The following is a 144,179-nucleotide window of genomic DNA, read 5'->3' on the forward strand; positions in this document are numbered from 1 at the left end:
TTACTTGCTACAGGTGTAACGAGCGAGGACACTACGCGGACAATTGTAAAATGCCAAAAAACGATTAGGGTCCGAGTTAGAAAAAAAATCGGATCAGCTAACTCGGATAGACACTTATGAACTAAATAATATAATTTATAATAAAATAAAGGGAATAGAGAAAAATAATCATATACATTTTATTAAAAAATGGTACGACCACAAATTAAATAAAACTATTATTAATCAAAACCTAGATAGCGGAAATAATAGCGAAACAGAAAATGAAAACATGTATTTAAAAAATAACCCAGAACCCGAGTCAGAATTTCAAAACTTCTTACTCAGCAATAATTCGAATGCTACTCGAGCGTGTGACTATTTAGAAGTAACCGGAGATATTTTTTCACTAGACAACACTTGGGCAATAGGCCACTGCATCAGCAAATGTCTCACTATGTCCCGGGGAATAGCGTTAAAATTTAAAAATAAATTTAATAATGTAAAACAGTTAATTAATCAAAATAAAAATACTAACGAAATAGCTTACCTAAAAACAGACGATCAATGGTTATTATATCTGATCATAAAAGACAAGTATAATGACAAACCTAAATATTCTAATATTTTCAAAACTCTAAAAAATACAAAACAATTTTGCATAGAAAATAAAATTAAAAAATTAGCGTTTCCTAAAATATGTTCAGGCTTAGACAATAAAAAATGGGGTATCATTTCTAATATGATCAAATTTATATTTCAAAATACTTTAATAAAAATTAAAATAATATTACTACCCGAAGAAAAAGATGACAACCTTTTACAAAACAATGAAAATATATATCCTATCAATGACAACCAAAATATGGTTCAACAATTGAAACAAATAAAATTAAAGATAGATATCTAAATAACTCTAATAACACTATTAACAATGAATCAAAAAATATTAATGAACATGACTGTACCCATGTAGACAAACATTACAATACAAGAGTATTATCAATAATAGTAGAACACGAAGGTATTGAAAAATATGCAATAATTGACACCGGATCTAATATTTCTTGCATAGATATATCTTTAATTAATGATATGGAACTCGTTAAAAATGAAGAAGATATTGTTATAACAGGAGCAGATAATACCAAATTAGAACAATTAGGCAAAATAAAATTAATGGTAAAAATAAATGGAAACCCGTACTCTATTAATGCGTACGTAATCAAAGGACTGAACTGCAAAATACTACTGGGAAACGATTTCAACATAAAAAATAACTTAATCATCAATTTTAAGGATAAAAATTTAGAATTAAATAACGATGTCTTAATACCTATGGATAAACTATGGTACAATTATAACACACAAAGCAATAAAAACAATATAGGAACAAAATATAATATAACTAGCATAAACTATGACAAACGAAAATATATAGGAAAAATTGTATCAAACTGCAATATAAATATTCCGCCAAAAAATAAAATAAATATTAAAAACTTTATTAATCAACATTTCTCAAGAATTAAATTATAAACAACGTAAAGAAGCCTTAAAACTAATCAATAACTATAAACACTTATTCACTTCAGATCCACTAGATATAAATTGTGCTAACATAGAACCATGCGAAATTAAATTAAAGTCAGATAAACCTATATTTCAGCCACCATTTAGAGTTTCCCCGTCACAAAGAGAAAAATTAAAAATATTAATTGACCAAATGATAGACGCGGACATTATTGAACCAAGTAGAAGTAGTTACGCTGCACCTGTTTTCTTAATTCCGAAAAAGGAAAAGGGGGAATACCGATTCTTGGTAGACTACAGAAAATTGAACAACGAGACTGTAGCTGACAAGCACCCAATACCGCGATCACAGGACCTTTTTAGAAGTTTAGAAGGAGTCAAATACTACTCTACTATCGATATGGCTCAGGGTTATTTTCAAATACCAATAAAACAAGAGTAGCAAGATAAGACTGGATTTATTACAGATTTTGGACTATTTAATTTTAAAAGGATACCGCAAGGCTTCAAAAATTCAGCTCCAATCTTTCAAAGAATCATTAACAACGTGTTTAGCGACTACTTGTGTAAAACCATGATAGCGTATCTTGATGATATATGTTGTTTTGGAAACAGTTTTGAAGAAGCAATAATTAGATTAGAACAAATTTTTATTAGACTAGAAGAAACCGGCTTAAAGTTAAAAACAAATAAATGCACCTTTTTAAAATCAGAAATTGAATTACTTGGCCACACAGTCTCTAACGTTGGACTAAAACCTCTCGGAAAGAACACAGAAGCAATTGTAAAATTTCCAATACCAAAAAAAATTAAAGATGTACGAGCCTTTGTTGGGCTTACTAGTTATTACAGAAAATACATTAAAGATTTCGCAAAAATTGCAAGTCCTTTAACTAATTTGACAAAAAAGGAAAATAAATTTATTTGGGGAGACGAACAAGAAATATCCTTTGAGACTTTAAAAAAGGCGATAACAACCGCACCGGTTATGGCACATTTCAAAGACACATTTTTGTGTTTGTGTTATGTTTTAATAAAGTTTTTCAAATAGTATTATTTGTTCATCAATTATTTCGTGTACCATAGAGACAGGTATACTACAGACAGGTATACTACAGCTAGGTATGCAAAATTTAATTTTGTTACAGTAGAACCTCCGTTAAAGAACAGTCTATTATCCGAACTATAATAAGTATATTCGAACGTTCTGTTATCCGAACGTGGAAACTCGTATCTAGGCGGGTTTATCGAATTTATCATAAACCTCGCTTTTGGCTTTAGGGGCGAGTATTTGAATCTAGATACCGTGAAAAAAATTTTTATTTAATAATACATACAATTGGACAACTAAAAATTAAAAAAGTTTAAAATCATAAACGTCCTAACCCTAAACTATTTATATGTTGATATATTCAATATTTTAATTTGCAAGCCAGTGATTAGATTTATCACAGTTATTTTTAAAACTTTGAATTTATATCGTTGTATAGATACACTTAAAAATAATAAATAACAATTAATCATTAAACTTACTAAAGGGAAGTAAGATCACCGTCAAGTCTAAATAATACAATGTAGGTACTTATGTAGATACCTACATTTTTTGTCTGCGTAACTACGTTTCAAAAATTGTTAAATTTAGTAGTGTTTCATAATTAAAAATAATGTTTGTGAACAAAGTTTTATTGATAGTAAAATGGCAATAATAATAAAAATAATAATCATACGTAGGAATTTTTACTAAATAGGAAGGTATTTTAAGTATGGCGGTAGTTACATTTTTTTGGTAATTAACTTAATTTAGTTTAAAAAATAACTTCTTTACAATTAAAATTTCATATCATTAATAAATTTTCAAATTTTCTAATTGCTCTCCTGAAAAAAAACATGTATTTGTGTTGTGTCACTATTCTTGTGCATAGGCGACATATTATTATGAAAAAAACTTAAATAAGTCAAACTCCCAATTTCAATAAAAAAACACTAATAATAATTTATAAACTTAAATATACTCCCATATTACATTACATATTATATTGATGATAAAATCGAATTCCCGCGTGACGTCATAGAGCCAACGAGTGAACAGCCGCCCATGCTTAATGGGTAAAAGAAATTTTCTATACACAATGATTTCAATAACTTTAAAAGTTGAAACTTACGAATTTACAAAATAAATACTCGGTTTTAATGAGCCGGTTGTTATCTTTTTTCTATAATCTACTTATCTCATTATTTATGTCGCTCTGTATATTATAACTGACAGCCACGTTATAGATATTTAAGTATATCAATAAACATTGACACGATATTTTAATTTTTTATATACATTCTATAAAACCGTTTACATTTCACATAATTTAGATGCACCAAAATTAAATTTAATAAATGTAATTACACTGTGTTTGAATTATATGAGATAACATATCATTCGTTAATTCGTAATCCGGAGTTTCGATTATATTACCTAACGCCTTGTTCGGAATTCTATAAATAATGCATAAAAAAATTAATAAAACAATAATCTCAAAATATAATAATATTATACTACTACTAAAACAGTTTTAAGTGATATATGTATTACTTACTCTAACATGTTACAAATTATATAAATTATAATATTTAAAAATACTGGTATTTTCATACTTATTTATAGAAATGGTATATCAGCCTTTTAAATATTTATTTACTTATTCAGTATTCTAGCAACTATATTTCTATATATAAAGTATAAACAAATTGTAATAAAATAGGTAATACAATTTTATTTGAACAGTAAAATTAAAATAAGTATTGGTTATTAATTATTATGTTGTTTATTGTAATGTTTAAGTCATAGTTGTAAGTAAAAATAATAAAATAGATAACTCAGTTAAAATTAAATGTAAGTATTTTTTTAGTGCTAAAATTATTTGTATATTTAAATGTATAACAAGATTTAATTTTATATTTATTTAATTCTAATACTTTAGTATTTTCAACAAACAATACCTATAGGAACGAACAACAGATTACATTAAGTATTTTATATAAGTTGTCCTGATGTGACTAAAAATGCTGTGGCCGGTCTTGAGAGAGATATCGAGAATTTTATTATCGCATTCGCGTATTCCACATTTTTTTATCATTGACATCATACTAACGATATTAGAAGGCATTATTTGTTGTTGTTTTTTTGTTGAAAACATGAGTTTGCTAAATTGAACCCGACAACGTATCGCTGGTCTAAGCATATGTTCGGATGAATCTTTGTATATATTTAAAAACCCGTATATATTGTAATAAATAATAAATAAATAAATAAATATTTATACTCTGAATTAATTAATTATATAATTTAATCATTATACTTATACATTTACGTACATTTGATATTATATATAATATAGTAAATTTGATTACGTACGTAATATTCATGAATAATAAATGTATAATTTGATATTGAAATAATGAACTTTTGAGGAAATTAATAAATAATAATGATTTAATAAACCTGAGTACCGAATGGTCCTATAATTTATATATGACAGGGATCAAAATCAAATGTTCTGTGGCTAATATAACTCCAGGATAATATAACGTCCAGGATTCACATTGAAAAACACTGGCTTGTTTTAAATTTTCGATGGAGTAGTAAATAAGTGTGTGGAATTTTATACAATATATATATACAGGTATATTATATAAAACACTATAGCTAATATAGAAATTTAAATTCAGTCTTAGATGATAACTATGTTGTTGTTTTTAATATTTCTATTGAAAACCACAAAATAGATAATTAAAACTAAAAAAAGCCAAAATAAACATATAGTATTTTGTATACCAAATTGCTGTAAGCATGTAGTGGCTGTACTTCTGTTTTTGAACAGGTGAATAATTATATAAATATTAATCATACCTAAGTAATATACTCAAATCTGTTTGAGTTGTATTGGGTGTTTAATAAAAACATTTCAAAAGTTCTTTATTAAGCTCTTTTCTCCTCAAATCAATTGAAGAGTAATATCTCTATGAGAGTAATTGTCTATGTGTTTTATTAGAAAGATTCAAACATTTAAAGAATCTACTACTTTTTTTACATTTTATAGGTTCTTGTAAAAACTTATAAAATGATAAAAATCATTTATATAACATTTTATTTGTTTCAAAATCTATTATTTATGTTTTACTTATGATATTAGAAATAAAATTGCTGATTTGGAAAGTTTGTCATCAACTGACATAAAATGTCAATGGTCAAAACTAAGGCAGCCAACATTAACCAAGTACAAACCATTACCCGTGGATACATTTGATTGTTGCTACAAAAAAACTAAAAAAATAAATATTGATATTGATGCAGAAACAGTTAGGTTGGTGTATTAATTACTAATAAATTATAATATAATTCATTTTCAATAAAACACTGCACACATATCACTATATCAGTATTTGGCAGGATAAATCTACCCCGAATCGGTTAGTTAAGATTCTCTCCACCAGAATGCGTTTCGTTAATATGTTTTCCCAATATAACCGCTCTACTAGCTAGGTGGGGGGACAGCCATAGATAATATATAGAGGATAGGCTATTCCAATACCTACAACCCATGGGTTCGCGTGCCAGAAGAGCCCCAGACTAACATTGGTTATGGTAACCTGGTTATCAATGGTTACGTTATCCTGTTATCTTGTTAATGTATTTGAATCAGGAGTACGAAATGTCGAAATTTGAATTATTAAACATTTTATTATTTATTACTACTATGTATAATACAGAATGTTACGACACGTACCGACCGTCAACAAATTATGAACATACATTTTTGTTTAAATCGTGGTAAGTAATAGGTAAAATCTTTACGTATATTAAATAGTAAACTTCATAATTACAATTTACATGCATATTTACATTTTATATACATTATTATAGAATTTAGGTTAGGTAACTTATGGTAACTAGTATAAAGTAGAGTCAAATATAAATTATATAAAACCTTATATCGTTGACCAATACTTATGGCTTATGGGGGTCATTTCTGTCATTATATTGTATAATTACTGGTCATTGTAGTTTATTAACTATTACTCATTTGGAATTCATTCGTGCCTGAAATGTACTATCTTCAATAAATGTAACGTTATTATGTTCTAATGTTTGGGACAATGGTGAATTTAAACTGGTTGTAACAGTAGCACTGAAATTAAAAATATATTAAATACATTTAAAAAAAAAAAAGAAAGCTTACTTTTTAGAAGCAAAAGGAACAGCATCTCTTAAAAGAATCATCCGGCCTCCACTACTGATAAAATGTTCCTCATCAAAATGCTTAGAACATACACGATGCCAATTACTGACCTCAGTAAGCCCAAAAGCCTGCATCCAGGCACCTCGCCTATCATCTTTAGGAAATCTATAATATTGTAATAATTAAATTGATCAGAGAAAAACAAATTATGACAAAATAAATAATATTTTATATATAATTCTAATACTTACAAATGGAAAGATAATTCTTCATTTGTATTGGATTTTGATTTGCACACCACGCATATGTGCACCATTATAATAAAGTATACCTATTATGTTAAATAAAATGTCTAATAGAATAATATGAAAAATATTACGGAGGTACGTGACGAAAGTTAAATAATTTGAATATTCAAATAATTGACAATTAAAAAAAGGCACGAAATTTGAATGATTGATAAACAAAAAGTGATAAGTGATAACCGTTGAACCACATTGGACCATCATACTACCACCCTGGTTTCTTGGGTGCTCTCTCGGCACGCGAATATTTGTTGAATGGCCTATCCTCTATATATTATCTATGGGGACAGCTCGCACAGCGCATTATTAGATATACGGATATACATTAATTTCTAGTAATTAAGTAAAGAATGGTTATTGTTTCACAAAGAAAAATAGTATACTGATATCCTTATCCGTCAAACTGCACGCATCATGATCTTATGCCGTTATTCACGTCTTTACAGTAGTTTTACGTTATAATTACACAAAATATCTATGAACAAACTATTTATCTTGAAATTATGTTTACAAATTTGGTTACTATTCTCCGTCCTCCAATTCCATAGTAGTTATGCATGCGTAGTTTATTATATTTTATTTTGTTTACAGCAATATTATGTCTGCGTGTATGTAATTTTAAAGAAATATTTTGTTTGAAGTTCAAATCCTTACAAATGTATAAAATTGACGGTTTTCATTACTGAATTTATTATATAAAAAATATAAAATTTTTAGGTTGATTTGAGTAATGTAAATGTCGAAAAAATGTGTAATGGTAAAAAATTGATAGAGGTGCAAGATGACAATTCAACAGAAGAAGTTAAGCGTTTTCCAACCGATCCAGCTGATTGGTCACGTACTGCAAGTTTTATAAAATTTTGTGCAGTTCATGGGGTAGATCAAAATAATAATGGCAATTTTATTCAATCGAAAAATCAATATTCTGTAGGCAAAGTGAGATTTTGTAATAAAACTATGTTTTTTTCAAAATTACCAAATGGTGAACAAATTTCACGTACATGGCTTGTTTACTCTCATAAATTAGGAAAAGTTTTTTGTGCACCTTGTTGGTTATTTAAAAATGAATCTTCTAATTTAGCTAATGATGGTTTTAATGATTGAAAAAATGCACATAAGCGTATTAAAGAACACGAAGGACCGTTAAATCACAAAACATGTTTACTAAAATTGAAAGATTTAGGACAAGAACAAGGAAGATTAGATTCTATGTTATTGGTTCAAATTAACCATGAAAAAATGTATTGGAGAAGTGTTTTAGAGAAAGTAGTAATCTGTAATTAAATCATTAGCTTCACACGGACTTCCATTCCGGGGACAAGAAGAGATTTCCGGATCACCTAGAAATGGAAATTACATGATGCTTCTTGAATTGTTATCAGAATTTGACCCTTTCTTAGCACAACATATTTCGAAATATGGTAATTCTGGTAGTGGTACTACATCGTAGTTATCATCAACCATTTGTGATGAAATTATTGTATTAATGGCCAAAAAAGTTAAGGAAGCTATCATAAATGAGGTTAAAAGTCGTAAATATTATTCGATTGTCGTAGACTCTAGATATAACACATTCTGACCAACTTGTTTTTATAGTTCGCTATGTCAGTGATAAAGGTGTACCGACAGAACGATTTTTAGAATTTATTCCAAAAGTTGGTCATAAATCTTTGGAAATAGCTGAAACGGTCATTATGACAATCGACAATTTAAAATTAAATATATCAGACTGTCGTGGACAAACATATGATACAGCTAAAAATATGTCAGGGTGTTATAATGACCTTCAAGCTCGAACAAAAAATATAAATCCTCTGGCATTTTGTATCCCGTGCGCAGCTCATTCGCTAACCTAGTAGGGTCGCATGCAGTTGAATGTTGTAATGAAGCAGCTACATTTTTTGGACTAATGCAAAATATATAATATATATATATATATATGTATATATAATAAATATATTATATATAATATATAATAAATTTTTTTCGAGTAGTGCACAAAGATGGGATCTCCTCAATAATAATATGATATCAAAATCCCATACATTAAAAGCACTTTCCAATACGAGATGGTCATCGAGAGATTCTGCATGTCTGAGTTTAATTGAAAATTGGTCTGCCGTTTTAGCTACATAATACATTAATATATATAATGAATGATAACACTGAAAATAATATTACTAAAAATGAAGCAAAAGGACTAATGAATAAAATGAGTTCTTTAGAAACTGCAATCATGTCAGTCGTGTGGGGTTTTTTGCTTAGTCGATTAAACTTTACAAGTAATAAGTTTCAAAATGTCAATTGTTTGGATGTACTTCAGTTATACGATAGTTTAATTAGATTAATAGAACAGACTCGTGAAAATGTTAATGATTTTGAAACAGAAGCATTGTTAAAGGCAGTTAGGAAGGATTACAAAATAACTACAAGAAAAAAAAAGCAAACAATTTTCCATAACGAATCTGAATCTGAAGATGTAAATTTATCTGCACGATACAGTTTTAAAATACATACATTTATTCCTATCTTAGATAAATTAGAAACTAAGCGACATGCATATGATATTTTCTGTAAACAATTTACACTTTTAACGCAAATTAAGGAATTGGATAATCAAGAAATTAGAAAATCGGTTAAATTACTTCAAAACATTTATACAAATGATATAGAATTTAACGATTTTATAAATGAAGAGTTATATTTAAAAGCTTATGTCGATGTCATCTCTAAAGGGGAAAAACAACTTACTTGGTCTTCAAACATTTCTATATGAAAAAGACTTAACAAATATTTACCCAAACATAGAAATAATCTTACTGATTGACCGTATATCTTTATGTTCAATTTCTGAATTAACAGTTTTTACAAGTTCTTTTCGAATTATTTTTAAGGTCGGACAGAAATAGAACCACTTGCCTTTCGTTTACAGTTTTCTCTCAAAACTTGTCTTTCAAGACTTTGGACTGAGTTTTCAGAGTGTTTATGATCATTTGCTGTTTCATGGAGTAAATTTCCGTTCGTCACAATGCTAGCGTAGCAAAATTTCTGTATGCATAACCATTTTTTATAACCATCCTTTCGTGTTCGAATAAGCCGATATTTATAGCGATTAAGTGATGCAAGTGGTTTTCCTTTTTCCGAAAAAATAAACTTCACTTCGTTATTGATTTCCATATTGACTACTTAAAAATTTGATTTGTATAACACACCGCACTTTACAACTTAACACATTTACAAAGTTACCTTCTGGCGACAAGCGACTGGCGACTTGGTAAAATGTATAACGTTCAACGGGGATAATTAAGATAAGATAAGAATCGTATATTATGATACAACAAACTTATCTGATAGATATATATAACGATTGTATCGCTGTGGTACGTTAACCTTATATAATGTCACATAATTAGTGGCTTATTTGTAAGTTTAAATTTTAGATTTTTAAACGCGTTTTTATGTGTTTCTGACCATGGAATTACTGATTTTTTTTATTTAAATTGGCCTTTAGTTAATTCTGTAAGTGGATGTGCTAATTTACTAAAATTTGGAATAAATCTACGAAAATAATTTGCTAAACCTAAAAAACTTCGCAGTTGTTTTATCGTGGTTGGAGAGGGAAAGTTTCTAATAGCTGAAAGTCCTTCCTCTGTCGGCTTTATACCTTGTCCATTAAGGTGGTTCTAGTCAGATTGGATTTTTCATGCATTTAGACCAATAAGCTGGCGAAAAATACACATACTTTTAGTAGTCAAATTTTAATTTTGAATACTTATTTGAATTCGTTAGCCTCTTTTCTATGATCTGTAGGAAAAACTTTTTCATCTTTTTGTCTTGTTAGCACTTAAAAGTGCAAGTTAAATTTGAGAAATCAAGCAGTCATTTGAAACCGTAGTATACGTAAATTATCCAAAATATCCAAAATCGGTTTCCTACAAATCATAGAAAAGAGGCTGACGAATTCAAATAATTTTTCAAAATTGAAATTGGACCACTATAAGTATGTGTATTTTTCGCCAGCTTATTAGCATTTTTCACTGTTACGAGTGTACAAAAATATTTTTCCAGAGTGATTACGTTGACTTGTGCATGCGCGTACGTGTGCTATTGAACCGTGTACCCGCAGCTGGGCGATATAAAGTCTATTGTTATCGAGTTCGAATTTCTTCGAAATTAAAATTATATATTTTACTTATTATATTATTATTAATACCATTGATTAAAATACTTTAGTAGTAATGCTAATAGGTACTACTAATAATAATACTATAATATTTATAATCAATGAAAATAGTAAGTTGTTACCGTCAGTTGCCATCACGTGTTTCACTACGTTTAACGTTTGTGTTCATTTTATGCATTTGCAAATAATAATACATTTATAAAAATGAGTGATTGGCGATTCAGTAAAAAAACTCGTCCAAAATTATCTGCACCACGGAAAAAATCAAGGCATAATTTGAAAAATCTGCAATCCAAAATTACTAAAACCTTAGAGAACAACGATATTCAGGTATCTATGTGTTTATTTTGTATAATAAATTAAAATAATACCTTGTAATGTTATAGATATAAATAACTAGAGGCAGGTTTTTTACCGTTATATGGCATAGGCATTTATTACAATTTTCAACATATTTTAAAATACGCATACGCTGTAAAAAATAAGTGTTATAATAAATTTTCCGCCCTAGGTAGTGCCTCCCTACAATGCCTTATGGTAAATCCGTCTCTGATTATATTTTACATTACATAAGTAAATATAATAATAATTATGGTGTATTATTCATTGATGTTTGTGATAGATTTTGGATCATTCTAATAATTCAAATGAAAATAATGACAAAAACATTGATTGGTCTGATAGCAGGTAATTTGTATTTTATTGTTCTATTATTATTATTAATTTTTAATTTTCTATTATTTTTTAAAAGAAATACAAACGATGACACAATGACTCATACTATAAATAATAACATATTTCAACCCACATACAGATTAGTAGTATCAGACAGACATAAAATAAACGCAGAAGTGATTAATGTTTATTAGTATAACTACAATATTATACATTATAGGTGCAATGTGTTTAGTTTTTATAAATTGGTTTCTTTATATTTTTGTTATAATTAAAAAACAAACAACCTCAGAAAATTCAATTTTTATCAAGTGTTTATTTTATCTTTTCGGCCGATCAAATAAAATTGTATTGATATTTATTGAAAAAAAAAACTAAAAATATAAAATGAAATTGTCCATAAACAGCTCAAAATTAGTCAAAATATTTTCAAAATTTTATCGTGTCTAGAAAATGAGAATATCAATATTCAGTGAAATTTTCATGCATTTACAGTCATTTGTTTTTGAATTAAAACAAAATAAGAAAATTGTTACCTGAGAAATTGAGTAAATATCCAATGTTGTAAAAATAAGATCTTCAAACGCTCATAAAAATTTATTTTGAATTGATTTTATACATTTTTTTTTTTGATAAAGGTAGACAAACTTATGGTGGTTCTAGCCAGTTGAAAAATTATCGCTTGTAGACCTTTGGCTGTGACAAGATTGTGAGATTATGGTTGGTCCGATTTGATGTATTGATTTTACAATGATGAGTGTTTTTTTATTTTTTATTTTTTTTTTGTGTCTGTTATCACGTTTTGGGGCAGTAAAAGTGCTCAGATTTTTTCGACCAGCAACTTTTCTGATGGGAAAATGAATCTAGTTGGTACTTTGGGGGGGTCAAAATTAAAAAATTTCGAAAAGTTTTTAAACGCGGCGGGAAAAACAAACAAAAAATCGACAAAAATACGGGAATTTTTACGCAACGCAAAAATCAAGAAAAAAAATTACAAGTTGTGAAATTGTGAATGGGAAGCTTCGATTGAAACGTACGGATACGTTTTATTACCAAGTACAAGGTCAACTTCATATTTCAAAGAGACAATTTTGTTATTTTTGTATTTGGACACCTCGAGGTATATGCTGCATGAAAAAATTAAAAGAGACGACAATTTTTGGTCCGAAAAAATGTTACAACAATTAACTAACTTCTACTATCGCTGTTTATTGCCAGAAATGGTTGATTCTCGGTTTGATAGAAATTTACCTATTAGGGATGGACTTGCATCAGAAAATGAAGATAATTCCTAGTTGGTAAATTATTACATTTATAATTATTATTTCATTTATTTAACTATCATTTAATTTGTATTTTTAATTTTACGTGATGCAACATATTTTATTCAGTTCAAAATAAAATAATGTATATTGTATTTGTAATTTGTATATTATGAACAAAAGGCATATTATATTAATTTTTAATTTTTATTTCAAATTGTAATACACCTAGCTGATATTATAGCTAATTATTGTTTTAATGTATCCAAACTAAGAGGTATAAGAACAATCAAACTGAAAATATGATTTCACGGAAAAACTAAAAAAATCGCTGACGTGAAAATAAGCCAAACGCGTAGTTAGTATGTATAATAAACTAATTAATTGGTGACTTAATAGTGTAGAATGCATAATGTATTATAAAACTACTTAATATAATATATAGACATATAGTCACAAAAAACATCAAATAATGACACAGAATTGAAAAAATAAAAATAAGTAAAAAAATGTATTTTAGGTTGAATTTTAACCATCTACGTAAATATTAACGAAACTGTATGGACTATAATATTCTAATTATTGCTTTTATAAAACTTTTTTCCAAGCCACGGCAACATAGGTAAGTCGATGTATTATTAGAGATGACACGTAACTGAAAAACAGAGTGGTCTCCCATCTAAGAACTATAAACAAATCATATTTGCAAAAGCATTTTCCTTGTTATGTGTCACCCGCCAATAAATAATAATAATAAGATCATTGACCCTTCATTGTATATTATATTGATTGTAGTTTATTTTGTTAGATAAGATAAAATTAAAAATAGCAGTCCGTAATGACATGGTGCGCGCCACGCGGCTTGACATATATATATAGGGGTACTGATACGGGTCGCGGGCGCGATAAAATATAACGCACACACACTAATGTAATTTTACTTTTCACACACTAACAAGTCATATCGCAAGGGTATTGCCTATACAACATTCCTTAGAATATGACTGACTAGAACCACCTTAATAATATTACCTAATAATTTTATTTCAGTATAGCCAAATTTACATTTCGAAATTTTTAATTTTAGTTTATATTTCAATAGTCGGTCAAATGTTTTTTCAAGTGCACTGAGATGTTCTTCGAAAGTTTTACCAAAGCACACACAATCGTCTAAATAGCAACAAATAATTCTATAGGTTAGCCCTGCCATTATTTTATTTATTACCTTTTGAAATTTTTGAGGTGCATTAGTTAAACCAAATGGTAATCGAGTAAACTGGTAATACCTGTTGATGTGGAAAAGCTGGTAATTTCTTTAGAATTTTCACTTAATTTTAATTGATGAAAGCCAGACATCGCATCCAAACAAGAAAAATCTTTGTTGCCTGCAAGTGAATCGTAAATATTTTGTATAGTGGGTAAAGGAAATGCTTCTTTGTGAGTTTTTTCATTAACGCGTCTATAATCTAAGACCATTCTATATTCAGTGGCTATTCTATTTTTTGTACCTTGTGGTTGACCTTTTGGTACTAAGAAAATTGGTGAAGAATAGGGACTTAATGAATGTTCAATTATGCCTGTCTCTAATAACTCTTTAGCTTGTTTTTCAATTTCTTTTATCTCAGAAAGGCTCAATTTGAAATTTCGTAAATTTACTGGAGTATTATCCGTTAGTTTTATTTCTATAGGTTTCACGTCTACTTCACCTAGATTCCACTTAAATTGCGAAAAAATATTTTTATATTTATTTAATAATTGTATTATTTTGCCTTTTTGCTGAGTTGTCAAGTCTGGGTTTTAATATCGAAATTTTCACACGTTATGTCTGGAGATATATTGTCGAGTTTTTTTGAATTCACTATCGGTCGACAATTATTATATACAATACCAGCGTTATTAGATATACCTACTGCAAATATTCTCATTGCCCAATTGACCATTATTTTTATACCGCGATATTAAAACGCTGTGTCGTGATTTCAGTGATGGTAAATCGTAGACAACAATGGAGTTAATAACAGAAATATTAATTTCATTTGAAAGGACACCCGGCGTCCAGTGATTTGACTCATAAAAAAACTGTTACATGTTTTCTCTCCGGTTTATACTATGCCAATGCTGTAAAATCTTACAGGCGGTGTCTCTTGAATAATTATTAAATTTAAATTATAGTAATTTATAATAGCCGCTAAGTCCTCGGTTTCCAACCATATTGGAGTTTTATATTTTGTTAATTTTAAAATATCTGCAATTTGTTTAAAATTGACATTTATTTGTTCGTTATTTAAAATTTTTAGTAACGTGTATATACCAAAATTCCCGTCTGCTGGTACGGTTTCCAGTTTAACTGACTTTGAAGCTAAAGTACTTATTGTTTTATTTATCCATTCGTACGGTTCATTTATTTCGTCACTTTTAATATATTTGTTTGTTTCATACTGAGTTACATTACCTATTTCAAGTTTATTCGTTTCAAACAATAATTTTTGAATAACTTCTATATACCTACTTATAGGATAATAACAAAATAAAACAAACACAAACTATAAAGAATTAAACTTTTTTTTAAACAAATAATTAAACAAACAACTTTTGATTACTTTTTAGTATCCCAAATATTAATATTTATATCTAATTTTACATTATTATATTTATTTTAAAAAAAAACTTATAGTAAATTCTATTAAAATAGTTAAAAAGTGCGTTAGTTTTTTAAAATATTTAAAATTAAATCTAAAACTAGGTATTTAAGTTTCACTATCAGTATCAACAATTCTTTTTGAATTTTTTGAGTCTACTTCTAATTGTTGATAAAATGCCCAATGGTTTTTAGGAATTGCATGTGAGTTACATAATGCTAATAAGTCTTTCTTTTTCTCTTTCTCTCTGTTTAATACATAATACTTTATCTTTATCTAGATAAAAAAGTACTTATCTAATCCCAACACTGTCCATATCATGGCGTCGAAACACGGAAGAACTTTACCATACACTTTTATAGGTTGTATTAACTCTAGCTGTGTACACCATTCTGTAGCTTTCATTAAACAATCAAGTATATAAGGCTTGACGTCATTTAAGGCACAAGAATAAACATTAGAACTGTATAATGCTTTGCTATTTAGACAGTCGAATAAATAAATACATTTTTGAACAAAATCAGCAGTTGCAATGGCTATTCTTGATCTTATTTGACCTATAGCAATACATGTTTTTATAACAGCTGCAACAAAATTACTAAAGACTTGAAGAACAAGTTTACAATTCATTTTTTGAAATGGTTTGCGGTTCATATGACTGTCAGTTAATTTTAAAAGAGCTCTACTAGTATTACTTGAATTATCAATATTATAAGCTAACCTAATATCTGAATAAGATACTTCTTGTCCGTTAAATTTAAAATTATACTCCAAAAAATTGTTTTTAATATTTTAAAAAATATGTGGTACATCAAAAATAGAAAAAATAGTTTTCTCATCTCATCAATCTCAACAAATGGTTTTTTTTTGCAACAACCTAAATGCTTTAGAGCTGAATAGTTATTGGAACCTTGATCACAAACAAATGCTACAATATTAAAACCTAGCTCTGTACATTTTTCGATTACATCTATAATTAAATATTTTAATACTCATTGATGAACCCGATAAAAAACAAGCGAATTGTAATTTCAAATTACTATTGTTGAGGCTCGGCCCGTACAACTATAAAGCCCTCGAACAACAAAAACCATGGCCTACGTAGCCAATTTATTCTTTCTACCTTTGTGTCCTAAATCTTCAAACCCTTCAACCATATCTAAATATTTAGAATATTCTAAAAAAGATTTTATTTTCATTTCATCAATTATTAAAACACAGTGTTTTTCATTGTCTGACATTGCATCCAACATTTATTTTTAATTTGCTTAGGGGGACGAGTCAAGTGTGCGAACTAAAATATATTATAAATATACGGCGGGCAAAGTAGTTATCAAAAATGTGACGGAAACTCAACATAATGATATAATACCAGTCAGTTCGCGTCCGCGCCGCGAACAAATTTAAATCGTCGACCGCGATCGTGCAAGGAAAACCAACCATATTTAATTTACATTGTATCAGCAGCCGCGCGATCAGGGCACGCGATCTTAGATCGCGGTTCGCGTTCGCGATCGCGCAAGGGAAACCGTACCTTTATTTTGAAAGAAAATTATGATATGAGTATATGACATTCATTTATAATTGACTGCTGGTTGACGTTGGTCATGTCTTTCAACAATGAGTGCTCCAATGACCAAATTTAGCAAAGTAGAAGATGAAGCTCTGGTTGAATGTGTTGCTAAAAATCCGCCAATTTATAATCTTCAAAACAAGGATTACAAAGATTTAAATATTAGAGATGCCATTTGGAAGAATATTAGTGAAACCGTTGGACGTAGTAGTAAGTGAAATATAATAAAATATAATATAATAATTTTATATTGAGAGCTTTAAAAATAAAAAATAAAATAAAATAAAATATAATAAATAGTGTGTATAAATACTAGTAATAAATACTCATTGTAGGAATATAAAGTACCTATATACGAGGTGTGGCTAATAAATAACGAGATTTTCTCTGTAAAAACTTTTTATTTATATTTTTTAATGGTTTAACATCTTTCTCCTTCTATATACTCCCCTCCATGTTTGACACATCGCTCCATTCTAATTTTCCATTGGTTGAAACAGTGTTGGAAATCCTTTTCTTGCAATGTCTTTAACACCTCTGTCGCATTTGTTTTTACAGCTTCAACTGACTCAAAATGTGTGCCCTTTAACGCACTTTTTAGTTTTGGAAAAAGCCAAAAATCGCATGGAGCGAGATCTGGTGAATATGGGGGGGTGTTGAAGCACTGGAGTTCGATTTTTAGCTAGAAATCGCTTTACAGATAAGGCACTGTGAGCAGGCGCATTGTCTTGATGCAAGAACCAAGAGTTATTTTCCCACAACTCAGGCCGCTTTCTTCTTACTCGTTCTCTGAGTGTTGTCAATACTTGAAGGTAATAATGTTGATTCACAGTTTGTCCCTGAGGTACCCATTCTGTCATTATTATACCTTTAATATCGAAAAATACGATCAACATGGCCTTCAGTTTCGACTTGCTCATTCGAGGTTTTTTCAATTTTGGTGATGTGGAAGTCTTCCAATGCATGGATTGTCTCTTAGTTTCGGGGTCATATTGAAAAATCCAAGTTTCATCGCATGTTATCACCTTTTTCAACAAATCTCGTTCATTTTCCATCCGTTCAAGAATGTCAACGCAAATTTGTCGCCTACCGTCTTTTTGTTCCAGAGTGAGGTTTTTAGGCACCATTTTGGCTCTGACTTTTTGTCATGTTTAATTCATCGTGCAAAATTTGTCTAACGGTCTCCTTGTCGATATTAACCATCTCAGCTATCATTCGAAGACTCAGACGTCGATCTTTTCGCACAATTTCATTGATTTTTGAAATGTTATCGTTAGTTTTTGAGCAGCATGGACGACCCACCCGTTGATCGTCTTCAACTTCTTCACGACCCTCACGAAATCGTTTGTGCCACTCAAAAACACGTGGTCGTGATAGGACACTATCTCCATATACTTCAGTTAATAAATTAAAACTTTCGGTCGCAGATTTTCCAAGTTTCACTAAAAATTTTAAATTAATACGTGTTCAATTTTTTCGTCCGGCATGATTTCGACATTCAACACGTAAGAGGTCAATTTAAACGACGCTTACACACAGACTACAAAACAAACTACAAACTGGTATTGTTCGATGCAGTGATATTCATAGATTACAAATATACTACCATTATTTCTTATCTACTCTTGCCTTATCGCTAAGTAGATAGTCTCGTTATTTAATAGCCACACCTCGTATATTAGGGTTTTTCATATTATAATATTACGTAGTACAACAGAGGTTTTCTTTAAGCTTAAAATAAATTATTATTTAAAAATAACACAATCTATTTTTAAGAATAAGTACTTTAGAAGTACATTTATGTAAATGTATGTTTACAATAAGCTAAAAATAAATTATAATATTAAAACTAGTATTATTAATATTTATCATTTAATATCTGTGATATATTAGGACATTAGGTGTATATTATACATTAGGTATTTAGTATACGAGTACAATGAATTATTTTTAAATAGCCAAATAATTGTATAACATTTTGTAGGTTTTTTATTGTATGAAGATTCCCCTTGTAATTTACATTATACTTAAAAACACTAATTTATTTATACATTTATTTTAAAAAATGGCTAAGTATATTTTTAGAAAATATCAAATAATTAAATTTGATTGTTAATAAAATCAGTATTGGTTGACAATGTTCTAGAAATTTGTTGATTTTGCCACGGGACAGTTCCTTCTTGAATAAAAAATTGTTTAAACTTTTCCCTCACATCAAAACCATCTGCACTTGCATCGCAAAAGTTTGTCCTTCATCATATTCATAGTAAATTTTATTGCCTTTTTCTAAAAACGCATCTCTCAATAAATTGTGCAAGCAGCATGTAACAACTATTAAATCGTCACATACTTCGACATCAATTGCTATTGCAGTATTAAATACTCGAAGAACTTGTGCTAGTAATCCAAATGCATTTTCTGTCACTCTTCGACAACGACTCAGCATATAGTTAAAAATAGTTTTAGCTCTATCTTGTCTAGTTGAAGATCTAGAATAGGGTTTCATAACATTTTTATGTAGTCTGAATGCTTCATCACCAACAATTACAAATGGTGTCAAATTATCAGTGCCTGGTAGTTTTTCATCTTCTGGGAAATTAAAATCTCCAGAATAAATTTGTTGTCCCATTTTTGATTTTCCAAATATGCCACTGTCTCCTTCTTTACCATAGGACCCAACATCAATGACTAAAAATTTACAATTTGCATCAACTAGGGCCAATAAGACTAGAGAAAAATATTCTTTGTAGTTAAAATACAATGAACCGGTATTTTTTGGGCACTTCATTCGAATATGTTTACCGTCGATAACGCCCATGCAATTTGGAAAATTCCATCTTGTCCAAAATTCATTAGCTTTCTCTTTCATATTTAATTTACTTGGATTAGGTATACAAATTGGAAACAGATGCATTTTCATAGATTTTAATGTATTTTTAATAATAATACTAATATAGCTGTGTGATATGCGAAAAGTAAAAGACAGCGAACGGTAAGTTTCTCCAGAAGCTAAATATCTAAAAAAAATCATAAATGTTATATTATTATTTAATTTAAAAAACTGCAAATTTATTACTATTATTTTTATTTGTATTAGATGATGACTGCAGGAGAAGGTATAAAAACATAAAAGATGCTTATTTAAAAAATAAACGGACAAGAAAAATGACAACAGGATCAAGTGCGTCTTCAAAACCATCAAAATGGTATTTAGCACCATTTTTAACATTTATGGATACAGTACCACAAGAAAGAATGTAAGTAATAATGATAGCTATGACAACAAATTAAGTAGGTATTTAGTAGTGATTGTTAATATTTTGTAAAAAAATGTAATCATAGATATAATTTAATAATCATATTTATCATTTATTTTTACAGTACTACATCTAATATATATGATACTGATGAAAATGAAAATTCTGGTTCAGATTTAAGCGATGAAGAAGTAAATGTTACAGAAGAGGTACCGTTATCACCACAAACTCAATGTGATCAATCAATATCACAATCAATGTCCAGGTCACGAAAAACGAGCAAAAGAAAAAAATTAAACATTACTGAACTTTTAGAAAAAAGGTCAAAAGAAAGAACACAGCTCATGACACAAATATGTTCAAAAACAAATACAGTAGACGATGATGATGTGGACCATTTCTTTAAAAGCTTAGCCATATTTGTGAAAAACTGCCACCACATTTAATTGCACAAGCCAAAATCCAAATTGAAAATGTTGACTGTATTAACCGATTTACAATTTCATGATCCATGTAATCGTTACACTACGCCTATATCTAATAGAGTATTAATAACACCAAGCCAGTCAACTACTAGTTCCACACATTCATTGGAAAACCACTATACTCCATATAATTATAGTCCACTTTCAATAAGTTCACCATCATACACAAATAGTCAACAACAGTTTGGATCTTCAAATATATTAACGCCTTTCGATTCCAGTAGTAAACATGAATAATGAATGGAACACAAATTCGCAGTAAAATAAAGTAAAACAATAAAATATAATTAGTTAGGTATTTACTACCAGTAATACAGGTAAATGATTTTTTTTTTTAGTTTTTAATTTTCATGCATATTTTATATTGAATATTTTATAGGAACATATGTTATTTGTATTTATTAACCATGGTTTTATACATTTATAAATATTTGTATAATTTAATAAGATTTAAATTTTTTTTTTATATTGATCGTTATAATTTATAACATATAATAATGTAGTGATCACGTCGCCTACAGGTATCAGTAGTCAAGGATGATGGTTGGAAGGTGACTCTTGAGTTAATTACACAACGTAGAATTCTTCTTAATTAGATTAATTGTTTATTTATTGTGATAAAACATATATTTATTTATAACATGAAAGCTGAATGTAAGTTAAGTATTCTGAATGATAGAATAAATTCGGTTTGATTCGAATATTTTCTAAGTTCAGAATATTGTTTATAAGAAATTTTCTAAGTCCAATGAATTAAATTAAACAACAGACTGGCGTGAAGGTGCTCTGGCTAGTCTGGTCAAGTCGCGTCTGAATACAGGCCGTTTCGGGGTCCCTTATATAGTGCTACCCTCTACTCCCCATAGTCTACTCGTTCTTGTCGCTGTTCTCACGGATGTGGTATAATTATCTAGACTGACGGAAATGTTACTCGCCCACATACAAGCCAAATGTGCATCCCGTGCAGCTGCAGACCTTAGCGATTGATATTATAATTAACATTAAGAGTATATATTATAATATTACATTTAAACATTTGGTTCTTTGAACTTTTGTAATGATGCATAAAACTACGTCTTGTGCACCCTTATTGAGGACATTTTTATAGTCGTCTGTTCCCATGATTTAGTATGTCCCTAATTTTAATGATTTCCAGAAATGCTGTCTCTCCTACATTGACAAGGATCGTCGCACCCTTCCCTAGATTGATGCGGCTGGTACCTAGTTGACCGTGAACTATGTAATGCGGGACGCTAGTCCATAGCACCTCCCCTCTAAAAAATTGATTTATGTTTTTAAAGACAGAAATCAATCAATCTGTGTACAATATAGTTATGTTACAATAATATCTTCACAAGTTCAAACAACTTGTTTACAATACAATTTTCATTAATTTCATATTTCATGTTTTACATTCAATATTATATATGCATGAAGCATTTACAATTATATATTATTACATTTCATGTTTGTCATTTTTGATTACAATAGTATTTTTGTTAGTCCAATAAAATATATATTTTCGTATTACAACAAGTCTACGATTTAGTTATTACATTAAAATATGTGATTAGTATTACAATATATATATATATTTCCTTTAATATGTTAGTATATTTGGTTAGTGTTAGTTTTTATATTAAGTGTTACTCACCCTTTTATATAATATTAATTCCCATAATCCCATATAATTACATTAAAATATATCATTCCCATATGTTTTCTTATTTCTATGTGAATATAAAGTGATTAAATAATACATTTTTTTTTTTTTTTTTTTTTTTTTTTTTTTTTTTTTAATTGATTAATATAATATGAATATCTTATGTCTAATATCATCCCTCACCACTTTATTATTTCTATGTTATTTACTTAAAGAGTTCTTTATCATTATCATTATTAAATTCATTATTAGATTTCTTATATCTATATATAATATATTATTGTCATTTATTTTATTTGTCATTTTGTTTTACTATTGTTTATTTTAGTGGATTATCATCCATTCAATCTTTGATGCGCGACTCAAAAACTTATATGTAAAAAAAAAGTTTTTCAAGACGAACACCATGGTCGAATTGATTATTATTATTTTGATTTTTAATTACCGTTGTGATTTTATCTTTCTCGTGTAGTTCAGATTATAATTATTTTATGTATTTTTATATAGTATTTTTAACATGTGAACCACTAGAAGTCACAACTATTATTATTCAAATATTTAAAATTCATAATCAGACTTCTAATTGTTCAACTGTCTCTGTTACTCTTTCGTGTAGATATATGCCCAAGTTAAATTACAAGAATCAAACACAGATCCATTCTGATTATAAGATCTCTGTTAGAATTCTCATAATTCGTAATGACTGTACTAATATTCTCTTTTATAGCAGACATTTAAATATTATATTTAATGATTTTGCTAAATTACTTATACTTAAAAAAAAATTTTAATTTTATATATATTTAAATTTATTTTTTTTTTTTTTTTTAAATTAATCTAAATTAAACTTTATATTAATATTTATTAACTTTTGTAGTAGTATTTTTTCTTTTGTGTATTTACTTTACATTGAACCCTTACGTATTTTTTTTTTTTTTTTTTTTTTCAAAAATGTCTTATTAGATTATCGTATTTCACTTTCCTTACCATAAAATCAAAAATACATTTTGTCAATTTTACATCAGTTCTCGGATCGTGAGCATACGTTAATCTATGTTTTTTATTACAAACCATCCCGTGTGTTTCCTCTAAATTCAATAGTCTTCCTGTTTTTTTGAATGTACCTATTTCGTACTCGAAGATTGTCCTTTTTGTATTTAAATTTTCTAACAATATTGTAAAAGTGCCATTGAATTTAGTGTCATAACACGTTATGTTTAATACTGGGAATCTGTTTATGTCTAATCTTTTTAAGACGTTTAAATCCGAATTTCCGTTCCAAAATACTACTACATTAGTTGTGTCTCCTTTTGTGATGTAATTTTCAATAAATGACGGACTTAGGTTGTTTAGAGTTGATCTTAAACTTTTGTCTAGTTGTTCTAGGCAAGCTTTTTGCAGTACTTCTTTGCATTTAAATATTCTTTTTATCTCCTTCTTGGCCAACAGTAGTTCATGATTTTTCATTGGTCGTATTTCATCATGAAGTGGCAAGAGGAGTGGTCTCCCTTCAAGTTTGCGTACCTTGCACTTGTCCAAACTGTTTGATATCGCTCCTGATATCAACACCATACTTGTCCTATTCACCATTGAAAACTCAAAGTCCATTATCACGAACTTGGGTGACTTTTTTCTGTTACAATAAAGTTTCTCTATATAAGTTATTTTAAATTTTAAATTTTATAATTATGTTTCATAAAATAATGTCTTATATTCTAGTTATTATTTACTTAATCTATATTTTGGTTTTATAATTCTAAATTTATTATATTATTTTTATTTAGGTATTATTTCTTATACCATTATTTAACATTTTATCATCGTTTGGCCAAATCCATGCCCTATCTCTAGTCTCATTGAAACTTTTAAGTGCTGAATTTTTCATTCTTTCGTAAATAACTAATTGTTCTATCGTCTCATCTCCTTTTAGTGTCGGTGGTTGCTCGTTCCAATAGAATATAGTCGCAACACCCACCGGCTTCTTTTTCTTTTCTCCGTTGACACAGATATGCAATCAGTTAATCACGTCTCTAACATTCATTCATTTTTTTTACTTTTTATTATTCTATTATTTACCTCTAATTTAATGACTATTACACGTTTAGATTATTATACTTTATAATTATTTTTACTATTTTAATTTCCTACATATATTTTAGTTATTTATATTCCTATTGCGTCTAATACTATCATTTCTAATTCTAATTCTAAAGAAACATCCCATGTGGAATTTATTTCATTCACTTATTCTAATATTATTATTATTTTTCCTTTTAAATTTCCGTTACTTCAATTTCTGGTATTTCCATCAATTGTTGCATCGCATACCTATATCTGTTTCTATCTACGCATTTATATCTATTATGTAGTATCATTATTATTAACATTATTGTTATCAGGAACGCACCTGAAATAACATACATTATGTAACTAAATATTTTATTAGTTCCCATTCTGGTATTATCTGTATTTTTTACATCCTTTTTTAAATTTTTTAATTGTATTATATATTTCTGTTCTGTGATATTTTCGTTATTATTATTGGTGGATTCTGTATAACCTAGTTCATATAATTCCGTATTTGTTGTTAAATCATTTTTAAACGTAGTTTGTTCCGTTACTTGTGGTATCGTTAAACTTGAATTATACATCATAGTTGTTATTTTAGATATGTTATTTGTAGTTAATATTTTATCAATGTTGGTACTATTGCTACTTAGTGATGCTATATTTATTCCCTCTTTATTTGTAGTTATGGTTACATTTTGATTTTTTAGTATATAATTTTCTGGTTTTAACGTTGTATATGTTTGTTTTTGTTTAGATATTACATAATCTGTATAATTGTTTATTAATTTAAATTTTAGGAAATTGTATGTTACTGGTATTTTTATAGGTTCGTATTCCGTTCCATCTACACTTTTTATGTACATTGTACATTCTTTTTGTAAATAATATGTTAATGGTACTTCTACTAATTCAATGTCAAATAGTGGTGGATCTCTTATCATTATACATTTGATTCGTACTAAAGCTATGTTACATGGTTTTGCTAAAGGTAATTCGAATTCGTCGTCAAATTCACCCGATACATTTCTAATTTTTACATTGTCCTCATAACTATACGAAATTGTTGTTCCCACCACATAGTCTCCAATCGCTGTTTGTTGTCCTTTGACTGCCCATATGATCATTAATCTATAATATTATCAATTTAACTTATTATACTTATTTATATCTTATAATTACTCTTATTTCTAAATTAGTGTTTTTTTTTTTTTTTTTTTCTTTTACAAGTTAACTTTATCTAAATAATACAACAAATCCTCTGGTTTTGGTACATGGCCTATGTAGCTTATTAAATCCCTGCAACGATATCTGTTTATATGTCCGTGATTTTGTGTCATGTCATACATAAATCTCGTTATGTTTCGTATAATTATTTCTAATTCTTCTTCCGAGAAAACTTCGTTTAGCATAAAATTTGCCCTTTTTATGTGTTCTAATAAACATTTAGGTATTTGATTCTTTCCCACAGTACTGTTATCGTGTTCCCCAAGTATAATTCGTTTTTCCAATTCTATCACGAATCTTTTGTTCCTATTCCTACAATTAAAATAATAATTTTTTTTTTTTTCAATTTTACTTAATTCTATTTATCTTAAATTTATATATTTATATTTGCTCATTATTATCGTAATATTTCTTTACATCATTTTTGTGTACCGTCACTTGTTTTCTGTTTCGTAAAATAATTATATTTTCCGTGTCTAACACGTCTAAAACTTCATATGGTCCCTTCCATAAAGGACTTAATTTATTTTTTTTGTGTATTATCTTTAAGCAATATTAAATCTTTTACGTTATAATTTTCGTTATGCTCTTTTTTATCGTATTGTTTTTTCGATTTTATTTTCCTATTAATTAATCTTTCCCTGGCAACTTGGTGTGACAATTGCATTTTGTATTTTAAATCGTAAATATAGTCGTCATAATTATATCTAGGTTCCGGATTACACTTTAATTTAACTGGTATATCGATTTCTCTCCCGTATACTAACGCATATGGCTGATAATTTGTCGCCGTGTGTTCCGTTGTGTTATATACAAACAATGCGTATGGTAATAATTTATCCCAGTTTTTTAAATCTTTATCTACGTAATGTCTTAGATATTCGGCTAGTGTCCTATGTGATCGTTCTAAACTACCGTTTGTTTGTGGATGGTAAGGACTCGAATTTATTTTATTTATTTTTAATAATTTGCATACTTCCGCGAAAATTTTACTAAGAAAATCTGTACCCTGATCTGTCAAAATTGTCTCTGGAAGACCGTGGACACAAACAAATCCTTCTACGAAAGCTCTCGCTACATTATTTGCTGTATGATTTTCAAGAGGTATTGCTAACGAATACTTCGATAAATCGTCCATCATTGTTAAAATATACGTATTTCCTGTTTCAGTGGTTAATAAAGGTCCTACAATATCTAAAAATATTTTTTCAAATGGTTTAGTACTTGTAGTAGTAATGACCATCGGACTCCTATGGTGTTTATTTGTATTTTTGTTCGTTTGACACGAAGGACAATTTTTTATATATTCTTTTACTTCTTCCTTTAAATTTGGCCAATTAAATTGTCTTTTTATCTTTTTTAATGTTCTGTGTATTCCACCGTGCCCCCCTAATTTAGAATCATGAAATTGTTTAAAAATTATTAATTTTTCTTCTTTAGTATATTCTAATTTAGAACAAATTATTATTTCTATATTTGTATTACGAAATACATATCGAATCATCGATCTCACTTTAGCCCATTCTAATCCATCTTTTCGTCCTAGTTGATTCATAGCTAGTTTACTTAAATTATGTTTCTGACAAAAATATTTTAAATTTAACAATGCTAAATGCATATTTTCATATGTTGTCAATTGTTTTTCTTTAGTTTTTGTTATTAAAAATATTATATACCTATCTTCATGTTTAAACTTTACGACATCGCCTAAGTCTTTATTTGCTTTTAATATTTTATCTTTCCCAAATTTTTGCTTTAGTTCGTAATTAATTCCTGATATAAAATTATAATATTTTTCTATCTCTGATACTATATGATACTCGCTTGGCGATTCTAATAATTCACCGTGTACTTCTTTTACGTTTTTATTTGTTATCATTATTGTTTCGAATTTTTCTAAAAATGTTGCGTAACTTTCTTCTTTAATTTCGTTAATATTATACATTCTGCTTAATGCGTCTACGTTCGAATTTTGTACTCCCGGTTTATATCTAATTTCATAATTATATTGTTCAAGTTCAATACGCCATCTCGCTAATTTGGACAAAGGATCTTTTAAATTAAATAACCATGATAATGGTCTATGATCAGTAAATATTATAAATTTTCTGCCATATAGATAAGGTCTAAATTGTTTTACTCCGAATATTATTGCTAAACATTCTAGCTCTGTCGTTGAATAATTTAATTCCGATTTGTTTAATGTTCGTGATGCATAAGAAATTGGTAAGTCACTCCCTATTTTGCCTTGTGATAAAATTGCCCCTAGTGCTTTACCACTAGCATCGGTTGTAAGTATGAATTCTTTTGTAAAATCTGGGTATTGCAAAATTGGTTCTGAACAAAGTATTGTTTTCAATTTATCAAAAGCTTGTTGGCATTTATCATCCCAATTAAATTTTACGTCCTTCTTTAAAAGATTTGTCATTGGATTAGCTATAGAACTATAATTATTTATGAATTTTCGGTAGTAACCGCTAAGTCCTAAAAAACTTTTAATTTGTTTAACATTTTTCGGTGTCGGAAAATTCATAACTGAAGTAATTTTATTTGGATCTGGTTTAATTCCATGTTCTGAAATTATATGACCTAAAAATAAACATTCCTTTTTAAGAAATTCGCATTTATCTGGTTCTATTTTTAAATTATGAATACGTAATCGTTCGAATACATCGATTAATTTTTTATTGTGATCATTCAAATTTTTTCCATATATAATTATATCATCTAAATATACGAGACATTTTATACCTATTAAACCTGCCATCACATTAGCCATAGCCTTAGCAAATGTACTTGGTGCGGACGCAAGTCCCATACTCATACGTTTATAATGATAGTGTCCTTGACTTGTCGAAAAAGCTGTAAGTTCCCTAGAATCTTTAGATAACGAAATTTGGTGGTACCCACTCTTTAAATCTACTATGGAAAAGAGTTGGCACTGTCCTAATTGATCTAATATTTCCGTAATATTTGGTAAAGGGTGAAATTCATTTATAGTTACATCATTGAGTGCTCTAAAATCTATAACTATTCTAAATTTTTCTTTTCCCGACGCATCAGATTTTTTCTTTACTAATAATAGTGGTGCATTAAAAGGACTCATAGATTTTTCTATAATATCATCCCGTTCCATTTGTTCTATTTGTTCTTGAATTATTTTTTGTTGTGAAAAAGGGATACGATACGGTCGTTTGTGAATAGGTGGAGTGTCTTTAGGTATTTTAATTACGTGTTCCGCTGCTGTTGTTATTGTTAAATAATCATTTTCTAAATGAAATATGTCGGCATATTGTTCACAAATTTTTATTATCGATTCGCGTTCTTCCGAATTTAAATGATCGCTCCTAATTAAATTCCTTATTTTATTTACGCGTTCATTATTATTTTGTATATTATTTATTTCATTAATGTCAGTGTCAATGTCGTATTCGTATGATATTCTATTAACTTGACCTACTTTTATATCCTGTCTCGCCTCCGATATATTTAACACACTTATTATGATTTTCCCGTCCCTGACTGTATTATATATATTAGCACAATATACATCTGCTGATAACTGTTGCTTATTTATTAAAATATTTTTATTATTCATGTTTTTATCTGCAATGTTAATCGATACTATTGTTTCCGTTCTAGGTTCTAAACTAAAACATATTTTATCATCATTTATTTCATCATTATTTTTTATTGTTAAAATATTATTTGCAATATCTATAACTGCATTATTATCTACTAAAAATGTATGTCCTAAAATGCCATCGCCTTCAACCGGAAATTGCTTATTCACTACTTGAAATTCTGTTATAAATTCTTTTTTATCAATTATTAATTTAATTTTAGTTTTTCCTATAGTCGGTACTATTTTTTCATTTATCCCTTTTAAATATATTTTCTGATTTTCGTCTATTACCGTTTTGCCTATTAATTTATTTATTTTAACAATATTTAAATCGCTACCTGTGTCTAATAATAACTTAATTGTTTTTGTACTAAAATTAGGTGATTCTACTGTTACGTGATTATTATATATTACGGTTGTTACATGTAAACATTGTTTAATGGCGATTCTGCGTCTATTATTTCCTGCACCAACCTGACGCCCTGAGTTGGCACCATCGAGTTTTTTGAAACATTAGAATTATTCCTTTCATTACGTAATTTAGTATAACAGTTTACAATTTCATGTCCCACTTTATTGCAATAGCTACAATGTAGTTGTCCATTATTATTATTAATTGTACGCGTATTATTATTTGCATTTTGTTGCCTATTATTGGTACCGAACTGTCTATCGTTATTTTGCCTTGGTAATCTACAATCTCTTGCTAAATGACCATTTTTTCCACAATTATAACATGCATTATTATTATTATTATTATTATTATTAGTTGTCATATTCTGATTATTATAACGCTGATTATTATTAGCAAAATTTTGTCGTCCATACCCGTTATATCCGCCACGATTAAAACTTCGATTAAAATTATTATACCCGTTACTACGTCTGAAATTATTATTATTATTATTGTTATATCCGTTATTCTGACCACCATAGTTATTGTTACCGCGATTAAAATTTTGACTATTATTATTTTGTTTGAAATTATTTCCCGATGTATTACTATTTCCGTTTAAATTTTGTTTTTCTAAATCTTTTTGTAATTTTTCCATTTGTAAGTTAGCATTATGTTCCATTTCCTCATCTTTTGCGAATTGCATAGCAGTTTCTAACGTTTTCGGATCCCTAGCTTTTAGTGCTAAATTTAAATGTTTCGGTAAACCGTTTACAAAAATTATTAATGCTTGATTTTTAAGTTGTTTTTTATATACTTTGCTTTCCTCTTCTGTCATATCTTTCGAACCTTCCTTACATAATTTATAAAATAATTCCTCAACTCGTCCTGCGAAACTGGTTACGTCCTCATTTTCTTTCATACGCGCGAAATTTAATCCTATTGTTAACGTTCTCTCAGATGCTCTATGTTCAAATGCTCCCTTTAAAATTGACTTTATATCCTCCCATTTTTCTGTGTCCCTATATTTTGTTGCCTCTAGTGCATTACCTGCTAATTTCGAGTTTATTATTTTTATTAATAATGGCAAATTACTTTTATCTACCGATTTTACCGCGATATCACATGTATTAATAAATTCCGATACATTCTTTGCTCCTGTACACACCGGAATCAAAGCTGTGGCTTTATCTATATCCATTTCAGCCATTGTTTTTATTTTTTTCGTTCGAGTTATGTTTGGTAATTGTACGTGTACTACCCCTTTGTCAGTTCGTAAACCTGTTCGTTTCTTTATTGTACTATCACTATCACTTGCTGGACTTAAAGACTTAAAAGTTAAATTTAAAAATTCTTTATCTTTAACTGCTCTTAAATATTTTTCCCTATCACAATCTTGTGAATATTTATACTCTTCTGGTATATCTAAATTAATTAATGTTTGTTCTGTTTTAACGATATTTGTCTTTGTTTGGACTACTACAGCCCCCTCGTTGTTGTCTACTTGAACACCTACGTCTCTAGTTTCGTCGTCAGATGTTACTAATATGCTTCCTGTCAAAATGTCTTGTATTTCCCCTGAATTTTTATTCATCAATATATTTTTTATTCATTTAAACTTTGAAAAATAGTTTTATTTATTTCATAAAAATAACATTTATTCTTCCCTCAATAACTTTCTAATATTTATTCTTATTTATTTATTCAACTATATAATATTTAATATATTTTATTTTCTAAATACCTTTATTCTCAACTTCGATTTATATCCTCAATATTACTTTTATTATTTATTCGATTCCGTAATAAGTCATTTATTATTAAAAAAAAAATCGTGTTCCGCGATGTTTTTGTTTTATATTACGTATTTATTTTATATCAGTTTTACTATAAACTGCACTCACACTAACGCATTAATTATATCATTACTACTATTAAATATTACGCCTCTATGTTATAATTATTTATCTTTTGGTTAATTACTCCAAATAAAATAATTAAATTAATATATCGCAAAACTACTTATAAACTTATTTATTATTTTTTTTTTTATTAAATCTTAATTAATAATTCTAATTCAAATTTATTTAAACTATTATAACTTATTCTAGACTACTTTAATTTATTTATTATACTATTTTTACTTAATGTGGACTATATTTATGCTATTATATTTATTTAATATTATATATTATTTTATATCTAATATTATATATTATTTAAAATTAATTCGGACCGGTCCTAATATTACTTTCTTTCATTTCAAAATTTTATTTCTTATTATTCTCAATTATTTTCTCTATACTTCCATTATTCATTTACCATTTATCATTTATCATTTATCATTTATCATTTATCATATATCATTTATCATTTATTCATCATTTTTCTATAATTTCCTTTTTACTATATATTCAATATCTATTCTCAATAAACTGTGCGCGCACACATTATATATATCTTTTTCAACAAAATCTCATAATTATTCTCAATATTTATTCATAAAACTAAGGACTTATTTTCTCGCCTTCTCTAAAATTCCAAATTAATTCTCAATTATCAACATATAAGGTCTTACCTCTTGCCTTCCAAAAAAATCACTATTATTTATTTCAATTACTATATATCATAAGGTCTTACCTCTTGCCTTCTCAAAAAATCACAATTATCAATATCCCAATTACTTTATAATCTAAGGTCTTATTTCTTGCCTTACTAAAAATCTCAATTATTCTCAATTATTTATATATATATATCTTTTAATATTCTTCAAAATTATCAATTCACTTATTTTCATTTATCAATACTCAATTATTTCTCATTAAATTATTTCTCGTTATAACGTTATCTTTTTATTTTATTTTACCTAGGTTTTTTTTTTTTTGCCTGTTTATTTTATTATATTATTAATCAATAATATTCATTAAACGTATATATATTATCTGAGTTAATCATTTAATTTATATTTATATATAAAAATAATATATTTATGAATTTAATGTTCTAATGGTGGTGTAGGTGCACACACCAAAAGTGTTTTATACGATAGATCCTAAAAAATCTAAAGGAGACGCGACCCCACAAAGCTTACAAAAACATTCTCTTAAATACTACACAAAAATTATAACTCACAATACTGTCGTCTTCGTATTTTGGTTCATCTTGACTGAAGCTGATTTTCCTGCGCTATCGACTGTTGACCTCTACGTAGATTCTTTTGACCCTCGGAGTTGTTGGAAAGTGATCAGTTCCCCAACGGTGATTCTGTCGAACTGCCTCCGTGAAATTCTTGACTCGAAGTTGTGGAATTTTTCAAAATTTTCGAAAAATTTATTTTTTGCGAAAAATTCTGCTTTCTCTCCTCTTGAATTTTTTGATGTTCTTCTTAGGGTTCCGTACTCGACTGCGCCAGATGTAGTGATCACGTCGCCTACAGGTATCAGTAGTCAAGGATGATGGTTGGAAGGTGACTCTTGAGTTAATTACACAACGTAGAATTCTTCTTAATTAGATTAATTGTTTATTTATTGTGATAAAACATATATTTATTTATAACATGAAAGCTGAATGTAAGTTAAGTATTCTGAATGATAGAATAAATTCGGTTTGATTCGAATATTTTCTAAGTTCAGAATATTGTTTATAAGAAATTTTCTAAGTCCAATGAATTAAATTAAACAACAGACTGGCGTGAAGGTGCTCTGGCTAGTCTGGTCAAGTCGCGTCTGAATACAGGCCGTTTCGGGGTCCCTTATATAGTGCTACCCTCTACTCCCCATAGTCTACTCGTTCTTGTCGCTGTTCTCACGGATGTGGTATAATTATCTAGACTGACGGAAATGTTACTCGCCCACATACAAGCCAAATGTGCATCCCGTGCAGCTGCAGACCTTAGCGATTGATATTATAATTAACATTAAGAGTATATATTATAATATTACATTTAAACATTTGGTTCTTTGAACTTTTGTAATGATGCATAAAACTACGTCTTGTGCACCCTTATTGAGGACATTTTTATAGTCGTCTGTTCCCATGATTTAGTATGTCCCTAATTTTAATGATTTCCAGAAATGCTGTCTCTCCTACATTGACAAGGATCGTCGCACCCTTCCCTAGATTGATGCGGCTGGTACCTAGTTGACCGTGAACTATGTAATGCGGGACGCTAGTCCATAGCAATAATATGATTAGGTACTATGTGTACCAATAATAAAGGAAAATAATTTTTTTTTTAGTTTTTATGCATATTTTATATTGAATACTATATTAAATAAGGATATAACAATATACTAATGTGTGTGCTAATTTCATTGTTTTTCGGTAATTTATAAATTTTACTTACCTTAATGTAACTGCCAATTTTTCCTCTGGTGTTATTGGTTTCCTTATAAAAAAAAGTCGGATTTAAGGCTAGGTCGTCTATTGTTAAATTTAAAATAAAATCAAACTGATTACGATTTATTCTAAAAAATTCTCGAAATTTGATTTCATTATTTTTCAAATGACCGTTGATTAGTATTTCATAATAACCTTCCGTACTTCTCTTTGTAAATGATTGATCATGGCATTTTCTTTTTTCTTCTGACAAATACAAGAGCAAAACGTCATCATCATCTTCTTCTTCAAAAAGAATTTTCAATATATTTACGTCGTCAGATGTATCCATTATAATATAAAAATTCACAGTAAGTTCATTTACACCGTTCACTAGAGTACTTCACACATCAAAATATTAAGTACGACTGAATGATGAGATATAAATTACTCTTGATCGCGACGTAAAATCGTTCAGAATAAACCAAGACGATGCGAACGCGATCTTAGTTCATCGATCGTGTTCGCTGACCGCGTTCGTGATCGCGCAAGGGAAACCGTACCTTTAAGCTAACGAAACGACTACTATCTAAAAGTTATCGATAGAGTGATTCTGTAAAAGTTTTGTAACCATTTTATCGTTAAAGTAACGATTTTATCGTTAAAGTAACGATATGATAGCGAAAATATTAGATATCGTATCGGGTGGTTAGAAATGGCCGTTAGCGTTATCGAATCGGTATCATTCATTTAATTTTATTTATACGTGATGTTTATTAGTTATTAGTTAATACCTACTTAATAGTTTAACGTTTAACACTACTAATAAAACTTAAAACTGCCATTGTACGTTGTACAGTATCGTTTTTCTTTTTACCATTAGCTATTTAGCTAATAGTAGTTAATAGTTAGATACTATAATATGGCTTTATTTTATCTAGGTTGGGACTTGTTGGCATTGGAGGAAAGGGTTGAAATATTTGAAAGGCGTATAGATAGAAGAATCTTAAGAGACTCGCAAAATCCTTATGATCTTCCAAGAAATGAGTTTTTGAATATGTTTCGAGTTAGTCCAGAATTAGCTATGGATTTAACAAATGAAATTCGTGGCCTTCTTCAACGAGAACGCAGTAGAGGAATTCCAGAGGAAATTCAAGTAACTATATTTTTAGATAAACATATTCTTCTTATATTTTTGATACAGTGTATAATACATAATATATATTTTTAAAGGTTAATCGTTTACCTATACTTAAATATTTTGCAATTCAGTTAATAATAATGTGTACAAAATGTAGGTATTTAAGTGCAGTGGTGTATGAAAAGTGTATTAAAGTATTTTTACTATAGGTACGTAATTCTTTAATCACTTCATCAATTTCAAAAATTAACTCTCGGTGAATTGAGGTAAGCCTCAAAATTGTCTTCTTTAATGATTTTTAAATAATTGTCTTATAACAAAATAATCTTGAGGCGTGGAAACCCCTAGCACCGCCACTGTCAATACACCACTATTTAAATGTATTTAAAATATGTATATTTGATTAAAAAAATTTTTGTTTCATTTAGGTACTAGTAGTTATAAACTTCTACGCTAAAGGGGGGTTATCAACGAGCAACGGGGGATAATTTTGTGGGGAATATAAGTCAGCCCTCAGTCCAGTGGCGGCTCGTGAACCGTATGATGGGTGAGGAAGATATTTTCAAAATGTAAACACACCATAGGGCAATGGGAAATAATTTCCCACCAAAAAAATTATGCAAGATTATACAAAATGTGGGGTGCTGGTGTAACGTTACATTAGCACCGCCGCGGAAAAACAATTTTTTGGGACACTTAGAGAGGTGTACAAATGTTTATATTAGGATTACAAATCTGTACAAATGTAATAACAATCGTTGGTATTATTATTATTTTTTTATTTTATTTTTTTTTTTTTGGGGGGGGGGGGGTCAAACATGGTGGTGCTAATGTAACGGACCTCAAATACTTTTGGTTTTCAATGTAAGTTTGTAATTAACGAGTAGATTTATAATCATGTTTTTTTTATTTATTTATTATACATTTTTATTACATTTTAAAAACATTATTTTTTAAAAATGTTCATATTCTGTTGTTATTAATGTGAATATCTACCTAATATTACAGCTTTTTAATCTCAGGTGGTAGAGGCAAAAATCTGTAGGAACAAGAATGATATCTATTAAAAAAACCTGGTTTTCACAAAACTTAGCAAATATAGCTAACTTAGCTGACTTAGCTAATACAGGCATACAAAATAATCCTAAATATAACTATTATTCAATTATTGTGATTGGCCATAATATTTTTCGAACCAAATATTCTGAATATAAATAAATTGTTTGAAGAAAGAAACAAATGTAGGTATTCAATAGTCAATACAAATGATTATTAAATACAAAAAAGTATTTAAAAATGTTAAACTACCATTGATAATACTTAATGCTAAAAGTATTAAAAAAGGGTTTCAATACTTAAATAATTTTTTAAATACTGTTACTCAAATACGTAAACTAATAATGAGACTTATATTTTATCCTCCAAGTTATTTTTGTAGCAGAGAAAATGTTAGTATGTTCAACAGATAATTTAAAAAATATAAATATAAAAAATTTAGACAAAATTATAATTACTTATTGCACAAATAAATTGGTGGGAGATAATAATATTTTTAGAAATTTAAATTGTGATAATGTCTCTTTTTTGGATAGACCACATAAATTAATGATAATTTCAGTTTTGATTAAAAAATATTTAAATTTAAGACTACATTCTTTTGGCAAAATATACTCAAGTGATATTTTAAATCCAATTAGTCAACGTCAGAAATTAACCAAAACCATAATATTTTATAATCAATACTTATTAAATGTACTTTAATATTGTTCTAAGTGACTATGTGTATAACAATATCTATTTTATGTTAGTATACTTACTATAAGTACATTTTTTTATAATTTTTGGTATTATATTCATAAAATAATATACCTATTTAATTATATATTATATTTAATATATTTATTAATTATTATGTTTATGCAAGGCACTAAACATGGTTCTTATATTAATATGTTGTTCTAAATGACTATATTGTGTATAATTATTATATTTTATTTTATGTAAGTAAACTTAATAGTTACTATACATTTTTTTATAATTTGTTGTAATAGTAATTTTTTATGATATAATATACCTATTTAGTTATTATGTTTATACAAGACACTAAACATTGCTCTTATCTATTAATATACTGTTCTATAATATTTTATTTTATGTAAGTATACATATTAGTTATTATATATTTTTTTTTTTTGTAATTTGTTGTAATAATAATTATTTATTTCATAATAATTAATGTATAAAGGATCAATATAAATAACATCGGTAATCGATATCGATAAAATCGAAATCGATTTTCAGTATCGATAATTACTATCATTTTTGCCCCACCTGGCAATGGCGTCTGGCTTCAATATTAAATATGAGTTTGTGATCTAGGTGTTTAATATATCTATGCATATAAGACGGAAGCCTTATCGCCCTTATCACCAATTCTTATCACAAATCCTAATCTTAATCTAAAAAACTTTCTACTTTTATAATTCCAAAATCGATATCCACTTTCAGCGAGTTCAACGGGCCACTAAGTTTCGCTCAGAGCTAGTTTCAAATGATTAAAATGAATGTTAGTTTGATAAAAAAGAGGGTTATAAACTTAAAAATAGAAAGGTTTTATACTTTATCATTGTTTATTTATTTTTAAAACGAAAATATTTATTTTAGGTATTTGATTTAACTTTTATATTTGACTCGCTTGAAAACACTAATTAATACATTCAATGAAGTAGTAAACATAATTACATTCTTTAAAAAAAAAAGAAGAAAAAAGAGTAGATTATAAAAAAATTATTGCACTCCGTAAAATCTCACAACATTATTTCTTATTTGCAATTAAACATGAACCTATTCTTAAAAACAGGAATTGTAAGAAAATCAAATTTCAAGTAGCTAATATTATTATTAAAAAAAAAAAAAACATTTAAATAAAAAATCATGTTTTTTTTTTTTTTGAATAAATGGAATAGTAGGTAGGTAGAGTTATGATAAATTAAATATATAAAATCTTTAATAGGCTTAGCAAAACTAATTTAGAAAAATAACCAAATGTACATATATTCTATAAACTCCCTCTATTATTAAACATAATGTATCCCCATAGTTTTAAGTCCTATTAACACTATTTTGTAATTGTTACAGGCTAATAACCTCAGGAGTTGAAGCCTTATTTAAATTAAAAAAAAAAAATCTTTAATAACTCCATAAATCACAAAATATTAAAATGTACTATCCAGTACTGTTTTATTATCATAATAATATGTCAATATTTTGTTTTTAATATAATAAAATAATTATTAGTGTATAAATTTACACATTAATTATTAGACAAATTCTGACAAACTTAATATTTATATATTTGTGTAGGTACATTAGAAATATAAGATAGGTCAATATTAGGTAGATAGGTCTATTTTTATTCATTCCAGATATAACAGTGTACATAATCCTAAAATGATCATAATGTGTAAGCTATTAATTGGAGTCCATAAGACACCGGAGGTTACAAAACTGCTTAATTTTTATTATTTTTAACTTCGAATATTAATATTTAAATCCAGAATCATTTTAAACAAATTTTTTTAAATTTTGAGGTATAAAAAGGTTAATTCTAACGTTATTATCAAGGGTGGAAGTCACAACTACGCTTAGTGCCGTGTCATGTGTGTGTGATATTATGTTTGTGGATATCGGATGTCAGCCAATCACTACGTCACACGATAGCGCCTTTGCCATCAACATATTGTCCGTGAATATATTTTTTTCTTAGAAAAAAGTGAAAAAAAAATGAAAACCAAAATATACCATATAATCTACATGCGTATATATATATATATATATATATATATATATATATACTTATATATTTTTCTTGTTTTATAATATTATCTCTCGTTAAACAATAATAATAATAATAATAATAATAATAAGCGATAATAATTAATTAATAACAATAATAATAATAATAATAATAATAACACGGAGCACCTTTCTAGTAGTAGTGGAAAACGAAAAGAAATTTAAAAAAAAACTGAAACACACTTCCACTGTACCTATATAAATATAATACCTATACGCGTTTCGGAAGAGGACGAGGATGAGGTGACAAACATAATATCATTGATTATAGATGATGATAATTACTATCTAAGACCAATGATAGAATTTATACATATATAATACATATATATATATATATATATATATATATATATATATATATATATATATATATATATATACATATACATATATAAATTTATATCAATTGCTATTACATATTAAGATACGAGAACAAACGATAAACGTAACTTAAAAAATAAACAATAAAAATGATATATTATTATGTGCGCGTGTTTTACTTGACTGTTGCGGTATACAACATAAAAATATTTTGTTTGTTTATCATATAATTATATAATATATAATATTCTTATCTAATAATAAAATGACAAAGTTTAATAAAATTCATAAAATTGCGGGCGAACGCAAAAAAAAATTATAATTATAATTATAAAAAAAACAACAATATATCGTTTTTTATTTTCGTAAAAAACTATCGTAATATATACCAATTTAATTATATGTATTATATAATATTATACTCTTTAAATATTAAAAATTTTATTTTACACATTTTCACTCCGTCTGCTTATCGAATTAATTTCACAATATAATTACCCCACATCACGTTAAATGTCCTATTCATAATAATAATAATAATAATATTAACGAAAACAAATTAAAACTATTCGTGTATTATAATAATATTTTTTATGATATATTCATATATTACACGTATACATGAATACGCAGCCGGTGCCATAACCGCCGTCGTCGAACGACTTACGAATAAAATACATACATAATAATATATAATATGTGTTACAACTTTTTGCTGTGTAGCCACTTTTTTACACTCACGATATTCAATGTGTAAATCATAGTATGTCGTATATATTAGGTACATACATAATAATACGTTAGTCGCTTAGAGAAAAAAAAGAAAAAAAGTATTGTAGTAGATGACAACGACGACGGTTCTAAACATTATAATTTATACAAAACACAAAAAACACGAATAACACATAATATAATAATAATTGTTAATATTATATTTGAACGAGAGGCGGCGGCGGCGGCCTCATTTTATAACATTATACACCTATCTATATATTATATCTATCTACACAAAGTTATAATATTAAACACGTAATAATAGGCAGTATAATAACTATAAAATATACGTGTACTAAATATGATACAATAATATTTATTATATCGAGCATGGAATTTATTCGATATCATAATATTATATAATATAGGTACGAAGGTACGACAACTATATTACAAGTGTGTGTGTGTGTGTGCATCTGTACAATACAATACTTTTATTACGTGACAAGTGTGTAGAGTGTGCTTCTCTATTAATTAGATTTATTTTCCACAGTTTTTCGAACAATTTAACATCGATAAAGTTTGTGAGTTTTCAATAGAAAAATATAAATATAAACAATAAAGATGAAAAAAACCCTCCTCGGCCGCCGGCACTATGCCCTCCCCCTCCCGTTTCTTTAACACGGTAGCAATGTGGTATTATAATTAATAATAATATTATACGTATTCTAATCATGATAATATTATACAATAGATGTGTTTACATTGCGGTTCACATAGAACACGCACTAGATACTATTATTTACAAATATGACGACGACGACTACGACGACAAAATGTGCAACACGCGTGGTACTATCTACGCTGATCAAAAATGAAATTATTTTATTCATTTTTTCTTTTCAAGGAAAAAAAAAAACAATAAATCGTACAAAAAACAATACTCGTCGTGATACACGACGGGGGACGACGTTGTTACAATTATTACGTGCGGGAATATGATATTATTATTGTGTATACATCACTTTATCGATTCACATTAAAATCTTATGCGTGTGAACGCGACGTGTGCAGTACGTGTACGACCGTCGTCGACTACGATTAACGTACCTACCTAAATAAACAACACTCGATCCGAAGATTAACAGAGACAACAACGACGAAATCTTTCGTCCACGACTCACTCAAACACTCAACACCAAACACAAAATGCAAGGCGACTACAACGAGAATATTAAGCTCTCTTCTTCAACACACACACGCACACACGCGCGCGCGCGCAATGGATCTCTTCCCGCAATGGAAACCGTTTTAACAAGCGACGTTCTTATAATACATTTGAGACCGGGAAAATATTCACACAAACAACATAATCGTACAGAATTATTATACCTATCCATTACGTACTTGCAGCGGATTTATGTCCCATAAATATATATATGTATATAAAAATACTATATAACAACAACAGTAATAATAGTAATAATAATAATATCAATATTCTATGTATCGTAAACAAGCGATAAATTATATGAGACACTACCTTGTAACAAAACAAAACAACACTATACATAATAAAAGAATATAATATTATTGATTATGCGACGGCGGTGTGTGATCTCGCGAGATTTTTAAATTTAAAAAAAAAAAATTTTTCTGTTTTTTTTTTTTTTTTTTTTTTTTTTTATATTAAAATATAATGTACTAATAATATATAATATGTTACACAGTCGTCTACGACAACTTTGCTGATTGCACTCTGCTTCTGCTGCTGCTGCAGCTCTCATTCAAGTCCGCCAGCCAAAGAGATCACCGACGAGATGACGATCGAAGACGAGTCATTCACCGAGTCGTCACCGTCGCCGCTACCACCGCTTCCGCCACCACCGCCGCCATCACAGCCGCCGACGCCGCCGCCGCCGTCGTCGTCGTCGTCGTCGCAGCCTTCCTCCTCAGATCAACTGCCGTCGACCGAGAACAGTTCCTTGTGCAGGGCCGGGAACTCCAAGTGTGGAACAGTACGACGCAACTTGGCCAACGCTTCCATGTGCAGCATTCCCAGTTGCCTGTAGTAAAACAATCGAACTGTTAGTCATCACGACGTTATAGTATTATTATTATGTTTGTAAAGATTTTTTTCATGCTTTCATAATCGATGACGGTTAATAAAACACATACGGCCGACATTTTTTTGAGCGAACACACCGAACAAGTCATTAAAAATAAGAAGAGAGATATTAACATTTCGTGAATAACACATCTATATTCTACATTTCAACCTATCGATAGTAAAGTAAATCTCACACATAATATATGTCAAGTATAGGTACATATTTATGAATTTTACAGCAGCCACAGTTTTTACAGGTCAAAATATTCAGAATAATTTAATTTCATAATACATGGAGAATATTTATTTTCAGTTTAAATAAAGTTTGCATAAATGATGTATGCTTTATTTTATAACTTTTGTAAGCCAGGAATTCCCAAGTGAGATTCCTATACACAAATATAAATCATATTGTTATATTTTTTTGCATCCATTACATTTAAAGTTCGTTATTTGAATACTTCGAACATATACAAATGTTGGTGACACGACTACTGCAGAGAGGTCAGAGGTATATAAGTAAACTTTAGAATTTTCATTTGCTTTAATAATAACCACAAGATCAATTAATTTAGCAATCATTCACATATAGGTATGTTATATAACAATAACATCTAATATGTTTGAACAAAATTCACACGCGCAATCCAAGTATAGGTATTAGTAGAAAAATACCATAATTATGCAGTAATAATATTATATATATATATATATATATCAATGTTTATTATAATTTATAACGCTTTAAAAGTACATGACGTGATTGTTTATTATAATATAGGTAACAATTTAACAATTTAATTAATTACGTTAAATAGTTTTTGAAGTTGTGTCTTGTGTCACTAGAGTGTTTACTTTGAAACTCTTAAAACGTACTTTGTATAGGTAATGAAAAACAAATATAATATTATGAAACTTTGGTAAGAACTTTATGAATGAATAAAATTATCATTACCACATTTATTTTGAACGCCATTGTCAGTTTGTATCTATAATATACCTTATATTATACAGGGTGATTCATTTATCAAACAACACTTATATGGTATTCGTTTGTAAATACCACCTAACATACATCTACAACACCCAAAACCACCCAACTTTGGGAGGCTATATCTTGTAAACGGATTAACGAAAATTGAAAATTTAAACGTGAAAATTCATTGAAAAAATAGTCTTTTTAGTTTATGACATTTTAAGTATAGGTTGTCATTTGAAAATCAAAAGTTGATAATGGTTTACCTGATAAATATAAGGGTGAAAATATTTTAAAAAAATATATAGTTCTAGAACAAGATGGATCTAAAATTTTGAAAAAAAAAAAATTGAAAAAAGTCAATAGTTTTTGAAATAATGAGTGTTGTTTGATAAAAGAATCACCCTGTATACCTAATATACCAACTCTATACTCGATCATACACAAATTTAAAAATTACAATTATTTTGCTTTTTCATGCAAGTTTCTTTTTTATCTTACACATAACATGTGTATGCGAATAATAAAAATAAAAATATTAATTTATCATAAATAAATTATTGTTGTAGCTGGTAGGTCTACAAATAATAAATAATAATATATTATGGTACCTATTAGTGAAGATGAGGTTTAGAAGTTTAAACTCTTTACGGCTATGATATTAATATATTATTCTGATTTATCAAATCCAGATTTCCCCAAGTTGGCTCTTATATTCTTACAACCGTTTTTGGTATCTTTACTAGGCACTAGTACAAATTAACTTACTTGTGCCTAATTAGAAATCAAATGCAATTCAAAATTTTTAATTTTTACGTTTTTCTCTATTACGCAGATAAAATTGTGTATGTATGACATTAACGAAGTATAAAAGTAATGTTTTACTATTGTTAAAAATTTAAATGTATTTGTGTCTATTGAAGTTAAATAAAAAAAAAAACTTGCCAACCAGTTCAGCTGTGTATTATTAGTAGTTAATTTAGTAGGGCATTAATCGTGTATACAAAAGTATCGGGATAAAAATCAATTTTATTTATAAATGAAAAAAAAATATTACTTTTAATCATATAATATGTACCATAACTCTATTTTTCGTTATAATACAAATACATTTTTTATTTTTATTTTTTTTTATAATGCAATCATATTTTGATTGCTGAAAAAATATATCAAAGTATTTATCTACTCACCACGTACACTCTAAAGTCAGCACGCAAAATATGAAGAATTTTTTTATAGTATAAGTGAGGAGTGGAATATGTGTGCTATTGACTGCCGCAGCAGAACTTGTATTTATCGCACGAACAGCTGCATGGTGAATAAGGTGGGTTAAGCTGACACGTATCTACTCGGCGGAAATTTGATTCATACACGCGCGGAGCGGTAGTATTTGGCATTTGCAGTGGCGGATGTAATAGCCTCAATATCACCTCCCCTCTAACATTATTTATAAATATATATATATATATTGAATAACCATTTAAACAACCAGCTAGCTGTATATTTGAAATTCTAAACGAATCGTATTTTCTATATACAGTGGTATGTTCATTCACCGTTGCTACCCCATTTATCTGTTCTAATACTAGAATATAGACGAAAATGTTTTATTCAGTCGATTACACTCTGTTTACATCTCAACTATATGAGTGTAAAAATTTATACTTACCACTGTAGTATAATAAATATCACAGCCACGTGAAAAAAATCAAAATCAATTGTCATTTTACACCCCAACGTTCCCGACTAAAGTAAAAAATGTCTATAAAGGACTGGACGCTGGCTTATCGAAATTGTCATAAACGAGTAAAGCTACTGGCCGAGCAAATTTATTTTTACTTTTATAATCTAGTGAAGTCATTTTACGAGAAAAATCGAATTCGTCCTCAATAGGTCCTTTTTATATTGACAAAAACTTAATAGTGATAATTAAAAGTGTTCAAAAGAAAGAAGGTATACACAATGAAATTAAGAAATCTATTACTATAAAACTCAAACGTTTACAATTTATTTCTCTTTTGGCAATGCCTATATATAAAACTATTTATTTTTTTGTTAAAGGTAGCTTATCAAATATATAGGTACAATAAACTAGAGTGTAGATATTGTCATTAGACATATCTTCATAAAAAATTTAAAACCTATAACATAATAAATACCTGTAGAACTTATAGAAAAATAATTATTTAAAATAAAGTAAACTTTATGTGTAACTTTGACGTGTTGAAAAACAATTTGTTACGTTATAATGAGAAGTAACTAGTTTAATTTGTGAATTGGCACGTAACCGTAAATAATAGTATAAGCTAGACTTAATACTATAATAATACTATATTAATGACTAGGAATGAAAACAAAACTTAAAGCTTAAATTTCAATTTAAAAGTTTGTCGATCTAATATTGAATATTATATATGAACTACAGGGTGATTACAAAATGGTAACTATCAAAAATTATCAACATACTGATCAAAATGAGCGTATTACCTATTATATTACAAAAGTTACAATGACTTAGACTTTGTAGTCTGAAAATTTTTTTAGTATACCTACAACATTAAAATAACGCAAGGTTAAAAACATAATTTAATTTTTATCATATTTAATTTTTACTTTTTAGTAAGAGTTCTTTAATTGTTTATAACTCGTACTCGTATTACAAACACATAATAAAATGTGTAGAAAATCTTGCATACCATATGCCAAATATATCATTTACTACTTATTTTCATTCGCACCTGTGTACATTAATTTTTTATGCCAAAACTATTTTATTCTATATAATATGTATTGACATTCCATGATTCACTACGTGTATATGACTTTAATTATTTATGTTAATTGCATTATGCAACTGTTTGTTATATCTTATAAATTGATTTTAATAATATTAAAACTTAAAGCTGAAATTAAATTATATAATCTAACATTACTTAATATAATATTAATTGTTGAGTACTTGATAGATAAACATATTTTGTACAGTTATTAGTTCCTAAAATGCAGTACTTGATTATATTTTACATCAATTCTCACCTGAGTATCGGGATCTTTTGTATGAGGGCATCGCAAACTAGATTCTGCTGCTGTTGCTGCTGTTGATGATGTTGCTGGTGTTGCAGATCAACGTTAGTGGCATTTTTGCCACCACCGGTCCTATGGTCGAGCTCCATACGCAGAGCACGCAGAATGGCCTGTCTGAGGCGACCGATCTCTGCAGTGCCTTTCAAGCCTTGTCGGTCTGTAACGAGATTTAATAGTCAAATAAAATAATTTCCATGCGAAAATTAAGAGTGTTAAACAACAGTGTGCCAGGCGCACAAAAAACTAGGTCGCTGACTGGTAATAATAAGTAAAACACACTATATAGACACGAATTTGGTAGAATTTTTAGAGGAGACTAAAGGTAAAACTTTTGTCAAACGTTATGTGTCGTTAGACTTCAGTGAAAATTATAGTCAATATGATAATGTATATAATGCTCCCCGGAATATAGGAAAGTTGCTTTTTTCAAGCTGAGGATGAGAACCATTATTGAAAGTATCAAATTATATGAATTTTCTGATCTACTGATACGAGTAATATATTTTTCCTATGAAGAGCCATTCGATTTCATGCAACTGTAATTTCAATAGCAGTTACTAGAATTTATTAAAGGCGTTATTAGTTGTATAATAATAAATTCTTGGAGGAATCGCCTTTGAAATCGTCTGGTATCGACCAATTGGCCACACCGTGTTTATAGTTTCATAGATAGTATATAAATGGATACATCCATAATGCTGATGGAAAAATCCTGTGGGATTTAATAAACCCTTGACTCATTAAAACCCCATTTGTTGTTTCGGATTTTGTACTATCTGAATCGGGAAAATGTGGGTCAAGGAATATCCCAGACGCGCAATGTGTGAAAGATAAAAATCATATTATTATATGCGTTGGACGGAACCGGCTCTGCCGTCTAGATAATTGTACTTATCTGTGGTATTTCTGGTACAAAATTATAGATACATAATCGTTATCGTGGAATACCAACCTGGCGACAGCAACACGACAGCCGAGTACAGGGCCAGCTCGGTCTCAGTAAGTTTCATCGAAGCCACAGAACGGCTCACTTCGAAAGCCAACGACACCAGTTTCTTTTCGACTGTGTCTTGTGTATAAAACGCATCTGCTGGCAGCAATGCATCAGCATAGTAGACGCAGTCTCGGTGAAGGTCGTAATGTCGGGACATCCTTAACACTGCCAACTCGAAACTTCCTGTTGGAACAATAAAGAAATTAGTTTCACAAATAATTGTACGATTACGAACGTTACACAATGAACACGACGAGATCGAGAGGCGACAGCAAGATAAGAGAAAAGCAACCAAAAAACTATTTTAAAATTTCTGTTACAAACGTTTGCAAAGTTTAAAATACGAGTATAAATAATACTCGTGTTAAATCTACGAGGTTTGCGTTTGACTGTCTAACCACTATAACCATTCAATTAAACAGCTTCCGTGGGGTTCCTTTAGAATATGCTACTATCTTGTCTTTGCGATGTTTAAACATTTTTACCGTTCATAACCGATGCACAACTTACCCGCTTTGAGTAGTACGATCTGGTCGTCTTGCGATAGTTTCATGAAGCCGGGAACCATTTTCGCAAATTCGATGATCTGCTGAATTACGGACGTCAACTTTTGTGCACATTCCAACCACAGTTCCTCGTGAGGCTAAAAATTAAAAAAATTTTATAATTAAACTCTAATCGACAGCGACAGTTGCACGTGTATAAAAAATGTTTACAATTTTTTTTCGACATTACACATCAAATTTATATTTATATATTGCATATAAATAATTTAAATAATTCTAAACTATACCTATCTATAATTTTTACCACAAAATATCATATAAAAACTTAATTTAAAACAAGTGTCCAATTAGTTAATCCAGTCAATTCCAAAAATGATCTCCTCAAAGATACCATGTTTAATTTATGTCCTACAGAACTGTATCTACTAGAATACTATTCTAACTAAAAATATAGCAAGTAGCTTTACCCATATACTACTAAAAAGCAATTTTAGGTTTGTATGGTTTTAACCCTCCTTGCCTTTTGTCTTTGAGACAGCATGGGCGGGTGGAATAAACCATTGGAGGGCCTACTTAGCCAATAAAGAGGAGCGTGCCATGAGTTCTAATGTCATGTATTTTAACCTCAAGTTAAGCGTTTATTAGGTGTTTGAAGTTTGAAAATATTCAAAATTTGATACAATTAATTTAATTAAAATTATTTTTATAACCAGTTAATACAAACCGGTTTATTAAAAATTTAAAATCTTTAAATAAATCTTTCTAAAAATTTTGTGAAATTAAGTTTCGCAGTAATTCATACATAAAACATTGTTTTGATTTATTATCGTAATATTGAATTTATTGAATTTACGTTATTCCAATCGTGTATCAATTAGGTAGGTACTATTATTTTTTCCAAACTAGCGGATTATAGCACCTAATGAATACCTATATTTGTTTATCCTACGTATAAAATTAAAATACTTACATTTTTAATCATACAAGAAATATTTTCCGCATTTTATTTTAGTCAAATATAGTACTATATTTATTATAAACAAATAAACTTGACCTAGCATATAGAATTTGGACAATGTCTAATAAAATACTATAATATGGACTTTTAAAATAATAATTAAAAAAAAAAAAAAACACTTAAAAATTAAATGTTTGATTTAAGGTCATACATAAAAATTATCTTGACAGACAGGGAAGGAATCAATAATTATTTTGGATCCTCTATTTTATATTAGATAAATAATTTTAATTTAAACCAATAACGGACGATATTTTTAAAACTACAGACACGGTGACACGACATTCTTAAAAACGGTTAAATTACCAAGTTACGACTTAACCACTTCGCTCATATTACAGTATACATTTATAAGACTAAATTTCAAGAAGCTCCGACCCAGCCTGATATTGGCGTTACGTAAATACGTTATACACGGCTACACCCAACAATATAACTTACCATGGTCTTGTACATTATCAATTTGTCGGCAGTGGCCTTGTTGGCTGCCGCCATTGTGGCTGTTCGGTACATGCCATCGTGTATCTGGTCGAGCGTGTAAAAACACGTGCGGGCATGAGCGTCTGCAATGGTCTTGCTCAGCAATTCACTGATCTGGACGGCATCTGCGGCTAAAATTGGTAAACGCACAAAGTTAGATACAATTAACCCAAATACTATTTCTACTATTATTATTATTATTGGGGTGTATAGCGATGTAACCGCATTACACTCGCACTGCACTGTGATGCACCGCAAAGATGAGGGCTGCCTAACCTACAATAATGTGGTCGTACTCATTAGTAGGTGTGGTATTTATTCATGACCCCTCAAAAAACATCAAAATTAGGTCTTGTATGTTCAATTGAAAATCAACATATGAATAAGTTTCGTTTTGATTTTTGTTTAAAACAATTAATATTTACATGAAGTAGGTTATAAATAATACATTTTTATTTTATTCAACTTTGAACTACAAATTATATACACTCATAATAAATCACTGTTGATTCATAATTTTATAATTTAACTCCTAAGAATACTAAATAGTCATTTAACACAAACTAATTGAATATCATAAATTATTTGGGAGTAAATATATAATAATAAATCAGCGAAAATCTTCGAGTGTTTAACGAAAAGATAGGATTATTTTTAAACTCATAATATACACCTACACTTGCCTAACCGCAGGTACAGCAGTCGGGCGATTGTAATCAACGCAAAACAAAAAAGTGCTCAAAAAGTCTATTATAAACTCATGTAAGTTTTTCCTGGTAAAAATGATTGACATACAAACTTGGCCTGAATTAAAATGTATATTTATATCTCCTCAGATTTAATTAAAAATGTTAATTGCGTGGCCAGTTTACATTTACCCGCCCGATCCGTATTAACATTATTTTTGTATTTCTACTAACTATTGTTACAAAGTAGGTACCATAATATTACGACTAATAATTTGATTATGTGTTAATATTTTTAATGTTTATTTAGTATGATAATACTTTAAATTGTATTGTGATGTAAACGTCTGGACGTTTCAAAAGTTTTTACGTATACCTACGATTAAGATGGCGGACAGTTTGTGAGAAGTTCAAAGTAGACAATTTTCAAATTGCATACATGCAGATCTTGTAAATGAATGCGTAGTAAGTAATATGAATAATTTTGCGTAAATGGAAGTGATATAGTGATGGTGTTTCAAATCACGAAATTTCAAAGATAACTAGTTAGGTTTGATGAAAGTTCTAATTGTATTAATTTAGGGAGCTTAATTAAGGCCCGGTAATTTGTATACGCTTCAATCGTTTACCATTTTAAGATGTATATAACGAACTATTATTCTCATTGATCAATTTTTAATAATATAATGATAGTTAAAAATTACCAAATTCAAATTTATAGAAAAAATGAATCAAACAAGTTTTCAACATTGCTATAATATTTTTAAATATAATATAATAACATGTCTATAAAATTTAACCTACGTGTAACAATAATTCTAGCCTGCATGTGGAAAAATTAGAAGGAAAATTAAGTTCCATATTAATATAATATGATAATATTTATTTTTATATTTTTAATATTAGAATGCAACGAAAAAAAAACATGGACCACAATCAGTTAGAATGCACTAAATAAGTACCCCAAAAAATGCTGCACAGGACCACTATTCGAAAATAACCGCGGTAACCACCAGAAATTCCTATACGTTTGCAACACCTGTTTCAGCATACACACCCGGTGGTCACAACACACTAATTATTGATTAAGCACTTATAAATATCATGTACTAACCCGAAGAAACGGCGGCCGTAGAACCAGAAACACCGGCCATCAAGTTGTCCTGTGCTCCGGACGCGACTGCCGCCACCGACGACACTTCCATGTCACCGCCGTACGTGGACGTGGCCGCGGCCGTCGACGGCGTCGTGCTGGACGCTGCCGGTGTCGTGCTATCCGCAACGTAATTGCTGCTCGTTGCCGCCGTGTCGTATGGGGGCGGCACGGAACCACTCGCGCCAGCCTGCACCGCCGACGAAGTGGCTGCTGCCGCGTACGCCGCGAACGTGTCCACCACAAGCGACGCGGCTGCTGCGGCCGCGTTCGTTCCGCCGCTGCCGTTGTACCCGCCACCTCCATATCTGCAAACGACGTCGGTGACATTGGTGAAACGATTACATAATAATAGCAATATAAACTTTAATATGTAATAAGATCCAAAAGGTTCTGATATGAATAGATACTATATATATTGCTGTTTTAATTTCCAAACTGCTCACCGATAGATCACATAATATTATTTCTCCTCCGTAATAAAACCTCTCAATCCCAAGCATTTAACATCATAGGCGCCCGCAGAAATTTTTCTAGAGGGGAGGGGGGGCAATGTTAGGATTTGAAGATAAATATTATAATTTCACTAGGTGTTTTAAAATAATAACCTTTTTTTGTTATACTTGTATACAATATATTATATTATATTATATTATATTACAACTTATTTTATACTTTAAATTTGTTGTTTAGTATATAGTAATTTATCTTAAAACATTCAATTTAAAAAAATATTTTGAAAAAGCCAGGACGGGGGCAAATTCCCCAGCTTGTCCCTCCCTGCGGGCGCCTATGTTTAACATCATATTATTATATCACATTAAATTGATGTCGCTGCAAATGTGATTTGAGACCATCAATTGCCTAATCACGAAAGTCAACACCTTTTGGCATCGATCCCACTATTTTATTTGAATTAAATAGGTGCACTGTACTCACCCGACTCCTGTGCCGCCGTTCGATCCATTGACGCCACCGCCGGACGCAGCAGCCGCCGCTGCTGCGGCGGCTGCTGCTGCGGCCGCGGCGTAAGCTTGCTGGACGTTACTGTTGATGTTAAACTGTTGCTGCTGGCCGTGGAGCTGGTGTTGCTGGTGCTGTTGTTGCTGCTGTTGTAGCTGCTGCTGTTGCTGTTGTTGCTGCTGCTGTTGTTGCTGATGGTGGTGTTGCGAGAGATGTCCTCCCCCACTGTGCAGTTGGTGTAAGCGCAGCCCGTGGTCGGCGGTGCTGGAGGGCATCTGCTGCTGTTGCTGTTGCCCGTGCCCGTGCTGCTGCCCGTGCTGGTCGTGATCGAACACTGACGAGTCAGCGGCTACGGCCGCGGTACCACCACCGCTGCCAATGCCGGTCGTAGTCGAACAGCAATCAATGGCAGTGGCCTGCGCGGCCACCGCTGCAGCTGCGGCCGCGGCCGCGGCGGCTGCTGTTGAACGCATCTGCGCCCTGTGGAATCGTACTTCGTCTTCGACCTTTTCTCGTTGCTTCTTGCTCATACGCCCAAACTTGACAGCTGTAGAAACGAAAAACAAAAACGGACGAGTGTTATATTATTTGCAATATGCACCAAAATACCGACACACATTGTCATTCGCATAAAACGCAACACAGACAAGTCGTGTAATTTATTCGTAATTATCGTTCAATTTCGACTTCCTAGTTGCTTAAATAAGTAGTTTTTTGGATATTCATGCGCAGATGGCTATTGGCATGTTAGGTTATTATATTTATTTTTATGTATATTTATTAAAATAGTTATATAATATATGACAGTATATAGGACAACCAGAATCTGTGTTAAAATTGCCTCATGTTAATTTTATTCATAGACCGATAAATTTAATTTAAATGTCTATTTACGGTGCCAAATGCTTGCGAGACATCTTTCACAGTTGTTTTATCGTAATGCGAACCATCGCAAAATCGTTATTATAGTCGACAATTTCTCCGTATTATATTTTAGATTAAATAAATAATTGTATATGTCATAAATGTGTTGGGGGGAGTGGGGGGGCTGAGTTACGTTACTGATTTGAAATGCGGCCCATTCGTGGCATTTTGTGATCTGTTGTGGCAAACGACTATAATTATATCAACTGTATAGATATTTGAATTTATTAGGCTAGACGATTTCGATCGTTACGAATTTATCATATCACGACGTTACAAAAATCTTCTGCAACACTATACTAATACCAAACAGATAATAGCAGCTAGTCAAACCGACACAATGCAATTCGTATAACAGTGTGTCATAAACTTGAAAAATTAACATTGCAATAATTGTGTTTTTGGGAAGGTTTAAAGAAATATCCCAAGGGACCAAGTATAGCGTTAGATAAACTGATTGCACTACTGACTAATTTATTATTATAACGATATTGTGTGCGCCCACCACCGACATTGGTGTGGTGTGAGTAGGCGTGCGTGTGTATTTGGTTGCGTTGACACCCCGGGTCGAGAGTAGGTTATTGACTCGATCGCGAGCTTAACCCCAGCGCCGACATCGCCATTACACAAATCGCGTTTCACAAAAAGCACAGGAAATTATAATAATATATTATATGAGTCGTTTGATATATATATATTGAATACATTATATAATACAATTGACCAATATCGAAACGTTCTCGTGATGGCTGCCATCGTTTATTTTACGTAGTCGTTTTAGTCACGTATTGTATTATAACAATTAATAATGTATAAAAACTAAAAATAAATTAAATTAAATATAAAAATAAACATAAAACTGTCACGAACTTTTAAAACAATCAGTCAACATTTACTGAGTTATTCTCGATCAACTCCGCTCCCTTACCCCATCGTCGAGATTATAATTCTCGGCTTTGAAATTTCAACGAATAAACAATGAGAGCTAGTCGAACGGATAACACTGCACATTGATAGGTGAAACGAGGGGGGTAATTGAGAGTCAACCCTCTCCCGTTTTGCACATTTTTTCAGAGGTGCTCCAGCTAGTAACTGATACAGTGGTATATATATATATCGATAAAATAAAAAAGTCATAGAGGCTTTTAACCACCCCGGTGACCTGTTATTCAGCAGCTCCCAGTGTAGAACTAAATTCGGGCCCCTGTTAAATAACAATTAATTTTAAACATTTTTCTAATATTGAAATATTGAAATAATTATTTGCATGAACGCCTTCGAAAGTTTGGGCCTCGGTACCATGGGTCATTCTGACACCCCCCCTCTCTTGTGGGCACCCTGCGTTGGTGATGAGGAGATTATGGGACGAAATGCATACAAACGTGGATTTCCAAAGTTTGTCGCGCCGCCGTCATCGTCACACAACACGTCGTGATTAAATAATTATTTTTATCGTCGTCGTCCTTTTTACGCGCACTCACTACATTGCGCACCCATCACCAAGCATCATATATTTATACGATTGTATAATAGTAAGCTCTGCACACTTACCGTCACGGGACATGCCCAACCGCAGACATTTCTGGAGCCGACAGTACTGGCACCGGTTTCTGTTGACTCGGTCCACCACGCAATTCTTGTTGCGCGGGCACTGATAGTTGACCACGGACGACTGCGACCGCCGGAAGAATCCTTTGCAGCCCTCGCACGTAATCACGCCGTAGTGGACGCCGCTGGACTTGTCACCGCATACCTTGCACGGTATGATCTCGATTTGAGCTGAAACACGCGAAAACGTACCAAAACGATTAGTTTACGATATTGTCGATCGCATAAGATTCTTAATTGTAATTAAAATCAATTAATTAATTATTCGTATTACATAATTGTATGGAATGCGCGTCCCCCCCCCCACATCATGCCATGCTATAATAGGTTCCCAGGTTCCGACACTGTTAGAAACAGATAGTAGTCGATAATGCACCTGTGATGCATGGGACCTGCGAAGAAGTGTACCTGCTATATGTCATCTAATTTTGCTGAACATTTTGTTCAACTTATTCTTTTTTTCCTCTATGTCACACACACACAATAAATGGTCATAACAGATGGGCCGGTTAGGTTCGCAATATTTTGGCCCTCTCATTCTCTCTCTATCTCCGCTATCAGTCCATCTCTTTGTATATATCTGAGGAATGGACTACAGTCTACAGTACGCCGACAAACGAAACCGGAACAACTGCATATGGGTCTGGGTATTATGACGAGGATGGTATGATTATGTAAATATATGATATTAGGTATCATTGCAAGCGGACACTAAAATCGAATGCGTGTAGTATATGATTCAATGTATAATATTATAATATTCTGAGATTATAAATTATAATATTACGTCGTCGCTCATTAAGTACCTATACATAATATCATAATAATTATTATGCGAGAGCACAATGTTATTTCGTAGCTGCAGTGCTTGATGTACATAATATACACGATTGAACATGTCGTAGGTACATCAGATATACAAGCGATGTAATGATATATTATGTGACATTTTTACTGGCGAATATAAACAATTCGCACCGTAACGTCGGCGGCAGGTATCGCGCTGTATACACACGACGGTGATAATCGGTCAACCGTACGGCGCGCGTAAGGTCATACGCAGACACACTCTAATCCTAGCCCCCCCCCCACACCCCCTTTCAGCCACTCACGACACCTGATCCCCGCCAGCCCTCTCCCTTTGTGCGAATAATATAATACATAATATTATATCCGTATAATGTATAATGTTGCGATACACACGGCGCGCATATATTACAATAAATAATAATATATATTATGATTTATGATATATCATAATAATATATTGTAATATATGTATCGGAATACCGATACGGTGTACCTGTGTGTGAGGCATAACACATTGATAATAATAATAATAATTATGTATCGATAATATTATCATTATTATTATTATTATCGCACTCGACGCCTCCGTCGGGTACCTACACAAAAACATTATCGCAATGACCGACGACTGCGTTATACGAGTGCACGCCGTAGGATATTGTCATTAGGTACGCCATGTTCGATGTGCGCTCCATTATTTCGAGGATTTATTTTTGAAAAACTACCAATCCCGAGTTTTAAAAAACGCTCTCCGGCATAAACACATCGCGCTCGAGACTTATAAGACGGCGGCGGTGGCTCGCGTCTGAGCAAAGCGATCGACGTAATACGCGCTCACACTGCACACTAAAGAGGTTCAACGACCTTGTTGTTTGCTGAATATTGTTGTGTATTTTATTTATTTTTATATTGTATATAATTTTATACAACACACTCGGGTGAACTGGAGTGTATATAAATTATTATTATTATCGTTATAACAAACAGAAGAAAATTTTTATATCGACTCCAATGACGACGATATACGAGTGGTTTTATATCATTATTATTATATGAATGACGTAGTCAATAGTCATAGCCGCCGCGGTTGTTGTAAATTGAAATCGATTTTACACCGCTCAAATTATTATCCATCACTACCGCCGAAGAGAAGCGATACAAGTGTAGTAGACGACGAATTTATGTATAATATATTAATTATTTTATTATAAGTACAACTTATACCACGAGGTATCATTAGTACAAGCATCGCACGAAAAGCTTGAACCACTGTCAGCTCCGCAGTTTTCCGTTAATTTTTTATTTCGTTTCTGTTTTTTTTTTTTTTTTAATATATATATATTCTGGTGTGATATTCTCGTACGCAAAAAAAAAACAAAAAATAATAAAAACCAACGGTACCATCACAAAGCACCGTCGTCGACGTCGTAGTCATAGCCGTACAGTATATAGTCAGCTGGCCGGCCACGGAGTTCAACGACCTACAGGGCCGGCGGTGGCGGCGGCCGGATCGTTACCAACAACATACAATTATACAAACAAATACACACGTACACTATGTACGACGACGATAACTGCTTTGTATATTATATTATTATTATTATTATTATTATTATTATTAAAAACTTATAATAATAATACATTATGCGATGTATTATTATTGCATATTGTGCGCGAGCGACGCGTAACATACCATTATAATATTGTGAATAGATTATTGTAAAAACGCGTAAACCGCGCGACGAAAATAGACTCCGCGAGACGTCGACGACGACGTGTTGTAAACGCCACTGATGCCGCCGCCGCCTCCGTCGTCGGATTGTGCGAAATAGATACGCGGACATGATAACAACAACAATAATTATTTTATTATTATTAATTCCTGCGTGGTCAAGATGTGAACAATAAAAATAAAACGGTCAGAAAATTAAAAACAATCTCGATGGACGACGTCAACAAAACAAGTATAGTCAGAGATGCAGAACGCGATCATGATAATGTACCATTACATACGATAGGACGACGGCGACGATCGCGAAAAAATAAATAAATATTGACGCGTGCGCTGCGTGAACGAACGAACGCCGCGACAGACGTTATCATCGATGGTCGCCGAAAATAGCCGAAAAGTTTAAATAGGAACTCTCTCGAGCGCGCGCACATGCGATCGTGTGGTCCGAAATAATAAATTATATATTATATATAGGTACGTGATATTTGGGACCACGGCCGTTCGCTTTTCACCGGACGATATTATATTAAAGGCACCGTATAATAGTATTATAACTTATATTAGTATAATATTGTACATTATATTTTCATACGCAGTCATTGTTGGTCCTTACCAAAGTACAGAATATTATTAATATTTTTACCTACTCTTTATTATTATCACCCGCGTATTATAGTTTATAATACATAATATAAGCGTATCGGATCGTATCCATTGAAATACCGTTAATCCGGGCAAGCGTTCTCCGGCCGAACCGTAACCTTTTCCTGTGCCTGCCCGATACTAATGCCTCCTATCATTATAATATTCCAGTCGTGTATAGAATAATAATAATAATAATATCAGTAAGTATAATCATTATTGCAATAATGACGATAAATGATAATATCTGTGTGTGTGTGTGTGTGAGAGAGAGTGTACATAGGTGTAGGCCGCGCGAGTAAACGACGACTGCTGCCGCGACGGAGACGAGTGTGGCGCGCTGCATAATATGTGGAAAGAATAGAGAAAAAACGAAAAAGTAAACGCCGCCGCCGCCGCAATAGAAAGTAGGTCAGTAGTGTTAGAGGCGGCGGCGGACTGCACCACTGCCGCGATGTTGTCGTCGTGAGGTGGGGTGGGGTGACGAGGGAACAAGTCGTGTGATGGCTCGCGGTAAAAGTACGTCGGTGCACGCCACCGCCGCCGCCGCAGCCGTCGTCGTTTTTGACCGCATGCACGTCTCCTCAACGAGGACGTTACCATAAATTAATTTTACATGGCAAAAACGCTTAATTTTCCGGCAAAGTTTCACGTCGTTGTTACGGGTTAGTGCCGTATGTATCGGTGGTTATTTTTTAAAACATTTTATTTCCACACGACTCCTAAACATTTTTTCGGTCGCTCTCGGATGAATAAAAAAAAAAACGATTAGGCGCATGTCCGAGAGAAGTAAATAATTATTATGGTAAGAAGAAAGAACTGGACGACAACAACGTGAGCGGCACGCAACGACCTCAACTGCGATGAGTGCGCGTCCGCAAATGAACGATGTAATAATAATATAATATTGTTAAAATAATAATAATAATAATAATAATAATACTGCGGCGGCGGTTTTTGTTGCGCAAAAAACACCGCCACCCACCCACCCGTCATCGTTGTTGTAGCGTAGTAGACGGCAGTACAGTAGTATTAGTAGTAGTAGTAGTAGTAGTAGTAGGAGTAGTAGTAGTGGTAGTAGAAGTAGAAGCAGTAGCACAATAGTAGAAGTGGTGGAGGTAGTGGAACGGCACATCGCGACGGCTGTTTTTCGGCGTGGCACGACGCACCGCACAGTCGAGTGTGTGTGTGTATGTGTGTGTGCACGGTATGCGCGTGTGTGTATTTGCGCGAGAGGCCAATGACTTTTCGGAGCCGGCGGCGGTCGCGCGCGCGATAGTGTTTCCGCGCGGCCGACGACGACGAAACCTCCGCCGCACAACACTATTATGATACATTTAAATATATATTTATATATAAATTATATATATATATATATATGTATATCGCACCCGCTAGCTATGCAGTGTGTGTGTGTGTGTGTGTGGGTATATTCATACCCATTATTCGTAAGCGAACATACACCACACACGCACAGGCCGCCGCCGCCGATGGTGCTGCACCTATGCCGCCGCCGATACGAATTTTTGTTTTTTTCGTTCACGTCGCGCGCACCACAACATCGGCGTGTAACAACATGATAAATTACGCACGCGGGAGTAAATAAATATGTAACGTGTAACACGAAGAGGTGTGTTAGCGGACCGCTTAAAACGAGCGCGCGCGCGTCGGGTTTTTTCCGCAAAAATTATAGCGAGCACATTTTTCCCGCGGCGGCCGACCGAAAGAAACCAACGGGAAATAAAACGCTATGCAATAAACTAATGATAATAATAACATGTAATTTATATAACGGGAAACCGCCGGCACTCGGTCGTTGCAGTTTCTGTGAAACCGCTATCTCGCGCGAAACACGACGTGCAAAGTGATAGGGAGAGAGCGAGCGAGTGAGTGTGAGAGAGATGATAGTGGTGGTAGGTGGAGATAGAAAAACGCCGTGTGCCCGCCGACCCGCCGCGGTACCATGCGTATACACAACCGGATGGAGTTTGCGCGCGCTCGATTTTATTATATAATTGCGGTTAAACGTATACGAAGTTATTATTAAACTTCACTTTCTACTGCGCGCACGACGGACGTGCAAGTGTGTGCGTGTACACCACGTCAAACACATCGGCGTTATCGACGCTGCCGTTATTATTTTAGTGAGGCGAAAATTCCTAATAAATAATATCGATAATGATTACCCGATTATAAAATTGATGATGGTAATGTGCACATGCGTATGTGGTGCATCTGATGTATGCGTGACATTGTTACACTTCATACGAGAACATATTAATATCATCGCATCAATGTATATTATTATGAGTCATTCGTCTGTACCTACTGACGTTCGTCGCCGAGAACGCGCTTTTCGTGGCGTAAAATTGAAAGATGGACATGTGCTCGGGTTTCCGTACGGTAAAATCGTATTGTGTCTATAGTTAAACATCGCTATACACCATCACCACGCACACTACACCGCCTACACTGGTGTAATTCACCGCGAAACTGTACAGCGCATTTAGCGGGGGCGGCGGCGGCGACTTAACGGAAAGGCGGGCTGTAACGAGGCATAGTATAGTATCATTTAAATACGCTTGTAATATTATTTTTATATAAATCATGTTTGCATTGGTTACCGCGAAATGCAACGCAATAATGTCCGTGTACCCGCGGTCCGAGTCCCGCAGACTTACATAATTCTGTGCCGGTCGTTTTATTATTATTATTATTTTTCAAACAAATAAACACTGCTTGAGTGATTAGAATCGTCGTGTACATAGGTACACTGTTGTGCGAGCTAGTTATAATATAACGCGCGGCGTCAGCAATCGTATCGGATTTTTATAGCTTTGTGAATATTTGCCACAATAATTACATCAATCTCGGTAATAATTCTCTTTTCCCGCGGGAGAAAGAAAAAAGAAACTTTACAATCGTCCGTCGACAATACTCGAGAAAAATCGGCAGTGGTATCGGGACTATAACTGCAGTTATCGATATCATGTCATAATTTTATGCCGTTGTAGTTCCATCTTTAATTAGTATAAAATGCATTAATGACGTCCAACGACGAAATGAAAACAAAAACACTGCGGTATCAGTGGATTACTCACTATCACCGAAACCGGCTAGCACAAGTCATGATCAATGTATTGTTGAAAAAACATATACTTGCATTGTTTCGCTGATTTTTATTCTGTTTTTCGCAACTTTTCTAAAACCCACGGGAAATTAGATAGGTAATAGTTGCATATAAAGGTCTCACGTAAATCTTTTATACCTTTTGTATTTCCAAAAACAATATTAACTGAACACAAACGTGTATAACACACAGTCTTTTGTAAAACAGCTAAATCCATTTTCCTTATAGTTTCTCTTGGCATATACCAAAAAAAACTTTTTTCTTAAATAAGCATTATTTTACTATTTATTTCATGCAGAACAGCATTGGAGATCAAAGAAATAACTTTGGTCTGTAATAATAAAAAATCAAAGTTGAAAGTTGTCAAAACTCTTAAGAAACGTATGGTGAGGGGAGACGATTGCCACATGCCCACGTCACTCACTCAGTCTCCTCCCTAAAAAAAGTATAAAACAACGTAGCCGTCGTAGCCATACAAGTATAAGTACGATCGGATGATTGTAAATTTATGTTTGGTATAGTGTTGGTGTATAAATACGTATATATTATATTAATCGTACTATCAGGACCTGATCAAATACACGTTCAACGTTTCCATATAGGTTCTCGTGCCCCATAGTTCAATGATTGATAGTAAACCCCCCACTCTTTTATCAAATACATATTTTATAAGGCCAAGATTAATGTATTATACTACATATCATGTATTATATAATATCAGATGATATTGCCGTGACGTAGGTTTTATAACTTCATGTACCCACACTATACACAAACGAATCTGATCATCTGATCATGAAACCGGCCCCCCCCCAAAAAAAAAAATCACACTGAACCACTAAAATAGGACAAAAAACATGATTGTTCGCGTCGGGCATGACGTGATTCGCGGATTTTAATGATGACTTCAAATCTCCCGTCGTGCTGCACTTTGTTAGTATAATATGTATAGTGTCGTACACGTATTATGCATAATTTTACCATCGATGCAGGTACATATTTTAGATATTATAATATTCTTTAATACTGTATCGATTGTATTGCCCGATTTAATATAATTCACGTTAGCTGACGGTGTCGATTGTGATTATTGTGAACGGGCGAACAGCCGCGACGACGACGGTTGTCGCACTGAAACGGTACCAAAATATATATTAATATATTATTATTATTAGTATCGGCATGGAAGTTTTCGGCGTATGTATTCGGTGCTCGCCGCCGACTGTTCATTAATTGGCGTATCGGGTTGTATACGCAATAATAATGACGACATATTATTATAATAGGTACATACGAAAACAATAATAGAACCGAGCGAAAAGAAAACCCGTCGCCCGCGTAAAACTCGCGTCCGAGCGCTAAAATAATATTGTTTTTTTTTTTTTATTATTTTTATTATATTATTCAATCGGCAACCGAACGACGTATATCACTCGACCATTGTCGCGCGCCAACACACAAAGCACAGTGTTGTTGAGCTATAAAGCTGATGACACACACAACTGTGCATTATAATAATCATATTATGTACATACGCGAGTATAGAGACGGTCTGTCGTTGGAAGTGCACTCCAAATAACTACAACATCGACGACGAGTGGTGGTGTCTCACATAATATTATTATATAGATATGTAGGTAGTAAATACAATATACAGGGTGATGAATTTTTTTTTACGTACAAGACACTCGTTTTCTCGGTCAATTTTGGGTTTTTTTAAGAAAATTATAATGGTGTTGCGCTGTATACGTGTACTCTTGACACTACTTATACTGTCTTTTATTCCTCGGGCCTGCACTCTACTGGTATTAAACTTAAAATTCTTATTCAATCCACTAATGGTTCAATTCCGATGTAGGTTGAAGTATTGAAAACCTAAAAAACCTCTATATAAGCCCCGAGGTAAAATATTATAAGGATTTATATAACATATATACATAGGTACTTCGCATCATATAAAAAAGTTATTTTTATTTAAAAAAAATGCGTGTCTAGAGTTGGAAAAATCACCTTTCATCGTAGTATCTATACTGTTATCAGACATCGGGTGTGCGTGTGCTATGCAAAATAAAAAAAAAAAAACTCGACCGTTCGAAAACGCCCGCGCGGCCTGTCGTATATTACGTATAATGTATAAATGTATATTACCCGCGTCCGGCAGCGGACGTCAAAAAGAATATTATGTGGTATACATATTTATATAGCATTACATTATGATAATACTAATATAATGTACGTTATACGGCAAAACACAATAATAATAAAAACGTTATATACATGCATAATGTATGTGTTATAGGTACAATTTGTGCGAACACGCGATAAATCCTGCGGCGGCGATGACGGGGGGGCGCGCGAATTCCGATAATCATAATATAATAATAATAATAATATGTTTATGATGATAAAAAAATATTATTATAACATTCGAACCGTTTATCCGTTAGATAAGCCACATATCCGCGCGCGTTGACGGTACAGTACCTACGTGTATGTTTTAATATTGTATCGTATCTTTCGTATAATAGGTATATAACAATAATAAATAAGTTTTCTACGCAACAGATATGGTCGTGATAAGCTAATAGTATAATGCATTAGTATTAACATCATATAACTTATATCCCTGATGACAAACTAGTATTATGGCTGGGAGCAGTGGCCGTACCGCTTGTTTGTTGATGAAGCACCTCCGGGGGGGGGGGGGGGCAAGGAGGTATTTATGTAAAAATATATGTGCTATATGATTCAGATTTCTACGAAATATGCCGTCATTGGTTCTATTTCATAATATTGATATTATTTATATGAAGATTAATGACTATATATAAAAGAGAGTGTAAAAAGCCCTTCACATCATAATTTATTTTAAACATAAAATTATAGATCCCACAGACATAATCCTGGTTGAGCTTGGTTAATAGTCGCAATGTAAGTTTTTGATTTTACGCATTTAAAAAAGATACACACCAACACCGAAGTTAAACGTGTTCAACCCTGAGAATTGGGTGGACGAGTAAATCATTTGCCCTGTGAAAAAATAAGATCTAACCAAAAACTTACTCGTCGTTATATTATTATTATGTAGTGGTAGAAAGTCGCTATGTGTCTTTGGTTGTATCCGCAAAAATAAATTGTTTTTTTTTTTTTTAATTATAATCATTGCGTACTCCGGTCGTGATGAAAATAATATTTCAATTCTATTGAACAGAATGAAAATCTTGTCTCGCTGAATTACTCCTCCATTCGACGTTTTCTTTTGAATAAATAGTAAATACTTTTTTATTTAAATTTTAAAATAATGGCGAATTACTCCTTGTACATAAAATGCAATCATTTTTCGAACTATTATATCAATATACAACGTCTTTTATAGAACGTAGAGCCCATAAATATTCTTATAAGTACTGTTAAATATTGGTTTTAAAAATAGCCAGTCAAATTGAATGTTAGGCAAACGCCAAGCGTACGAGACTATGAGAAATTTGTTTGTCTGTCGATTACATCTGAAAAAACCAGTGAAGTATTTCATCGTATTGGGTCCATTATTTATATATATATATTATACTAATTGTATGTTCAATATGCACATTTAAACTTAAAAATAGTAAAAGTGTGCGTTAAAAATAAAACCTCATAAAAGGAAAAATAAAAAATAGTTAACATATTTCCAAGAAACTTTTTTAAAGATAAATAATTATGTAATTAAACTACGAAAATTAATTTTGTGTAATATAGAATATTAAAATATATTTTTTAATGGTTATACGATTCAAGTATTAAAAATGTACCTGATGTAACTGCCGGAAAAATAATTATATATATTTATTTTTAATTTCTATAAAAAAAATAAATACATTTTATATAGTTATGAAAATAAAAATCATTTTAAACTTCTACGAAAAAATATATGTAAACAAATTTGGTAAAGAAATTTAAAAACATAAAGCGCGAAATGTATACGAATTCCATCCCAATGTAAAAACATTATTTCGCATTCGGTTATTTTAGTCATATACATTAGGTTAGGTTAGGACTGCCCAATACAAATATATATGACTTAATTTTAAATTGGTTAATGTTTTTTTTTTTTTTTTATATGTTTGGAAATGTAGCACTACGATATTTTTTATTTTTTTTTTATAACATATATGCCATAAAGTCAACACAAAGAAATATGCTACTTTTTCGTTTTTTACACTCTTAGACCGAAATGATATATCACATTCAATTCCAAAAATATTACATTCTTTCCATGAAGCAAAGAAAAAAGTGGTATTCGTTTAATGTAGATACACGAAATAAAAAATGTGAATATAAGTACCTCCGACTGGAAGTATACACACTATATAATATAGTATTCAATTCATTAAAAGTAATGAACTAATGCTTCAGAGTTTGATTATGATAACTTTATAATATTGTAATAGACCGAGAGATACGAGTACAAATATCTAATAAACATTACAATAAAATAAAAACATTATTTAATAGACACAAATTGTTATCGGTACGTAATTATATCTATAATTGTTGGTCCGACACGGGAATTAGTGTGCACCACTTGCATCGTATTACAATAATAATTAGTACACATATTTATTTGTTGAGACGCGCGACTCGTGGACATACAATCATCACCGGTCGTGCACGGGGAAACAGTTGTGTCTCACTTAAATCTCGTTACCTCAAAACAAAGATCTCCTAAGTGAAAATAAATTTCTGATGAAAGCTCTAAGAGATGAATTAATGTAAATTATCTCGTATAGGTACGTTTCAAGAGAAACACATAATATTTATCTGACATCTCTAGGCAGAGCAAAAACAATATCACAGGTGACATCAGAACGATTCACTGGCAACAACGAAGCTCCAAAAATAATATACCACGATTAAACAACTTTTCGGTTTAGTCTTCTATAAATATTCATTTCCATCCCCGGAGAACCCCCTAGAAGACTCAAGCGGGCTTCGAGATCATATAAATTTAAAAAAAAAAATCTTAAATAATTTGTAAATTCACACCGAAATGCCTCCGCTAGTTGGTTCTTCACTCAAGAGTCCAGACACTTAAGCTTATACATATTATAAATAATTTAAAAAAAAAACATCATCTATGCATATTGTACTTTTTTATTATGTACATATTGTATAAAATCTAGATTAAAAAAAAAGTCTTCTACAAAATTATATATAAAAAATCGATCGAATACAGTTTTAACCAAATATAAATATTTTTTTAATGATTAACATTGAAAATATTCCGGACTTTAGTAAATGCTCTTAATATTTTTATGAAAATGCATTCCAAATTTGTTCAACCAGATATATATGAATATTTAGAATTTAGTAGCTATATATAAAATTATTGGAAAAATGTGTAAGTCCATCGAATTTTCTTTTTGATGACAGATACCTATATATAATTTTTCGGCGCAATGGTACTATTATGGTTTTAAGCTGTCGACGCTTATGAATTCAAATAATGAAAATCGTAAATTGTGATGCGTATATCATACGCACGCACGATTACGGTACACTCGGCTGTGAAACAGGCCTAATATAGTAAATCTTGATACTTTTTATGGATTCTATACATTACAACGATTTAAGTTTAACCATTAAAAAATTTAGTGTTTCATCTGAAAAAGCATCGAAAATCGTCTTCCAAGAGTTTATGAGGAGCCACGGCAACAATCATTATTATAATATAATAATACAATGCAACAATCATATTATTATTATTATTATTATTATTATTATTATTATTATTATTGTTACAATATAATAATATTATAATATTATGCCTATTAGGTATAGTACGCATATTGATATAATTATTTGACGCGATAATATTATTATCTTTCTCGCCTGAAAACCAAACGTTTGCCGGGTTTTTGACACGTAGGACACGAGCGAAAGACACTACGAAAGTCAAATAATATTATTATCAGCCTCCACCGTCCGGTGTATTGTCTTGACGACTCGTATTATTATTGTTCGGGTGGTTTGAATTCAATAATAATAATAATTTTGTCGCGGAGTAATATGATGCGAGAAGCGGATCACGGAAATCTCGCCGCAATGCACCGCACTTGTGCAATTCGAGGGATAAAACGAGCGCTTAATTAATTACGTTGTGTCTTCGTCGTCGAATTACGACGTGTGCGCGAGTAATAAAATATGTCCCGACCCGAAACGCAAGGCCCGCGCCTAGACTTGAGAAAAAACTTACGTAATGCATATTATAAGATTATTAAAATACACATACGATCAAACTTGGTTCGGTTTTCAGAAAGACTTTACTGCAGCCGTTCCCCACTCGCGACATGATCGTGCATAATATCACTTTACTTAACAGTGTTTGTGTATATTATATTGCGATACATAATATTTCCATGTATATAATTATTATTCGCTATTTTTTTTTCTCGTTCTTCGTCATTGCTGTCGCAGAGTACGATACATAATAACGATGCATGATTATATATATATATATATAATATATATAGAGGTATATTACATTCGTGCTCAAAACCGTTACGTTATCGATAGGTATTTTTTCTTCCTTAAATTGTTTTTATTATTATTTCATATTATTACATCGAAAACGTACCTACACATGCGCATACTTTGGACGGGGAACTTGGACGGCCGAGGAACATAATGTTAAATAGATTTAACGTATGGCCCGCACCGCACGACCACGCCTCGCCCCCTGGGCACAATATTGTAAAGTCGATCACCCGGAAACCGGATATTATAGCGGATTCGCGAGAATCGTCATCGTCCCTCCTAATCGTATAATCTTCGCAATAAAAAAATAAAATAAATAACCCGGAAATACCTCCGAGCGGAATAAATACGTGACAGCGTAAAATACCCATTACCTGTAGGTATATACATTTTGTATCTATAATTCGGTCCACTGCAGCTTTTATGAAAGTCAAGCTTATCTTTTTTTTTTTATTCTTCGATTTTAGATTATACAAACAATACCTAATCGAATTCAACGATTTATCTTAAAATATCAGAGCCGGATTGGGCAGTATCGGCCCTTGGAGAAATATTTTTCAATCGGCCCGTAATTTGTTATAGTAGCCCATATTGGACGAATTTTAATATTAATAAATAATAATGACCTTATCACGTTTGTTGACTGTATGCTATTATATAGCTGTAATTAAAATCATAACGTGGGCATTGTGGTAAATTTATCATATCTTCTCGAATGCTTGACTGGCCTACCCAGGCCTGTAAAATATGTAATTGGAAATGTATTTATTTTGTCCAACCATCCGATGTTTTAGAAAAAAAGCCCACTTATCGAGTTAAGGTCGACCTATCAAACTATAACTAATATAGAGGATCTGTGGGTGGATGATAAGTATTCTGGGGTGATGACCTAAGTTAGATACAACTGAGTGCGTGTCCGAGGAAAGGGGAAGGGGTAAAAAGTCGTTGGTCCCGAACCGCCACCAAGGACAATCGATCGGTGTTAATGTACTTATCGCGGGGTAAAATGAAAATTGCTGAAAAAAAACGGTAAATATACCCACCCACATAAAACCTACAATGGTATGGCAAATTATGGGTGCTGTATCACCTAACCAATTAAGTCAACTACAATACTAATGTTAATATTTACGTTATTATGGTACCTATATATTATATTATATCAAATCGATACGACGTGATTATAGCATGCTCAAAGTAAACGTCGGAAAGAGAAACAAAACATTTACTTTATTTCGAAGGTATACATTATAGTGTGTATAATATTCTATACCCGGTACCTAACAACTTTTTCTTAAAAGTTCTTTCTTTTAGTTTTTCTGTCCTTTCATGGAAAACATGCGATATTGTCAATAATGCGTTGCGGGCTTATGCGTGCGATAACCTGATAATTCACAACCAAGGCCTGCTTTGCCATTGAGTATATTATATTGTATATAATCGAGTATATATACTACACACACGCACATACACACTATCGGACAACAATAGACGAAATATTGTAACAAAAACGCCGCAGTCGTACAAGGCGCATATATCGATGCAATTAAAAAATAAAATTTAAAAAGTCTAGCCGACGACTACTTTCTAAAACGGTACTAAGAAGAAAAAACCGTTAGCGTGTATATATTTACTTACACCTATATATAGATGCACATACTTGCCTTATTACTATCAACTACATAAATATTATACACATAATGATATTATACCACCCGCCGTCGATTTGGCAACGGGTTTTGTCTTTTATTATTATTATGAAAAATATAAGCACATTTAATGATAATAATAATAAAATTGTGTTATGTAATCCTCTGGTATATGTATAGGTATATATATATAATATATTATATTAGCAGTGTGCAACTTTTTACTCGACGGTCGTTACGCGTGTACACACACACATACTGTACAATATTATATATACTTGCCTACACACGCATATACCCACCCCGATTGTTGTAAATATTGTACAAAATACGGTTTAATGTGTGGTTGTCGGAAAGAGGGGGGGGCACATTGACGTGGTAACGTCGGTGAGCGAGAGTGCGAGTGAATGGCGTTTACGGTTTGAGCGGGGAGTGAAGTGAAAGCGCAACGGTAAAACGAGAAAAAAAAAGCGCCGAGTGTATGTCGGTACCACGAAGACGACGACTATGCGTACCTATATAATAACCATTCGTCCGATGAGGCAAGTGAGGCTGACTCAGGTTCTCACACCACTTTTCTAGGTACGAAAAGAAAGGATAAAATATATTTTTTAAATGTTTGGTATTTTCATATCTCTGGGGACGTTCCACCGCCGTCCAGAATTTCCGAAAACTATTTACACAATAAAATCGTCGACGTTTTATACCACGCATATGTCTTATACTACTTGTATATATATATATATATATATATATATATATATATATATGTACAATTTGTGTACGCACGATAAACAAGGATAAACAATCGATAGAACAGAAAACACCAACAGTGGTATAATATTTATAATAGCTGCAAGGTCAGCAAAATTAGTCTGCGGCCTTTGTAACTTGTGAGCCCGGTAAGGAAAAATAGAAATATGTTAGTTGGACAATGCATGTACGTGGAAATAATTAATGTCACATTGACGAAAAACTAAACAAGGACGTATATTCTATAAGCCTCTTACTAAATCACAGTTAGACTTTTCAAATTAAATACTCTCTACTTTCTGCTATGGAAACGGCAATAATAACATCACGTATGCCTACTGGCCAGTATGTGATGCTTCATCCCAAACAAAAATCAAAAAACTACAAACTCACCAAAATAAGTTCTCGAGAATAATACGAATCACACGCAATATAAACAATTTCACAATGACACGAGATTACACAACAACACAATTAATACTAAATAAATTTAGAAATTTCCGCGACAGGATCAGATAAAACTACGTCTTGCACCCAAAGATATATTCTAGAAGACTACAAACACCCACCAGATACCTAATAAAGAAAATATTTCCTTATACCAAGTATTATTTGTGATATTTGTAGTGCAAATATTGAGCATGTTGACATAATAGTTAATGTGATTATTAAAAATATATTTAACTATATAAGACATATGTGATGGTGGCTGGTGCGCTTGATAATATGGTGGTGGTGGGAAGACAGCTGACTCACAACTTTTTTCGTCAATATTATGTGGACCTTAATCTAACATAACCAAATATGAGAGTTTTGCCTGAACAAGTTTGTACATGTAATACCATAATAATATTAATATTGTTCACAGTCTTCTCTAAAATCTTAACATCGTGTATGTATAAAATAAAGTATTATAAATATCACAAAAATTATACACAACTCAAACGACTATACTGTTGTGGTTGGTATATAGTTTATTTTAAAGATGGACATTCAATTTTCGACCAACAGCAGATATTAAATTAAAGATATTATTTTTGTTTACTTATTTAATTATTTTTTTCTATTATTTCCAGTAATATAATAGTAAACTACTACATTTTACCATTAGTTTTTAAGTACTAAGCCTTGGCTTATATAAATATAGCTACAGTACTAAATACTATACTCTATTAACCCATATTACACAGAATGTATTTAAAATGCTCTACAGTGTGTGATAAGTTCACAAGGTTCAGATTTTTGTACATTAATTTACATTAATAATATTTCCCTCTAATTATTATTGGAATAATCTTTTCGTGTGAACATAACCTCATTACATTCGATTTATAATTTATATCGGTAAAAATGGTGTATGCTTAATTTGTAAAATTTGTATGGCAATTTATGAAACACAATTAATAAAAAAAAACACAAATTAAATTGTAATAACAACTTATATAAACGGGTATTTATTCAAATGTGTAAAATTTATTTTCGTTACTATATACCTAGAGACAGTAATGAGTAATGACTAATGAATAATTTTTAAAGCGAGTGGTATTAAAATTCTGGGTATGTCACTGTCTATATAATACTAAGCCAATATGACAATTTAAATTAGAATAGACATCCAAGGCAGTTATATTTAAAATAAATACATTTCCTACTCTCTATACACAATAACTGTTGTACCCGCAATAAAAAAAAAAAACTGTTGATGTTTAGTTATGCAATGATTTCATATTCTAATCGTTTTTCACTATTTTCACGAAAACGACACTGAGAAATCTGATATTACAATAAATTATCTCGATACTACACTACATTTTCATTAGATAATGTATAGAAAACAAATTTGGACCTTTATCAATACCCTAAATCTGCGCAATACGCTATAGCCGGTAAAACAAATGGTTGTAAAACCCACGATGACCTTTGGTTCACTCATTTACAAATAAATTTTTTCCACCCCTCAAGAATATAATATCATAATAAAAACAGAGAACTAAGGACCAGAGTATATTTAAGAATTGTTGTCAACAATGCATTAACAGGTTAGGCTAGGCATGTCCCTCAGAGAATGTTGTGAAATATATTTTTATTTATTATATAATACACATGGTTGTTATAAGAAGACACATTTTAAATAAGTGAAATACCTCAACTCTTTTCACCATTATATTCTCTCAATTTACAAACTCACAACTATACCCAATATTAATCACATTTACGTGTTTTTTTTAACCGTATAGGAAGTAAAAGTGGATTTAAATGTATAAAATGTACATATATTGAATGTTGCATAATACAGATTTTAGATACTTTAGGAAATTTTTTTATTTATTTTAAAATGTTTAACTTGAAATCATTTAAAACAAGATAATTCACATTTTCTAAGATCAATTGAAAAATAAAAATAAAACACTTTAAAATATCTTTTTTAAATATAACGAATATTAATATCAAAAAACTAAATGTTTGCAGACCAAAGCTTTTGAAGTAGTTTAATTATATTAATGGTATGTCTAGGTGCGAAATTCTCTCCGCTATCAAACCCAAAAAAATTAACACCCAATGAGATATTGAACGCGAAAAATGCAATTTTCTTTATAGGTACACCTACTATTATAGGTACTATTAAAATAATACAGGATAATTATTTTATCGTGAAATATACAATCATACATCTTGAAGAATATGAGAAATTAATGTTTTTTTTTAAATTCAAATACCCACCAAAATATTATACCGATACCGATAACCATGTAAATTTTAAGTACAATAACTGTATGGTTTTAGTAAATAAAGAATGATTTAACAATCTTTCGTTTTCCACAATAAAATTATATCATTATTATTGATCGGTTGTAATACAAGAATTTCACTGTATAAGTTGGAAAACAGTATTCACGGTACCTATTCTCATTACCTTTACCACATTGTGTCTTTAAGAAAAGAGTGCATAATATATAAAGTCATAACTCATAAGGGTAATATAAAAAATCTATTTTCATAGTTAATATTTATTTAATTGACAAGACATTTTATATACTAAATTATGTATGAAATACTAAATACTGAAATACATAATATTATCATACATTTGGTAAATAATTAGTTTTTATTTATAATTTGAATTACATAGGTATTTGTTGATTGAGATATATGTTTAAGTATTTAATATTTATTACTGCTTCGAATTTTCGATAAAAAACTTTTGTCTTTAGTACAATAATCATAAAACTGAGTACAGTCAAAATGCTTAAAATTGTGTCGTGTCATCAACAAATGCTTTACAGGATCGGGTAGAAGTCTATTTCAATCATCAGTCCATTATGCTTTCATAAGACTAAATATTACTTTGAAATTGGCATTTTGAGCAGGTATGGCGAAGTAAAAGGTACATATTTTTAACAGTTCTGAAAATGTGTCATAGCAGCTTCTTTATTCAAAATATTTCACCAACTTTTTATCTGATAATAATAATAATCATTTAAGTTTTGAGATTGATCAAATAATAAAAATTCGTTTAATTTTATATCGTATTTTTGGTTAACAAATAAAATGCTATTTTCTATATTAATCCATAAAGGTTTGGTGTTTAAAGAAATCCATTTTAGAGAATTAAATTGATCGAAATTGGATGTCCATTTTTTTCAAATAACAAAAACCATGATCATAAACATTTAACATTTCTTTCTTTAAATTTGATGCATCTGATTGGTTATAATTATTTTTAAATATTTCTTTTACTTTTAAGAATAAAAATTCTTGTTGTTTTCGTTCGTGTAAAGCATTTTCTATACTGACAACAATATCTCCCAAATCGAATTATTGTCTTTTTCCATTATCTCAAATTTTGAATGAAATACCTACATACATTAGTGAATGAATAAACCATAATTAACTTTTAAGTAAAAAATTTTCAAAAAAATGATTTAATTGCAATTGGTATTAGTAACAAAAAATATGACTTAAATGCTAAATATATTTGTAACAATCTACTAATAGCCGGAAATAATTATAGCCATTTTGTTTTTGAATGAGATAAAAGTTTTTTGTTCTCAACATCGACAAAAGTACAAACATTTCTTAATACTTCTGGAATTAAATAGAAATAGAAAAAAAGAGTACATTGTTGCCGATGTAGAAAAAATGTGAGTAAAAAATTTTAAAAGCTCTTAAGAGTATTAATGGTAACCCTAATAATTTACGTGACCAATACCTTTTGCCATTTATCGCATTCAGCATAATATATTATATTATACAATCAATTTACTCTGTCGTCGCATATACCTACCCATCTACCTATATCGCAGCAACAAAATAGTATATTATTGTAATACTATCGTTGTGTGCAGCCAATGACAGTCTAAAATTTGGATTACACCATGCAATATCCGAATATCGTAAAATGTAGAAGGCAGGTAAATTTGGCGAAAAAGGCAGACGACAAAAATGTATCGTTTTTATTTTTCGATTATCTCCGTCTCGTTCGTCATTAAAAAAAACATACTAGATGAGGAAAGATCTTGTATCTCGGTGGTGAGGGTTGACTGTTGACTGACAGCAAACATTCATGATAATTACAATGATTTTTAAGTACAATTTTATAGTCGTTATGGTTATTATACTATTATTATCATACCCACTGCAGAATACCTGAACACAATACGGCGTGTATTATTTTAATAAATAACAATATTATATTTATCATACTTTGTGTGCGTATACATAAAAATAATATTATAACGGTACATTTTGTCGTACCGCGTCGCCGCCGCCGTACGGTTACGGTGTGGGAACGCGGGGAGTTAACAGCTGACCGTCGCCGCCGATCCGTATATACCGTTACGCACGCGGAGCATAATAATAATATTATACGAGAATTTTATCGTTTAGACGGGTCGCAACGGACGCAGATTTTCCGCACGATTCGCGATTCACGCACGTCGTACGAATTTTTTATTTTTCGACGTGTCGTTAAACGTCAAAAATATTAAATCACATGCACACCGTCAAAAGTTCAGTCCTTACACGAGATGAAAACACACTTAACCCGTTGACGATTATTGGGTGCACCGACAACGAAAAAACAAAAATAATATTATAATAATGAATGTTTACCAGAATCTTACTAAATATACGGATGATTAATCGTGTTCGATTTAATTGTGTCCGTGTAGTATAGGTATACGTCATAATATGGTATAATGATACTGCAGGCGGATTATTGTGCAGTTCTGCAACTTGTGTGTTAGTGGCGTAAAATTTAATGCACGCAGCCAATATTCAACTGTAGAATACTTGAATCTATTTTCAATTTAGCATTGTATAGTAATTATATCTTCTAGTAAATTATCAAACGGTCGAATTCGATCATAAAACTAGGTATAATAAGTATGCTACATTAATTATACGGAGAGATTGAAATGGTGATTTTTTGAAATATGTATATCGAGGTATATCGGATTGATCTTTATTTAGTTCATCGGATTAAAATTGTAAAAACACATTACCTATACAGAATACGAATTTTTCATAGATTCCGTTCAAGATAGACTTTAACATAACTTATCATTAAATAATTTATTATTCAAGAAATAGGTACTTGTCTTGTAAGAAGAAATTTAATTGTTCGATTTTGAACTTTGTGCTTGTTAGATAGTATAATATCAAGACATCGATAGATTTGCAGGAAAGAGAAGAAAAATCTGTAGAATTAATTAGAGTTTGATCAATCTGCGTACTCTCGTTAGTAAATTATATTATTATTATTATTATTACGTTATATAATATAACGTACACAAATTCTAATACAAATTACGTGACCGTGTGGCACAAAGCCCTCCCATTCTGTATTCCCCATCCTCTTGTCAGGACCAGAGACCGAACGCATAAAGTTAATTATTAGAGGACGTCTCATCCGCGAGTGTTTTGTTTCGCGTCTTACAAGTCTTACCGCGTAACTTTGAAAATTTACGTCCAGCACTCTCATTTAGCTTTAATAGTGTTAATAACATAAAACTAAAGTTATCTACCATTAAAAAACAGGTAAATAATTATACATCCTGTGTGTTGTTGAAAATGTATTGTTTCAATATTTAATTTTTAAGCGAATAATGAAAATTTTTAAAATGTAATATTCTATATAACTCGCATAACAATGAAAATATTGGAATAACACACTTCAATAAACAACGGCATATTTTATCACCTTTAAGTTCTAAAATAGGTAAATTTACTGTAATATTAAAACACTAACTACGCACTCGAAAAAGAAGACAAACCGTACAACACATGCGGGTGAAACATGTCGGACTGAACCCACGCGTTTATAATATATACCTACATAAATAGTAGTAAAACATGGCGTATGCAAATAACACATAATATATTATATGTTTAGGTTTCTGCACAAATACTGTATGCTAGATAACCTCTATCATGTAATATGAATTTTAATATAATATCTGAGAAACTGCGAATAATAATATTCAATCGTCCAGGGATGGATATTATAGAACATCAAAGAACATTACTATTTACTCGGCGTAAGCAAATAGCAAATACACGGAAAACCTTTATGCTCTGCACGTAATTACATTGCATTAACTATATGTATACATATAGCATAAATAATAATTATACAGAATTATTTAAATTTTATCGATAAATGATAATATTATGAATTTTACCTATATAGGTAACGAAATACTACTGTGATATTACACGTAATTATAATATATTATATGCGAAACGAGGTTTTTATATTTTTCACATTACAGCGCCGCCGCCATATTAATAATGCACTTTGATTGATATTGCACCGGAAACAATATTATTTTCATTTTACTGTTCACGTCGACCGTGTGTGTGCCTAATGTGTGTGTGTGTGTGTGTGTGTGTGTGTGTGTGCATTCGTGTCGTCTATATTTTATTATGCTAATATTACTCACGTAATATTATGTGATTTATACATATGGAAATAGGGAAAATGCACGGTTGCAGTGTGGTGGCCGCGAATGCACACGCGTAAAACAATTAATTTTCCCTGTCCCGGGTTAGGGTTAGCAAATTCTCTGATTCGACCACGAAGAATTTGAGCGCATTTTTTCTTACATATTTTATTTATTACCATACAATTATTATCATTGTTTTGTATACCTCACCCCCTCCCCTCTACACGCATATTGTACCTAACAATAAACGTGTTAAATTTTATCCTCATCCCCCCCACTGACGATTCGCGATACAGTGCATAGATCACGGATAAGAATTTACTATAGAGGAGAAATCGGAAATGAAAAACCTATATATCACAGAAACGTTAAAAGCGTACGTGTTTTTATCGTCCCGGCAGTGGATATGTAAAAGCTTCGGAAAATGACGACGACCGATAAGCAGACTTCCAAACTTAAAATATTATTGTAATCTCCAATCGCATGACGGAAAATGTTATTGGAGCGAACGCTCGTCTCGATGTATACAATTATAGGACTCAGAAAAACGATCTGCAGGGACCGATCGCCATTTCAATAGGTACGCGTCATAGATGAAGGTGTTGTGTGTGTATGTGTGGGTGTGTGTGTCTCCGTTTTTTGGCTCTGTCGCACTAAACATTCATAAAAATAATATGATACCCGTGCGCGCGCGTAAATCAAATCGCTGAAATTCGAGTCTGGTACCAACAGCATTACTATATAATATAGTGCTGTACAAAAATGGGCTTTAAAATATTAGTTAAAAAGTTAAAGGCTAAGAAGTTTTTTTTTTTTAATTTTAAACTCAACTAGTTGCTTAATTATTTTTTGTAGTAGTCATTTTTTTTATGGGAAGGTAAATTATTAAAAAGAAAAAAAATGTTTTAATTAAATAATTTAGTCAACACTAAACGTGCTACTAAGCTGTAATTAAGTACCTAAAGCCCTTTACACTGCAACATCTAGTCTGGAATACAAAAGAATAGTAGGATTTATTTTTAATATAATACTTAGTTATTGCCTATTTAAAAAAAAAAAAAGTTGCAAAGCTATCACTACCTACATTATATTATTATTATGTGTGACCCAAATGGAAATAAAAAAAAAATTAATTAACTTTTTTAACTAAGGTATGTAAGTTAATATTAATTTTCTCTGTACTATAACTTTAAGCGCTTTTTGAGTTTAATATATATTATTTGTTAACTAACACGAAAAATTTTTTTTCACTAAGACATTGACTTAATTTGCTACCTATGTAAGGTGGTCATACTTTGTATCATATTACATTATGTACGTTTTACAATATAATATACAACATCTATTCAATCGCATGATATATTTATTTTCGTTTGCGCATAATAATAATATTGACAGGCGCGTACGCGCGACATCGTCACACACGCCCTTACTTTCCGCACAATTATTTAGACAACAATTATTACAATACAATATAATATAGTACATATACACTGAGCCGGAAACCGTAGCCGGCGTCATAAAACCGACCATAAAACTACACAACCGATAATGCAGTTCAATAAATGCCTCCCGAAAGACGTCCTGCGCGACATGTTTTGTGTTGGAGGGAGAACGCGCGCGACGACGTGCAGGTATAATAGTGATCTGTACGCATCTACCACGGTTACGATCGTCTGGCACGACCGCGGAAAACCAAAGCAGCCGGTAGGTAAAGGGGCTGCAGTAAACGAACAGACGACTCCAAGGGTTGTATAATATTAACCCTTTCAAGGCAATAGTCTCATCGGTCCTACCCTGTAAATATTTGGGTATAAAGCGTTTTCGATATAACATATGCGCATAACTGTATAATATTATAATATATTGTGCGATGGTAATAAAATGGACATGTGCAACAGTGACGTCGATGTCCACTGTCGTACTATTGCTATTATTATTATAATGATTAAAATATTTTATTTTAGTTGTGTGCACGTATATGTGTCGTAGGTATTATATAATATTAAGATAATAATACGTACAAGATTGCCACCGTCGTTTGTGAAATATATATTTATGTATGCGATTGTATTGTATGCATTTCCTTACGGTTTTTTTTTCTTTTTTTGATAATATTTTACATTAATAATATATAATATAATTGCCCAAGACACCATCACAGTTTATTGTCAACAGCCGGACGAACGAAAAGCTCGTCGAAAATCGTTCGTTTTCAAACGACCTGCGATACCCCCCCCCCCCTCTCGTACTCGTCACCGCCACCGTTCCAAGGTGGTTAATAATAATACAACGCCGCGTCGGCGTCGTAATAATTATCACATCATCGTAATATTATACGGTGGCGGTGACGTCCAACGTTAACGTCCAAAGAATCCGTTGGAAACAGCGAAACCCGCGATCGGTGTTCCGCATAAAATTATCGTTTATTACCATCGTTATTTCCGTCGTCGACGTATATTATTTAAGTCCAATCTTGTCGAATTTCACCCGTCGCTGTACGCGCCCCGCTGCTGTAATAAAAATAATAACAACAACACAACACAAAAAATATTATTTACATATAGGTATGTCGATTAAACGTCAACTCCCCGCCGGTCATTTTATACGGAATTCCCGAAAAAATTCGACCCTCAACATTTCTCACGAAACTCGGATAACGCTGTCTACAACGAACTGATGGATCAGATGAATAAAAATAACACGAAAATAACTGTGTGTATATAGGAATACTTTTCGCGTAATCTGGTGGGAGCTGAAACACTGCGAGAAAAAAAATGATGATTATATAATGTATAAGTATCACATATTAATTTACCTAACGCATAATAATTGGTTATTTTAGGTTCTGGGCAAAACAATCGTCGTACGACCATGTGATATAAAACATACGATTGGTTTAGCTATTTTTTTGTATGCGGAGAATTAAAACGTATACGCTATAAGGTCAACCATCCATGTTAAAAAATAGGATTTAGTGATCTATCTATAAATACAGTAAACATATATATATATATATATATATATATATAGAGAGAGAGAGAGAGAGTAAGGATTAATGACAATAATATTTTTAAAGTATATTATCGGCTTCTGAACATAATTATAAAACATTGAACGAGCTCACTGAAGAATATTACCTATGTTGTAAATATTTTGTTTTTTAACTTTGATTTTTGAGAATCATTTTCTGTTGACGAGTATAGCTTATTTTGAACTAAATCCTATAGTATTATTATAATTGGTCTTAAAGGTGTATAACATATCAAACACCAATATAGCCTTATTTATAATCAATGGTACGCATAATATTTTGTTGTTGGATTGTGCTCTAGCTGCAGATAGCGCCCGCGCGATACAAGTCGTTTAGCATATTATTAAAATAATCGTAATATTGTTTTTTTACAATAATATATTATACGCGCGAGGCCGGTTATGGCCGTTCGCGATTTCTGCTGCGGAGAACGCGAACAGTATACGATTTATTTATTTTTTCCAAACACATTTTCTGATGACGGAATTACGCAATCGGCGACGACTAGACTTTCTCCGCGCAAATACATTTATTATAATATTATTTCATATTACAACGTGTGCAAACCGCATCGGGCGCCGCCGACGAAGGGGCAGAGGAAACGAAGACGAAAGAGAAAAAAAACCACACGACTCGGCGTTATCCATAAACATAATAATGATATGTGATAATATTAATTATAATAAGTTCATTATACGATAACTGTTACATTAAAAGTATTTATAATAATATATGTGTATATTATACATATGCATGTGCACAATTAATGCGCAATAATAGTATTATTTATTTACGGAAAAATGGTACACCGAACGTTTTGGAGGATTTTTGAGTTTCCTCACAACAATCGTCGCGGGATCGTATAATATGCGATCACGTGTCGAAAAATCACGAACATCGAAGGGAAACAAATTACTGTACTGGCGTTGTAATTTTGAATCTTTATTTTCTATATTGATCGGATGTGCAGCAAACGAAATTTGTCCATATTTCGCAGAATCGAAACGAATTTTTTATCAACGATTTTCTGGAATGGAATTGCGAGTTTTTCAGGAAAATGTATTCGAATTTTGTACAGATACGCTGCAGCGGTCGTTCGGGAGAAAGATTTCGCGATGTTGCGGCGGCGGCGGCGGCGGCGACCGGATATAAAACGCGCGTAGAGAAACTTTCGCCTGTTACGACGACGGCCGTTACGCAACGGACGTGGCGAGCGTTCGCGGACATTCTCCTCCGCCGCCGCCTCTCTTTCCGCGCACCATCTCTTATATATATATATATATATATATATGAACACGAACAAGATAATAATATAATATATAATAATATCGAATAAGAGAGAGAGTTTCTCGACACAACCTGCACTCTATGCGCACAGCGATACTAAAATAACGCGGCGGTAATATAATATTGTTACTCTTACGGGGCGGCAGCAGGTGTTGCAGAAAACAAAACGCAATGTTCTACGCCATGACCGGTAATCCCCAAAACTGCAGCGTTGCTCGATGCGTGATAATAGTAATATATTAAATCGTGTCGTATATTTGGCGCTGCAGGGTGCAGGAGTGGTATGAAACTCGGTGGGCTGCGATTAATAATTTTGGGCCGTCAATGTCACGAGACGGCCGGCTGAAAACGCGTCAAGAGTTTTAAGTTGAAAAAATGTGAACCGATAGGGCACAACAACTCGGTGGGCCGAATTTTCCCGAACCGACACTGATTGGGCGACGAGCTAAGCGTACCTACACCAATATGTCATCGGGATCGGTATTCGATGGTTTTCTAGTCGTGTTTTATATATTCACAACAAGTGTATATTATAAATTACAATTTGTAATTATACCTATTATACGTATTATTAACAATGTCGACGACGTATGCGAGGTGGCGGGGTGGCGGAGATCTCGCTTTTGCGGAAAGATCGATTACATGCGCGTTTCACAAACGGCGGCGACAGCCTACTAGGCCTAGCACCGCACATATTATTATAATTAAATGTTATAACAGCTGGCCGCGACGACGACTTAAATGCATACGATTTTATACTTTGCTCGATAACGCAGACGACAACAAATAATAATAATAATACGTGCATAACGTACGGTGCACTAATTTATTACTGAAATATTATCATTAAATTGATATTATATTATAATGTAAACAGCTCGTATCGCGCCCAACTACAATTACAGTACTTGGCCGGTGCATATACCTTTTCTCAACACTGCGCTAACGCTGGACGACGACGAACCCGATGACGGCGGTGGCGAACAGCACTGCTGTAAGAGCGACGTGGTCGTGGCCGCTACTGCACTCGGTGCCGTCGAGGCCTGCTGCTGCTGCTGCTGTTGCATGTCTCCAACGACACCGCCACCGGCACCCTGCGATGGCGACAGTCCGACGGCCGTCACGCCGGTACCTGCTGACGGCGACAGCAGAATGCTGTTGACGGCCGCGTTGGCGGCTGCCGACGAGCCCCCCGAGTGCAGGTGTTGTTGCTGCAGGTGGTGTTGGAGCTGCTGCTGATGGTGGTTGCTGTATTGCTGTTGTTGCTGTTGGTGATGGTAGTACGGCGACGGCGACGGCGACGAAGACGATATGGGCGACGACATTTATTATGCCGTCGTCGACAATTACTGTGCAGATTGTGACTGTTGATCACGTGTCGTTTACATCGCCCACGAACCGGTGGCGCCAGCCGACATCTGAACCGCGTGCGGTGTTACCGATAACGACGATGATGACGGCGACAGCGGTGATGATGTGCACGGCCCAAGCGATATCGTTGTAATGCACTGGGTGGTATATATACCGTCCGCGAGACGAATCACTGCCGGTGGTAGTGGCGGGCCAGTCGGCGATCGTCTTCGTCGGTGTTGTCAGCGGTGGTGGACATCGTCCGTCGAAGCTTACCGTCGTCCAGCGGCTGCAGCGATGTTTAATATTTTACTGCACCGTCGCGTATATTTCGCTGCAACCCCACGGCCGGGCGGCACTATATTTGCCAGACGGTTTACCGCCGTTATCTGTTATCGTGCGCCAACTGCATAACAATGATATGGTACTGCGACGGATCCGTCTGGGACGTTGCGATGAATGACGGCGAAAGGTTACGACGGGACGACGCGAAAAGCGTTGTGTTGTTATAATAATGTTACGTGTTCCGAAAAACGGCGACGTGCGATACAACGCGGCAAGCCACGAGTCCTATGATGTACGATAGCGATATATCAATAGATTTGCAAAAATAATGACAATATAATTAACAACTATAATTTTTTTTTTTAGTGTGGAAAAAATTAATGAATAATATTCACGATGGAAATAGTATCGTGAAAAAATGAGGCTATTATACGCGGAGGCGGTGTTAATATATATTACGATACGCGCGTATATCGATAAAGTCGAGTATATTACGCACACGGAAAAACGATAGGTTTTTTGAACGGCGGCGATGCACGACGTACGGCACGCAACACACACAACCAATACGTCGGACGGCACTCGCTCACTAACTAACCGCCGAGTACAGTGACTGAGTACTGACGTAGTCTGCAGCGGCGGCGGCGGCGGCGGCAGTGGCGGGCGGCAGCGCGGTCGGCGGCGGCGGCGTCGGTGGGCGGCGTAATAGCCATTCACCGTCGGTACACAGTCGGTGGAGGACCGTATGTGTGTGTGTGTGTACCGTAGAATTGGTAGGAGGGGGCAGGGGAGGGTTTTGGTGAGAATACGAAAGAATATTACGCACACACGCGAACTCTGGCCAAAGTGTCTACAATATATATCGTATATTCACGATAAGGAAAGAGCGAGAGAGAGAAAGCGGCGATCGTGTGCGGCAGGGAGCGTCTCGCGGAAGAAAGAGAATATTATAAAATAAATAAATAAAAACTGTATGTGTTGTAATGTGTGTGTGTGCGCGCGTCGAAAAGAATTGGTAAGAGAGTGTTGTGCGAGCGAGAGAAGTGAGGAAAAAACTGTACATAAATACGGTACGTATATACGACGCGAGCGACATCGAACGAGTGCGAGTGAGTGAGAGGTGGGTGCGCGACGAGGGGATGAGTGAGTGAGGCGAGGCGGCGTCGAGTCGAGCGCACGAAAGCAGCAGAGGCGTCGCGCGAGCGCGCGCGCGCATCGCCGCCGCCGCCGCCTAGGCTACGGCTGGCGGCGGCGGCGTCGGTCGCATTCGCGCGTTGTCGATGACGCCCGCGCGCTCGTGTTGTATGTGTGAGTGTATACGTTATTATACACCGTACCCAAATGCGAGTAGTAACGACATATTTTGTTGTTGTTGTTGTTGTTGTATTGTTGTACGCGCGTGAGACGGAAAACGAAAAAAACGAGAATTTCGCGTCGACGTCTTTGTCGCCGGTTGCAGCCGGTCGTCCGCGTCGCCGTCGCCGCGGCCACGCGGTGGCCGTAACACCACCACCCTCGATTGACACCCGCACACCCGCATATCCCACACTCACCCTCGCCCACCCATCCCCATCGGCCATCACGATATGAGACGTCAACGGCCGTAAATGCCATCACCCGGCACCCGCCTTCCACCGGTCGACTCTATGATCGAAGACGTATCGCGATAAACTGTGTGTGTGTTGCGACTCGCGTCCACCAAACACAATCCCACAAAGTGTCGTGATTGATCCTCTTCGCGTCGTAACGCTATAGACAACGAACCGGCCGAGTACATTATTGTTATTATTATCGTTGTCGTTATTAAACGCGCCGTGCACGTTATATATAACTTTTCGGAGAATATTTTCGACTGGTGAATTTTGTTTTTCCGAAGATAATTGCGCTTTATTCTCGGAAACCGACAGCGCTCGATTTTTATATATTTTTTCCCCTCTTTCGCGGATTTATAGTCAACCATTTATATATATTATTATTATATAAATTGAATTCGTAACATTTTTATACACACACACACAACGCGACGCGACGGGAAAACGCGTGTTTTTCCCAATAATGTACCTACCTATTTGGAGTCCGGACATAACGACTTCCGCGCGGAAGTAATGTCTGAGAAATGGTAAAATATAATATAATATACAGCGACAATAATATCACTACCGTTGTGGGATTTCTTTCATCGCGCCTGCGCCAATACCATCGAACGGTAAAAAGGATGATTTTAAGAACCTTCCGCGATTTATTCGAAGTGCCCACTCGCTCTTACACGCCCACTCGTTTCGAGTAAACGAAAATCTATGCCGATCTATGTGACGAGACGAATTCACGAAAAATACAAAACACAAAAAAAAACGCACGAAAAACGATCGCGTGGCTTAACGTAACGCGTTTTCCAACGACCGATGATAATAACATAGTGGCAATATATTATAGTCATTTCGATTTGATCCACTCGAAATAGGTTCGACCGTTAGCAGTCGTTTTACATGATGTCGAAAATGGTCTTTACAAATTAGGCGAGTACCCTAATATTAGGTATATAAATCATTCAAATGTTCACAAAAAATTAATGTTGCACTTTTAATAAAGGTATACTGAACACGGGACAAGATCTGAGCTGGTACCAATTGTAGAGAAAAACTTCTCGACATATTACCATATAAGTTCATCAAAGAAAAAGAGCTTACTCTTCGAGAGGTTATAGCTGGTTTGAGCAGTATTTCAGGCACTCAACGGTACCAACGATGTCACGGCAAAATGAAATGTAAAAATAATATGATATGATATATAAATACAACAATAACCATATTTGTATAATTTTTTATCGTAAATTCCCGGTAATCGACTCGTATAAATTAAAAATGGATATTAACGATATTTACCGGTAAATTACGTGAACTATTATTTTCGTCATTTATCGTAATAACATGTATGTATATATATATATATATAGGTACCTATCTGTGTGATGTATACGTGCGGGGGGGAGACGAGACGCGTCGCGAACGAATCTCGTCGTCGGGAAAACACCTGTGATGCGATGCTGGGGTCGGTTCGTGGCGGGGGTTGGTTTGCGGCGCGGTGGGCAGCATCGGCAGCAGTTGTGCCTAGATATGTATATATAGGCGGACGGGGTGCGAAACTGTCTACATATTTATAGGCGCGCGCTGACATCGCCGTATGCACCGAACAACGGTACTCCTCTCTTCGGAAGAACAAAAAATAAAAATAGAATAAAAATAAACCTTTGCGCGTGTTTCACCTGTACACGCGAGCTGCTGCACAAAGACCTGCTGCAGGTAAAACCTGTGTGGATGGCGGGGTGGTGGTGGTCACAGATGTAGGGGGGTGGAGTGCAGCACACGAACGTCGGCGGGTGAAAAAAATAACGCAAAGACGACCGGTGGCGGGGGTGGTGGGAGGAAGAGAATCGTGAGACCCGTTATATGTTTTCGAGTGCACGATGAATTCCGTATATTATATAATAATGTTACACTCGTCACCACCGGCCGGAGACGACGTCGTCGCGATGATGCCGCGGCGGCCTCCTCCGACGCCTAGGTGTCGGGTTGCCTCGTCGCGGCACCATATTACATTATGTACAATAGTAATACACGATACCGCGATGATGTTGATAATACGTACTAAACGTGTACTATAGTACAACTGTGTATAATAATATACGCACACCTGCTGCGCGACGTCCCGTTCCGCAGCCGGGCGCCCGTCGCTGCACTGATATTTCGACTATTTTCGAGTGTCGGTTTACCTGCTTCTCTCTCCTCTATAGGAAGGTAAATGATAATTTATAATGCACAATCGTATTACAATACACCCGAAAATGCATTACGACCACGACGACCTTACAGCGGATACGTATAATACCGATCGCGTGTGCAGTACACGTCATGTACGACCCTGCAGTGCCGTTCCCGGGATTTTGCTTGTCGTGGGAGGAACTGATAATTTGTTGTACCGGCTTCCCTCCGGTAGATTCCCTTTCATAAGTTATAAATTGGTGTAAGCTGGTTTTAGACTTTCACAGCAGCCTCCATAAAAATAATAATTTCAATCCATAACGCAGTTTATTATAGGTACGTTCGCAGAATACCGAAAGCATTTTTTAATTTTTCTGAAATTTAGTGGGAGGCCGTGCCATCAGTAAAAAGCGATGAAAACGGCGATGTATACACATAGGTACCTAAACTTGTGTTCTATTCATTTCATATTATAGAATGTCGCGATCGATGGTACCCAATACAATAACGTTGCATGCAGGTCTGCAGCAGCGTGACGCATTCCGAACAAATTTTTATTTTATAAGCTATCCGGCGATTTGTAGTTTATTGTAAACTGAGGAATATAAAATTTGATTTAGTATATGTTTTCAAATATCTTTAACAAGTTATGTTTGCACACGTCTTGTAGTTGGTTATGAAAAACGTATTAGGTATCGAATTTAATGGAATTTTAATATACATTCAATAAATAATTGACCATCATAGTAAGTACCTATATATATATATATAAGTCTAATTTCTCATCATCATACCTTGTGAATAGTTTTGACGGTGCCTAAACGTAATGGTTTTAAAATTGTCTTAAAATTAATGACATCGGGTGAACAAATAAAAAATAAACCGCGGTTATCACATGCATACCTATATAATGCGTACAAAAATAATGAAAGGTTACCTAAAAATGTAAAAACAATTTTGATGCTAGGAATTTAGTTTCTTTTTTTTTTTGTTTAGAACATAGAGACATTATAGGCGAGTCATAGACGCGTGCGTGTTTTGGCTTAATATATACGTTGTATAGATATTCTAGTGAGTACCAAACATCCGGGCCGCAGACTTGACTTGTACAACGTATTATGTATTCAGCGTGTACGTTACACAAATATTTCGAGCATACGATTTCATTGTAGTATAGTATAATAATATGATAATATTATATTGTTAACTATACATCTATATATATATACCCCCCGGGGATCGTGGATACCGTGAAATCGCGGTCATCGCTGTAGGGGTTGGTGTCAGCATCTTGCTTTTGGGCAAACTCGTCCGTGACGGTCCAATAAAATAGAGGTTATTATAATATATAGAATATAGATAGCCGAATTAGGGGTAGAGACCGCGGAGACGGTTGTCCGCAGCCACCGCCGATCGTTTGGATTGAAACGTTAAGCAGAAACGTATAGAAGTACAATAGGTATACAATAAACTGTTCTATGGAAAGAGGTATTTGACGTGACGGGAAGAAAGCGAAGTGTTTGTTTTGTACATTATGTCGTCGTAAATAACGATTAAATTAAAAAAAAAAACTGTTATCAATATATTTTTATGATGCAAATTTAACTTTATAGACTTAAAACTCAAACCATGTTGAATGTATAGTTGTTATCATGTCGATTTTAATACCTACGTATATTTTGATATGGCGTATTGCAGGTATGTCGATAAACGGTTTAACACGATCTAAGATTTGAGTACATAATAAAATTTTAAAATTCTCATAACATTTTTTCAAAAATCAAATTAATTAACTACTATTGTGTTGCGTTATTGAGAATAGACCCTAGCGTATTTAACATTGCAATGCAACACACAATGGGCATGCATTTGCATTTTTTTTTTAATGGACCAAAATATAGTATAGGAAAGGTTTTTTTCTTGTTTCACCTATATCTCCCCTTGACGGCTGACAAGTATTGATATCCGACGACGCCTACTGTGCAGTATTTTAAAAACAAACGAAAAAAATCTCATATATGTTTACGTTTATAATATTATGATTATAAATTGTAAAAAAAAAACAAACTTGTAAAATAAATAATGAGGGCCTAAATTGTAACTACATTGTATTAAATATTGATGAGATACATAATATCATCGACAAATAAATTACCAATTAAAATATTAAAATTATGTTGATTTATTTAAAACAAAACATTGGATGTTTATGCATAATAAAAATAGTAATAATAGTAATAGCAATAATAACTGCATTGAATAGTATAATATTTTTCTACGATTTCAGTTATAATTTAAATAAAAAATCATTAAAACACTGAAATTGATTTATTACACTGTATTTACTCTCAACACGCGAACGGAATAAAAATAACTTTAAAATTAATATTGAATCTAATAATGTACCTATGTTAAACTCGCTATCCTAAACAATAAGTGGACTAGCATAACAATTAATTGGTATTAATTTAACGTCATTAATAATACCCTTTGCAGTTACAAATGGAAACGGAATTACTGCTTAAAATAAGGTCATTTTCGAGTTGGAGAAGTCAATAATTCGTGTACTCATAAAGAATATAATTTCGACATTTTATTGTTAAATAAATAAAACGACGAATCAGGTCATCCTGACATCGACTGCATCACCTGATGTCAACTTTCGTATTTTGTCTCGTCGGTACTTTTTAAGGGGAACTGTAGTTTATGTACCTACAACATTTCGGATTCGTTCGTGTTTTCTGTTACTGAATGAACACATTTCAATAATCATATCCACACACGATCGAAAAACTGGTCAGCGTCGTCTTGTTTTTGTCGGTTTCTATTATATTATTTGTCGCATCCAACTATTGTTTTGTAATCGCGGAATTTATACGCGTAGTGGCGACAGGGGACGACAGCCGTTTTCTACAATATTGTTGCAATATAATCGCATCGTCGTATTGATCTGTCGTCGTCAAGTTTCGTTTGTAAAATGTGACCGGAGACGTGTGACACACCGACCGCGTGTATTACGGCTGACACGGACTGTCGTCCTCATTACATAGATATAATAGACGAGACGTGCAGTGTTGCATGATGCTTGTCTACAACTTACTGCAGTGTACCGTGTGTCCGTGTACACGTATGGTGACAATAAATTAAAAGGAAGTGCACAACAATACGGTCGGTCGACTGCAGCAGTTAACCGTTATAAGACGTCAAGTAAATATAAATCGCATTTTAATAGTATAGTTGTATATTCGCACATTTCGTGTGCATGCATCCGCGCGGGCTGCCTGATGATTGTATTCAATCAACCCGACATTGAACTTTTAAAAATAATATTTAAGTTTTTAATTTAAAAATGTGGACGTCTATAGAAATGCACAGGCCGTTTGAATAATCGGTTATACCTATTATATGATCAAATTAATAGCGTTTCCCGTAGTATAACATTAACATAGCGTATTACATTAAAAAATCCAACAAAATGTTCACGACCGTACGCGGTGATTACCCAAGTGTATACTTTAAAGGGCGCAGGATAAACCGAAACACACATTCAAATGCAAAACAAATACCGTCTCACGAGAATCGTACAGTATGATTAACCGTTTAAGTATACACCGCAAATGTGAATACGGAGTATATACCGCATAGGATTTTCGAAAAAGTTTCTAAATTTCGTTTCATATTTGGACGCGCTCTGTATAAATGCAATACATTATAATATTATGTATAGGTATGTATAACAAACGTCAACTGAGAGTAATTCAACACAAATAATAGTAACAACAGTAATAATATTATAATGTTCATAATTTATATAAATTAAAATAATATTATAATATACGAACGTATTAAATTAGCCGTGTTACGGCGGCGGCGGTTGCAATAATAATTGCGGAAAAAATTTAGGAGCGGTCTCGAGTGGTCGACCACTCGCCGACCGTCCTATATATATATTATATTATAATAATATTATAATAAACACACGACGGCGTAGTGCGCATGTACGAATATTGTCCAATGTCCTATAGACGGCGGCGATAATATTCACGAAATGTATAGTAAAGGGAATGTTTTATTATACTCAGTACGACGGAGTCTCGGTGGCAGTCGTTTTTTATTTGATCGTCGAATATATTATTATCTTCGGCCGGGCACGGTTTTTTTATTTTATTTTTTGTTTTTTGTTTTTTGTTTTTAAACTCGTTCACGGCATTGTTGACAGCAGGTTTAGCGGTCGATCGGGTGATGGCGGGGTGCGACCGGTGGTGCGGGGGTGTATTATTCGCTATACAGCCACTCGTCGGGTTCCAGTTTTACGGGCGCTTGTACCTATATAATATACGACCTATCCAGAATATTTTATATCTCTTGCCGATTTCGATGGACCTGACAAAACGTACATCAAGCTACAGCACACGATATACATATAGCAGCTCGTCGGTTACAAGACATGAGTGGGGAGCGTCCTCGAAAATCCTATTTCGCACAGTCGAATTTGATACTTAAAAAAAAAAAAAAAAATGTTTAAGCATAACAATGGCATTTTTTGCTCGTGAATCGACGCGTACAGCACACGGTGTACACGGTTGAAAAACGGTTGTCAATACAATAATTGCGCGCACAGGACGAATATTAATAACATAATACGCATCACGCACACGGTATGCAATTTCGAATAACACGCACACACACACGCGCGCGCGCGCGTGTATAATATAATACTATACACAGGCGCAGATGATTCAATTTCACGATTCTTCCAGAATCCGGATATAGTGTTGGCGTTTATAATTATATTATAGATATGCATATTTTTAAATACTTATAAGTTTTAAAAATTTCCTTTTTTTCATATGAAAACCATCCTATTTCACTAACAATAATTAATGAACAGATAATGATTTTGATTTAGATTTGATATACATTTTTCCATATCTTTGATATCTAAATCATAATTCGAACGAGTATAGTATCCGGGATATTAAAATATATCGTCTAAAGATAATAGTCCTTGAAAGTGGTTTTACAAAACCATTATAACAGTATAACCTATTATACATTATATTGTGGACCTATTGTTCTTAGTCCACAAAGTTGAAAATATTTGAAAAATCAAAGTTGGTATTTATTACCTCACTCACACACTCCTTAAAACGGTGACGGGAAAATCCAACAATCTATAAATACGGTTCTAGTACAAGTATATATATTATACTTAAAAAGTTCAAAAACAAAATTTTAATAAATTTTTTATTAAAAAAAAAATCCGGGTGATGAGTATCTTTGGTGATGATTCAGCCTGTATATAATATAATATGATATATATTATAAATTTATAGCAACATATATCTATTAAATCGAATGCGCGTCGCAGTAGAAACCGCGATAATGTTGTAAATTGTACAGCAGTGTCTGTGACGTGTATTTCATATATTCGTCCCACTTGTGTATGTGTGCGTGTGCTATTATACGGTCGCTGCAAGACGACGCAATCGCCGCGCGCAGGTTAATGATTTCGCGGTTACCAGCATCATATTATATACATGTCCATATTGTATTGCGTATATGTACCTATACACGTAAATATATGTACAAAAAAAAAACGCAATTTATTTTTGTCACTTGTACGGGTTGCACGAAATTTTTTTAATTGACTTTAAACAGTTTTGATGATTGGAATCCCAATAAAAAGGAAGACGTCAAAAGTTTGTAGCGTTGATGATGATGATGATAACGACGATGGTAATAATGATAATAGTATTTCAATGTTGTCGTCCACCAATGGCATGAATAAAAATGCTTGAATACAAATTGGTGTTCGGTTATCATCATTTGACGCTTGGAAGACCTGCAGTTCTGCATGTGCCATATTATATTATTGTAATATTACATATAATGTGTTGCCCCTTTTAGATATTAAATTGAATAATATGATGAAAATAACACAGCCGAGATCAATTACTTTTATTCGTGGAAATTCGTTTTCCTTTCAATTTTTGAACTCTAAATTCCTGAATGATTGAAATCTGAACACGATAATATAATACTTTTGGTTACAGTCAATCGGCTGTTATTATTAGTCGTCTGTAATTATTGGCCATTAAAAAAAATAATTTAATGTATCTATATATTCATATATTAATGTTTTAAAATTATCAAAATTGGATCATAAAAATGATTATAAATTATGAAAAAAATTATATTTTCACTAAATAATTATGAGGTATATTCGTGACGAATGCATTTATCAAATGTAGCTATACGTTTATTAAATAATTTTACAATATATATAAATATAATACAATGATAAATAATCATTGTACATTTTTACATGCCATTGTTAACCAGTAATCGAGATGAAAATGTGTGCGACTCATCCAATTTTGTAACACCGCATTTTCTTACGACCAATTTCTGGCAATTAACACTTGTAAAGTTCGAAATTTGTTTCATTTGTCCAAACCTTCTGTAATATGTTTGCTGAAATAACAGTTTTCGACAAAATCGCGGTCTGGACCATCACTAACGGACCCCGGGGAAAATGCACGAACGAGCATTTCAGCTTTCGAGAAGACGTTTTGGCCGAAACGAGCACGGCCGCTTAGAATCGTTGTTCACGAACGAAACGGGTGATTAATCACCCGCTCATACTGATTTATAGACACACCGGTGCATCGACTACAGCACCCGACCGCCGAGGATCACTTTTATTTTTTGTTTGTTTGTTTTAAAATAAAAATGTTTTCGTTTTTTTCTCGCCACGATACATTATATATTATATTTTAAAAATCGCTTTTGTTCGACGCGACCACCTCCACCGACGCCGCCGTTGCCCAAACGGTGAACTGTATTTTTATTTTTGCCAAACGTTTCGATTTAGCCGGTTATAGGACGTGCATAAACAACACATTATACCGTGGTCTTCCAACGAGGTCACCGACGTCGCAGCACATACGGACACAACAAGGATCGCCCAAAACTGGCAAAACTCTACTGAATACAAAACGAAAAAATAATTACACTCGTGATGGAGGTCGGTTTCAGTGTCACCATTATTTTGGTCTGTTAATAATATTTTTATATTATGATATTCAATACAATCAATTATTATTATTAATCATTATTCTCGACCATTCGATTTATGCGCTACACTTCTGTGGAAAGTATGACAAAGGATTTATAATTTTTAACCAATTCGGTATACAAACAATGTTTTTTTTGATTAATCGTATGGGCTGCTAATAAGTGTAGTTATTATTCTGATCTTAAGAATTTAGCAACACACAGAAAGATTTGAAACGATGGTGTAACAACTTAAGTAATTTTTTTTTTAGTTCGGAGCCAACAATCTAATATTTTAATATTCCAATATACATATAGTATTACATAGGGAATGTGTATTGATCTGTTAATATTAATTTAATTTGTTTAATGAACTAAAAGACCCAATATTTATGTTTGTTTATAAGAAGCTCGAACGACTGTACATTTTCTCCGTCAAATTTGTAACGTGTGTTTATTGTATGCATATTTAATTTTGTGCAACGCGGAATTATTCAGAATAACTAGTCCAGAGACACCACCCCTATCGAGAAATCAATTTCAATACGAATTTTTTCCATTTTCTTGGTAGCCTTCATTCGTAAGAATGTGTATTGAACTGGTAATATTTAATTTATTTGTTTAATGAACTCAAAACTCGAATTATGATTGTTCTAGAGAAACAGTGAATAACTGAAAATGTTCTGCTTCGAATTTTTGAGAAATAAGTTAGTATGCAGATGCATATTCAATATTATAATTTTGTGTGCTGCTTGGAAATTATTATTTATGGACAACTAGTCCAAATAAGACACCATCTCTTGCGAGGAGTCAATTTGCAGGATTTTGTTATTTTCCAGTTTCTTCGTAGTCTTCCTTCGTACATTTTATTTGTACTCGTACAACTTGCAGATATCGTGGTGTGAAAATTCTTAAACCGTTTATGGAATAATTACCTAATAACAGTAATAACAATCATTTGTATCGTGTCGTCTCGCTATATTATGTAAAAGGCAGATATTCAGTGTCGGCGTGAACTGATGGCTTGCCGTGGTTATCGGATAGAAAATATTTCAACATTCTTAACTCATATTATAGTATTTTGTAACATTGAATTTTAACAATATAATCCTTTATTTATTAGAAATTAATCATATCTTCTATTCTTAAACGATGAGCGCCACTATATGTGTGATATGCACTTTTAGTTGATAAAAAACACAGACATTTTAAAGCGATTTTTTTTTCGTTTCATGACGAAATTGCAGTAGGTACGCATTCCTCGGGTAATTAAAAAAGATAAACGATAGTAATCGCAAAAAATATTGATATTATAATTCCGGAGATAAATTTAAAAAAAAACATCAACTAAGCAACAACTTGGTTATATGGCTTTTCGCTATAAGTATTAGTTTATAAATACTTTTTTTTGTTCGTTTAAATATTATCAGAAACTCACGATCTAAAATGAAATTGATACAATAATATAAATACAAATAGTTTAATTTTTATCAATGTCCCCGATTAATATAATTTTAAATGTTCATCAATTATAATACATGATTACATAATATATATGATTTTTTAAGACTACTGCTCATAATAATGGTGTTGTCATTTTCCTGTAAGTAACCAAGTTATGACGTTATACATAAATATTATTAATATGACGTTTTCAGAGTTTGATTGTAAATTTTGGTGAATTTAGAAGAATAAATTATAGTTTTATTTTATCAACTATTATATTCATGGTAGGTTACTAAACTATTAAAATTGTCTGATCAAGACAATCAAACGCGCAATATATAAGGTATTCTCTTAGAGAATGAAAAATTAAAACATCATGTTTATTATTATATTTAATTTCAAATAAATGTATTTTTACAAAGTTTTTAAATTATTGTTTTTTTTCGGTGTTATTTCCATAATAATATTATTTGTAGTAGTTGATTTATAAAATTATAATAATTTATAATAGTTTCATCGGTCAGTTTGATTGATTTCAATGCATTTTTTGTGCATTGTTATGTGTTATAAGTTCTTAAAAACCGTCGACAATTAAAGCGCTTAAAGAAAAACAAATAATTAAACTAAGTCGAAATAAATATAAGCCTATAAACAATGAATTTCAAATATAACAAACCATATTATGGATTACGAAAAATAAATCATTTAAATTGACTCGATTCAGCTATAAATTTATCGTAAATGTTTTTCTCAATAATCTTTGATATTCCACATATCGTATAACCTGTATTTATTACGTTTGTATGGTTTAGTTATGTCATTTTCATTATATCGCAATATTTTAACATTAATTATCGGTTACATTAAATTTAACACTCATAAATTACGTACAGAAATCAGGAAGTCTATAATATGCCAATACATCGAGTGTATGCCTTTCCCCGCACAAAATGTCTAATTATCAATGACGGATCGAAGTGTTCGATTTATTATCAAATACTATAATAATATTTAATGGCAATATTGGGACCGCCGTTTTCATTGGTCGAGAGTGTATATGATGTGGTTATAGTGTAGTATACTGTTGCTGCATGTTTTTCGTAGGTACCACGGTATAATGGTGAATTTTGGTAAGTGTCGATTCCGTCTCGACAAGTGCAAAAATAAATTCAAAATAAAAAATATAAACACTTACCTAATATACAAAATATAGGTACACGCCGAAAAAATCGTAAAGTTATGCATTGATGTGCGACTACTGTGACAATATTACTGTCCAGTGTCCACACTCATATAATTTGGTCAAGCTAAGTGGTTCTGACTTGATGATTAGTTCCCAAAAATATTATATTTAACGACTATACAAAAACATAGAACATATAATAAACGTAACAAATTATTAACAATTTTCGTCGTGTACTTAATGTGTGTGTCTTTTTATATTCAATTTCTATGTAGCCGAAATCTCTTGGAATTTTTAAAACGATCTTACACCTAATAATGTTCGCCGGTTCATATTGATTATACCTTACATGAATGATAATATAATACGAATATTATACCTCAGGTTCAAAAATATTTATATTTTAAATGATTTAAAATTTCAATGATTTTGGTGAATTTTGGTGAACTACCAACAAACAAATCTAATCCAATTTAGATAATCAAAATGTATTAACTATATTTTTTTAATAACTAGCACAAATTGCTTATCAAAAAAGTCAAACGTATATTCGTATAAATAGAAATGCATAAATTCCAACGCCCGAAATGGCGATCGTCGCTTGGTTCGTATAGCAATGTTTCATAATATAACTATGGTCATGTATGTTTGGTTGCTAAATATTTCTATCAGGCGTCAACTATATCACAATTGCGGCCAAAAACACAGTGTTTTAATCCGTGCGACCGGACTCCCGATACAGGTCTACGTCCCACGTCATAACACATAACACATACATTTTAATGTTAAAATATCCGGAAAAAAAAACCCCAAAAAAATATACACATGAAATGAAAACGCAAGATAATGCCTATCAATCAATAACAATTTTTCCAGGTTAAAGATTTCATTTTTGTTCATAGGTCTTTTGATATTTTTTCTAGAGTTTATAAATATTATATATAATATTTATAACCATTTTCAGAAAAATATTGGCGCCATAATTAGATCGTTTACTAATTGCGTTTAGATATAGGTAGTTGTATATAGAGATGCTAAAGTAATCTGAACCACACAACGAATTACCGAAAATCGACATTTACCATTCACCCATCACAATGGAACCACTTTAATGTACAACCAACACACGCTATTCGACTATCAAATATCCTAACCACACATTTTATATCAACGACACGTGTCCTAAAGGTTAAACCATTTTTTGGTGCCAGAGTGGCTGTATAGTGCATTATGTGTAGCGAGTCCATATTACATTGTGTATAACAATATATAGACATAGACTACGGCTATTATGTTGACATATTGTGATGACTGGTAGGGGCGCTCTATAAAAGTGGCAAATGAAAGCTTTGCGGTTTAATCATATTTGACGATATACAGCCACACGTTTACCGCCTACACAATATGACCACGTGGAAAAGGAACCACAAATTGAAATGTTTGCGATTTCAAAACAACTCCCATGCACGGGGTGTTTATACGTTTTTATAACATTTTAGTTTATTAAAAAAAAATAGGCTTTTTGTGGTTTAAAACTGTGCAGTATACAAATAACTTTTTTAATTAAAAAACCACGAATTTTATAGAGATATACAGCATACATTTATTCATATAATATCGTGGGATATTTGAATAAATTATTCAAAATCTAGACATAATAATCAGGTCAACGACTTGATAATACCTACAAATCTATAAGTGTACCAAACCGCATAATGTAGTTTATCTCATAGTAATACAACATTTTTCTCAGTCAGTGTAACGCTCGCATTGATGCGTTATGCATTATCAGGTAATCAGATTTGAGATTACATTATACTAAACCAGTGTCTGATTTGTAATCATAGTATGACATGTGTTCACAAACTGTTATTTATCATATCGACCTGTGATACCATTAATTATACATATAACATATTTGATATAATATTCTACGTAAAATAAATGGTGATGTGGGTACCTACCTATGTTATATAATATTTATAACATACAGTGATTGACGTTCAGAAATAATTATTATATTGTGCTATAATTATAATCAGTATGTTAATTGCTATCAGTTCATGTTAATTCTATATATATACACTTCAACTAATACCTAGTTTAAATGTATTCTAAATTTGTTGCTAATAATAAATTAGGTGCAACAATGTTAGTTTGATTATTATTAATTATTAATATTATTGTTTAAACATTATTATTTAATTAGCAATTAATGTATTATAAATTTTTTAAATATGACCTGTAAAATTTAAATTTGATTATTTTCGTCGTATAATATGCGTGCGAGGTTAGTATATTATTGTTTATTATGTAAGCAATATGGTTAACATATAGGTATAAAGGAAAAGTGACAATATGACATGCTAAAATATTCAAACAGGCCTACATGGATATTTGAGTATTAAAAAAACAATTGAATTTACGCAACTGGATCCAAGCGCGAGCTCAATTCAGACCGGCCCCCCTGCCGTCCAAGGGCGTGTTCAGGGATAGTCGTATCATTGTTTTTTCCTAATCAAATATAGGTAACAAAATATATACAGATAATAGTGTAACAGCAAACATGATGAAAATCAAACAGATATTGATACGGTGATCCATTTGACGTAATAGACATCATCATTAATTATTTCAGAAAACACTAACGTGATTAAAAATCATTAGTCATTACGAAACAATACAAAGTTGGAGCAAAATTATGTTTGATTTTTAAGGTTATCGTTTTTAAAATTGGTTTCCCATTTGAACTATACCATATATTTTTTAATTCAAAATTCCCAAGCAGAATATTATTTGGAGTACCTATTTCAATCTACAAAAATAAAATTACGGACAAGTATAACTTAATATAGGTATAAGTAGGTATTTAAAGTTTAGATGAATGGTATAGTGTACGTATATTTTACGAAGCAACTCTATCCGCTCGTAAACTTCTCATTCAAAATTCAATTTTTATACATTGAAGTACTTAAAAAAATATTATACTGTGGAAATTCCATAGTGAAGTAGTATGGAATTTAAAATGCACGTGGCCATTAACGAAGTAAACAATTTTAAAAATGATAACGATAAAAGTTATGATTTTATTTTTTCAATGACTTGAAATTATGCAAAAAAAAAAATGGAAAATATCAATTGAATATCTCGTCTAACCATCGACCTCCACTAACCTGGCAAGTAAAGAGCTATACTTTTGCAGTTATTGTAGTAGTAGGTATATGTATCTATACTAAAATATTGTCATATCGTATCATATAGTTTTAGAATTCGGTTGTCGAAAAACAAATTCTCTTGTACCTAATACCAGCGATTCTGTCAACTACTTTTCCTATATGTATATTTGTATTTTTTTTTAAAGAAAAATTGTCCGCACCAATCGTGTTATCTATATTAGTATACATGCATAACCGAGCGCGGAAAATTTCCTGAAATAAAAAAAACGTTTGTTCATTCATTTCTTTATTCTCATCATTTTAAGACTCATCACGACCGTTTTGCTATAGAACACAGTGGTGTATGATCATTGTAATTTATTGTTTAGTATGTGACTCTTGGCGGTTAATGTACGACGACTGTGCGTTGCGGCAAGTATATTACGAAAAGCTTTCTGCACGTTTTCCGCATTAACACAACAATAAATCGCAGATGGGTCTGCCTGATGTGGACGATCGTGCCGATGGTATATAATATTATATTATATAATATGTACATGGTCATCGATCTCGTACGCGAGAAAATCTTCCGCACCGCAATAATAATAATAATATGTTATACTCGTGATGCAGTAATGCGTAATGGCGATTTTCAATATTTTGGCCGATTCGAATGCAATAATAAATTATTTTATTGGCATCGTAGATACTATATTATTATAATATGTTATAGGTGTACCATGTCCCATTTAGTATATATATTTATGTATGTGTATACTGTATATACCTACTCTTAATATCTGTTAAGGCTTCGATGAGCTATCGTGATTGACGAATTAGCATAGATTTTTATTGATTGGATGAAGGTACAGGTTATAACAAATAAATAAGATTATTTACAATTCATGTCTTAAGTTTGACCCATGGAAAAAACAATAGATTACTTCCGTATTTTATTCGTTAAGCAGGGCCGGATTGGTTAGACGAGCTGCCGAGAAAATCTCGGTGGGCTGCTCAAAACAAAATGTCGATCGTAAGTGTTTGGGCAATTATTTCATGACACAAATTTGAATACATTTATTTAACTCTGTGTGCTACGTCAAATCTAGATCAATTTATACATTTTTATTTGAAAAAGACCCCTTTTAGGGCTGGTTAAAAAACTAAAACTCGGTGGACCGATACCTTGTCTATCCGGCACTGTCGTTAAGTGCATGTTGCACAAGTGAAACAGAGTTAATGAAGATTGTTCGTGCTTCGGTGTATTTTGGGCATTTGATCACAATGTGAATGTTTGTAGCGTTTTCGTTGCATGTTGGGTTCGGTTCTTTTCTGATGAGGACATAGTGTGTTAAACGTGTGTGTAGTATTCTGATTATTACTCTATCTCTTGTTTTTCAAAACAACGGGAAATGTCCATTATTTTTTTTTTTTTTTTTTTGTAAGCGGTATACGTTATTCCAATGTTTATGTCATCGAATATTTATTATTTGTACTCTCGTTATAAATAGTATTATTTTATATTTCATCTGTGGTCCCCCACACGCACTCTCGTCAACCCACCTATATGATAATACAAATAATATAACGTCGTGCGCAAATATGACGAGACGAGCGGTCATCGCGGCGGTTTTTTTTTTTTACACAAGATTGCGGTAGCGATGGAGTCGTCGAACGTCCTTGCCGTCGGCGGCGTATAGTTGTACAGTTACGATATTATTATTATTAATAATATTATTTTTTTCGATCTGGGCGGGGAATGGGACGCGGTACACTAGCGGGTTTCTCATCATCATCATCGTCATTGTTCGTCGGCGGCGGCGGAGCGTCCCGTTATTGTGTGTGGTGTACGTACAAGAGAGTTCGTCGACCTATCGCCGCCAACAGGTACCAATATAATAATAGTAATAACTGCTAATAGAATACAGGCGTGGAGGTAAGGAGATGAAAATAATAATAATAATAATAATAATAATAGTACTGTACTAGTGTACTACACGCGTATAATAATGACTTACAATTGTATGTACTATATATATAATATTATAGGAGTGGGTACTTGTATCATATTATAATTTATGATAAAAATTCGTTGAGGTTTTAATGCAAAATATTAATTAGTAGATATTTACGAACGACTTACCGGGGGTGGATGGCAAGATATTTTAATGATTAATATAATATATTGTATTAGATTCTGAACGAAGTGATGAATGTATTGATTTTACAATGATGTGTGTGTGTTTTTTTTTTTTTTTGTGTCTGTGTACAGCATAACTAGTCGAAATAATGCTTCGATTTCAAACTTTGGGGGTGGTTTCCGATGTAAAATTGAAGATCCTTGGTGCATTATAGAAGTCAAAAGTAAACATTTTCCAACAGTTTTCAAAACAATCGAGAAATACAAAAAAAAAATGACAGAAAAACGGGAATTTTTACGCAAAACCAGTTTTCGACCAAATCGATATTTTTATATGGTTGTAATTCAAAAACTAATCACTGTAAATACTTGAAATTTTCACCAAATGTTAATGTTAGTGATATCTATATACAGTTTAATTTTCAAAAAATTTCGACTTTTTTTGAGTTATTTATAGACCACTGAAATTTTCGATTGTCGGTAGTGTCGGTAAAAAAATGTTGGACGACAAAAAAACTAGAAAATTTAATACACGGTTCCTTATGAGTTGTTCTTATTGTAGCTAAAAAAATTAAATATCGTAAGTCACAGTTTTTTTTAATAAGCGTTTACAGTTCAAAATTTTACGAAATCTGTCGAAAACGCGAAAATTTGCAAGTAATTTTGAAGTTGAAAAATCATAAAATTTTTTTCGTTTATAACTAAGGATTAAAAATACAAAACTAAGTTTTCCATAAGTTTTCCTTCATAAGTAGCTATAGAGAAAACTCGAAGCATCATTATAGGAAAAATTTTAAGTGCGTTTGAATTTTAAATTTTTACGAAATAGCGTAACGATAACGATTTATCCTCAAACGATTTTAAACATTTGTTATTATTCAAAAAGTATAATTCGTAGATACTTGAAAATTTTATCAGTTATTTAGACTGGCATTTTCTTTACATGATTTAATTTTCAAAATATTTTGACATATTTTGAGGTATTTATAAACAACTGAAATTTTCAATTTTTTTGAAATTTTTTTTTTGAAGTGTCGATAAAATTTTTATGGCCCTTTCAAAATACTTGAAAATTTAATGCAAAGTTCCTCATAAGTTATTCTTATAGTGATTAAAAAATTATAAAAATACATAGGCACGATTTTTTTTTATTAGGATTTGAAGTTCAAATATTGACTTAATACGTAAAAATTACGGCAATATGTTCAAATTATCTTAGATAAAAATTCATAAAAGTTTTTCTTTTTAAATCTAAGATTTGAAAACTTAATACAAGGCTTCTAACATATTTTTACAATACCAGTTGAAAAATAAAAGAAATGTATAGCCACAATTTTTTTTTTACATGTATTCAAATTTTAATTTTGACAACATACGTAAAAATCACAACAATTCCGTAAATTATTTTATCCTAGAAATTCATAAAAACTTTTCCTTTTATACCTAAGATTTGAAAATTTTATTCAAGGCTTCTAAAATATTTTTACAATAGCATTTGAAAAATAAAAGAAATATATAGTCACAAATTTTTTTTATAAGCATTTACAGTTCAAATTTTGACTAAATACATAAAAATTACGGCATATCATTTATTTTTATGAAATCGCGTAATGATAACGATTTATCCTCAAACCAGATATTCGTATATCTATGATAATATAAGGTATTATGAATTATGATAACTACATGATAACTACACTAATTGATTAACCATGCCATATGCAAAATGCGTCTTAATTGAAAAATAAAATATTTATTTCAAAATAGAATATATGACAATATTTAAATATAATATATCCTAGACTGACAAATCATCTCCGTTCAGAATCGTTTTTCGTATACAATGATACCTATCATTGCATTCAAATTTAATCCCATCCATTACAGTAACCTACAGTACAGCAGAGCAACATTCATACGACTTACACGCTTTTTTGTATACTATTGTTGAATATATCCGTACTGCAGTGTTCTGACAAATGTTTAGATTTATTAAAAATATATATAATTATTATTTTTGGCCAGAATAAATTGATAAAGACTGACACTGGACGTAAGTCGATAAATCGATTTCTAATGCTAATTAACATTAGCAACTAGTTAACTTTCCGGGGGGATACAACGGGACCAGACATGTATAATTATAATATGTTTTATAACAATATTTATTGTAGTTTATCTATATTTTGTGTTTTATCGGTCGACAATAAAAAATAACTTATAACTTATGTTTATTACCTTACCTATAATAATATATTAATTTATCAATGTTTCGTTTCAGGGTGGACACACAAGGAATAATAGACAGATTATTCGTAACACCGTCCATGAATAATCATTGGTTCCAAACGATATGGCATTCAATAATCTGTATATTTCGGACTATTTTTTTCCTCGATTTAGAACCGACAGCAGAGTTTGAACAATACTACTCCTAATATTTCGGACTCTGTACATAGTTATAAGACTGCAAAAATCGTAATATGTTTAAACTTTAGAATCAAAAAAAAATTCACCAGATTACCAGAAAACCGACACAGGTCTTATAGTTTCCGAAAGCGTAAGATTCAGCCAACGTATACAATTTAAAAAAAAAAAACAATATACATAAGACCCGCCTAGAAATGAAGGTGATTTTTTTGAATATATATCGGAACTCGTGTCTATTTACAACTGACCGTCAATAATTATTCTCATCGCGGTTTTTCTACAGAGACATTTGTGAGAACTGTACAATAAAATACCGCTTATATCCGTTATATTGGCGGGCTGCGTGAAATGTTCTTTATGCCCAGAAAAGGATTTTCTGAAATAAAAGGCACACACCACACATATATTGGCTTAATAGCTGTCATCCAAATAGTCCTATCCTCCTGGATCTAAACTGACGTAACAGTTTATTCCTGAATAAACGTACAATATATGCGATTACCAGCCGGTCAGCGATCGAGAAAGAGCAAATTGTCTTTGTCTTGATCCTTGCCCAATGTCAGGTTAGGTTTAGTTTAAACCATAATATATATGGATATTACCATACATCTGATTATGTCCATTATTAAATCCGTGGGCCACTGTATGTGTAAAAATAATAATTTTTTACCTCGAAATTTTTAAAAATTTTACAACAGTGAATTTTTACTATACATAACTAGTTCGAAAATGTTTTCCTATTCTGTAAATACTCATTCTGATTCATTTTTTATAGTGTTCTTTAAACTTTAATTTTATATAGTTATAAATCAGTTGGTAAATAATTTATCGTTGTTGTTAAGTCAGTATACAAATTAAGGAAGTTATTTTATGTAAAACATACTATAAAAATAAGTTATGAAGTTTAAATTTTTATCATTGTAAAACGGAATAATCAATATAGTAATAACTTTATATGCCAAAAACTACTTTAAATATTAAGAAAATATAATATAATTTATTATAGATACCATTAAATAAATGCGTTGTTACTTAATAGTAGTAATCATGGTAGTTCTTTTCACTTTTTCGTATATAAATAAAAAAATCCTTTTATTTCAATATCATGTTACGGTTTTAAATTATAATTTTAATTGAATGGTTGACACTGTCAATTTAAGGTTCTCATTATTGTACTTTATTTCATGAATATAAAAACTTTTAATAGAAAAAATTATTATATTTGGCCTGTCTGCAGTTAAAGATAGTAAAAGCAATTTGAAAGATTCTGTATGATTTGTTTCAAAAATTACAAAAATTGTTCTGATCATGGTAAATTTTAAATTTATAAAAAGTTGATTTTTGAAAAAAACTCGTACTTTTTAATGTTTATATATGTATATTATTTTCTAATTCAGACACTAAGTTAATCATATAAGGTCATAACCATCCATCCATCCAATAATCACGAATTGAGCAAAGCTTCGCATCATGGATTTCTGTTAAGAGAAAATATTATGCGAACCAGTTTAAAATAAGCCTGTGCGGGCACGATTATAAGCCCTGGTAAAAAATACAATAATTATTTTTAAAATCCATTTAAAAAATAATACAGAGTGTTATTGAACCTGAACACGTCCTTTTTTGGTAACATAACATTTTTTCATTATTTACAACAGTCTGCAGACATTTATCGCTGATCTTGTTGGACTGAAACAATGAATGTCGAGATTCACGCAGACCTCAACCGACAAAACGTCTGGCATAAGATTTGAAACAAAATCCATTAAGTTCTTTCGAGACACCATAATTGTCCCATACAAACTATCAAGATTTTAGACAATGCAATGATACCCATCTTATTCGTGTTCGTCGTGATTTTTTAGACGATACAATCAGCAAAATATCAAATTATATTTGCCATTTTTAAGTTATCAATTTTTTTCATTAAATTCATAAGTCACTGCGCACTGAGCACACATATGAGGCTTTTATTGACAATGGAAATGTGAGGGAAGGGATCTTTGCACCTGCACGTCATCCCTTACAGAATACGCCCACTTCGGCACGTTATGTGATCCACGGCGGTGGTTTGTGCGAATTCGAGTAGGAGGCGACGGATGAGAAACACATAGTATAACGAACACAAGGTATGGGAGGAGAAGGAGGAGTAGGAGAAGTGGTAAAACTTATATGTATATATATAGTATAATATTATATATTACGAGGAGCATCAATGTTCGAAGTAGGTGTTGGTGAGGAGGGTAAGCATAACGGAAGGGAGGAATAACGTCTTAATAGATCAACGAGGCGGACGCCTTCCCCTCCGTCGTAACGCCAAGTTAGGTACCGTTGTGCCATGATGTGTGTGCGCGCTCGTGTTCGCTATCCCGTTACGTGACCGACCGACCGACCGACCAAAACGTCGGCCGTGGAGGTGACGTCATCCGCGGCGAGTTATAAGTTATAACCCGTTATGTGCGATCCTACGTACATAATAATAGTAATAATAATACGCGAGAAGAAGATATTTCGGCGGCCATTACCGTTATCCGCATAGCGGCGTTTTTTGGCCGTCCGCCGTGGTATAGGTAGGAATTATATTTTTTATTATTTTTTACGCGTCTCTGTTCGTGATTCGCATATTACGACGACGGCGACCACCACCACCACCACCGCCACTAACTATACATAATATACAGCGACGACGCGCTAATCGCAGAACGGCGCAACTTGGCCCGCCATCGGTAACGGAATTTTTTTTTCTCATTCTCTTCTTCTTCTTCTTCTTCTTCTTCTTTTTCTACTGTTTCTCGTACTTTTCACACGCGTGCCTATATACACCGAGTGGTCGCGCGGCGGTTACCAAATTAACGTGTGACGTATATGATTTTCGTGAACCGCGAATCGTAATACTCGCGACAGAGTATATTATATAGTACATTATATAGCATGCGTAATTATTGTACATTATGCGATTACGACGAGCCGATACGTCCACGTAATGCCATTTTAATAATAATAATATATAATGTTATATAGTTTGCGTGTGAATGCGTACTGCGTACGTATATTTTATACGGTTTTCAGTTCCCAAACCCGCCACACCTGATGACCACAGCTTTAATTGCAGAAAAAACGTCAGTGCTTTGACACAAATATAAAGGACTATTCCGTTTGGAAACGGAAAAAAAACAAATTTTCCTTTGATCAAAAAAGAAACCTTATAACCCATTTGATTCCATCTAAACAACACAAGAATATTTCAATACATTTTGTCACAGGTATATATAAAGTGACGTTCTGATAGGGTGGTAAGACGGACAAGTGCCACGGGCCCAAAGGGAAGGAGGGCCCTTCAAAAAACGTGGAGAATCAAAATAACAGATCACCATCATGGCATCATTATAGAATTTTAGTTTTTAATTATATTATATTTTATTATATTTTTTTAACTATATTCTAGTAAAACTAAATCGCTTTAAAATAAAATAAATAACTAAAAAAATGACTGATACATGCAACATGATTATAGGTGAATTATAAATAATTTGATGTACAGTGTTTGCCGTATATACGCGGCGTTTGAGATATTAGCATTGTAGATATATTATATAAATATAATTATTATTCAGGAATAGAAATACCAAGGATATGCATCAAGTATTTAGAACTGTCTAAGTCTAAGCTCAAGTCTAGGAAACCGTATTGAGAATCTGTTGATTACTATCGATTCATTATCCATTATCGGCGTTATCCTAATACACAGTCTATTATTATACAGCCCCCAGCTGGAACAGCCGTCGTTTTTCGATATTATTTTGTCATTAGTAATGTTATTCTGTTGTCAGTCGTCGGCCATCACCAATCGATCGAAATAAATACTGTAATCATGTCGAAAAAAAAATCTATTGGCTATGAAAAGCATAAAAAAACTTCGATGATTTAATGAAGCAAAGTAAGGAACAATTTTTATAAAATTAAATGCTTTAAATATTTTTTTTGTTATTACTTTATTTATATTATTAAAAAAAATAAATACTTATTATTATGTGTAGTAAAAAGTGACTATATTATTCATAATTGTGCAGTAAATGTGTTTTTAATTATTTATCACCTATTATAGTAGATCTAGATATAAATTTTATGAGTAAGTGCATGCTCTTCATATTATTACAAATTTGTAAGATTAAGGCAAATTTTTCCACGGGCAATCCAAGTATCAGTTACGCCACTGCTGTATAATATATATTAGCAAATCAAAGTCTCAGTCTTTGGTCATTATAGCTACTTCTATGTTTCCAAGGCAGGTAATATTATAGGTATACATTCATTCGATATTTTTGATTTTTGAAAAAGCATTTACTTATAAAAAATACCGTGCAGATAATATATAATATGATGATATTTTACCATATTTTTTTAGTATTTAATTATCTTACAAAAAAATCAAGAGACAAACTAGTTTGAAGTTGAGGGTACCTAAGTTAAACATTGTTATATACATTTTATTTAAACGTTACATAAAATTGTATAAATTGTAAATAATATTAAGCAAAATATTGAGAAAAAAATTAATTTACTATTAGATAAAATAATAGGTATTATAGTATAGGTACCAAATAAAAGTAAAATTAAATCGAAGAGAAATAATTGTGAATTATATAATGAATACACCCAACCGTAATAAATGTTGACCAAAATCGTAAATAAGCAATTTATATTTAAAATTTTAAAATTAAATATATTATTCTAGAGAATTTTTATTTTTTAGAAATTTTTTACGGGATTGCATAAACCTATGAATTTAATGTAAAACTTATAGAAATGTTATAACTAAGTAGTTTTTGTTGTATACACGCCATTAAGGTTTAGTATTAGTAGTACCTATTACTTTAAAAATATTAAGATTTAGTAGAGAGACTTGCATTCTTCGATTTTTAAGTTATTTCCTGACCATCACATAGATAATTGTTTTATAAAATTTGAAAATTCTTTTGTTTTGAGTTCTAATCTGCATGTAATAATCTATTGGTTACACACTATTATATATATTATAGTTATGATTTCACTGACACTAATATTGTATGTGGCTAAATGTTAATAATTATTATAAAATTTTGTTTGGAGTTCTTCTCTGTGGTGTGGTGTATTAAACTCTTAAGTGTAATAGGTATAATGTGAGTTAACGTGTTGGATTCTAAACGATTTCAAAGTTTTTGGCTGATCTATTTCGTTTCACGTAGTTAAAGTGTATCATTATATACACGGTTTTAAGAGAGTTAAATTGATGAGTGTTTTTTTTTTTTTTTTACCGTAAAACGATTATTAATACAGTTATATACCTAAGTTTGATACATTTCACTATTGCAGGTTGTATTTCTGAGCAGTAATTTGAAGATTTCTCACATAGTTTTTAAAAAAGTTATCTATGAGTGAATTTAAAAATGTATGTATTGAGTAATAATAATATGTTAGTTTTCGTAATTTTGCTTACTAATCGATAACCACGCAATGGTAACCGGTACCGAAATAATAATCGTAGGTAAGTATATAATTATGTGACAACGCGATAATATCGCATTCATAATTAATGAATTACAATATAATATGATGTATGTAATATTATGTATACATCACATTACACACAGTGTTTGGATTGTGCGAGTTATTATAAAATATTGCACGCACCTGCCGCCCGAGACCACTCGGCTGCATGTCATTATTATTATACACGAAGACGGCGATTGTTGTTTTTTCATGTATTTTTTTTTAAGTCCCGTTAATCGTCGACTTCGTGCGCCGCACTATTTTGCGTACCTCTAAAATATACACGCGTATTCCGAGGGAGAGGAGGAGGTTCCGAATCAAATTATGGGATGAGTGCAGCGTTAAAAATATACATTTAAATACTCCTCCGGTCATCATTAACGAGCTAAATTGTTATTTTTCATCCGCAACTTTCAACCTGCAGACTTACTGCGTAACGTTTGAAATCATTAGCTAATATATATATAAACAATTATTTTAATAACTGATGCAGTGATGAATTGATTTTAATCAAGACTATTCTGGTCAAATCAACAACTATAATACGCCGAATATCGCATATTGTAGTAAATCAATACGATTTGCGCAATGTATTTCAGTTATTGGTCAAATGTAAATTTTCGAACCAGTCTCGTCTAACTATATAACTTAATTTCGAATTTTGTTTCTAAAAAGTTGCTTTCTGAGCATAAAATCCATGTAGGTACCTACGAACAAAGTTAAAAAGAAACATGATATACATTTAAAAATAATCCAGCAGATCCATGATAATAAATATGGCCATTCGACCAACTGAAATGTCTGACAAAAACAAATCAAACCACAATATTCATATTATACATTATTTATATACACACCATCCACCGCGGGGTTACTAATTATAAAATATTAAGCATTAGTTATAATTTATTATAAGTATTATTATTTAGTCTGTTATAGTTAGTATAAAAAAGATAATATTTTAGGCACATTTCATTTGGTGGATAGGTGGTAACTATAATTTTGTTACCATTTTCAATTTATTGGCCAATTTACGAGTAATGTGAACCTAGACACGATTGTTTTATCGTTTTTCTAAATACGGTTTGTTTTATATTTTATTATTAGTATATTCAATAATGTACCGAGGTAAAATAATAATAAAAAATTGTTAGTTCACTACACGTTCGCATTTCGTCATTTCGTCATATCGCATTTCTCATCTATTTTATAATATATATATAGTATATACACAATAATAGCATAGTGTACGGTTTTATAATATATAGCAAGCACTGACCAGCGTATAAATGTCATGTTTTTACTGCCCCGGAAAACGGGAACACCGAGTAGTCGTAATACTATATATAATATGTCCTTTAGCATTTATGTATGGGTGCATAATGCATACGTGCAATATAGCACATCATGCGCATGAAAAAATTATGGCTTATGCATGTATATAGATTAAAGACTTCGGGTGGCGTCTCTTGCGGGGTGTACGGTAAAAATTATTCCATCGTATAATATTATATTCAGACCTTACTCTGAGGGACTTTTCTCCATTTCACAGAATCGGATGTTTGTGTCTGATATTTGCTCTGATGGTTGAGGACCGAGGAGAAGAACATTATTTCAACCATTCGTATTATTCAAGTGTATTTCAGGTATAAATATGAAAAGCAAATAGTAATAAATATTACTATTTACTGTGGCCGATTATTTGTATTCTATATATATTAAGCTATACTCGTCCGTTAACATCATGACCCATGATTAAACATTGCAGTTTATTACAAAACTTCGACAGCCGCCGACAATGGCGATGGCGTTCGTAACTTTGTGGCTGTCCACACGAACACATTGATATTACGTAAGCACGATCGATAACGATAACACTGTTCGTATATATGTGTATAATAACACACACACATTAAGGAAAGAAAAACATCAAAACCGTGTGACGACGTATTTGTTTATAATGTATTATAATAAATTATTCTGGGTCCAAACGTCGCGTGTATATATATTATGTTATACATATACGTATAATACATTATGCGGATCGGCGCACGCCTTTTCGGCCAGCGCACCACCGATCGATCCGCGGACGAGCGAGAGTGCGCGCGGCAGGGCGGTGTTGACGATGCCCGTTTGCATCCCTCTGTCAACAACGACACCGCGCCCCCACACTGCATAACGCGTACACCGGTCACTCGAATATCCGCCGACGCACACACACACACTCGCGCGCACGCGCATGAACGCTCATCCGATTGGCTGATATTTACGACGTTCTTTGCTGTCACCGTTACGGTATTATCATATCATATAATATAATGAGCAATCAAATTATTATTATTATAGTTATTACTGTTTACACATGAGCGACGTCACATCATCGACACATAAATGCACGTCATGTATGCAAATTACAATCAATTTAAATTCTACTGCGGCGATGATCGATTTAGTTATAACGGTCAAATCGTGTTATTACCTGTGCTGATGGTTGCCGCAGTCGGTGGTACCGGAAGCTGTGCGGATGTAGCCGCGGCTGTCTGTGCAGGCTGCTGCTGCGGTGGCGGCGGAGATGGTGAAAATAGCCGCGAGCAGATGGGCACGGCCGGCGGGACGGGTGGTAAACTCGGTTCGTCTGCTATGGCGGCGGCGGCGGTCTCTTCGGCCGCCGCGACATCTTCCTCCGTCGACGTCTCCGCGTCGGCCTCCTGCTTGGGCTGCACGATGACGACGACGCTAGCCGGTGCCGAGTGGCCAGTGGCCACCGCGATAGCCGACTTCTTCCTCATGGTGTGGCGCTACCCCGCAGCTGTGCAAGCGGCCGCGGCACTGGCGGCGTGCATCTTGTGATAATCACTTATTCATAATCTTCCACGCCGCAGTTGACCGGTTCTGTTCCGATATTATATTTACCCGTTGCGTTAACAACTACAAACCGTATGTGGTTTTGTCGCGGTATAAAATTATGTTAACGACACTTTCGTTAGCAACGAAGACGAAGACGACGACACGAGATCGGTATACCTGCAGCGTTGGTCACGCGATTACAATTTGGAATAATATCTTATACAGGTATAAATACGTGTGTTTATGTGTTTTTTATAGATTCACGGGCGCCGAGTTGAACGGACGCGGCCACGGAAACAACGAACGGCGGCGGTTGCGAGACAGGCCGTCGTCGCAGTCGCCGTCGTAGTCGCCGCCGTCGTCGTCGTCGAGATGCGCGTAGGGCCGTGAACGTAGTGCGTGTGCGTGCCCGGTGCGTCGGCGTAGGCCTGGTTTATCGAGCGCCGGTCGCCGCCGACACAGAGGCCGCCCGGGCCGATAGATACGCGGTGCTGACACGACGGAGGGTACCCGGGGACGAGTCGTAGTGGAAACTGAGGAGAGGGGTAGAAAAAGCTTGACGGGACTGGCTTCATCGCTCGTCTACATCCTCTTGTCCGTGTCACGACCCTGTGTCCGTGTTAGTGCTGTCACCGAGTGTGTTTTTTCCTACCCCGCCGCGTGTATTGCAACCGTCGCCCGGTGACATCGCGACTTTTCAAAGACATTTCTTCAACCCCAACCAGGATGTACAACAAAACCGGTATAGGGGTAGTCGACGTCGCGAACGAAAGTGATGTACTCACTATATCACTCTAGACTCCTACGTCACAGGCGCTATAATTGAGACTTTTTTTCGATTAATTGAAATGATTATACTTGGTAGACTGATATCGCGATGTACGCACTATTATCGTAATTATTTATTTTTTTATTTTTGATAACTGGACAAGCCCAATTACCTACATAATATTATAATATAAAGTCAGAACACATTTATGTAATATTAAATAGAAATACATAACTTTTTATAAAAACACATACAATTCTAACTTGCTTCATTAATTTGACTTAACTCTTATACTAGGTATACAAAAAACTTAAGAATGATGACCATTCAAACAATTCCTAAGCGATTGGTTGAATAGTATTATGCTTGTTAATAGAAACGCGGAAGGGAAAAGGTTTCTGGATCCTAAAGTTGACTCAATTCAAGATTCACTTAACAGTGGACTTCACCATTAATAATTTTAGAAACATTTAAATATAACTTTTTCTCCAATTACATATGGTAGAAAAACTGAGACGTCGCAGCTCAAGAACGCATGAAGTGCGCTTTATTAACGCCGTATGGAATAAATACAAAAAATTGCACAGCGCTCTTCAAAGTTGACAACTATACCCTTTAGTTTTTTTGGGTCTTGGATAATCATGTCATAATTCAAAACGACTGGGCAAATAATAAACAATATAAAGTTTTTAAAGAACTAGCTAGATTGCTTGATTTCAATTTAAAAACTTAAAGTTTCAAGGCCTCTCAATGTGGGTCTGAAATGTAGTAACAGATCAAAAGTAATACCAATATCTACAATATAGTCGCCTGATGACTGTGAAGTGCACTGTAGAGTAATATCATTAATAGAATATTCAAACAAGGTATTATAGTATTGTAAACACGAGTGTATAGGATATAAAATTACATTTTATAATTAGGTATTGTTATTACTTTTTATATATACCATTTATATGCTGTGTACAGTGTTTACCATCAATTTAAGTATTATATCAAAGATTTATTTACTCGTCTTCGAAATGCCATTCATTCGATGAGTAATAATAAATATAAACTATAAGTAAATATGGTTATATGTATACTCTTCAACGCTGCGGTAATATATCCGTTTTGTAAATACTCAACATTGGGGACATATTATCATAAGGACGAAGAAGATTGACAATGATGAATATTATAATAAAATATTTTATGATTTCTAGCTATGCATACATTAAATTAATTTGGTTATTATTTTTACTGTTGGTATTTATTTGAATAAAGTTATTGAATAAATATGCGATAAAAGAAACTGTTCCAATAAATTGATATTATAAGGGCGTTTCACCGTTATGGATATGAAAATATTTGAAATGTATGTACAAGTGTATACAGTTAACTTGATACATTGATATATATATAAAATATGTATCACCATAACAGCTGTGAACTTCGAAAATAGGAAATGTTATCTATCATCTATGGACATTACAAAATTGACATATCTTAATGAACACACCGAAAACATACGGGAAACGTGAAAATGATATATAAACATAATATTTGGTGACTTGGTGTATATTACTATTAATTGTTTGGTACCTATGTTACCCATAGAACAATATTATCGAGTAAAAGTTCTATACTGCAGATACGTGTACTCAATTAGCGAAAAACGTGCGTGTCGCATTATCTATATATTATATTATATAGTATATAATATAATATATAATATATACCTACAATTAGGTAATAGTTGATATAATATTAACATAGCCATACATCATACAATTTAGTATAAAATACTTATAGTAAATGTTGATCATTCAAAAATCTAAAAAAAAGCGTAAACATTTTAGTGGAGTATTTTTATGTAATATATATACAGTATATATAATATATATACTACATTATTGCTACCTAGAATTTATAATTATAATAAACCACGTATAATTGAACTTCGAAAACTGTGTCTCATAATAATTAGAAAATATTAATCAGGCGAATTTCCTTGAAATGTTTTACGAGTCGATCCAAGAATCCTAATAAAGGTCGCCACACACTGCAGCGGTGGCGGTAAAATTCTTTTTTCTTGGCGGTGCCGCCGCGGTGGCGGTAAAATTGAGTCCGGCTTCATTTTTCCGTAACCGCCACCGCAACCGCTGCAGTGTGAACTTGGGCACCTAAATAAATAACCAACGTATGTTGATAAGTTTCATTTTCGGTTCCTTTGGATTTTAATATTTGTGAAATATAATTATTAATCAACTATTACAATGACTATATTGCATTAGAGTAACTGAATTAAAATGATATACTATAATGTACATATAATATGTGCATGAATATACAGTTTTCACAAGTATAAAAAGTAAAGTTAAAATCGCGTTCTTTTAATAATAATAATAATAATAATAATAATAATAATTGAATAATGACAGACAACTACTGTAAACATAATTTGTTCGTCCGTCATTATTCATTATGTACATTGTTAACGCAATTTTTTTTTCGTAAATCGATTTTTTTGTTTTACAATTATATCATTCGATGCCTAATTATTTATTGTTTGCTAATCGCCAACCGACCAACCGACTATCCGTCGCACATACAAACTCAATATAATTCGTATATAACGATCGCCGAGTGCGCTTAATAGCTTATTATAAAATATATTATTATAAAGTTTTGGTATAATCGTGATTAGCTTTTATTGATCAATTAGGAAGAACCTATAATTATAATATAATAGTATACACACATATAATATATATATATATATTAGTTTTATGCATCATGTATACGGCATATACACCTATCGACTATTTTACTATATAGATATAGGTACACAATATAACAATATCCGAATATGTCAATATCCGCCTGCTTAACGTATATGTAGGTACATGGTTATAAAATAATATTGTTTCGTTAAAAATTAAAAAAATTTTAAATACCTATCATAATAGATACGCATAAATTATATAGGTGTGTAAGTGTGCGAAGGCAACAGTGGAGCGCGTGGTGCGCATAATAGTAATATTTTTTTTTTGTGATTGCATTGTCAAAATCGTCCACCAAGCGAAATTCCGAAAAATTTCGGAAACGCGCGCGCCCATGTATGGAGTGTATAATATACTTGTGTAGGTATGATATACGAATTTTTTTGCCGGTCCCCGCTCGACACATCAGCAAAATGACACATAGTACATGGTCATCACATAACTATACGCGTGCGCGCGTTGTTCGGTATAATAATAATAATAATAATAATATTTTAATACTTTATTATATCGTCATGTCGCAGGAAACCATTTACACTCGAAGTGTGCGAGTGTGTGAGTGCTCTTAGGTAGTATCGCGCGCTGCTGTGTGTGCGTATACTCGAGTGTGTGATGTGTGTCGGTGTGTGTGTGTTTGTGTGTGACTACGATGACGCCAAAGACTAGGTATATACTAATAATATTATACGAAATATTGTGGAAAAATTTTCGCGTGCTTCTGCCGTATAGGTCGTCGTACCCGATGCGAAAAAAATAAAAAACAATAACAATAACGATGATGGTAAAAAATGTTCAACAAACGTCAGTGGCAGCGGCAAAGTGCCGACGTCGATAGAAAATCGATTAAAATGCCCAAACACTGGAATCCCGCAATCGTACCTATACTTCACAATTGACGTCATTGGTTACAACTCATAAGAATCATTTTAGGCGCGCTATATAGTATCGATAATGTTGTGTTTGAATTTATCGATATTCAATATTGATGAAAATCTATCGGTGGCGAGGGCGCCAAATAGTACAATAAATTCTTAACAATAATAATTTATTTTAATAATCGATTATATAAAAGTCGTTGACGCTTACCTCTGATTGTGCTCGGCATTGTAGCGGCCGTTGATCGGTGGTCACGACGACAACGATGGTCTTCAGGTGCTCACCACAACAGTAGTGTTTCTTGTACTATACAGCTCTCGCGCCGCGAAAGACGGTGCGACGGTGTTCGATTGCAGTCGTCGCGCGACTGCGTAAATCGAACGGCAATGTTATCAAAACGACAGTATATTATATTAATAATATATGATATCACAATAGATATTTTATCGTTTATGGTTTAAAATATTACGTTAAAAAACGAACCGGACGCAATGGATATACATTTAAATGGTATACAATAATTCTTGGAACGACGACGATGGATGGTATAGTGAAATACGAATTATTATTAGGTATTATTATTATAACTATTAATGTAAATATAAACGTCGTTACGTTATAGTGTCGTCGGTTGAAATAAAAAATGTCCAATAAAGAATGAAAAAAAAAAAATAATAATAATAAGATAATGAAACAAAAAACGTTCGTCAGCTAATACAGTGGCAACAATTTGTCCGCCGACCCAGCTCTGCAGACGATGACGCGATCCCGCGCGAGGGCGGTTTGTTGGGTGCCGGAGGTCTTGTCCCGCCGAAGCGGTTGTTGTAGTAGTAGCAGTTGTTGTTGTTGTTGTTGATGTTAGTGGCGTCCGTGGTGCCCGTGACTAGGCCCGCGGCAGACATGGCTGCTGAGGCGAGATTTTCGCGCCGCCGTTGTCGTACATTTAAAACGATGCGCGTTCAAACGGTTTTCGAATCGAAAGAACGGAAATCACCAACCGACGTTCGGACTTGGGGTTTGCGGTATTATTATTACACACTGTGTGTCATGTACGGCGATATAATTTTGTTTATGTTATTATTATGTCCAGAGACGACACAAAAATTTATGATAATAATGTTATGAAATACTCGCAGTTGTGGGTGCGACAGAGGTACGGACGCGAGTGTTCGAAATTTGCGACGGAAAGCGGACGACCCGATGGTTTTTTTTTTTTGTCGTACCCGAACACGGTAGTTAAAGTTGTACCGCGTAGGACCGGTTCTGTGCGCGATTCGCGGATGTCACTGCGTGGTATTATATTATTGTGACGGTGCAGATGACGACGGTAATAATAATAATAGTTGGCGGACTCGCGAATTTTCGACTACAAACCACGACGACCGCTGAGGACCAACGCAGACATTGAACTTGAAACCTGTGGCGGACCACGACTACGGCCGCCGCGACGGGTTTCCCCCACCAGGAGACCACCGTTTTCTTGCAGACCGGCCGCGGCGTGGGCCATCCATCCGTCCGGGGGACGCGCGCGCGGTCATCGGTGTAGCCCCCCCCCCCCCCCCGACCGTCCACCACAGATCGCTCGGGCGAAAAAACGGCGAATTACACACCGTAAAAATGGTAAATAATATCGTTATTATCATAGCGGTATATATACCACCATTTATTCCAGTGCATTACGGCAGCGGTGAATAATAGTGTAATAATATTGTAATACACGCACCTACATAACTGCTGCTGCATGTAGGATATTAGGCATAATATATATTATACAAATGGCTCCATTATCTTATGTAGCTGCAGTGTTGTTTTTATTGTTATTGTTATGGTTGTCGTTGTAAAGTCGGTCGTCAGAGCTTGCAGGGCACACGCTCCAGAAATATTGCAATCACGCTTTCGTCTTGTACGCATTTGTTTTTTCTTTCAATTAATATCATCGTACGCGGTAGGGGACACGAAAATTGTGTCTTCATTGTAGTAATATCTTACTATCGCCCTCTAAACTTTACGTTCGACGATGACTCTAATAATATTGTGTTTTGATATGAAATATAGATAGGCTGGCGTGGGCGTAACTAGTCCTAGAATAACCAAGTTTAAAATAAGCACCGGAGGCAAAGTCCTCCCTCACGCTCTCCACAAGCTAGAGTCCTATGCGTAAGATCAAAGTTAAAAATAATAACAATAATGTAAAATCATCTTCCTCTCGTCATAAAAAATAAAATGTAAGCAATAAATTAAGTATTATATAATTATATATTACATGTTTTATAACTGTATACACATATTACGTCCTATACCTATTTAGATGCAAATGTTCTTAAAATATCAGATAACATGATGCCTCTCATAGTCCTCATACGTGTACATGGCAAATTCACGGTAATCATCAATTATATGGGCAACTATAATAGTTATTGATCATTATAGAATCCATGACAGTTTTTATTTTCATGCAAGGAATTTGACTGTATACAACCAGGGGAGGGGCTAAATTGTGAATTCGCTTGGGATGGCTAAACATTTCTATAGGGCTAAGCTCCTAGCTATGGCGATTCGATTCGTCATAAACGATGGCTCTAATAAATTATGTTTTGATATCTGCAGATACATATAGGTATATAGCAACGATGGCCAACTGACGGATTGTGGAAGACAGAAAACTGGACCGTCAATATTTGTTGCCTTCGTATCACTTATTTTTTCTCATTAATTAATTATTTTAATCTTCCGGACTCTAGTAGAAACTATACTTGCCCACGAACTATAAATTATACCCAGGTTAGCCGTTAGGCTGTATATTTTTCAGCTGCGACCCTCACGACCGACGTAAACACTAAATGTCGTGTGACCCATTCCTTCGGCCCAGCCAGTATCGCGCGCTACATATTTGTGTGCTTAAGTACGATGAGAAACGATCATAAATGTCTCATGTCATAAAACGCATGGTATCCCGGTGACATTATATAATAGTTGTCGATGAATAAGAAGCTGAAGATGACTATAATAATAATAATAACAGGGGGGTTAGGGGTTCTCCCCTCCTCGAAATAGCAGGTACAAAAAATAAATTATCTGACCTACAAATGTATTATACTAATAACATTTCAAAAAATAATTAATTAATCTATAATACGTAATATGTATATGTTTATAGTATAAGCGTATTAGTATAAGTATATTATAAATAAAATATAGTAAGAGTGTAATACAGTATGAATAATATTATGAATACCAATTTTTAATTTTTCAACCACCCCCCCCCCTCGAATTTTTTTCCTGCGTTCGCCCCTGAATAATAATAATATCAATGATATGCGCAATTATTATTACTATTATTATAGATTATAGGTAATGCCCGTGACCCGTCGAGCTGTATATAATATAATATTATTTTAAGACTCGCGGCGGCGGACCGCGCAACAACCGTTGTTTTTACCGGTTGCCGCCGCGGCGCGTAGAGGGCAACGGCGGCGACTAAGACTACGACTAAGACCACGACGACGACGACGACGACGACGACGACGCGAGGGGGGACCAACGGTAACTCGCCCGCGTGTACCGTTATTACGGTTGTGCGGAGGTTTTCTCATCGGGCGGCGACCAAGCGAGAAGAAAACGGCGGCGGCACGAGGAGGAAGGACGAAGAGTACATAATGTGTATAATATTATGCTCGTCGCACGGCAAGTAAAATCGCGCAGGTGTAATAATATTATATTATTGCGACCAGCGCGCACTGGTCCGGCGTATTTTCGGGTGTGTTCGCGGGCTCGCGATCACGACGGTTATGTCTATATAATTTATAACGTTTTTATGGTTTTTTTTTTTTGGGGGGGGGGGGGGGGGCGCTCGACGACGGTCGATTGCATACGTGTGCGAGCGTTAAAATATTATTTCACGTTATTGTTTTTATTATTATTATATTATTATTATACGCATCATAATCGATTTTTGCCGAAAAACCAGTATTAGGTGGGCATTATATATTTTAGAGGTTATGATACTATTTAATGTTTATAATAACGCAACTGCAGGCGTTTATCATACTATATATTAGTTACGTATATCGTTTTGTGGTTATCTCCGAGTTGTGAAAACCGCCAAAGTTCCGGAATTACCGACGGAGAGCTGCAGACACTACTGCGCTCGTGAAAACCACATACGATACGCTGCAATGACACTCGTGTATATATAATTTATATATTGTGTTTTGTTGTAAATATCGTAATTGATTTATGCTCACCAATTATATAATATGTTATATTATTTTATATTATATTATCAATAAGTTTGATGACCTTGTATGTCACTATGTCAGATACACGACTTTATTATAAAAAAGCGGGTAGGTCGTGAATATAAACATTCTCTGAAATTTTCAGGTATCCGTGGTCATTTGTTTTAAAATTATATCAAAAACCAAAATTGATTTTGCCGAAAATTGATTGTGCGTAAAGTTTCCCGGTTTTCCCTTAATTTTTAGTTTGTTTATCCCGATTATTTTGAAAAATATTGAGAATTTTTTACCTTTGACCCCCCAATAAGCACCAACTAGATTCACTGTCTGATCTAATAAGGTACTGAAGTTGAAAATCGAAGCATTTTTACTGACCCAAAACGTGATGACAGACACAAAAGAAAATAAAAAGCACATATTATCATGATAAAATCAATACATTCCTCGCTCCGCTCAGAAACTAAAAAAATTAAAATATATTGTATTCGTAGTTTCGTACATATAATTATATAAATATATATATATAGTGAAAATAAAACTCGCATAACAGTGTTTTCAATTTTTAATGGAGTTAAGGGAAAATAAATAACTTTTAAATACAGAACGAAAGTTTGCAAGACTACTGCTGCTTGCTGTCTGTTGAGTCGATTTCATACCAATGCCATGTTTAGTGGTAAAAAAAATTGTAATTGCCAAGTACATTAAAATTTAAAATGAAGCATCAATGCATCATTTACACCAATATTAATATTAAAAGTCGAAAACAATATTCTTATCTTATATAATATAAATTATACGAATATTATATTCGTAGAAATCATAATTTTGTTCATCAAATAATATTCATAAGACGTCTTTATTCGTATTACTTGGGATGTATGATATTATTATTTACGAGTTATAAATTACAACTATACATCGGCACATCGGGCATTTGTCATAATATTGTTTTGTAGTTTTCTCCGAATTGGGAAAACCGCAGAACTTCCGATTACGTTTATGGTAGAATAATCACGGCGGAATGCTGAATGCAGACACTCGTGAAAATCACGTACAATATAGAGACAATCGTGAACATATAAACCTATTATATTTAATAATTATATTGTATTCATGCATATTATTTTGTATATAGAAGATCCATATAACAGTATTTATTACTTTTAAATCGAGACAACTAATAAAGAAATGGTATTCTAATTGTATATGGAACCAATAAGTTTGCAAGATTATTGATTGTTGATTTTATGCCATGTTCACTGTATGGTATAGCAATCTAGTGGCGTAGCCGTGGGTATGGATGAGGGGGCTGCAGCACCCTCCCGAAATGTTGAAAAATTTAAAAATTATTTTAATGAAAATCGCCAAAAGTCTTAAATTGTATTTTTAAAATATACAATTAAATTCATTGCTATTTTTATTATTTTTTTCTATAGGTACCTATATGTTAAACTTGTGTGTAAAAATTGATCAGCCTCCCCCCACCTCCGAAGAACAGTCCTGGCTACGCTGTTGTAACAATCATTGTATTCTCTTTATAGGAGTGGATATGAAATTAGTGTTAAGTAAAAAAGGGATTGTCCCTTTTTTGAGTATCATGTCTCTTCTTGTCTAGACAGATATTATTATTATTATATGATATATTGACATAAGCATCAAAAATATAAAAATACGTCATACAATTTGCACCAAAGTTAGTTGGGTATAAACGCCAATATAAAATCATATCTAATATAATATAACATAATACATAAGCTCTAGTTATTAAAATTAAAATATGATTTGTACTAATATAAATATTTTATATACTTATTTCAAAATATCCAAAGTCAATTATATCTATTAGTCAATTCATACTATTATAACCTTAAAATCTATATTTTTGTTCATCAATAAAAATCCATAATTTGACTTTATTCCTTATTTATTTTTTATTTTTTGTAAAATGAATCATATTATTTTGGTATAAATTACGTGAACGCTTGCTATAAATACGTAGGTACATACATACAATAAATGTACATTACATTTTGTTGAGAATATACTCTGCACAATGTTTACAATGCCAATGAAAAAGTTTAGGGTGTTAAAAAAAGGTCTTCCATACCCACATTAATAGTTCTAGATTATGACCTTAGTATGATAAAGGGAAATGTGGGAAATGTGATCAACAAATTGATATATACTTTTTCAGTTATTATAATACTATCAATGATTGTCGATTATCTTGAGGTATAATATGTATATTTCTACATTATAAATTACGCAGGGTTTTTTATATATATATAGATGTAACAACCTCACATCTGATAATTCATTTTACTGCCAAGTGTGTAAATGTGCTATATTATAATTTCATGTCATTTTTTGCTTTTAAAAATGCAAATCTTAGATTTAATAACAAACGAGAAAGATGTCGTGACATTCCTTCAAGTAAAGAGTATCTTATCAAAAAAACGAGTTAGGACAACAAAGCAAAATTGTATTTCGGAAAACAAATTTTTTGTAAATGTAATTTTAAGTCCTGCCAAAAAAGGTACATATTTGTATTGGGAAATGGTTTGTCGACAGTCGTATTTCCTTTGTGACTTGTGTATGAATTGCACACTATGGAATGTTAGGAACAGACTTACTTCTATGTAATCGTGTCAAAAGAATTTGAATATTTGTGGTTATATTACAGCAGCGGTTCTCAAACTTTTTTTCCACCGAGCCCTTTTTTGGACCAAATATAGTCACGGTGTCCTGCCGTGAATACTAAGAAAGACAGGACAAAAAAATATTCATTAATAAAACGAATTTTCAAGAAAAAAAAATCTATACATTTTAAGTTATTTATTATGAGCTGTAGATCGCGGTGCTCTTAGAAAGTGCTTGTGGTGTCCCTAGTACACCACGATGGCATGGTGTACAGTGTGGGAATCGCTATATTACAGTATAGTTATAATTATAATTTGTTTAAAAATTGTTGGAGTCATAATAATCGAAAAGTACATCAATTCATTTTCATTTTGATTATTTTTATTTGTTTCAAAAAAAATTAATATAAAAATAATTTTACTAATGTTGGGCTGGATGAACCCATTGAACAATCATTACGCATTTAATGAATAAACAGCAATGGTCCCTTAAACATAATTGGCCCATTAAATGTTGTTAAACCACCAAATATTAAATTAATACAATTTTCATACGACCCGGCATAAATGTGTTTACTTATATATATTTTTATTGGTTTTCAATAAATACACGAATTGCTCACTATATAAACAATGATATTTTTTTTTGCAAATTAATAATAATTGAGAGTCTACTCTATGCGATGGGAATACCGTTTCTTACATACATAGTAAATATGTTATTGAAAAAACTCAAATGCTTTATCGTAATCTTTAATCAGATAATTTGACTTTCATTTGTCTATTTAGATTTTATGTTTGGCATTTTTAACGGGCGATTGTAAACTCCACCGATTCACAGGTGGTCGATTTTAGGGTTGGATTTATAGCATGTAAATTCCACCGATACATTTTTTTTACCTCAAAAAAAAAATGTGAATTCCACCGATACATATTTTTGACCTGAAAGCACGTAAATTCCATATTAAAATCCAAATATACATCTCTTTACAAAAGCTCTATTCGATATTCAATTATTATTCAATTATTTATTTTGATATTGCAGTGTAAAAAAAGATATAAGTATCTGAATATAATATATATAAATAATAAATTTGTAGATAAATTATGTAGGTACGTACTCGTATTACTTACGTAATGTTAATAATTATATATTTTTCTATTATTTCCATTTGATTTTTATATGATTTTTTTTAAATTATTGTATTTAAATACGATCGATATATTATAGTTAGGGCCCGGATTTAAATGTACTCAAAACCATACAAATATGCTCTAAAAATTAGCCAAAAATGTCCTTAAAAATGCCATTTATATTTATTTTTTATACAATTTTAATTTGGAATTTATAATTAAAATATATTTATTACGTTATTGAAAAAAAAAATTTGAAAAATTGTCTTGATATTGCTATAAAAAAACATACCGGTGGAGTTTACATTTTTTTTTCGGGTAAAATAAACGTACCGGTGGAATTTACATGAAAAAAGGTCTAAAATGGTCACAATCGGTGGAGTTTACATGCGCCTACGATGCGATATAAATTTTAATTTAATTTCTAAAATAAATACACTGCAGGTTTCTGGATTATTGGTGCATTTGTGCGATAAAATTAATTATTTTCTTATCTCATTTCGGGGCTCATGCCGCCCAACCACCAGTCTCAAATTCCGACAAATTTAAAATTGGACGCTTTTTTCCGGTTTTTAGAAAAAAGTCCCGTCTTAATCTCGTAATTTCCTTAAGTTTGCAAAAGAAAAAACCTGTTGACGAAACGATTAATACAAAACAAGATTTTTTTCAGTTTTATATTGAATTTTTAAATCTAAAGCTAATAGAAAGTTTTAATTCAGTATGACAACAGGTTTTATACAACACGAATATCTATACTCTATAGTGTCGCTGAACAATATTGTTGTCAGAAATAAGCATGGGACGCCGTCGTATTGGCAATATGAGCGAGTGTAAGTTCCTACACGAGACCTGCTAGCAGGTGAACAAAATACATATTTTAGTTGCTACACGGTAAAAAAAAAGGTACACTATGTATATTATAAGTTATCAATCTAATATCAGTTATATCATAATATTATAATACTGTCATACATTTAACGCTTTATTCTATATAATTCATTATAATATTTAATAATTTACCTAATAAATATATCAATTTAATAATTTTAAAATAATAATATCAATAAAATAATAATTTCGCTATGTCAATGTCAAAGTCTAAAACTATTTTTTTAGGTACTACTACAGATATTTTTATTTTTTTCAATAATGTGATATATTATGTTTTTTTCCTTATTTTTAATACGCAAAACATTAATGGAATATATTTTATATAACAATAGTTAAAAGTACGATCCATATATAAAAAATCTAATTATTGCTTAAAAAATGCTTGTTTGTGCTACATGAAAAAATAATTATTTCATTTAGGGCATCACTTTCATAAAGAAATAACTCATTTCTATTCGTTTTTATGTCTAGTAAACTTAATGATTCGTGAACTTCTTTTCTGGATGTTGGTAGTTTGGGATAACAATGCATTATGAATATTTCTTGCTATTAATTTTAAATCGGGAAATATCAAATCTCTTTCGTTAGTGTACTTAGATATTTCTTTTCTTATTATTTTTAATGGTCTTTCAACTATGGAGTCTAAAGCTTTTATTTTGTAAGAATTACTTATTTGTTGCCACTTTAAAGTTTCATCACTTGCATGACTAACTTACACGGGTACCTTTTTTTTACCGTGTATGAACTTATACACATGTACCTGTATTCTGTTCTGTAGGAACTAACATACGAACCTTTTTTTTTCGTGTAGGATCTTACACAGTTACACATCACATAATATGTAGGAATTAACGTATGTAATTACTCTCGAGTAGGAACTTGCGATTCCCCGGCAATATGCAAAGTGTAAATTATTATGAAACCGTACGACTGTCACACATTCCAACAATACGACTTATCTACAGGCAAATATTTGCTTTGAAAATATTTTAACAATTAAATATAAAAATATTACTATACAATCTTTAAGGGTCTATTTTTTTAGAGTTAATCCAACATTTTTTTCCATTTTATTTTTCTTATGCATATGGACCCTATACGCAATCATTACAGAAATGTTTTTACAAAGAACTTGTTGTTTTGTGTGGTGACACAAATTTAATTTAATGTTTATTACATATTTTAAATTATATTTCAGACCATACGATTTTCAACTATTTAGATTTATAGGTAATAAAATATACAATTAGCTTAATGATTTACATTATAAAATGTTGTTATGTTATTGCTACAGGACACTTATTCAATTGTAAAACTGTAAACCTAAGCATTTTATAAATTTGCAAAGCGGTCTTGTATTATACAAGAATAAGTTTATTTTAGAATATTTACATTGATATATGAAATTTATTTTTCTTTTATTAATAAGGTAGGTGGATCAAATTTCAAAAAAAAAAAAAAAAAACCGCATATATAATTTAAAATTATTTTAATATTACTATAGCTGTAATTGATTTATACCATTCATACCGTATTATGGACTATGGTGTAAATAGTTAAAATAGCTTAAAATTAATCTAATTAGTTTAAGAATGTATATACGCACAATGTATTTATAGTAAATTATTATATACAGATAAACGAAAAGTTCCAAATTTCCACGGATAATATTTTTTGAATTACAACAAAATAACAAAAATTATTTGAGAATAAATCTTTATTAAACATATTATTCAAAATGTCTAAAGTAATCAACTTCCATCGCTAATAAAATATTTATGAGACTTTTCGCATAATTTTTTTTTTCAAATTCCAGTAAAATAAACTTATGAAATATCTTGTATTAAATTCTCAAACCTTAGATGTTAAAATAATAAGTTGTATGAATTATTAACTAGAATATAATGTGCAAATTTTCGTGATTTTAAATGCTTATAAAAAAAGGGACTATATATTTTCAATCTTTTTTAAATCGGGTATGAAATACTTATGAAGAACTTTGAATTAAATTTTCATTCTTTTTTGCTCACATACAAAAGTTTTACCATACTTAAATTGAAAATAACATCACAGACGTTTAAAATACTAATATACCAAAAAATAGATTAAAAAATACATCAAAAAGAACAAATAGATACTTTGAAATTAATATTATGTCTATTTAATGTCCTTTCCTCCCAAAACAGTATGAACTATTGATCCAATTTGTTTCCAGGAAACCTTGATCTACTCTCGGAATTTAAGAACAAATTATTTTTTCTACTATACAACATGTATAAAATAACACTCATAATTATAAAATCAATAGGTACATTTATTGATCCGCTCAGAATCTAAAATGCATGGTTGCAATAAGATATCGCCGTCATATCGACTACATTTCCGTATTATTATTTTCCATTTTATTTAGTTCCACGTGACTACAGGAAGAGAATACTTGTTAAACTCGATGATTATAAACAAGTTGGTACCTATATTATATAACAAACATATTGATTATTAATATCTTCAAAAGGCTATAAAATATAACGTGTTTGAAGTCACTATACATAATATCTCTGTTTTGTAATTGAAGATATTCTGCGAAATATGAATCAGCTTAAAAAATCACTAATGAGGTTTTGCTTTGTTTCACATAGGTAATATTATAATGTAAAAACATTTTTACTCCATAGATAATTTACAATTAATACCTACTGTTTTATCTTGTTGTTCTTTTTAAAATTAACACTTTTAGTAAATTTCAGATTCTGAGCTGAGCGAGGAAATGTATTGGTTTTACTATTATTTCTTTTTCTTTTTCATTCTGTATATACTTTTTCTACCTCTCAACTTGTTCAAAAGTATCAAGTGTAGCATATTTTCTGAAAGGTTATGTTCTTGAGCTGGTACGTTAAAGAGGTAATTTTTTTTATAAGCATTTAAAGTTCAAATTTTGACTAAATACGTAAAAATTACGGTAATGTTCAAATTACATTAGATAGAAATTCATAAAAGTTTTTCTTTTTAAATCTAAGATTTTGAAAATTTAATAAAAGGCTCCTTACATATTTTTACAATACCAGCTGAAAAATAAAAGAAATACACGGCCACAATTTTTTATTTACAAGCATTCAAAGTTTTAATTTTGACAACATACGTAAAAATCACGAAAATTCGCAAATTATTTTAAGCTAGAAATTCATAAAATTTTTCTTTTTAAATCTAAGATTTGAAATTTTTTAATAATCTATAAAATATCCTAGACAGATAAACCATCTCCACTCAGAATCGTTTTTCGTATACAACGATATAATATAAATGGATTCAAAATTTAATTCCATCCATTACAATAACCCATGTACAGAAGAGCGACATCCACGACTTACTCACTTTTTTATAAGCAATTTTTAATTATACGTTTATTAAGCTCAAATGGTTTTTTACATAACAATGATAATAATACCAATTATCATTTTTTAATAAATACAATATAAATTTAATAAAAAAAAGGTATGTTCATAGGTGTAGGACCTACATACTGAGAAATGAATTAGAAGAAATTCAGCATGATAGAGCGATAGGCAAATCGGTCGTAAACATAGGGGACAAGATTTTGAAAGTGTGGAATGAAATTCCAAAAGATTATACCACTTTAAAAATAGTAGCATTAGCTGTTTTGTCTATTTTTTCTTCAACTTATTCATGCGAGTCACTATTTTCAGAAATGAATTTTATAAAATCTGATTTAAGAAACCGACTAACTGATGAATGCAGTGCCGCATGTACTTTATTAAAAGTTACAAATTATAAACCAAATATCAATAAATTGGCGTCAAGTGTTCAACAACAAAAATCACATCAAAAAAAAATAATTAACAAAGCAATATTATTATAATTTATTATTATTATGTACCTAAACTAACCTTTTTATACATTAATTATACAATCGAATTATAATATACCAAAATATAATTTTTTTAATGGCACGCTTTAAAAAAAAAAGAGATAATTTTGGGCACGCAGTGTTCAAAAGGTTTTCCATCCCTGGTGTAGGTAAATAACACTTTTCGCGGAAGTAATGCGAAAGCAGTCCCCGCGGCGTCGTCGGTCGAATACGGAAAAAAAGGTATATAACACTTAGCAATCATATTTTTATTTTATTGAGTATTAATATAATTATTGATATTAGATTCTGAGCGGAGAGATGAATGTATTGATTTTACCATGATGTGTGTTTTTTTTTTTGTGTCTGTCATCACGTTTTAGGGCAGTAAAAGTTGCTTCGATTTTTGACTTCAGAGTACCTCGTTCGATCAGAAAGTAAATCTAGTTGGTACTTTGGGGGGTCAAAAGTAAATAATTCTTAATACTTTCCTAAATAATCGAGAAAAACACACTAAAAATTACGGGAAAAACGGGAAATTTTACGCACAATCAGTTTTTGACAAAATCGATTTTGGTTTTTGATGTAATTTTAAAACAAATGACCATACATAGATACATGAAATTTTCACCGAATATTTATATAAATATATTCTATTCACCATGCAATTTTCAAAAATTTTCGACTTAAGTTGAACTATTCATAGGCATTTGAAATTTTCGATCATTATTAGTTTTTTTTAAATTAATATTGATAAAAATTTATTTGTAAGCAGAAAAACTAGAAAATTTAATACAAGGCTTCTAACATATTGTAACAATAGCAGTTAAAAAATATTAAAATACATAGCACAATTAATATATAATATATATAATATAATATTATATTATATATAATTAAAAATAACCTTACTTTGAAAACTGAACATGGATATAGTACTTGACAAACATCTAATATCAAAGTACTAACTATGCACAAAAAATTAACTCAATTCACATACTTATATATAGGTCCAAAAATTTAAAATTTTTTACGGTTAGAAATTAAATAAAGCAACTCTTTAAAAATTATTTAAAAAAAACCACAAATTGGTTTACTATACATGAACAAAATATAGACAATCTCATAACAAATTTATATAATTATTGCATTATTTATTTATACTAAGTTAGATTATTTTAGTTTTATTTATAATTTTAGTTCTTTACTTTAATTTATATTTTACTATATTATATTACAAAATTGTAATTATTTCATTTATTTAAACCGTTTAATGAATTTATATTTAAAATTGTGAACTCATGGGCCTCCCCATGAACATGTTCAGTTGGGCCCATTATATCTTCTTGAAGAATGAATAAATAAAATAAAAAATATCTTAAACATTATAATATATTGTTGTTGATTTTCTATAGTTCATATTCGTTTTTTACGAAAACTAAATTCAATTATAATATTATACTTATTCGATTAAGCGGACGATAATTATTATTGTATACTGCATATTATGTTACTTATAGTCAAAATGTATAACAATTAATTTGTTTAAAGGTGAAATGTTAGGTCACACTGTCACAAATTATAAAAGTTATATTTTTCTATAGCTGAACTTTAGGTTATAATATTATTTATATGCTGCTAAATCAATCAACGGGCCAAGTTTTATAACTATATTATATTATAATGTAAATGTCACTTAACTTAACGAGTTTTCTTTTTAGCTTGACAACTGCAGTGACAAGGTCACTTTACAACTTTTTTAATTGAAAAAAAAACATTAGTTTAAGATATATAAACAGATTGTGTATCTGTGTGTTTTTCTAAATGTTGATTGTGATGAAAATATTTTTCTTTGTAACCATTCGCCAAAATAATTATTGTCGATAATTTATAACCAATATTACGACGATTATTAATGGTAATTGTAATATAATAGGAAATAGAAAAAGCTTAAAAAAAATACTTTACTTAGACCAATTAAACTCTGAGCTAGATGATATATAGATACAATATTGAATTTTATTTTTATAAATTTTAAAGCACTGATAAATCATTGAAAAAACGGTTAAAAGTTTTGTTGAAAGCATGCTTGTTGAAAATTCTTCATTATTTTTCGCCGCTTGTATGCAGTTTTTCCTTGCTTCGATGTACGGTCTAGAAAAGAATTTCATTCCATAAAAACGCGAGATTAAACTTTTTGAGTTGTTTTATGAATGCTGGGAAAAACGTTCGTGTAGAAAAATAACATTATTTCAAGATCAATAATTATTACATTTTTCAGAATCCAAGATTTAATTAGAAGATAAGTAATTTTTATTTAGTGAATTTAAAAATTGTTGATCTGGTGAAAAATTAAACAAAATTATAAACATTTAACTGCAGATTACTTTATTATTTTCCAATAATTTAAATGGCTATTCTTATCTGGTATATAATATATAAGTTAAAGAAATACATTTCTTCATCAATTTCATAAGTATATACCTACCTTACATTCAACTTAACTTAGGACAAATCCGTTCTAACAAATTTAATTTAAAATAGTGTTTTCAAAAAATAAGGTTTTATTTCCGTCTCTTATATGATATAATTCAAGACTGCTTTTTGCAAACATCAATTTGTACTGATGAAAGTCAGTAACGACGGTAATAAAAACACAAATTGTTACCTAATAACATTAAGGTAATATATTATATATATGTATATGTATATTGTATATATTTATAGGACATAGGTAATACATATATTCTGTACCTACATATATTTGTAGAATATTAAAAGTACTTTAGTAGGTAATTCTAACTCATGACACATTAACTCATGGCGTCCTCGTAACTCTTATATAGGACAAATTGAAAATAAGCAAAAGTTGACTCTTAAGGAACTAAAAGAAAATCAAACAATCGAATAGAATAAAGAATTGGAGTTAAGGAAAAAAATACTAATAATAATACATAGCATGAACAATAACTGAATATTGTAATTTTTAGGTACTAAATTACTCGTGTCTATAATAGTTAATTATATATTAATATTTATTTATATTATTAATATATGAAAATATATGAGTATTGTGAATAACTTCTCAGATAGCAAAGAAAAATTGCATGAATATCTCTTGAAGATTCATTTATAAAAATGTATATATATTGTATATCTTAAATAACTCTGCACAAAATTTTTTAACATACTTGAGATATCTTTCACATGTCTTATTATGAACCAGTTATTCACATCTCTAGGATGTTCAGAATGAAATATTAATCAGATATCAGATAAAAAATAAATATATGATATTCTTCTTAAATCAATGAAGTATTAAATGTATATTCAATGATTTTTGATTTCAATAATACAATGAGATACATAAATGGGGAATGGTAAACTCCTACAGATGGTAGTGTAGTTATTAGTTAACTCCTACAAAAAATTAATACCACTCGTATTGCTGTAAAAAATATCAGTCTTGCAATATATTAACACATAAAACAAAAATTGTTTGAAAGATATAATACAAATTTTAATAAAGCAATAGTCATAATCATTTACGTTTAAAATAAAAGTTAAATTTATTTATTTTTGTGGCATACTTTGGAGATAAACTCTAAACGTGAAATTTCTCTTCGTATATATTCATTTTAGATTCTGAACGAAGTGATGAATGTATTGATTTTACAATGATGTGTGTTTTTTTTTTCTTTTTTTTTTTTTTGTCTGTGTACAAGCATAACTAATCGAAATAATGCTTCGATTTCAAACTTTGGGGGTGGTTTCCGATGTAAAATTGAAGATCCTTGGTGCATTATAGAGGTCAAAAGTAAACATTTTCCAATAGTTTTCAAAAAAATCGAGAAAAACAAAAAAAAAATGACAGAAAAACGGGAATTTTTACGCAAAATCAGTTATCGACCAAATCGATTTTTTATATGGTTGTAATTCAAAAAATAATCACTTGAAATACTTGAAATTTTCACCAAATGTTTATGTTAGTGTTATCTATATACAGTTTAATTTTCAAAAATTTTTGACTTTTTTTGAGTTATTTATAGACCACTGAAATTTTCAATTTTTTTGAGAATTTTTTTTTGAAGTGTCGGTAAAAAAAATTTGGACGACCAAAAAAACTTGAAAATTTAATACAAGGTTCCTTATGAGTTGTTCTTACTGTAGCTAAAAAAAATTAAAAATCGTAAGTCACAATTCTTTTTTATAAGCGTTTACAGTTCAAAATTTTACGAAATCTGTCGAAAACGCGAAAATTTGCAAGTAATTTTGAAGTTGAAAAATCATAAAAATTTTTGCGTTTATAACTAAGAATTAAAAATACAACACTAAGTTTTCCATAAGTTTTGATTCAAGTAGCTATAGAGAAAATTCGTAGCATCATTATAGGAAAAATTTTAAGTGCGTTTAAATTTTAAATTTTTACGAAATAGCGTAACGATAACGATTTATCCTGAAACGATTTTAAATATTTGTTAGTATTCAAGAAGTATAATTCGTAGATACGTGAAAATTTTATCAGTTATTTAGATTGGCATTTTCTTTACATGATTTAATTTATGAGATATTTATAGACAACTGAAATTTTCAATTTTTCTGAAAAAATTTTTTGAAGGGTTGATAAAATTTTTTTGGCCCTATCAAAATACATGAAAATTGAATACAAAGTTCCTCATTAGTTATTCTTATAGTAATTAAAAATTTATAAAAATACATATGCACAATTTTATTTTATTAGTATTTGAAGTTCAAATATTGACTTAATACGTAAAAATTACGGTAATGTTCAAATTATCTTAGATAGAAATTCATAAAAATTTTTCTTTTTAGATCTAAGATTTGAAAATTTAATACAAGGCGCCTAACATATTTTTACAATAGCAGTTGAAAAATAAAAGAAATATACATGAATACGTTTTTTTTTTAAAGCATTCAAAGTCTGAATTTTTACAAAATACATAAAAATCACGAAAATTCGCAAATAATTTTAAACTAGAAATTCATCAAGTATTTTCCTTTTATACCTAAAATTTGTAAATTTAATAAAAGGCTCCTAACATATTATTACAATAGCAGTTGAAAAATAAAATAAATATATAGTCACAAATTTTTTTTATAAGAATTTACAGTTCAAAATTTGATTAAATACATAAAAAATACAGCAATGTTCAAATTATCTTAGATAGAAATTCATAAAAGTTTTTCTTTTTAATTCTAAGATTTGAGAATTTAATACAAGGCTCATAATATAGTTTGGCAATAGCAGATGAAAAATAAAAGAAATATATAACCACATTTTTTTTTACATGCATTCAAATTTTAATTTTGACAAAATACATAAAAATCACGAAAATTCGTAAATTATTTTATTCTAGAAATTCATAAAAATTTTCCTTTTATACCTAAGATTTGAAAATTTAATACAAGATTCCTTACAAATTGGTCAATCTTTATCACAAAAAAAATGTCCACCGGAAATTCAAATTAAATTTTTATAAGCATTTGAATTTCAAATATTGACAAAAATTCGTCAAAACCATGAATATTTGCAAATTATTTTGTAGTTCAAAATTCATAATATTGTTTGTATTTATATCTAAGCTTATAAAATTTAACACCAAGTTTTCAATAAGTTTTGCTTAAAATAGCTATACAGAAAATTTGAAGCGTCATTATAGGAAAAATGTTTTGAGCGTTTGAGTATTAAATTTTTATGAAATCGCATAATGATAACGATTTATCCTCAAACCAGGTATTCGTATATCTATGATAATATAAGGTATTATGAATTATGATAACTACACTAATTGATTAACCATGCCTTATGCAAAATGCGTCTTAATTGAAAAATAAAATATTTGTTTCAAAATAGAATATATGACAATATTTAAATATAATATATCCTAGACTGACAAATCATCTCCGTTGAGAATCGTTTTTCGTATACAATGATACCTATCATTGCATTCAAATTTAATCCCATCCATTACAGTAACCTACAGTACAGCGAAGCGACATCCACGACTTACCCGCTTTTTTTTGATTAAGCATAAATTTATATTTCGAAATAGTTTTTGTCTGTCTGCGTTGTGTTGTATGACTGCTTCTAATTTTAATGTAGGTTTCGGTTTGTAAATCTTTCAAAACATACACGAATAAATGGAGATTTGGATGATGATGATAAAAACTACTATTAAATCTTGAATGAAATGATCCACGTGCATTAGTAGTATCATTAGAAGACCACAATTTCTGAGAAAATAATGAAAACGAAAAAATATAATTTTCAGACAAATAGTCGCATTATTATTGGAATTTATCGTCAGATGGCATATTTTCTAACAAATCAAATACAAAGCAATCTTCAATACTTCAAAGTTACGATAATTTGTAGTTTTTTGAGCTTTTCATCTTCAAAATCGTAAATTTAAGTAACGTTATCATATGTTTTAAAGGAAAAAATGTCTATGTAGGAAATTACAGTATCTTTGATTTTCAGGTAAAAATTTTAAAAAGTTATTTAGGGTAGGAGTTTACATTTGGCCATTTAAGTAACTAATAACTAATAAGTATCTTATTAATAAGGGAACTCCAGACAAAACCTGATTTTTCCTGTTATACCTATGAACTTTATTATTATAAAATTAGAGAAAATAAAATCTTGTGACATCAACATTTTCAAAAATAAAAAATATTTTTTTAAAAAATTTTTTACCAAAGCTTTTAATTCAATTAAGATATGAAACAATTGTAGACCTTTTAGTCTGAATTACAATGATTACAATTATATGAATTAATATTATAAAAAAATGTACTAAATAAAGTGAACAGCAATATATCTTTGAATGAAATTCAACTTGAATACTTTATTTTTAAATCAAAAAATGTAATTCATTTTTTTTTCAAGCCTTTCTTTAGCACATGTTAACCATTTCCCGATTGAAGTGATCATTTTATCATCAGATGAATGCTTGATACTGCTGGACTTGTTAATTGCTTCTGAAAAATCAAAAATAAGTTTTATATTAAAAAATAATAGTTTGAAGATTATTTTACTCACAGCTAATAAAAATATAAATAGCATACATGACATATTTTTACAGAAAAAACTAACCAACTAAATATTCAAAGACATTAGAAAAACAATGTGGCCTTTTTTTAAAAAGTCAAAAAGTTAAATTATATCAAAACAAAAACTCAAAAATTAACTTTTAAAAGTAAATTAATGACATAACAATATACCATCATACTTAACAATAATACTAAAAATGTTTGGGTAAGTAATATTTATAGTTACTCAATACGCATGTACAAAAATGTCACCCTTTCCTCCCATAAACATTTCTAAACAGTTTTTATTAAATACCATTATTCTTAGATGATTAATAATTATGTATATATAACTGAAAATATTTTAATACTTGAACAAAAAACTATAACTAGCTATCGATTAACGAGCATGTTATTATCAAAAACTGTCTTGTTAATAGCTAAAAGTGAAAATGTTCTTTATTTCGTAGACCATAAATATGTGTATGAAATCAAGACTTAGTCATCGAAAACTTTTTTCATAATTTTGTATATCATAGTTTTCAATGACTTTCCACTTACTCTTGCAAGTCCCCATATCTAAAAAGTTTTAGTTTAGAAGATTATCAAACAAATTTTATTTTCATATACAAATAAGAATAACATACAACTTGTTATATAAAATTAACATCCCATTTCATTTTTTCTTCCATATCGATTTATCCTTCTTTTGTAGAAATAGGCCAATTGTGAATTTGTGAATAAAGTAGTCTACTTCGTGTTCACGCTGATCATCACCAACAGAACCTTGAAATGTATTAGGTACCGTTGTTTCGTAATTTTCAAAAAAAGTAAAAATGAAATATATGCGACTACGGGTTTTTGTGTTATTTTGTTAAATCTCTTACACGAATATACGATTAATAGTATTCTTTGGTCCAATTTATCTTGATTCAATTCAAAATATAAAATTAAATTAATAATTTCAACCCTTGTCGGGTGCAACTGCCAATTGATATTTTCTAATGATAAACTTTACAATAGATAACTTATAACTTAAACATATTTAAAATTGACATAAAATTCAGATTATATATTCGTATGATTATGTTTACAAATATTTCTATTCCTTATTGTTTTTACATCAATACCAAAATGTACGACCTGACTCGGTTACTTAACTTTTAGTGTATACCTCACAATATTACTGAAAATAATTTCAGTGAAATTTGTTTTCATATACTCGTAATATCGACTGCGGTTACGCGTGCAAAATAATACATTTTCAGTAAGGTAATATATAAATATATGATGATATAACATTATACGCGTATAGTGATTATATTGTGGTGCGATATGGCATACCTATGCACATCGGCGAGGTGGTATAAAATAACGTGAGCCTGACAGTTGTAGTCGATCCGCACGTCATGCACATCTCGCCTTGCCAAGCCTCGTGAAGCGTGGGCGTCGAGTGGTGTCGGTTTTTTGGTCACGAGTCAAAAAACACGAGGCACGGGGCGAGGCGTACCGGGAGTGTATTACACGATCGAATTCGAAGTATAAGGTATTAACAACAACAGCAATAACTTATTAATATAAATTAAATCAAAAACAGTTATTAAATTGAGATCAATAGAGATGTGGTTTGTGAACAAGTAAAGTGACTTTATCACAACAACAATACATTCAAACCTTATTGAACAAAAAAAGAAGCTTATACCCAAATAATTGCCAGTTGAAACTTATGTCAAGAGGATGAGTTCAATTTTCATCAGAATAAACGTAATGATAAACAAAATATTTTTTAAATATTCCATCAAACAACACTAGAGATGTTTAATATTAGGTAGTAAAATACATTTCTCAAAAATACAAGATAAGTTTTGAGTAACCATAAGAACTGGAAATGTTTAGTTTAAACGGAACCACATATTTCCTGAAACCAATTAAGTTGATTTCGGTAATAATTAAGACTTGAGGTTAAATTCATACAGAGTATAGAATTTTGGATGTGGTTAAAACCAGTTCTGGAAATTAACTTTTTTATGAATATCTTTGTACCATAACGTACTTCAAAATTGTATAATATTTTACCTATTGTTTTTGATTGATTTTGGCTATTGTATTATAATTATAAAATGTTTATTATTGACGTTTTTATATTTTGCAAGTCACACAAGAATAGGTAGTAGTACTAAGATTAAAATGTTTCGAAATTCTTGGTTTCTTATAGTTTCTAACCTACTTACTTAGTACTTCTTTTCTTTAACGACAAACATAAACTAATTACAAATTATGCAAGGTATGTCAATAATAAATAAAGGTATTGTTTGATTGAATTCTCCCTTTATACAGTGCAAATACGTCCAAATTGATTGAAGATTTTAATTATAATACTTCTTTCAAATAAGGGTTGCACGTGTTTATCATATGACTTATTCCAGCAGTTATATACACAATATTATTAACTATACATAATTAATAATTTCTGTACAATTTCGTAGAACACAATATTATACCGTGATATATACATATATTTGAAAAACAATTATAATTCCTCTACATGGTTTGATTAATTTACACTGAAGGCACTCATTTATAAAAACCCAACAATGCAGCTGGTTATTGAACAAAAGAATTTCAATTTTTCATATATTTATTATATATATATATATATATATATATATATATATATATATATATATATATATATTATATATATTTAATATATTCATATTTTTCATACATAATACGAATATTATACGTTGAAAAAGTTAGGTATTATCATTTATCACGGTTGCCTATATTTTTCGTCATATGTATCCAATTCGTGGCCACATACATGATTATGTTGGAAAACTGTTTTCTTTAATAATTGTAATAAATTACTCTTAAGAGGATGTCAGCGCTGGCTCTATTTGTTTCTCTTTCTAACCCACGCGCAACATTCCTAAACATATTAGACAAACACAATATTATCGAAAATTTTTTTTTTTTTTAAATCTCAAAGTAAAACTGCCCATAACCAAATTTATACAGAATACCTAATATTTTTGAGTGTTTGCCATATTAATTTGTCTAAATATTATCTCAAAATAATTTAGTATCCATTAAAATGTACAACATTTTATTTTTATGTTTATGTCAAATAACAAAAAATACCATATCATACCTATATATAACAAATCACGAAAATATTATATTCTATATTTTTATAATATTTGATTTTCTGAAATAGATCAAGAAAAAAAGAAAATATTTTATATGAATGCGTTTTGTCTATGATGCGTGTGAGTCAGGGTGAAAATATATTAGTGCACTAATTTAACTAAAAAACAGGCGTATACACTTTTAAGAGTTTTGTTTTTTGTTTTACAGATTTATTAATAATACATAATATAATAGGTAATATGTACGAAAATCGTACAACCAAAAGAAAATGCCAACACAAAAATCAATCTAAATTTGTTTATAAAGAAACCATAATAATGGGCCCGTGTTTAAGGAGAGAAATATAGGCAAAATAATACATCTGTGTAGTTTTTACTACATAATGCGTGACAACTAAATGAACATTAGTGTGTTGTAATCGGTATATACCTGCAATGAATATCAATGATTTTAATTCAATACATTCAGCTAAAGACTTAGGTACAAATTAAAATAACGGATTTCGATTGATTTACAAGTTGGCTGTGTTTTTGAATCAAAGCTATTTTTAATATTCCAAAAACTGTTTAACTTATAAGTTATAACTCACATGCCTCAATCGTGCTTTACCGAACTCCACATTACCAACAACAATCAAAATATAAAAATAAAATTATTTTGTTAATTTATATTTCAGTTTAAAAAGAAAGAATTTAAAAAAATCACTTCAATTAAAACATAGTAAACTGTTATTATATAATGACTCATAATCCGTTTTTTAAACTAAAATCCGACAAACGGAAGTCCTTGATTTTTGTCAGATGATTAGGTTAATCACCATATTTTTGAATAGTGACTGATTATAAAATATCAAATTATATATTAAGGTCTTTCAATGAAAATAATTCCAAAAAAATGTTAAAGCATAATTTTCTTATTGAATATTTATCACATGAAATGCATTTATAAAAAATTATAATATAATCGTTTCACAAATACATTTAAAAGACTAAATCAAAAATTAAAGCTCAATATATTTTTATATTATAATCAGATTTCCTCCATACAAATCGATTTTTTATGATATTTCAATAAAATAGCACAGCTCATAAATATTAAAATAATTAATATATATAGGTATATTTTCTTTGTCTGACATCCTATATTTCTAAGGAAATTTTCTTTTATATCTATGTTTTTAAATTGACTAAGTATTAGTGATAGGTACCCATTTATTTTCGCTAAGAATATCACGCATATATTATGCAATATAACTACAACACCTATGGGTAAATTTTAATTCATTTAAAACAGAGACGAAATGGTATGAATAGTTTAAAATTAAATTTAAATGTTTTGAAATTTAAGTGTCTAGAAAATAATATCATATGAATATGTTAACATTTTCAATTACCAACAATAAGTATTCTTTGAATTGCAACAAAATAACTAGAATTTTGTTAACATTTTAACTTTAAATGAAAATAAAATAGTGAAAAGGTCAAAAGGTGGAAGTGAGTAACCACTTTTCTGTTGGTACAAAAATAGTTGAGGGATATATCGTAGTAACGCATAATATAGTTTGAGCATTCGTTGTCGTTAAAGTTTGAACTTCAAATACTTATAAAAATAATTTAACCTTACGCTAATTTTTTTTACAAATTCCAGTAAGAATAACATGCCAGGAATCTAGAATTAAATTTTCAAGCTTTTTACAAGGTATAAAAATGCATATCAACATTTATGGTAAAAACAGCAAAAAATTCAAAAATTTCAAATGAAATTTGACTTACTTTAAAGAGCGAAAAATATTTTGAAAATTATACTACGTCTAGGAAACGCCAGTCTATACTTTGATGACATCTTCAACTTTTTAAGTAAGTACTATTATTGATAAAGTTATTCATTATTAAATTACAACAAAATCAATTTTTTAAGAATGAGTATATTTTCCATTTTTCAATTATTTTTATTTTTGTTTATTATTACGACTTTTACGAAATTTACATGGAAAATTACTTTTAAGGTTTTACATCCAAAATTTAAACTATAGATCAAATTTTCCACTAGATCAAAAACTAACGTTAAAAGTTAAAGATTGAATTATTTTTTCCTATTTTAAAGAGTGCCTTCTAACAAAAAGAGAAATAATAATATTGTTAAACCAACACATTCATCTCTCCGCTTAGAATCTAAAACAGCTATTCATTTTTCTTATTTTATTGCTCTAAAGTTTTCTCAATCTTGTAATAGATTGTATTTCCACGACAGTTCCCTAGACACTGTATAAGCTATAATTTTAAAAGAAATTCCCTAAATGTTTAATCTTAATAAAATGTACTCTGATTTTTCTATAAAATGCTCCATATTTTAATTTAAAATTTAAACGTATACTTATATCAGTTATATGATTAAATAATTGATGAATTTCCGCAATAATTTATTATTCCATGATATCGTATGTAGGTACATGGTATTTAACTACTTGTAAATCATATAATTTTATGGAGTAAAATGTATATCCTATTTTGTTTTTTAATTTGCAATACTTCATAATTATTCGTATTATTTATAATTAACAGAGAAATTTAAAAATAAAGAAAATAATTAATTGGCATAATTTTTTTTCGTGGACACTTCAGTGGATAATGCACTACGTCTTCGATGTTCATGACGGTGTCGATCGATTTGTAGTTTTTTATTTGGCCAGGAACTTTTTGTAAAATCAGATTGTTTATTTCTTTGACAGTATCATTCCTAGGTGACACTATTGCTCTCAAACACAGCCATTGAAATTCCTTTTCGTGTAAATTCTTCATGTCAGAAAATGTCTAGATAGTGAATGATTATTTGTCAAAAGACTTTTTATTGGCTGTGGCGGCTCCTGAATATTGGGGGACTGACTTCCAAAAGCACAGCACAAACCATTTGTTTTATCGGCCCATTTTTTGGCAGAACACTTAGAGCAGATCTTATTCATGTCTCCGATGGACGGAAGGCTGTTGAGCATAACCAATCTGTGCATCGTATCTGAAAGCCGATCTGTTACTGTGAACTAAAACTCGATTGAGAACTCTAGCCGTGTACATCTCACATCTGTTATCTTTCTCTCTGATTCCGAAGGCGTTTGGAATGCTCAGAGCTCGATTCCCTAGCGCGAGCTTGTACATTTCTAATACTCTGTTCTTCAAGCCGCTGCGAATGCTCGGTACTTGACTTTCTTGCACGTGATTGCGACGCGTATTTTCCCTGACTTGCAATACAATTTTCAGTTTCTGATGAAGATTCTCCATCACGATGTATTTTTTATTGTCCTAGCCTGTGAATTATTTATAAAAAGTTGAGATCTTGGTCTTTTGGGCATTTTAAAATGTTAATAAAAAATAGGAAAAATACTCGCTGTTGCACACAATCACTGCATAGCGAGTCGTCCGCGCGAGTGAGCCGCGATCTTAATTTCTTGAAATTGACCTGAACAAAACGACAATTCCGAGTGTAATGTATATTGTTTGTGTGTGTGCGCCGACACTAATAATAAATACAGATCGTCGCCGATAACAGTCGTACAATCGATTTTATATGTATGTGTATTATATATATATATTTATTATTAGTGTCGGCGCACCCATGGCAACGCCGTGCGGGTACGGCGTTATAATATATACCATTCCCTATTTCAGCCCATTACAGACCCTTACAGCACTTTTCTACTATTAAAAAGTAGCCTATGTTTTTTCTCAGTGTCTAAACTATCTATGTACCAAATTTAATTTAAACCGGTTCAGTAGTTTCGGAGCCTATTCACTACAAACAATTAAATCTTTCCTCTTTATAATATTATTTATTTATTTTGTTGCAATATAGGTACAAAAAAATGTAATCGTGGATTTTTTTTTTGTCATTCCGTAGGTAATATTTTTTTCTAAACATCCAGAATGTATCCAGAAAGTAATTTTTGGAATATTTATTTCATGAACCTATATTCACATTACTGATCATTTTATGTGGTATACGCGTCAGTATTGACTTATAAGTTATACATATATGTGACGATTTCAGTGAAAATTAATTTAATCTATTACGTAGCATTAGGTGCGATTCGAAAAATAAATTAGGTACTGTAATATAGTAATATACACATATTTGGAAATATAGATGCCATCATCTTCGCTTAAATGTTTTGT

At 31.4% G+C, this 144,179-nt stretch overlaps 3 protein-coding genes and 1 pseudogene across 8 annotated transcripts; 1 reads left to right on the forward strand and 3 right to left on the reverse strand.

The window, feature by feature from the left end:
• Nucleotides 1-6,583: 6,583 nt before the first annotated feature.
• Nucleotides 6,584-7,059, reverse strand: LOC149061364 (uncharacterized). Its single transcript, XM_089214961.1, has 3 exons — nucleotides 6,995-7,059; nucleotides 6,744-6,908; nucleotides 6,584-6,692 (listed from the first exon to the last, which is right to left on the reverse strand). Exons 1-3 carry the CDS (start codon nucleotides 7,057-7,059, stop codon nucleotides 6,584-6,586), a joined length of 339 nt encoding a protein of 112 aa, XP_089071087.1.
• Nucleotides 7,060-17,427: 10,368 nt separating this feature from the next.
• LOC149061365 (uncharacterized) lies at nucleotides 17,428-21,373 on the forward strand (annotated as a pseudogene).
• A 331-nt stretch (nucleotides 21,374-21,704) lies between these two features.
• On the reverse strand, nucleotides 21,705-34,272 carry LOC149061366 (uncharacterized). 3 transcript variants are annotated; one of them, XM_089219374.1, is made up of 2 exons: nucleotides 33,231-34,272; nucleotides 21,705-24,418 (listed from the first exon to the last, which is right to left on the reverse strand). In XM_089219374.1, the coding sequence occupies exons 1-2, from the start codon at nucleotides 33,257-33,259 to the stop codon at nucleotides 23,731-23,733; spliced, it is 717 nt and encodes a 238-aa protein (XP_089075500.1). In that variant the 5' UTR covers nucleotides 33,260-34,272; the 3' UTR covers nucleotides 21,705-23,730. The 3 variants fall into 3 exon arrangements, with proteins under 3 accessions (XP_089075500.1, XP_089075501.1, XP_089075492.1); XM_089219375.1 differs by lacking the exon at nucleotides 33,231-34,272 and adding an exon at nucleotides 26,297-26,437 and having other exon boundaries at nucleotides 21,705-24,448; XM_089219366.1 differs by lacking the exon at nucleotides 21,705-24,418 and adding an exon at nucleotides 24,457-25,983.
• Nucleotides 34,273-38,946: 4,674 nt separating this feature from the next.
• Nucleotides 38,947-118,438, reverse strand: Hr3 (nuclear hormone receptor 3 ROR-beta). Of its 4 annotated transcripts, XM_089217646.1 has the most exons (10): nucleotides 82,377-83,702; nucleotides 54,895-55,122; nucleotides 52,477-52,966; nucleotides 52,396-52,446; nucleotides 51,418-51,764; nucleotides 49,579-49,748; nucleotides 48,124-48,256; nucleotides 47,572-47,796; nucleotides 46,572-46,776; nucleotides 38,947-42,515 (listed from the first exon to the last, which is right to left on the reverse strand). In XM_089217646.1, the coding sequence occupies exons 1-10, from the start codon at nucleotides 82,774-82,776 to the stop codon at nucleotides 42,407-42,409; spliced, it is 2,358 nt and encodes a 785-aa protein (XP_089073772.1). In that variant the 5' UTR covers nucleotides 82,777-83,702; the 3' UTR covers nucleotides 38,947-42,406. The 4 variants fall into 4 exon arrangements, with proteins under 4 accessions (XP_089073772.1, XP_015372285.1, XP_015372284.1 ...); XM_015516799.2 differs by lacking the exon at nucleotides 82,377-83,702 and adding an exon at nucleotides 117,254-118,438 and having other exon boundaries at nucleotides 52,396-52,966; XM_015516798.2 differs by lacking the exon at nucleotides 82,377-83,702 and adding an exon at nucleotides 112,266-112,967 and having other exon boundaries at nucleotides 52,396-52,966.
• Nucleotides 118,439-144,179: the final 25,741 nt, after the last annotated feature.

This window comes from Diuraphis noxia, unplaced genomic scaffold (assembly GCF_037042655.1).
Source record: "Diuraphis noxia isolate RWA-SAM2 unplaced genomic scaffold, SU_Dnox_SAM2 contig0001, whole genome shotgun sequence".
NCBI lineage: Eukaryota > Metazoa > Arthropoda > Insecta > Hemiptera > Aphididae > Diuraphis > Diuraphis noxia.

Excerpts from the sequence above, each read along its gene's own strand:
- LOC149061364 (XM_089214961.1), bottom strand. The coding sequence starts at position 7,059 with ATGGTGCACATATGCGTGGTGTGCAAATCAAAATCCAATACAAATGAA. Across the intron at positions 6,909-6,994 it reads GAAGAATTATCTTTCCATTT|ATTTCCTAAAGATGATAGGC; the intron begins GTAAGTATTAGA and ends ACAATATTATAG. Across the intron at positions 6,693-6,743 it reads GTTCCTTTTGCTTCTAAAAA|TGCTACTGTTACAACCAGTT; the intron begins GTAAGCTTTCTT and ends TTTTAATTTCAG.
- LOC149061366 (XM_089219366.1), bottom strand. The coding sequence starts at position 33,259 with ATGAACCAAAATACGAAGACGACAGTATT. Across the intron at positions 25,984-33,230 it reads AATACGAAGACGACAGTATT|ATTAATGATCATATGGGCAG; the intron begins GTGAGTTATAAT and ends ATAATATTATAG.
- Hr3 (XM_015516797.2), bottom strand. The coding sequence starts at position 82,776 with ATGTCGTCGCCCATATCGTCTTCGTCGCCGTCGCCGTCGCCGTACTAC. Across the intron at positions 55,123-82,376 it reads TAGCGCAGTGTTGAGAAAAG|CTCAAATCGAGATCATACCG; the intron begins GTATATGCACCG and ends CGCGTGTTTCAG. Across the intron at positions 47,797-48,123 it reads GATCGTACTACTCAAAGCGG|GAAGTTTCGAGTTGGCAGTG; the intron begins GTAAGTTGTGCA and ends TTGTTCCAACAG.